Source organism: Drosophila persimilis, unplaced genomic scaffold (genome assembly GCF_003286085.1).
Source record: "Drosophila persimilis strain 14011-0111.01,24,50 unplaced genomic scaffold, DperRS2 tig00000863-arrow-arrow-pilon, whole genome shotgun sequence".
Taxonomy (NCBI): domain Eukaryota; kingdom Metazoa; phylum Arthropoda; class Insecta; order Diptera; family Drosophilidae; genus Drosophila; species Drosophila persimilis.
The window spans coordinates 1-106,575 of NW_020825364.1; the positions used below are offsets into that span (position 1 = coordinate 1).

At 47.6% G+C, this 106,575-nt stretch overlaps 17 protein-coding genes across 22 annotated transcripts; 8 read left to right on the top strand and 9 right to left on the bottom strand.

Annotated features, from left to right (window-relative positions):
* Positions 1 to 9,606: 9,606 nt before the first annotated feature.
* LOC6599473 lies at positions 9,607 to 11,082 on the top strand. Its single transcript, XM_002024557.2, has 4 exons — positions 9,607 to 9,620; positions 9,699 to 9,887; positions 9,942 to 10,651; positions 10,714 to 11,082. The coding sequence occupies exons 2-4, from the start codon at positions 9,713 to 9,715 to the stop codon at positions 11,002 to 11,004; spliced, it is 1,176 nt and encodes a 391-aa protein (XP_002024593.1). The 5' UTR covers positions 9,607 to 9,620; positions 9,699 to 9,712; the 3' UTR covers positions 11,005 to 11,082.
* Positions 11,083 to 14,100: 3,018 nt separating this feature from the next.
* Positions 14,101 to 15,417, bottom strand: LOC113566724 (eukaryotic translation initiation factor 4E1). Its single transcript, XM_026993623.1, has 5 exons — positions 15,075 to 15,417; positions 14,919 to 14,993; positions 14,760 to 14,859; positions 14,609 to 14,696; positions 14,101 to 14,549 (listed from the first exon to the last, which is right to left on the bottom strand). The coding sequence occupies exons 1-5, from the start codon at positions 15,353 to 15,355 to the stop codon at positions 14,389 to 14,391; spliced, it is 705 nt and encodes a 234-aa protein (XP_026849424.1). The 5' UTR covers positions 15,356 to 15,417; the 3' UTR covers positions 14,101 to 14,388.
* Positions 15,418 to 20,548: 5,131 nt separating this feature from the next.
* On the bottom strand, positions 20,549 to 20,995 carry LOC6599474 (vitelline membrane protein Vm26Ab). The gene is made up of 2 exons (XM_002024558.2): positions 20,984 to 20,995; positions 20,549 to 20,917 (listed from the first exon to the last, which is right to left on the bottom strand). The coding sequence occupies exons 1-2, from the start codon at positions 20,993 to 20,995 to the stop codon at positions 20,582 to 20,584; spliced, it is 348 nt and encodes a 115-aa protein (XP_002024594.1). The 3' UTR covers positions 20,549 to 20,581.
* Positions 20,996 to 24,570: 3,575 nt separating this feature from the next.
* On the top strand, positions 24,571 to 25,030 carry LOC6599475 (pupal cuticle protein C1B). The gene is made up of 2 exons (XM_002024559.2): positions 24,571 to 24,579; positions 24,643 to 25,030. The coding sequence occupies exons 1-2, from the start codon at positions 24,571 to 24,573 to the stop codon at positions 25,015 to 25,017; spliced, it is 384 nt and encodes a 127-aa protein (XP_002024595.1). The 3' UTR covers positions 25,018 to 25,030.
* Positions 25,031 to 26,783: 1,753 nt separating this feature from the next.
* Positions 26,784 to 27,416, bottom strand: LOC6599476. Its single transcript, XM_002024560.2, has 2 exons — positions 27,203 to 27,416; positions 26,784 to 27,126 (listed from the first exon to the last, which is right to left on the bottom strand). Exons 1-2 carry the CDS (start codon positions 27,221 to 27,223, stop codon positions 26,905 to 26,907), a joined length of 243 nt encoding a protein of 80 aa, XP_002024596.1. The 5' UTR covers positions 27,224 to 27,416; the 3' UTR covers positions 26,784 to 26,904.
* A 1,971-nt stretch (positions 27,417 to 29,387) lies between these two features.
* On the bottom strand, positions 29,388 to 31,675 carry LOC6599477. Its single transcript, XM_026993624.1, has 2 exons — positions 31,546 to 31,675; positions 29,388 to 31,470 (listed from the first exon to the last, which is right to left on the bottom strand). Exons 1-2 carry the CDS (start codon positions 31,619 to 31,621, stop codon positions 29,450 to 29,452), a joined length of 2,097 nt encoding a protein of 698 aa, XP_026849425.1. The 5' UTR covers positions 31,622 to 31,675; the 3' UTR covers positions 29,388 to 29,449.
* A 1,282-nt stretch (positions 31,676 to 32,957) lies between these two features.
* Positions 32,958 to 33,963, top strand: LOC6599478. The gene is made up of 3 exons (XM_026993629.1): positions 32,958 to 33,139; positions 33,213 to 33,391; positions 33,450 to 33,963. The coding sequence occupies exons 1-3, from the start codon at positions 33,026 to 33,028 to the stop codon at positions 33,919 to 33,921; spliced, it is 765 nt and encodes a 254-aa protein (XP_026849430.1). The 5' UTR covers positions 32,958 to 33,025; the 3' UTR covers positions 33,922 to 33,963.
* A 10,757-nt stretch (positions 33,964 to 44,720) lies between these two features.
* On the bottom strand, positions 44,721 to 46,225 carry LOC6599480 (probable deoxyhypusine synthase). Of its 2 annotated transcripts, none has more exons than XM_002024564.2 (2): positions 45,991 to 46,225; positions 44,721 to 45,936 (listed from the first exon to the last, which is right to left on the bottom strand). In XM_002024564.2, the coding sequence occupies exons 1-2, from the start codon at positions 46,180 to 46,182 to the stop codon at positions 45,031 to 45,033; spliced, it is 1,098 nt and encodes a 365-aa protein (XP_002024600.1). In that variant the 5' UTR covers positions 46,183 to 46,225; the 3' UTR covers positions 44,721 to 45,030. The 2 variants fall into 2 exon arrangements, with proteins under 2 accessions (XP_002024600.1, XP_026849417.1); XM_026993616.1 differs by having other exon boundaries at positions 44,721 to 45,925; positions 45,991 to 46,156.
* Positions 46,226 to 47,171: 946 nt separating this feature from the next.
* On the top strand, positions 47,172 to 48,309 carry LOC6599481 (nedd8-conjugating enzyme Ubc12). Its single transcript, XM_002024565.2, has 4 exons — positions 47,172 to 47,254; positions 47,312 to 47,527; positions 47,609 to 47,910; positions 47,985 to 48,309. Exons 2-4 carry the CDS (start codon positions 47,422 to 47,424, stop codon positions 48,126 to 48,128), a joined length of 552 nt encoding a protein of 183 aa, XP_002024601.1. The 5' UTR covers positions 47,172 to 47,254; positions 47,312 to 47,421; the 3' UTR covers positions 48,129 to 48,309.
* Positions 48,305 to 53,440, bottom strand: LOC6599482 (mediator of RNA polymerase II transcription subunit 24). The gene is made up of 7 exons (XM_026993614.1): positions 53,275 to 53,440; positions 51,515 to 51,601; positions 51,295 to 51,452; positions 50,392 to 51,231; positions 49,964 to 50,324; positions 49,090 to 49,907; positions 48,305 to 49,021 (listed from the first exon to the last, which is right to left on the bottom strand). Exons 1-7 carry the CDS (start codon positions 53,362 to 53,364, stop codon positions 48,397 to 48,399), a joined length of 2,979 nt encoding a protein of 992 aa, XP_026849415.1. The 5' UTR covers positions 53,365 to 53,440; the 3' UTR covers positions 48,305 to 48,396.
* On the top strand, positions 51,717 to 53,255 carry LOC6599483 (protein tumorous imaginal discs, mitochondrial). Its single transcript, XM_002024567.2, has 3 exons — positions 51,717 to 51,783; positions 51,949 to 52,341; positions 52,408 to 53,255. Exons 1-3 carry the CDS (start codon positions 51,732 to 51,734, stop codon positions 53,151 to 53,153), a joined length of 1,191 nt encoding a protein of 396 aa, XP_002024603.2. The 5' UTR covers positions 51,717 to 51,731; the 3' UTR covers positions 53,154 to 53,255.
* A 796-nt stretch (positions 53,441 to 54,236) lies between the features above and the next one.
* Positions 54,237 to 57,215, bottom strand: LOC6599484 (WD repeat domain phosphoinositide-interacting protein 2). 5 transcript variants are annotated; one of them, XM_026993595.1, is made up of 6 exons: positions 57,133 to 57,215; positions 56,705 to 56,805; positions 55,865 to 56,626; positions 55,269 to 55,427; positions 55,076 to 55,203; positions 54,237 to 54,988 (listed from the first exon to the last, which is right to left on the bottom strand). In XM_026993595.1, the coding sequence occupies exons 2-6, from the start codon at positions 56,773 to 56,775 to the stop codon at positions 54,738 to 54,740; spliced, it is 1,371 nt and encodes a 456-aa protein (XP_026849396.1). In that variant the 5' UTR covers positions 56,776 to 56,805; positions 57,133 to 57,215; the 3' UTR covers positions 54,237 to 54,737. The 5 variants fall into 5 exon arrangements, with proteins under 5 accessions (XP_026849396.1, XP_002024604.1, XP_026849397.1 ...); XM_002024568.2 differs by having other exon boundaries at positions 54,237 to 54,967; positions 55,269 to 55,412; positions 57,073 to 57,140; XM_026993596.1 differs by having other exon boundaries at positions 55,269 to 55,412; positions 57,073 to 57,140.
* Positions 57,216 to 57,433: 218 nt separating this feature from the next.
* LOC6599485 (steroid hormone receptor ERR2) lies at positions 57,434 to 60,294 on the top strand. Its single transcript, XM_002024569.2, has 3 exons — positions 57,434 to 57,922; positions 58,544 to 59,095; positions 59,164 to 60,294. Exons 2-3 carry the CDS (start codon positions 58,559 to 58,561, stop codon positions 60,097 to 60,099), a joined length of 1,473 nt encoding a protein of 490 aa, XP_002024605.1. The 5' UTR covers positions 57,434 to 57,922; positions 58,544 to 58,558; the 3' UTR covers positions 60,100 to 60,294.
* A 270-nt stretch (positions 60,295 to 60,564) lies between these two features.
* Positions 60,565 to 62,381, bottom strand: LOC6599486 (UDP-glucuronic acid decarboxylase 1). Its single transcript, XM_002024570.2, has 2 exons — positions 61,459 to 62,381; positions 60,565 to 61,203 (listed from the first exon to the last, which is right to left on the bottom strand). The coding sequence occupies exons 1-2, from the start codon at positions 62,305 to 62,307 to the stop codon at positions 60,688 to 60,690; spliced, it is 1,365 nt and encodes a 454-aa protein (XP_002024606.1). The 5' UTR covers positions 62,308 to 62,381; the 3' UTR covers positions 60,565 to 60,687.
* A 214-nt stretch (positions 62,382 to 62,595) lies between these two features.
* LOC6599458 (glycylpeptide N-tetradecanoyltransferase) lies at positions 62,596 to 64,492 on the top strand. The gene is made up of 2 exons (XM_002024571.2): positions 62,596 to 62,837; positions 63,003 to 64,492. The coding sequence occupies exons 1-2, from the start codon at positions 62,636 to 62,638 to the stop codon at positions 64,211 to 64,213; spliced, it is 1,413 nt and encodes a 470-aa protein (XP_002024607.1). The 5' UTR covers positions 62,596 to 62,635; the 3' UTR covers positions 64,214 to 64,492.
* Positions 64,493 to 65,378: 886 nt separating this feature from the next.
* On the top strand, positions 65,379 to 70,654 carry LOC113566726 (ATP-dependent DNA helicase Q4). The gene is made up of 7 exons (XM_026993627.1): positions 65,379 to 65,583; positions 65,648 to 68,087; positions 68,147 to 68,798; positions 68,859 to 69,608; positions 69,666 to 69,841; positions 69,907 to 70,223; positions 70,288 to 70,654. The coding sequence occupies exons 1-7, from the start codon at positions 65,482 to 65,484 to the stop codon at positions 70,519 to 70,521; spliced, it is 4,671 nt and encodes a 1,556-aa protein (XP_026849428.1). The 5' UTR covers positions 65,379 to 65,481; the 3' UTR covers positions 70,522 to 70,654.
* A 1,432-nt stretch (positions 70,655 to 72,086) lies between these two features.
* On the bottom strand, positions 72,087 to 105,082 carry LOC6599459 (talin-2). The gene is made up of 17 exons (XM_026993613.1): positions 104,965 to 105,082; positions 93,589 to 93,893; positions 86,150 to 86,420; positions 85,689 to 86,087; positions 85,413 to 85,604; positions 85,271 to 85,349; positions 84,705 to 85,208; positions 84,551 to 84,639; positions 83,807 to 83,895; positions 83,297 to 83,413; positions 78,651 to 83,238; positions 78,343 to 78,533; positions 75,342 to 75,458; positions 74,752 to 75,267; positions 73,591 to 74,262; positions 72,716 to 73,350; positions 72,087 to 72,652 (listed from the first exon to the last, which is right to left on the bottom strand). Exons 3-17 carry the CDS (start codon positions 86,283 to 86,285, stop codon positions 72,379 to 72,381), a joined length of 8,598 nt encoding a protein of 2,865 aa, XP_026849414.1. The 5' UTR covers positions 86,286 to 86,420; positions 93,589 to 93,893; positions 104,965 to 105,082; the 3' UTR covers positions 72,087 to 72,378.
* Between the last annotated feature and the right edge of the window lie 1,493 nt (positions 105,083 to 106,575).

The window sequence follows — 106,575 nt, forward strand, 5'->3', positions numbered from 1 at the left end:
GTCGCTCCTTTGTCTCCCTTCAGAAGTTCGCAACATTGGAGGCGCGTCCCTCATTAGCAGCGGCAAAATCAGTGTTAATTGAATGCTTTTCGCTTTTCAATACCAACCCAACCCCATGCCGCCAACAAAACATGCCACATGCGTTCCCTTAGCTCACTTATGTTGCAAATTTAATTGCATATCTTTTAGGGCCCCCCCGGGCCCCCCCACCCCACCAGCTCCGCCGTTTGTACACACGAAAATCCCATCTAATTCAAATCATTGCAGCGCCTATTGATTATGGGATTAGAAAGGGGGTGGGAGGTTTTATTTTTGGGGGAAGGGAGGAGGTATCTGCGGGCTAATACTCACCTCGTATGACATACAGGATCAGGACGGCCTTAAAAAGGCTATGTAAATCCATTTTTTATGAGCACTAATGCTTTCCATTACATTTTTTATATCTGGGATTTTAAATGCCGAATTCCGCTTTGATTTGTTTGTTATTCTTCCTTTTGTTGCTTGCTCACTCGCACGCACCTCGCACTGCCTCCCGCTGCCCCGCTCTCTCACCGCTCTTGTGGAAAAGTGTGGGTACTGCCGTGATTGAAGCTGGAAAATGTGAATGGTCTCTCGCTATTTATTTTCCGTATTACGTGCCCGCGAAAATTTGAATTTTGAATGCGATGCGAGTGGGTGTGGGTGTGGAAGAGTGCGATTTATGCCGCCGTAGGTTTTAATGTTCCTGGAAAACAAACGGAAAATCCTGGATTATTTTTAGGGGAAAGCGAAAGAGGAAAAGCTACAGAAAAGAACTGTGAACTTTTGTCGATTTTTCGTGGGAGTTTTTAGCGCTCTCTCGCATTTCTAAAAGATCTATGAAAACTCTGGCACGAGACTCTAAAACTGCAGAACTGCGGAAAAGAATTCCCTGACCTATGAACCCCTCTTTAAGCCATGGCTAAGTTCAGGGAGTTTTTCCTTGTTAAAGCGTTGTTGGCACAGCTTCTTTTTCCTTTTGATTTCACTTGACGATTCCCATGTCAGCGGGGATATTAATCATGTCAAGTCAGTGCCACAAAGCGTGTACCCTACACCCTACACCCTACACCCTACCACTGGGAGGCGGAGATTTGTGGCAGCTCTGAGCGAAAGTACACAGACAAAAATCAGGGAAACGCCATTGTTCTCAAAATGTTTAAGCAAAAAAAAAAAAAAAAAAAGGGAAATTTCCAGGATATTTAGCAGGAAAATCTACATATAATTTTCACTCAAAAGATCTTACACTTTTCATTTTCTTAGTGTACGAATCTCTTCCTCTTTTGAAGTCCCTATAGTTCTGCCATTTTCTTCCTGGTTTCGGGCTTTTGCCGCCCCTTTGAGCGCATTTTTATGCTGCCGGAGAAAAATTATGCATCAGCGCGAAATTGGAGCGCCATAAGTTTGCCAACTGAAGTGCTGACATCCTCATATGTGAAGTGAAGTTAGGGCCTGAGCCTGAGCCAGAGCCAGAGCCTGAGCTGAACCACAGAAAATAATCAGAGTATTTGCTAGAGAGGAGTAGTGTTCATACTCGTACTCGTACTCGTACTCGTATCTTATGGATGCAAAATATGACAAAAATATGCTAAAACACGTGTGCAACTACGCAACCTCCCATTCCCACTCCCATTCCCATTCCCATCCCGTTCCCCACTTTGGGCAGCCGAGCAGACGGCTGGCTAGTCCCCAAGGTAAGCTTCTGGACATTGTAAAAAACGAATAAGACCAACACGAAAAAACAAAAATGCGGCATGAAACTTGAAACTATGCAAAAGGGACACAGGAACTCGATACGAAAAAATAAAGATAAAACGACAAAAAAAGAAGCGTATAAAACTGTCAATAACGATAAAGTAGAGAGTCGGAAAGGGAATGAAAGGGAATGGAATGGAAGCCAGGGATTGGAAGCAGGGATAGCAGGGATAGCTGGGACTGGTAACAAAATGCCGCTTAAGCAACATGGAAATTATGCCCAGTGCGAATATCATCAGCAAGCTGGATGGAAACGGGCAACAGGACGGGGAGAAAAATGCTTCGTTTATTTTCTTCGTTACTTGTTGTATTTTCTTCGAGAGAAAGGCAGGCTCTCCCTCCGCCTCCGTCTCTTGTTCGGGCTCTGCCTCTGCGGACGGACTATGGGTTCTACTCCAAGTCCCGGTTTTTTTTCTCGGTGTCCCCGTAAAAAATCATGACTTGGCAATTATGCGGCAAATGTGCGCAATGGGAAACACTGGCAGCAAACAAAAGAGAGAAAGGAAACAGAGACGCACACACACACACACACACACACACACACACAAGGCCAGAGCGAGAGATGGGGAAGTGGGGGGAAGACACAGTGTGGGAGACGAGGAGGAGACAGACAGGGAGGGCGACAGAGAAAGGAAGATCAGGAGTAGAAGTAAAAGTAGTAGAAGAAACAAAAGGGAGAACATGCATAAATATTACGCATACGCCGCATTGCACTGCCAACGTTTGCTAAATTGCTGGCAATTAGTTTAAAGTGCGACAGGCAACAGGCAACAGGCAACAGAAAAATGTATCAAAATTGCAAGCCCAAGCAGATTTCCCTCTATACACAGCCCCGAGCTCAGCCCCAAGCGAAATGAGTTCCCCGATAGGATTTCCACTGAATTCCACGCCCTGTGAAAACTCCAAAGAAGAGTATTATCATATCAGTAGAATTTTCGCTAAAAAAAACCTCCACGAACTTAGTGTTTCAATGATGTCTAATGCTGGGCTAAACTCTCGTTGGAAATCAATCATAAAAGGTCTGATGATCAAAGCGAAAACTCAGTGTGAGCTCTGTCTTTGTAAGCGACTTCTTCACCTATTTCCCTTCTATTTCCTTCGTAGAATCGAATCTTGAGTCTTTGCCAAAGGCTTACACACTTGAAGTCAGCTTCGATTTATTTGTATTACACTTAACGCTGTGTCTGCCTGGGTCTCCCTAGGCTTCCCGGCCCCTGTCTGTGACAATTTGTGTCATGGAAAATGCATTAAAGCCTGCCCAAGAAACCGTCTCTCCCTCGCCCCATCTTCAGACACACATGTGGCCAAAAGGGAGAACAGAAACGAAGGCCGAGACAAGTGCAATTTATAGACTTCAACGCTTGGCCAGGCCAGGTCTATGGCTGTGTCCGTGTCCATGTCCGTGTCTGCACGTGGGTCTATCTCCTCAAGCAGCACCAGCACCAGCAGCAGCAGCCGCCGCCGCCGTATGGCAACAGCAGCCATCGTGTCTGCCAAATACGTGATTTATTTTAATAGATAATCATTATGCCATCGATTTCTATCATGTCTGGGGCATCTGTTTCGCTTGTTGCATGCTACTCGAACTCCCATCCCGTCCCATTCCGTCCCATCCCCACTGTCTCTTCTGCTGGCTTGTACGTGCGTCAATAAATCAAAATCAAATGGCTTTTAGCTTATTGTTTTCGCGTGGGTAAATAGAAAAACATGTGTGCGACAAATGGCAGAGGTTAATGCCCATAAAAGTAGGCTACAAATTGGATCTAACGTTTACGTGAAGGAAGAGAGAGAGAGAGAGAGGAATTGGGAATGGGAATGGGTATCCCCCTAACATCGCAGGCAGAGAGATTAAGATCCATGGCTTTAAGCGGGGAGCTGCTGCTGCTGCTGCTGCGGTCATAGTTCACGGTTCATTCACATGGCGTAGCCGTATTTAAATTGTGCCATTATGCACTCGAGAGCCGGAGAGACCCCGCGCACACACACACACAGAGAGAGAGGAGGCCCTTTCGCTAATGACTTTTTACAGCATCTCTGGGCACGGTGGCTGCTACTGCCTCCGCCTCTGCTCCTGCCACAAAAAATCAATAGAATGCAAAGGACCAGAACCACGGACTGCATGGGAATCCCGGCTGGCAAAACAAAAGGGCCGGGAACCCAGAGACAGGGGGAGGCAGAGGACAGAGGACAGAGGACAGTGGACTGTGGACTGTGAAGAGTGGTTTTGGCCAAAAGGTTGTCGTCTGATGCATTGTAACACTGGCCGACCGGCTGGCCGCAAACAAACAGCGGCATGCAGACACACAGAAAAAAACAAAAAAGAACACAAATAAAAATAGAAACGAATGTAAAAAATAGTAGAACAAAAATAGAGAAAATCAATAAACTGAAAGCATGAAGCAACAAACAAACAAACAAACAAACAAACAAAAGAAAGGAGCACAGACGAGAGAGTGTGCAGAAAGAGTGGAGAACGAAGAAGCCAGTGGGGAAAATGCATAACAAACTGTGAAATGAAAAGCCAGAGCTACAAAATTGTGCAAGAAATTATATGCATGTATATACATATATAAGGAACAAAAAAAAAAGCAGAGGGGAACAACAGTGGGAGAGAGGGGTAGCCGGGGTAGTGCCCCTGCCCCTGCCCCTGCCTCTGCCTCTGCCTCTGCCTGCGCCTGCTTGCTTGCCCTCTTGCCTCTGAAGTGCACATAAAAATCATTTAAAAACAGCAGCCAAGCAGACACGGAGCAGAGCAGAGCAGAGCAGGAGAAAACCAGAGGAGGAGCACTTTCCAGCTGGGGCTCCCAAGGTAAGTCCACGTCGCTCTGATTCACTGCAAAAAAATTGAGTTCAACAGAGAGAGCCCCCCTCCCGCTCCCGCTCCCGCTCCCGCTCCCTCTCCCTCTATCTGTAGGGAGGGGGTACGCGGGGATGTACACAAAATGGGTCTAAAGTCATAAACTTTTCCCCCATTGCAGCTGATGCCAACACGTTTTGGCTGCTTTTGCTGTTGCCTCTGTTGTTGGTTGCTCAGTGATTTTTCCTGGGCCTGTTACTATGCCACGCTTTACTGGTCTTTTGTTTCCTTCGTTTCGTCTATGACTAACGAGGGAAATATTGAGTTAAGTAAAATAGTATATACCAGTAATAGTGCACGAGAGAACGTGTGTTCTTGTGAACGGGAAACAATGGAAAATTGTGTGGAAAACATACTAAAAGTTATTTTCGAAAATAGCCGGAGAGCTAGCCAAAAATCAGGGGAAGAGATTGAAGGGGAGCCTACTGAAATACTTTAGAAAACAATGGCAAAGATATCCTGAGCATTGCACTGATAGAATGGGGGAAGGAAGGATTTCAGGGAATATTTACATATATGTATGTGCCATACATAAGAATCTCGTTATATTTTAATTTAATTTGTATGGGAAAAGCGTACTTATATTTTCTACGAGTAAGAAATAACAGTTTCCCTGCCATTGCATCCCTCTACCATTTTCGAAATATTTTAAATGCATTTCCCGCGCGAATTCAGGGTATCTTCCAGCTGCCAATAAATTCGCAGCCACTGATTGGGGAGCCTATGCTCGCGTAACATGCTCGCGTGTCTTGCCATAAATCCAACAAGATTGTTAACCCACCAGGACCCTGCCCCAGCGGCAGCACATCAATCATAAATAGCAGTCGACGACCCGCAGCAATAATTTTAAATGTCAAGTCAGTCGAGGGATTGGGATTGGGAGTGGGATTGGGAGTGGGATTCGGATTGGGAGCTGGGAATCGAGGCGCGCTTAAAGTGTCACACGCCAATCGAAAGCATAAGCGAACATAAAGAAAACCTAAAGCAGAATGGGAGCCTGGGAGCCTGGGAGCCTGGCAGGAGATCGTGAGCTCGGCTCTCGTGTCATTTAAGTATAAATAAAGTATAAGCCCTCCCCCTCAGTCCGCAAACAAAATATAATTTCTTAGCTTTGACAAACATTTTTGCTTGCATATTTTCGAGACGCCTCCGTTGCTCCGCCGTTGCCAGAGTATATGTGTGATTTCTTAATTTGATACAGGAAAAACTTTAACATCCATCCCCGCCCTCCACCTCCACCACCACCACCACCTCCACCCCGATCCCCACCCTCATTCCCTTTCTTTTCTCTCTCTAGGTTAAAGTGGCAGGGAAACTTTCCTTTGGCTTTGGCTTTTTCCTTTCCTTTTGCCTGCCTGTTTTGTGGGGAAAACATTTTGTACGTGACTTTTGTGTAAAATGATGGATCAGTGTGGCTGATGGGCGGGGGTGTGGGCGAGAAAAGTGAAACTTGTTCCTCCTTTCGTTCTCCCTTCCTTCTAATTAATGTCAGTGGCAGCAACAGAAGTAGCAGCAGCAGCAGCAGCAGCAGCAGCCTTTGGGAGGTTCATATTTGGGCTCTGTTTGGGCGCTAGATTGCGCATACGCAGCGTAAAACAATTCAAAAATATTGCGTATACGCACTGCGGGCAGCTGTTGCAGCAGCAGCACAAATTGTAGTAGGCCTCCCTCAACCGAAAGATAGTTGGCGAGAGCGAGACAGAGAGAAAGAGAGAGAGATAGAGGGAAAACTGGTACGGCCAGAGAGTGAGAGAGAGCATAACGATGACCGAAAATTTAAATAAAGCAAAACTCCGTTTGCCGGCACACGCCAGAAACTACTATTACTACAACTACTACGCACACACGAGGAGGGGGGCGGCGATATATGTATGTATGTATGTACATATGGAGGAGTACATATGTATCTGTGCCTGCATACGTGTGCGTGTGTGTGCTGGTCACTTCCGCTGTAAAACGCACGAAATACAAGGGGTTTTTACTACACATCAGCAACAGACATCAGCCTCATGCGACACATGCCTCGTATTCCCGTGTGTTTGTGTGTCTTTGTGTGTGTGGGTCTGCGGCAATCAATAAATTTTGTGTGTGCAGCAGCCACAACAGCAACAAAGAGCAACAAAAATTTCTGATGTTGCCGGTGCTGCCGCTGCTGCTGCAGCTGCACTATAAGCCATATATGTACGTATAGACGTATAGTAGTGGCATGAGTAGTCGTGTGTATCTGCATGTGTGCCACGAGTATATTGCCGGCACAGACCAGACAGATTTATAGTTTGTCACGGCGGCAGCATCGTTGGCCAAAAATAGTTGCAGCTTCTCTCTCACGAGAAATGAAGTTCCGTTCATAAAATCAATAGGCCTCTCTCTCTCTGCTTCTGCTGCAGCATTAGCCGGCCGGTCTTCACAAATGTACACACATTTACGAGTACACGGACTTCTCCTCCTCTTGACTGCTAATTGCCTGCATAAAGAAGACACAAAAGAAATGTATAAATAAATGCCATTTGCCCCCTGAACAATACATGGGGAAAATGTCAAACAATTAAGCGGCAATTAGCAGCAAAGGTTGAGAGAGTGCTGCCAGGAGGCAGGATGTCGTCGTCGTCGTCGTCGTCGTCGTCGTCCTGCCCGTGCTACGTGAATGCGTTGCTAAATGTGTCTTTAGCCTCAGCTTCTGCTAAAAAGGGGTTGGCCATGCCCCGAATTGGGGTTGGGCATGAAAGCTAAGAGGCACTTAAGAAAACGGAGCTTGCCATGAAGCGGGATATGCATATGCCTTATTGATGAGGCATGCCTCCGAGCCGACGGGGAAGGCAAGGCCATATGGCACTTCTTTGGGCAGAGGGAAAGGGCTTAACTCAAAGAGAGTCATTCTCATTGAGAAATATCTTTAACCGTTGCATGGAATTCTGAAGAACTTAACAGTGTTTCGAATACACATATGTACATATGTACATATTTAGGTAGTTTGCAGAATGCCATAGAAATATGGAGAACATAGACAATGTGAGGAGTTTAGCAAGACTTTCTTTAAATTCCAAAAAAACACCTGCATGGCTCCTGCACATACATAATCCCCAAGCTTCTGCCATCGAAACTAGTTTCGAACCGGGAAACACTCCCAAAAATAGACAAACAAAGATGTCCTGTCTTCACAGCAAACAAAACACTTCACTTTTTATAAGTATCTCAAGACCTCATCAACTCAAAAACAAATTTGCATGCAATTTTCTCTCCGGGAAAAAGCAAGCACTCGGGCACTTTTCCATTTTATGTGTAAAAAAAAAGGCGAAAAAAAACCTTAAAACTAAGTTGTTTCATGATTTTAGCACGTTGTTGCAATTCAATTTATTTTCAATTTGCGCGCATGCAACACGGAGTGGAGTCTCGTCCCTCCAAGGGAAGAGTACTGGTGGCACGAGGCACGAGGAAACCTTTCATTAGACACACAACATTATCAGTGCAAAAAACAGAAAACAAAAAACAAAAAAAAAACGCTGTTGCAAACTTGGCGGATTTTCACGTTCTTGACGGAGCCGGCACACTCGCACGCACACACACACACACGCACGCACACACGCCACAAGCAACACACATAAATATCCGTGGATATACTATTGTATATATCGTATATGTGCATATATGTACATATGTACATATATAGCAGATATACTACACCATATATGTATGCATATGTTTAGTACTGTTATTTACACGGCACGCACGTTCTTGCCGCTTCTTCTCTTGTTGCTGTTGCACTTTCGCCGCCTTTGCATGCTCTTTCGTACACACAGCGCGAACTGCAGCCCAAAAGACAGAAACAACAAAACTGCGACGGCGCGCTCTCTTTGCCACTGGTATTGATAACGGTTCTTTCGGTCTTTCCATCTCTGTCTCTCCCGCTTAGCACCCACTATCACTCTCTATCTCTCTCTCTCTCTCTCTCTGTCTCTCTCTCTCTCTTTCGCTCTCTTTCACTCCCTGTCTTTGTCTGTCTGGCACACTTACAGTAGACTTCTCGGAAAAGGAAGAGGAGCCAACAACCGACAACGAGGAACGTCGAACAGCAACTGAATTCTGATTGCGCTGTCCCCAGCATTTGTGCATGTTCGTTCATGTTTCTCTGGCACGTCCTGGCAACATGGATACCATACACCATCCTGTATCCTGGTGGATGCTGTGAGCCACTGCGCAGAAGCGTCGTGCGCTGGCAACAGGAACGTAGTAAAATTTATAGTAAATTGGATCCCATTCGCATTTCATTCACAGCCCCTGTCACCGCCCACCGCCCACCACCCACAGTCCAACGTCCACCGACCACCGTCCACCCACTGGCGGAGTACGACAATGTGATGATCGGCAGCAATGAGACTTGCGCAAGGTATATTTATATAGGGTGAGGCATGGGCATGGTATTCTAATAAGATGTATTTATGTATGTTAGTTCGAGCGTGAGGCCTTTTTTGTATTGCCAAAACGTGATTAATGATTTTCGAAGCATACAAGGTCGAAATGCCCCAAAGTGCGTTTCTGGAAAAAGAGAGAGGAACGTATGTATGTATTTCTTCTACATTATCAGATGTATTCATAATTATATAGAAATATAAAACAGCACACACAGACCAGAGCCGATACAATGTGGAACAAGCCATGCAGATGTGCAGATAGATGTGGGCCACTCCGAAGACGATCCCGCCATCGCGAACCCACGGTCACAGCGCTTTCTGAACTTTGGCCTTTCTGGAACCAGTGCAGCAGTGTGTGGTCGAACAGCAGCAAATTAGTGAACCGGTTAGGTACTGGGGCACGCGTTACACAACACTACACAACCGGGAGGATAAACGCTGCACAACACATTATTTATCGAACACAACGCCCATCGGAAAATTGTATGGTTATGTTGGAAGTGATTTGCAATCTGCCTATTCGCTTTCAAATTTAAAATAAATACCTGCTACATAAATAGTCCTGGAGTAGTCCTGAAACAGTAAGTATAGTGAATGAATTAACTATTAAAACACAATACTTGCTGATATTTCCAATAACATAGGTATTTGAGTTGTAGATTCAAAAAACAAAATGTTTGCTGGTTTTCGGCCTTCTGAGACGGATGTGACGACCGATGGCGACCACGCCGCTGCGGTTGAGAATGGGCATTTCTTGCTAGACGCCTATCTGATAAGCCGCGTCATCATGGATATCTTGAAAGAAGATTCCCTTTTCAAGAATTATCTAAGCGAGCTGCCGGATCCAGGTATGTAGTCCCCCTCACCCTAGATGTTCAGTCCCACTAATGTCCCAACTACAGCTTCCTTCATGCACGGACTATGCATGGATTTTCCATTGCACATTGAGATCTTATTGCCCATTCGACTGCCCTTTGGGCTGGCCGCCATCTTCAATGAGGAGCAGCGTACTGTGCAGCTGAAGAAGCTCAACCCCGACCTGGAATCTCCCTTCTTCTTTGCTAACATGCTGAATTCCAAGTGCATGAACATTCTGCTGGAGCAGGAGCTGCAGCGGGCCATCGTCTCCTTGGGCTATATATATTCGGTCGTGAACAGTTCTGTGGTGTACAACTTGAGCTACAGGGCGCACAACCGCTGCAGTGCGCCGGTCATGCACGAGGTATTGGCCGTGCAGCGTGGCACTAACGGGCGCCGACGCCTGCGCTTTGACTTTATCCTGGCGGTACTGTTCGAGTGGCCGGTGCTGCCCCTGCCACGCTACTATAATTGCCCCACAAACTGCACGTGGGTCGCCTATGGCACGATCGCTGGCGATCACAACAGCAACCCGGCCGATTGGAACGTGGTAGTGCCCAAGTGGACCTCAAGGCCGGACACACCCGCTAGGCAGTGCCGCAGAGTACTGCTCCTTACGCACCGCATGCTATGCGCCCAGCCGGCGCACAGCTGTGCCATTTTGGGCTCCCGGAATGGGAACTTGGCCCCAATTATCCGGGAAATCGACCTCTTGGGGCACAACCGCACGAACACTGTACAGTTAATTCTGATGGTAAGACCATATTGGCCTCCCTTCTGTCATTCATTTGATATTGATACTAGTTTCAAAATTAGATTATGAACACATTGGTGGAAAAAAACATATTCCGTCCGGATTACCCAACCAATGTGAGCGCTGCAATGCTCCAAGCGAGCCAGCAGCGTATGCGTCTCGAGGGGCTCATCCGAATACTGGAAAATCTCCGAGATGCGACTCCCGGTGAAATTACCTATGGATACTACAGATACATCTATATCCTGCCGGCGCCCGTGCGTCGCGGCAGACTATCCGTGCAACCGATAAAACCCAATACCATGGCAAAAAACCTATTCTCCCACACAAAATACCGGCGAAATAGCATTTAGAGTTATGTAGTGCTTCAGCCTTTGAAAACTCAATTGACCAAAAGAAAATGGAGAAGGGTTTTGCGAGGGCTGCCTCCCTTTGAGGGCTTCCCTTGTTTTTTTTTTAGCTCCTTGTGTGAAATTTGAGTTGAAACGTTTAACTTGGCCAACATAAGTTGCCGTCATAGTCTTAGTCTCGAATCTCAGTAATTGTGCAACTTAAATGCCCACAAAAAAAGGGACAACAACAGGCACAGAAAATGGACAAAACCTGAGACAAAAGTTAATAAAAACCAACTAAAAACTAAAGCTCTACGTGCCACTGTTTTAGTACATGTGCATGTATGTATATGTATGTATACCTACCTTTTTTAACCCCATGCCCCAACGTTCTTTTGGCCTCCACAAATCTGTGTATGTGGGAAAAAGTTAAATTGCAAATAGCTTGGGCTGGGCTTAGCCCAAAGGGCGTGGCGGAGTACAGTTGCATGGCGAAGGGGACATGAAATTTTAGAAAAATTTCTGCTGTTATTGTTCGGGCCAAAACAAAAAGAGCCAAAAGGCGGCCACGGGCAGACAGGCAGAATGGATGGAATGGAATGGGATGGGTACGGTACGTGGGAGGTCGCTTTAAACAGAAACACACACAAAAAATGTTTCAAAGTTTACAGAGCGCTTTTGACATTTCATTGTTGTCAACTTTTAACTAGTTTTTTATGCTGTCATTATTTGAAAATGCAAATCGCCTACAACTCCGAAGGAAATTGCAGCCCAAAAAATGGGACACAATTTGTAATTCAGACACATTTCTATAAGTACATAAATACATATATATATACGTACATATATACCTACATATATATCTGATCTGATTTGATTTGTTTCGTCTGTATTTAATTGCATTTGAGTGGGTGACATTTTGTCATATGTCTGGGATCGATCCAATAGATGAGATGAGTTAATTCTGTTAATTTGCCAACTGCTTCTCCCGATTTGATTGGCAATCCGAAGAGTGTTTATTGCATTTTCCACATTTCGTTATTTTAATTGCATTTCTCAGCTCTGGTTCGCTCTCGGTTCGCACAGCTTAAATTTCTCCTAGAATAAATGCCAATAAATCAACTGGAGATGGACTTGTATCCTGGGGATGGAAATTAATCTGCAGCAAAATGAAATCATAAAGAAGAGGATAGGATAGGAGGATAGGAGCCATGGAGCTCATAAAATAAAATACGAGCAGCATGTGGAGGTAGTGTATTTTTATTCCATTCTAAGCTTAAATTAAAAGCAAAGATCAGATGGGGTTCGGCTCTGTTTCTGTACCAGCGGCAGCCATGCCATCACTTAATATTCTTAATAATATTTTTAAAGTTTACCCGAATCTAAAATGAAATTCAGAGCAGCATTTTCTTCTCTTTTTCCGCAAACAGTACACAAAGAAAAGTTGCCAGGCGTCGAGAAAGGCGAGCAGTAGATGGAATCTTTAATCAAAAAATAATTATGAGCGACAGGGGAGACGAGAGCGAAAAAGATAGTGGGAGGAAAAGAGATTGTGTGTGCGTCCTGGCTACCAGGAAAATTACATTTGAATTATGGCAAAAATGGGTGATGGGGGGTGGCCGATGGTCGAAACGAAAGCTTCCCCGAAATACTGATGTGCAGCAAATGAGCTAAGCGAAAAGCGGGAGTGAAACTTGAGAGGCGGGAAGGAGAGATATCAGGACAAATAAAGAGCCAAGAACTGCCGCAATTTACGCAACAAACAGAGCGCTGCAAATTGGACAGACGCGCGGCAGGGACAACCGCAGGACTTCAAGCCGGACGACCCACAGAGAGAGCGCCAGGAGTAGCAGGAATGGCAGGAGTAGCAGGAGCCGTAGTCGTAACCGTAGCCGTATCCAGAGCTGGGGACCGAAAAAGTTTATGTGAAAAACAGACAATTAATTTGTTTTGCAGCGCCAAAGGGACACCCAGACACAGGACACCAGTCGAGGTCTGGGTCCATGATGGCGGTGCCGGATCGGAGGGACAAACAATTTCGTGCTTGTTGGCAAAGAAAATTTACGTGCCAAAGACAATTGGAAGCCGACACACACAGAGCAAGGAACAGGAGAGATGGGGGAATCCAGAGATGGAGTACAAACAGAGAGAGTCCATGAATGAAAAAATGGCTAAACATTTTACGCTCTTTGTTTAATTAAAATTGCAACAGGCTACACATGGCGCAACAGGAGAACATAGAAACACGAAGGGAGCCAGGAGTAGACAATTCCCAGGAAAAGGACCTCTGCGAAGTCAGCGTTTTTCAATTAAGCTTGCATTTCATTTAATAAAGAAAAAAGTACAACATTAGTGCTATTCTCTGCCGGATATTTGCACTTGCTCTCTCTCTCTCTCTCTCTCTCTCTCTGTCTCTCTCTGGACTTCTTCTATGTGTGTGTTTGTTTTGTCCGGTTATCCCTTATTTGTTTTTGTCCCTTTGACATTCTCCGGCGAGGATCCCGAGTATTGTTCTACCAAAAGAAAAAGCTTTTATTGCTGCTATTAAATTGCTCTTAAGTGGGAGGAGGAAGAGGAGGTGGAACTATTTGCCATATCAACGGAAGGATGTGGATCCACTTGTATAGCCACGTTATTACCTGCTACATCTGCTGCTCTGCTGTTCTGCTGTTCAGTGCCAGTGCCACGAACGTGCTGGCATATTCATTCACCTTTCACCAGGCATTCATCTGCGCCCAAGAATTCTGCTCATATTAAGCGGAAAAGCAATGAAATGGATATCCTCGCTCCGTGGATCCGTGGGTGTGCTGTATCACGTTCTAGTCATTTCGTGGATGCCACTTCATAATTCAATAAAACAATAAAAACCCCAAATCCCTACAAATTACAACAATCAAATCATGCGAGTGGCGGATGTCCCTAGCATATTTCCATAAATTGGTCACAACTTGGCTATGCCACAAGGGCCCCAGGACACACACACCCACAAAGCGGCACTTGCCGCGACATGAAAGCGGGGAGGGGAATGGGCCAGAATTATGACACCAAGAATAATCGCCAGAAAGCGGGGGATACGTGCGGCGACCTCGCTTGGGCCAAGTACAACACAGTGAGCAGTACGTGCATAGCTTTCGACAAGCTTTAAGAGCTGTATGCGATATTTTATTCAGCTAATATTCGTATTGTTTGTTTCATGTTCATCAGTGCGTGTGCAGAGGATTTGCTGCGTAATGTGAAGTGTGCTTCAGAAACAATGGGTCTATGGGAGTGTGACTCCGAGGCGATCGTAAATGCACGTTTCTGCCAGAAAATGAACTGTGCATTTACGACAACGCTCTCGAGAGGATCTTGGAGGTGACATACTAGTGTATCTTGAGTAACATGAACGTGATGTGGGTGGGGCATTTACAATTTGTATATAGTGTTGACATTGGGACCATGCTGGATCATGGCATCACTGTGCAGCTGGTACTGTATCTGCATATCGGTCAATTGTAGCATGTTCTTTAGCTGTTGGCCCAGAGACAGCACAGCGCGCGTATTATGCGAGTTTTTTGTCCATAGTGCTGTAATCAAAACACTGTTTTAATCATTCGGCATTGCATTTACAGTGAGTTTTACTCACACAACTTGTTGGCCTTGTTGCGCACATTGATGACAACGCCGCAGATCTCGTCCGAATGTTCGAAGCACTCGCCAATGCAGCACAGCAGCTGCAGAACAAAAACTATGAGTGGTGCACATTTTAATGCTAGGGGCACCATGTCGAAACTCACCAAATCATGCCACAGCTTGTCACTCATGGCCTTGGCACTTTTTTCCAAAATTATAATCCAACGGCCGCCATCTTTGTTAGCAATATCCTCCCACATGGGACTGGAAAAGTACCGACATCAAATACCACAAAAGACTAGGAAAATGCGTGCAAAACTTACCGCACTCCATGCTTGAAAACCATATAATCGTTGAGGACGCGTAGATCAGAGGGTGGCTTGATGAAATAGTACACACTAACGAAACACAAATACAAATGTAAAAAAAAAATACATATGTCAAAAATGTAAAAGAATTTTCTAGAAAAAATGACTCACCTAAAGAAATCCTCAACCGTATCAAAGCTCGTCACTTCACTGAGCATGTCGCCCCACGACTTTGAACGATCATTCTCCCAGTGCCACACCGTCCAGATGTGCTCCAGAGGATGCTTGTTGAAATCCTCGTCCAGGAAACTGCGCACCTCGGCGATCGATGGAGTCAACGGCACCTCCTCCGGCTCCTCGACCATGAAATAGACGGTGCCCGACGGGGGCATGTGCATGCCCATAGCTTGGGCCGAGTGGTAGCTATAACCTTCATAGCCTGTATACACCATTTTGATTCGCAAAATCTATAAATTTCTATTGTTTTTTGTTTTTTTGTTTTTTGTTTTTGCACTTTTTGTTACGTTATTTCCTTGACGATTTTTTTATTTTTTTCAGAAATCTCTTTGCAATGTAGGAACTATGTGTTTGCTAGGCAACTGTATATTTATAACTGTAAAATCTGAGAACAAAACTGAACAGCTCCACAAATCAAGTCTAATTAAAAAACTCGACGCCTGCTCTTTTTCAGATTCTGAAAGTATCGATAGACGATAAGAGGAATGTAAGTACTTTGCGCAGGCCCCCGAGTACTCACAGTGTGACCAATCTGATCAAATGCAGTTTGACCGTCTCACTATCAAAATTTCCGATAAGCAAAATTCAAATGTGACGTGCAGAGTGCGGCAGCCACAGCCACAGCCACAGCCACAAGGGTCTATCAATTGAAATGTCACGCTAATAAAATAAAATGCCACCGAGCATACGATAAATGCACGAAAATAATAAAATGTGACTCAAATGAGCGACGGCGACAGCGGCCACAGACAGCAGCAGCCAAAGGGGAAGGAAAGGCGAAACCAAGCCCCAGACACAGACATGGGAGCTTTTCCTTGGATGGCGCTGGCGCTGGCGATGGTTGTCTGCCCCAGCACTCGTGCAACAGTTTGGCCCCAGTCAATAATCGAAATCGACTCGGGCTTGCGGCAATAAAAATTTGTCTTCACCGCTTAAGTTCTGCGCCTTGTTGCACACAGCACTCGTATCCCAGCAGCACTCCTGCTCTGCTCTGCTCTGCTCTGCTCTGCCCTGCACTGCTCTGCTCTTCACTTCCCGCTGTGTGCCAGAGCAGATAATAAAATATGTGAGTCTCTACGTGGCAGCTTCTCGGCGTTCTGTAAAGTAGCTATGGGGCCCCTTGTAATGTGCACCATTTGTTGCTGGGGGGATAGTGGTGCCTCCGAAGCCGCTGTGGCTTTTGGTTGCTTCCAGGAGCCGTGTCTGAAGCTACTGCTGGCAGCTCTTGCTGCTCGGTTCCTGCTGAGTTATGTTGGCCAAGTTTTTGGGGTACAAAAGTGTTGGCAATGTTCCTACTTCTGGTCTAATATATATCTCAGTGTGCACCACAAATAAGTTGCTTGCTTCAATTTACTTTAAAATTCTATTTATTTTTCGTCTTAAGCAGCTTTCTCCAGGGAATCGTATGCATTTTTAGGCACCTCAAAGCGTAGATTACGATAATAAATTCAGGAGCTGTGGCAAATTGAAACGACTCTAGGATTGCAAGTTGCATGCCTCGGTGATTCCACACTTGTTTCTGGCAAAACTTAAATTCTACGAGAACGAGTAGATAGTTCTGGAATAGTTTTACACCTCGCCCCCCAATACCACTCTTCAGAAGCTTTGTTATGCTTTGTTGAATCTGACTTTGTGCAACGTTTCTCAGGTGGCACTTTGGCGTATACGCAATATTTTACAGCTTTTTGCACTTTGCTGGCTGAGCTGAAAATACATGGTCAGTAAATCTTTTAAAATATTGTAATGTGCCTCAACTTCTAGTGGCAGCTGGGTGGGGAAAGCAGCTCTCTCTTCCAGCTTAAGCGCTTTGAGTGCCGTAGAGCAGTAAAAACGCCCACAGACTTGAGAATGGGAGTGGGAGTGGGAGTAGGAAAAGCGCGTTAATAGAGCAGGAAGCCGGAACGAAGTCCGCCCCAGCGCGTCTTGGTCTTGGTCTTGGTCTTGGAGGCAGCAGCTCAGTGCAGACAAGCGCATGCAAGAAATGAAAATGATTTGGGGCATTATGTGTGCCTCGTCCGGACTCCGTTTCCGCCGCTTCGTTTCCGGTTCGGTCTTTGGGCTCTGTCTTTTTTCCTTTTTTGGCTACAAAATTGCTTTGCCTCTCCTTCATGTTGATTGTAAAAGATTTCAGCGTTGAAAGCACAAAGCATGCGATGATGTACGAGACGACGCACGTCGTACATTTTGCACCCTGAAGTGGCAAGCGAGGAGCCAGGATGGGAGCACTCCAGGAGCAGGGGTAGACAGCCACATAAAACAATAAAAAGCAATGGTAAATGCCAAGGATGGGTAGCCCGGGAGCCACAGAGCCACACAAAAACAACAACACAACGACAACACATCCTGCAGCACCTTGAGGCCAACCCAACTGACAAAAGCTTCCTGTCTTCCTTACCTTGCCACGATTTCTGTCGTGAGCAAAAACTTCGAGAAGTACAAGGCAAAGGTATGTAAATACGTACGTGTATGTATATTGTGCTAAATGCTTTGGACCAAGATGCCTCTGGGCGATGTCTACCCCGAGCCTTCACCGTAGTTGTAACCATAGCAGGGGGCCGGCGCCGGGGCCAGGTGAAAGTCATTTCACGCTGGGTGTAGCGCAAAAGATTAAAATAATAGCAGCGCGTAAATTAAACAGCCCGTTGGAGCTGGAGTTGGTGCCTCCAAATGGGCAGACTGGCGTCAGAGCCATTGAAGTGGCAGCCATCGAGAAGCAGGACCTCTCCCGTTTACATCCTTTTGTTTAGCGCTGCGGTCTGCGATAAGATGCTTACCAGGTGTACGCCTCGGCTGTCGTGTGGCCGCCATGGACGTGTTCCCTTAAATAAGGGGTGAGGAGACGCCTGACAGAAGCAACCGCATTGCGTTGTCAGCACTTCATTTTGATCCTCCAGCATGCCGCGTGCTTCACTTAATGCGACGACAGCCAGCCAACAGCGGGATGAAGGAATGGAGATGGAATGGGAATGGGAATGGGAATGCCATGGCATGGCATACCAGAGAGGGAGAGAAAGGGCGAGGAGACGACAGTTGGCTTCTTCATCATGCACATAACTACAAAGGCGGCACTGCTGCATTTCTTTGGAGAGCAAAAAAAAAAGTTGACGAAGGCGACAAAGGCAACGACAACGATTTTGTAAGATTATAATTATTTTATATACAAGGAAACACCTCTTGAGGCCATGATAAATATATGTTTTATTACACGTTTCGCTTAAACCAAACCTAATCGAAATCAGGTTTGACATTTTTGTCGCCTGACTGCAGCTGTGCATTACACGTCACGTCTGCATGCGTATTATACTCTCTGTCTCTTCCTGCTGCTGCGTAGGTTGGCTAAACTCCCTCTCTCTCTCGCTCTAGGCAGGTGGGTGGGAGTGAGAATACTGCACTGTTGGCTTGCATTGCGGCTTTTGGTGCGGGAGTGAGTGTAATGGCGATGCTTCGTTGGGCTGTTCTGCTGCCTTAACGCTGCTGAGTGTTTGCGGCTGCCTGTCTGTCCTCCGCCCCCGCGCCCGTCATGCTGCGCTGAGCTTCTGCTTCAGCTTGTCTTGCTCCTCCTGTTTTATGCTTTATATTTGCCAGTTTCTCAGTTCTTTGTTGCTCTTGCGTTTTGCCAGGTACTTTGCTTTTGTTCGATGAAACGTAAAAATAGCAACAAACAAACGAAAACTCATTTCTAGACAATACCGCATAATTCCAATGGTTGCCAGAGGATAAAGAATATGATGAGGAAGAAAAGAGCCCAATGTCTTTTTGTTGTAATGAGGTATGTATGTATCTTCTCGGCGTCTTCGTCTCCGTACCTGCTGTTCACATTTCGTTGCGTATCTACAGTACAAAAGCAACCGCAAGAAGTTTCCTTACGCGCCGTCAGTTTTTGTAATGAAAGTGGATGCTGCCTATGGCTTTCTTCCTTTATTTCTCCTCCCCCTTTCTCTCTGGGAACCCTCGTTACCCTCACGATTATTCAAGCGCAAAATTTACCGTAATCTCTGCCAGCATATGCAGAAACTTTTCCACAGGAGTGCGGAGCAGCGGACAGAGAGCGCGCTCGGGCTACACGCACTCCTTAAACTTTTAACCCTCCTATGTTTGCTCTTACACAAACACATACACAAAAACAGGCGCACACATACACATACACTCTGGACCGAAAGGAAGCCTGTTGCTGGCTTTCGGTTGTTGTTGCTTTTCTTGCCGGTCATTTACGCCCATTTAGCCGCATTTAACAAAGTCAACAACAAAGTCAAACAGTGTTCTCGCTGCCTGCTCCCTCCTTTGCCCCGCTCTCTGGGAGAGTGGAGTGGGTGGGTAGCTTTTCATAGGGGAAGATGGAGAGGGATTACCGAAAACCAATTATTGGGAAAGTTTTTCACTTCAAACATTTGTTCCAGCCTGAAGGATATTTTATCCCGTCTATACCTCCTTATATGTATATCCTTAAGTCGTTGCCTCTACCTCTAAAGCATCTGTATCTCTTAATCCGAAGAAAATCAATTTCAGCAATGTATGAATATGTATGTACATATGTACATATGTATCTTAAACCTCGAAAGTCTCTAAATATCTTCACTAAAGTGTTCCACCAAAGTCTTCATCTGTCATTAAATATTGATTAAGCACATCAGGAGACCGCTGCCGCCCACGCTTCCTTCTTCATTAAATGTCATCAAAATCATCATCATCGTCATCTGTTCCATGGCTATGGCTATGTTGACTCATTTTGGTTTCAGGCCTCATTAGCGCCAGAAACAGCCGCCCGAGTCGACTCACAAATTGTGTCAGCATCAGGTGTCAATTTTAATTTACTGCTTCCTAAGCCTCAAACTCAGACCCAAGGATGTCATCTCCGGTGTTTGTTGTGCCCCGGCGGCTGTTCAGTTAGGGGCTTTTGGGCGGAATGTTAGCCCATATTTTGGTGACTTGCGGCTGCTGTGGTTCCTGCGGTAATTCCGGTACACAATTGTGGCATGGTGGCATCTCAATGTGGCATCAACAAATGTAACCATTCCTCCTCCGTCACTGGAACTATCCTTCAATCATCCATCGCTGAAGCAACCATCTGTGATAGCTAAACGAATCCTCATTGATATGCAGTCCTCGACATCGGCATTGCCTCGGCATGTAGCAATAATTGAACGCTTAGCCACGAAAAAACCGCTCGCTAATGGATCACTTTAAATATGCGTTTCCCAATGCCTTCTGCATGCTAATTCCCAGCCTCGAGACGACTCCCAGTCCCAGATAATGCCAAATTCCATCAGTTCTTATACGTTTACTTCCAAAAAAAAAGAACAAAAATCACTAAAATCACTTTAAAAAAAAATCACTAAAATCACTAAGTGCAGGGATGAGAGGAAAATCAATGCCAAACCATGAGAAATACGATCATAGTGCACTATCTCGCAAGAGTGAGGAATCACTCGGATCACTCGGGCTTACTTCTTCAGCAGAAGGGGAGCAGCGTATGGACGGGCCACATAGGGTGAGCTGTAGGCCAATGGAGAGGTGTAGGCGGCGGCATAGGGGGCGGCAATCGGAGCAGTGTAGGCGGCGGCATAGGGGGAGGCAAACGGAGCAGTGTAGGCAGCAGTGTAGGCAGCAGGAAAGGCGGCGCTGTGGGCAACCGAGTGGGCGGTGAAGCTGGAAGCATAAGGTGCCACATAGGCGGCGCTTCCCACCACAGCCGGAGCGGTGTAGGCCAGAGGAGCGGCAGCCAGGATGCCAGGCTTGGCAGCAGCCACGGCCAACACAGCGAAGAAGCAGACAGCAACCTGGAAGAATGAAGGATGAGATCAGCCTGGAGCTGGGAATTCGGATCGGATCCTCTGAATACTTACGAGTTTGAACATTTTGATTGCGTTGGGCTTGTGGTGTTTTTCTGAGGGGGATTGTCGCTTGGTGAATGAGCTGTGGCTGTGTGATGTCCAACAGAGAGCCACTCGACTCTTTTATAGCCACTTACACTTTTCGGCCCACCACTCTATTGGGGCTTCAGTTGTTTTCCCATGCAGATCACGCCTCCCAGAGTTGAACATATGGATTCATTCGAACGTTTGCCAAGTCAACGACTGACGAATTGACGTTGCGCATGCGCAATTCTTGGCTAGATTTGTTGTAGATTCGCTGCTGATCAAGCCTTTGACCATGTGCGTGCCTTCGCGTCCGTTACTTCGACTCCGATTTGGCCCTGACCTTGGGGGCTGCGGCTACGGCTGCACTGGTGCGTCCGAAACGGTAGCCACTCGCACAATCACAATCATATTTATCGCATTTTATGATTACTTCTTGAATGTCGTATGCTCGTACGTATACTCGTACGAGCAGTGTCTGCTTCTTCAGAGTGTGCTGAAGAGCAATGTGCCAACCGATTTCGCTTGATTTAAGTTGGGGTTCGTTTCAATTAGCCATGAAACCGACCTAGATTATCGCACAGATTATCCCTGCTAATCACAGTCTAATAAACAGCTCGGAGGGCTGCTGGCAAAAATTAATTAATAAATGTCATAAATTGGTGCAGAATCGTAAGAGAAGAGAAGGGAGAATGTCAAGACGGGAATATGACAGAGCCTAAAACTCCACTAATTAGAAATATCGAGTGGATATACCAAGTGAGGGGTGTATCACATATGTACATACATATGTATGTATGTCTATACATATCTGCACTCGTGTACTCATTCACAGATTCAAACACACACTCATACACTCACTTACAGACTCAAACACACACTCACTCGCAGACTCACACTTGAAAAAGTGTTGAAGCGTGAATTTTGCTTAAAAATGCCAATTACGCGAATTCTGAAATGCAATGGATCGAGGGGAAGGTGGGTGGGAGGGACTGGCAAGGAGAAGTAAGGGATGCGAAAGGAAAAGGGAGCAGGGTGAGAAGGAGCTGCTGATGGGGGTGGGTCGCAAAATGTGGTAGGGATTTGGCATCGGTTGGAGGTTGGGGATTGGGGAAACTGTTGGAAAGGCAAAATTGTTGCCAGTTCTGTTTTTGACTGTTGCTTGAAGTATTTTTGCCACTGTTGCTGAAGCTTCCTGCACGTCCTGTACGTCCTGCACGTACTGCCACACCCAGCCCCATCTTCAGTGCTTTGTGACGACACTCAAGTGTTTGCCATGTGACTGTGCATACGAACCAGCCTATTGCCAATCCTTGGGCTCCATCTCTTGGTTCCCTTCCCATTTTCGAGAGCGTGTCTGAGCGGTCTACTAAATGCACAATCATGCTGCAGGACTCGTCTAGCGGAGGAGGAGGAGGAGCTACATCAAATTGAAATCTTGTCCCAGAAACCGCAGCCGGAGCACAACATATTTGTTTTGGCACTTGACTTGGGGCATGTGCCTCATCATCAGCAGCAGCAGCAGCCGCAGCTGCAGCAGCCATGTTGCTTTCATTGTCAAGTTTGTGTCGAGGACTTGCGACTAAAATTATTATATTGGTTAATCCGCCTAAAAGCTTTGATGGGTTGCCTGCCACCCCCTATCTCCCTCTCTCAATGACTCTCTCTCCCTCTCTCTCTCTGGCTCAAGTGTAGCGCGCAACTCTCGAGTGGCGCAAAGGAGGAGGAGGAGAAGCATATCAAAGGGTAACACTCCCTCCTTTAGCCCCTGGGGACCAGCAGGGCCAGATGGATTCATGAGTGGCAAGTGAGCAAGTAATTAAAAAGCAAGAAATTTCCACACAAAAAAAGTCGAGCGCACAAAATTTGCTCCGTTTGACGCGGACAAAACTTAGGACGGAGGGCGACCTCCCCCCCTCCCCATAGCTGAAACCAAATAACCATAAGGAATGATTTATATACACTGATGTACGGAAAGTTACTCATTAATTGGCACGTGACGAATTTCGAAGCCAAAGAACAACGGACACAGTTTTCCAGAATTTGATTTTTATACTCGATACTCGATAGGGGAATATTAGATTTGTGGGTAAAATGGACGTGTGTAACGCCTAGAAGGAAGCGTTTCCGACCCCATATAAAATATATTATTGATCATCAATAGTCGAGTCGATAGAGTCCATATGTCTGTCTGTGTGTGCGTCTGTCCGTCCCAGTTCGCGCCTAGTTCTCAGAGACTATAAGAGCTACAAAAAAAGACATTTTGTAAGTGTAGAGTCGCGGCCGTAGCTGCGACTCAAAACGTTCCCCCACGTATTTTTCGGATACTAAAAATTCGAATCATTTCATTAACAAAATGTCCCCAATTTGGTATACTTATAGTCCCGCTAATATGCCCCTATCGAGGGTATTAACAAAGAACTTTTGAACAAGTTCCGTGAAATATTCGCGCCACTTTTGCACAGGCCCAGTCGCAGACCCGGACCCAGACCCGGACTCGACTCGGGGCCCTGCCCCAAGTAGAGTTTATTGCCATCATAAAGGCCCAACTGCCACCGGCTTGGGGCAGGGCTGAGGCCTGAGGCCTGAGGCCTGAGGGCAAGGTGGGCGTGGCAACAGCTGTGCGTGCGCGTTAATGCGTCGTTTAAGTGCCGTAAAAAGTGAACGGCACACATGACACCCCCATCATCAAGAAGCTCCTGCCCACCCCAACCGCACCCCCTGCAAGAAGAAGTCTATTAAAGAAATTTTGTTTTGAATTTGTCTAAAGTATTCCGGCGACATTTGGCCGGAGGGGTGCATGTGTAGGATGGGGCAGGAAGGAGGTACACATGTACGGAGCATGAGGCACAAGAGAGGGAAAAGGCAGGAGCAGCCTTTAAGTGGTTTCCACAAATTATTCATGGGAACAATAGAAGAATCTGATGATGAGGGTAGAGTTCAGGCAGGACGTTTCAAAAGTTGCCAAGGGAAGGTGAAAAGTTTCCGAGAAACCATTTGAATGTAGTGCCGGATCAGGATTCAAGCAATGAACTAGTTCCCGGCTAGTGATGCCCTGCTAATGCCAGAGTTCCTGAATAATTGAAGCTAAAAACTAAGTGGAGACAAGGGATGCCATGCCATGATCATAATTGGTTTACGGCCTTTGTTCCACCCCGTGGCACGACGCATTTCAATTGCCGCCGACGCCGACGCCGCCACCAATGTCAAACCAAATTGCGCCTCAGCACGTGCCACGAGTGCGTGGCCAACAATGGAGGGCCGCTCCGATTGCCCACTGATTGCCCACTGATTGCATTAGGCCACTAAACTGGAACAGCACAGCGTCCAAGTGTTGGCCAAGTGTCGAGGCGTCTGGCCGCGATGTTCGATGCATTTGTAAGCGCGGCCTTCGCCTGCCGGCGCTGTCTTCGGCCGAGGGGGCCTGCCCCCAATGGATGTGTCATGTTTGGGTCTGGGCTTTTGCGTATAAAAACTGAAGTGCTCTACCAATCGAACATCAAACAGAGCTCACAGCTTCAAGCAGTAGCACAACTATCCGCTAAAGAAATCAACAAAAAACCCAAGCCATCAATATGAAATACGTAACTATCTTAGGGACTTAACTTGCCAGTGCCAGATTAACTTATTCCAATCTTCAAATATAGTTCGCTGTCTGCTTCTTCGCTGTGTTGGCCGTGGCTGCTGCCAAGCCTGGCATCCTGGCTGCCGCTCCTCTGGCCTACACCGCTCCGGCTGTGGTGGGAAGCGCCGCCTATGTGGCACCTTATGCTTCCAGCTTCACCGCCCACTCGGTTGCCCACAGCGCCGCCTTTCCTGCTGCCTACACTGCTGCCTACACTGCTCCGTTTGCCGCCCCCTATGCCGCCGCCTACACTGCTCCGTTTGCCGCCCCCTACACCGCCGCATACACAGCACCAGTTGCCCGCTACGCCGCCTACACCTCGCCCATTGCTGCCCCCGTGGCCGCTGCATACACCTCGCCCATCGCTGCCGCCGCACCCGTGCTGCTGAAGAAGTAACGCATCCCGTCCCGTTCCCTCCCATTCCTTGTGACCAATCTGTGTAAATAAAGAATTGTATACTATATATCAACGAGCAGAGCACACTTCTCCTTTCCCCATATCCTGACAACGAAAATGGACTCCAACTTGGACTCCTTTCGAGTTCTTTGTGGCACCAATTTGTACTCCCCTCCGCTTTACGGCACGGTTCCCCACTCCCCTCTACGGTTTGGCTGAGTTCTTATCGAGAGCCAGGCATCTACTCCTACGCCCCAAACTTTTGCTTGGATTAAACTTTCTATTTAAAAGGATTTCTTTTCTATATGAAATATGTTTCCTTTCGGCAATTCCTGTGCTCTCTTCTTTTTTCTGCTCTCTGCACCCCTGTCAAGTTTTCTGGTTGACTTTGTGCAGCGCGCTGAAAGGCAGAGCCTGGGGCATGGGGCTCTCGTTGCCCCTCTGGCGGGAGTTCTCCTTCCTGCTGCTGCTTATCAAAACTTTGGCATCATCTACTGCCGGATCCTACCTCTGTCCCTGCTGCTGTCACCAACGCCACCCTCCTGTCTGCACAGGTAGTAAATGCCAAGTAGTTGTAAAGTTTCCTACGCAAGCGGAAAAGGCTAGTAAAATCCAGGCAAAAGGCAGGGCGAGCATTGGTTGGGGAAGAGGAAGAGCACGCCATGCCCCATTGCCACAAGTTCTTGCCATAGATAGCGTCCAAATTTAATGACCTTTTATTCAATAAAACTGCGTCAAGCTCTGGAAAACTTTTGCTGGGCGTTGTGCGTTCTATGTGGCATTTCTCTATCGTGCTCTCTATTTTGTTGCCCCCAAAAAAAGTGTTTCTGTGAAAAGTAAAGAGTTCTAAGCAGCCAAAAATAAGATAAGCAGAATGGGACGGGAATTTTTGCTAAATGACCAAAAAGTTAAGAGACTGTACTATTAGAAGTCGAAAAAAGGGAAAGAAAAAACATACATAGGTATAGGTGTATACATATTTGTATAACTGAAACTCAAACAGCAAATAGCTAAAGTGCTAGCAGTTCTATCGGTGATCGGTACGATTCGCCAGAATCCCATCCAAGCCAAGTCCAAGGTGTAACTACATTTATGGAGAGTGGTGTGGAGTAACGATTGGCAACCAATGTTTGTCTGCCAACTGGCAAAGCAATAAAAAGCTGAGTAAATGAAATTTGTATTCACTTTATATAATTTTGACGATTTTTCAAATCAAATATACACCAACCAAGACGCACATACACATGGGCACATGGACGCATACGTACGTATACTCGTATACTCGGATACTCGTATACCGTATGTATGGAAAGAGCTTCCCTTTTTTTTGCTATACGAGTATAGCCCGCACACAATCATGTGCAAACGTGTTTTTCAAATGGATTACATGAATAAAAGATTTATACACGTAAGGTAAATCAGTAGCGGGCTACCGAGATACTCCTCACTGACAAGGATTGCCCCTGGCCACACAGTTCTCCTCTCCTGTCCTCTCCTCTCCTCTCCTATCCACCAATTCCCTGATGCCAGACGTGTGCCAGTGAAAATATGCGCAGATGTAAGCAAATTTGAGAAACGAGTGGGGAAAAGAAAAACCCACAGAACAGTTAGATGCCATGCCCTTTGCCGTTTATTGATTTGCTTATCATTTTATGTATTTATGCGGCCAAGTGTTGCCACTTTGATTTTTCTGCTCCCAAATCGAATCAGGCCGAGGAAATATCATTAAAACACAGCACACAAACGGGGGGCAAAACAAGAACTCATTTACATACAAAGAAGAGTAAATTTAATCGAATAAAGTTACAAAAAAAACAAGTAAAAAGCACAAAAATGTTTAGGTTTTACAATAGCAACAGATCAACAGATCAACGGATATCCTTGGAATCATCGTCGCAGATATGAGTAGTATGGATACGTGGCGTATGCGCCATAAACCGGTGCATACGCATACGACGCGTATGCCGGATAGCTGGCATAAGTCGGAAAGTAAGCCGATGGTGCAGCAGCAGCTAGCCAGGTACCTCCTCCTACCGTTGCATAATTCACTGGCGATGTTACCAGCAGTTGGGGCTTTGCATCACTGCCCAGAGTAGCCAGCAGTGCGAGCTGTTCAGGATTACCGATGCATACATTACGAGTGTACATCCACATGAAGTCCACAATCCCGAAGGTTTTCACTCACCAGCAAGACTTTGAACAACATAGTTTATTTGATTTCCTGGCTTTCCTTTTACTTCTGTCTTGACACTTCTGTGACTTCTGTGAGTTTCCTTCACTAACTGCTCCTGTGTGTCGATCTTTCTTCAGTTCCAGCTCCTTTTACTTGATTGTTTTTTAGTTCCTTCTCCTGTGAGTCGATCTGGTTGCAGTTTGCCCTCCGTGGAGTGACTTACAGCGTGAAGTTCAAAAATTTACTGACTCAATGGTCCGACAATTCAATCATATTTATAGCCTCTGCCCAGCTACAGCTACCGTCAGATACCCATAAGAATCGCCAGGTAACCAATGAGAAACACGTGGATAGAGAGAAGCAAAGAGAGGGCCCGGAGAAGTACTCTCATCGTTGATACTGCCTGGCCTCAGCGCGCTGAGTGGCATAAATTATATTCTTAATGCTATTTGAAATTGTTCAAAAAGAATAAATACTCGGTTAAAAAAACGATCAATGAGAACACACACCAAAAAATCCTGATCAAATTGAGCATACTCTCTACTCGTACTACACATATGTACGCGGTTCCAAAACTAAAACAATGGTATGTGTCGTATCTATTAACGAGTATTTGATATGAATTCATGCACATACAAAATAAAGCAGCTTGATGTCAAATCCAGAATCCAGAATCCAAATCCATTTTGTGCGTCTGTGTACATATATCCATTCTAAACATTCCATTCAAAGCGAACATTCCTCTCCCTTTCTCTCAATACAATCAACCATATTTAGCTGCACTTCCTGGTGCGTCACAAACCTCACCAAAAAGTGAGCAAATAATACCCCGAAATGATACCCTGATACCCTTTGTTTTTCGAGAATTGACAAGTGCCTGCCTGACTTTCGCGCTACCTTCTTTGGCCAGTCATTCATTACAGACAGCTCTGAAGCTCTGGAGCTCTGGAGCTCGGAACCCCATAGAAATCTGCTTCCAGTCGTGCGGCATTTGCCTCTGTGCATAAAATATTTGCGTTTATTTAGACGTTGTAAAAATTATAATTATGTGTGCGTGCCTGCCATGCACATGAGCCTCGAACCAAAACTATATTTTGTCGATCAATTCTGTTAGATAAGAGGGCCCAAGGGATAGGATAGGAGTGGTGACGATGTCTTGCTTAAAGGCGGACTTAAAGGGGGACTAGGACAAACACGGCGACGACGCTTTAAGCCCTGACAGACAGCAAAATTTTGCAACTGAGCAAACAATGTTGTGATACAAGGATACAAGGTGGCATCGGGCATCGGGACTCGGGCAAGGGGCGGGGGATACGGGAGTACGAGGAGGAGGACGAGGAGGAGGAGGAGGAGTACCATGTTTCGCAAGCTATAAATAATTAATTAATGCAGACGCAGACAGGCGATTGAGTAGCGTTCTATGCAAATTTCTGAATATAGACCATAAATTTTACCCCGAACCGAAAGCTGATGAAGCCATCATTAATGGCAAAGTTATAGCTTTTACGAGTATATGTATATATGTACATATTCTATATTCGTACAGATATTTATGTACATACATATATGTACATTATACGTACTATATATGTATGTACGTGTATAAAGTAGTTTGCATTGCTTTAACTTGGGCTTCAGGCTTACTGCAATTCAAAGTGAAGTTCAGTGACCACTGAACACCGCTCGACTTTCAGTCCCTCTCCCTCGCCCTCTGCCTCTCCCTCTCCCTGCTTGACCACGCCCCGTCGACTCTGGCCAGTACTGGGGACCAACGCTTTTAGCGACAGTTTTCTATTTCTCTTTTCCTATGTTTTATTTCCTTTTTAGTGCTAATTTTCAGTTTGCTTACAAAATGGCAAATGCTCCCCAGCCAGCTGGCAACCATTTTCCTTGCATTTCGCTTTGTTATTAATACCCTTTGGGAGTTTGTTCAGTAAAGGGTGTACTGGGCAACATGGTAGTGTGGGTTCAAAATATACATTACGTCTCGTTTAATTTTATAGAATATTTGTGATTGTACAACAAGCATATTTCGATTTTTAATTTGCCTACGAACTTGTTTATAATTTCCAGTACAGGGTATTTTTGCTCATAAATACATTTCAAATTTTTCTGCGTTTTTGTGCAAAGCAGCAGCGGAAACATTGCATAATTATAAAAAGGTTACTTCTCTTTACGTGTATATTGTTCCTTTATTTTGTTTGTGTAATTTGTTTGTTTCCATTTTAGTCAGGTTTTTAATAAAGCGTAGTGTAGTGCTTAAATTAAATTAATTAATGAGCAACCCAGCGCTGCGCTATGCTTCGAGAGCTTGTCCTGACGGCGGGCCAGCTTATTCAAGCCCTTCACGAGCTGCAGGTACTTCTCATCGAGTTTCTGCAGGACCTGCTGCAACTGCTGGTCCCGGATCTTGCCGAGACAGTACTCCACCCAGAGCTCCTTCAGCTTGGCCGTGTGGGCCATCTCCTCCATTATGATTTGCTTGCGGCTCTCAATCAGTTGGTCCAGCTCTTTCGCTACCCTCGGCGTGAGTATGGGCTCACTCTCTCCCTTGGACTCTACGGACTGGCGGTAGAGGCTCCAGACGCGCTCCCTTCGGATGCGCAGCTGCTCATCCAACCACCTAGTGGCCATCTGCTCCAAGCGCCGGTCCAAGGTCCGCAATCGCGAATGACCCACGCGCACTCCGCAACTCTTGAAGACAGTTAAAAAGAACTTCAGGCTATGTGGAGCTCCGTTCCAGCGCCTGAGACGCTTCATGCACCGAAAGACACCGATTTCGAAACCCTTGGACATACGTTTAAACTGAGAGCCATCCGCTGGGTGCTTCCTCAAACGGCCATCTTCATGGTAGTACACCAGGCACTGGCGACGCAGTTCCTCGTTCCTTTCAGTCAGAATCCGTATTTGTTCATCTGAAGAGGAGACTATGGTTTCATCTTGGGCATAACCTTTTGGTGTCCCTTTGATTGTTGCGTCTTTGGGACGCGGCTCTTCGTGGCGCTTACTCCGTGTCTGCTTTCGATCAACCAGTTTTAAGCTTGGGTTCTCTATATTTCTGCCTTCTCTTGGTGTCCATTCAGTTGCGGCATCTTTGGAACACGGTTTTTCAGAGAATTTCGTCAGGATCCTTGCTATATCGTCCAGGGAAGGTTTTGTCGAATTTTTATTGAATTTTGTTGTTAGTTCTTCTTTTTTTGGTGGTTCTTCGTGGCCTTTACTCCGGATCTTCTTTTGATCATCCATCACACCATCTCGTGGGGTCCATTCGGTTGTGGCATCTTTGGATCGTGGTTCCTCGTGGCGTGTACTCCGGATAACCTTTTGATCATCCATTGCAGGTCTTGCTGTTTCTATTGGCTCGCACCCTCGTGGTGTGCATCCTGTTGTGGCATCCTTAGAACTCGGTGCCTTACGGCCTTTATTCCGAATCTGCTTGGGATCATCCTGTGAAGGTTTCGGGCTTGACTTTTCTGTTGGTTCTCTTGGTGTCCATTCGGTTGTGGCGTCCTTGAAACGCGGTTCCATAAAGCGTTTACTACGGATCTGTTCAACGTAAGAAGGTCTTACTGTTCTTTCACCATCTCTTGGTGTCCATTCGGTAGTGGCATCTTTGGATCGTGGTTCCTCGCGACGTGTACTCCAGATCTCCTTTGTGCTTGGGTTTTCTATTGGTTCGCACCCTCGTGGTGCGCATCCTGTTGTGGCATCCTTAGAACTCGGTGCCATAGCACGATATTCACAGATCTTTTGATCCTGATATCGCACATTTTTGCCAAGTAGAGACTTTGGGACTATTGGTGTCATCTGCTCAACGCCGCCTTGTGTCCGTTTGGATGTGGTACACTCGGAATTCGGTGTGTCGTGGTTCTGGGTCATGATCCTTATTTTCTCACCAAGAGAAGGTGATGGAATTATGGCATTGGTCCGCTTGTCTGTTACATCGTCGTGCCGCCATTCCTGGCTGCGTTGACTCATCTCTACCGGGTCCTGGGAAGGTTCTGGCAGGTTTTGCTTAGCTCTTCCTGGTATCCGTTCGGTTTTGGCAACCGCACGTAGCCATTTCTCATTGTACTGAGCCATGGTCCTTATTTTCTCACCCAAAGAAGGAGTTGCTCCCAGGATAGCGCATTCTGGTGATTCTCTTGCTGGTGACTGCCCCTCCGTTAGGCTGCTGTTTTGAGAGGAGTCAATACCCAAGCGCTTGGCCAGTTCCTCAAAGCGGAGTTGCAAGTCACCCAAAGAGGCGTATTCGTTGATAGCAGCTTTTCGAGGCTCCCCTGCAGTGAGACATGGCAGGTTGACGGAGGTTATTCGTTTTGCCAAAATCTTTCGGAAGTTTAGAAAGTGCTCACTGCCTTTGGTAGAATTCAAAGCGGCTTCCATTTGAGTTCGCTGAGCGATTCTCTCGAAGGATTGTATCTTCTGCATAACGCTTTCATTTGATTGATGACGACATCCAAGGGAATCAGGACTGTGGTTAGACCGCCGATGGCTTAGATTTCTTATCACTGTGATGGCGCTGGAGGGCTGCTCATCGGAGGACCCAAGCCCCGAGGAGACCTCTGAAATGGATTCCAGGTATCCTTCTTCAATACGCCGAGACGAAGGGGTTTCGGTTTGTTCTGAGGGAGCTGCTTGGTCAATCATATCCGATTCCGGGATTCCCTCATAATTATCTAACACGATGTTGAGATTTTTGCCCAAATTGTGCATATCCGTGAAAGGATCCTTGAGGGCGCCGAAGTCCGACAGGTGACCGTTCAGGAGAAGCATCAGTCCGTTCCTGGCAATCTTCTCGGCAGCGGGAGACGCATTGAAAACCGCCAACCATTTGTCAATCATTACCCGATCCGACTGGCAGGTAAAGCTCTTGTGGTACCTCTCATAGCTGCTAACCTGGGATCGGAAATAGTTATCCAGCTTCACTTCTCGAGTGTCCTTTTCCATTTTTCGACTAACACTTTCAATCAGATTTAAAAAGTTCCCCTTTTTATTTTTTATTTTACTTTTACAGAAAATTTGAATGAAATTCTCCTTTTGAAATAAATCTTCCGGCTTGCGAAGTGTATCTATGAATGTTCACCAACCCCAGAGTTTTGGGGATCAGTGGACGCGATAGAGGTGCAGCACAGAGTATCTTGGGTGCTGGCTCAAGTGCCATATCCCACCCACACCGCTCCTCTTGTAGCACCCACCACCATCCCAAACCACACGCCGGCAACAAAGTGTGCGGTCGCCTTGCCACGTAAATTTTCATTAGCACAGCGCGCGTATAAATTAGGAAAATGAAGCAGCACCAGAACCAGCACCAGCCCAGAAGCAGAAGCAGAAGCAGAAGCAGCAGGCACTTGAGTGCACCGCAACCTCTACAATGCCCCCAGATAGGGTGGGCCCAACCGCAGCGATACGTTGGTGCTGCGGCTTGTGGCAAGCACTGGTGCAAAAGCTGTGCCTGCCTGCACACATTTATATTGTTAGGCATGAGCTAGAAAAAAGCACGCGCTGCCTGTCAAAAAACAAAGCAAAGAGATGCCCCGACATGAAAAAACAACAAAAAGCAGCTAGATAGAACAAAAGTCTACTAAAATCAGCAAGTGATACCCTGGAGAATACGAATAGTTCAAACTGCTGCGAAGTTCCTATTTGAAAACCTGATACTTAAATACACATTCAAATTTGAGTTTCTATCGATTTACTCTCGATCAATCGATTGATCGCTGCCATGTGGCAGCACTGCAATAGTTTCTTTTCGCACAGTCTGGTCGAACCAAAAGTCTTTTCACCCTTTGCGCACGTGCCGTAGAATTTTGTGTGGGCTTTCTGCTTTTTAAAATGGATTTTCATAGCCAATACTCCAAAAGGCAGTTGAACGGAACCGTCTACATTGCCTCACGACGCGTGCTTAACAAGACGCTCCGATCCGAGTTGCAAAATGGTGCCGGCGAAGTAAGGCCTGTCGCGTCCCCACGCACTCCACTCCACACATTGAGAGGCTAACCAAACCTTTTTTGTTCACCAGCTATATCTGATGTTCAAGGCACCGTATGCCTCATATAACATAGACGAGATCGCTCGGGTGGCTAGCGAACTGGGTGAGATCTTTGTAATGCGCTTCAAGGTTGACTTTCAATACAACAGTCGTGGATTCGCCTTTCTGCAGTACATCGATACGTCCCTTCAGACGGAGGCTATTCAAGTGTGCGTTTGTTATCCAATAGAATATATATCCATTTATTAACTTCTTTATCTTCTTTAGTTTAAGCCAGCGCTTCCGTGCTATACACTTGGACATTGCCATATATCCATCACGAAACGCGAGGGAGTTGATCATGCTGACAAAGGAGAGCCACGATCCGAGTCCCTACCATGTTTACCAACAGATGCGCTCCTTGTGCGCCTTCAAAAGTGTCCGTGTCTACGAGTATCGCCCGCGTAGGTACGCGCACATATTTGCCTACACGAACAACGATGAGGCTATCAAGGCTTATCGGATGATCCGTGAAAATATGGTGCTGTTTGGCTCCACTGCCAGCATCTCCTGGCTGCGTAACAACAGGACGGTGGTTAAGGACGACTTTGTCCCTTCCTGCTGCCAGAAACTGGACAACAATCTCGTGCCCCCCAATCTCAAGGCATGCAATTGTTTCACCTTTTCCCCCAAACATGTATCCCCTCGTTTGGAGAATCGTTTAATGGCACCTCGCGCTAAGATAGGAAAGTGCCAGTGAAATTGTTCATTGTTTTCTCATTGGAATAAACGTACTACTTAAAGTGGAAACTGGAGACAGAAGCTCTCTTCGTCTATTCGTCTGGCAAAAAGCAGCCGCAGCTTGTTGACTTCATTAAATCCACTGGAGGGCAAGCAGCAGCAGCATCATCATCCAAGTTGAGCCACAGAAAAAGGGGGGGGAATGCAGTTTTTTCACATGCAAATTAATGCAGTGTCGTTGTCCGTCGTCTTTGGAGTGCCAGGAGTTTCAGGGCAATGCGACAACCTGCGGCATAATGCAATTAAACGAGTGCAACGAAGAGCATGAGCAGAAGCAGGAGCAGGCGAAGGAGGAGAAACACGACCAGGAGCAGTTGTGAGAGCCGCAGGCTGACTTTGTTTCAGACCCAGAGTCAGAGTCAGCGTCGGAGGAGCATGGAGTGCAATGATCGACCGACAGGAGGGGGAGAGTGGAGTGTCAGAGTGCTCATCCATCACGACGGAGATGGGACGGGAGATGGACGACAGCTTCGCGGCATTCTAATGCGATTGCCGCACTTGACGGGATGTCGTGGTGCAAACGGAAACGGATGTTGTTGCTTCTGGTTGCTGTTGCTACTGCTTTTTCTTTATTGCAATTAAATTACAACCTGAGATCGAAATGCAGTAGTCCCCGTACCCGTCCACGTTCCCTTTCCTTTCCCCGTCCACGTCCCCTTCCCCGATTGCGTCCCCGCCAAGATGATGCAAAAATAAGACAGGGAAAAAACATGCCGCTGCTCATAAATATTCATTAAATTAAGGTTAAGCGAGGACAAGGCAGGAGGATTGAGGCATGCGGATGAGTGGAATGATTTCAAAAAGCATTTGCATTAATTTGTTAATTCAAGCGCGACAGCCACGCCCCTGTACACTCACTTAAATGCCATTAAAATTTCAAAGCCCCACGATATGGTGTGTGCGAGAGAGAATCTATGCCTTGAGAGCTGATGCCGCCAAAAGGGTTAAAGTCATATCTGTGACGCAATTACAATGGCTCAAAGTTTTGCCTATAATTTTGCCTATCCTTTAGTTGCCATAACAGCGCGATGGCATGGGTGGGAGAGGGAGTGGAAGTGGGAGTGGGAGTGGGAGTGGGAGTGGGAATGGGAGCGTGGAGTGTGACCCATTTTCTATGGAGAATGGAGACCCGGGGCCCCCGATGATAGAGCAGAACTTAGCATGGGGCTTACCTGGTTATTGCGGCAAGAGCCAATATTTGTTTTTTGATGCGAGAGTAGGCAAAGAAGAGAGAGTAGAGGCAGAACGTAGAAATGGAGGTGGAGGTGGAGGTGAAGGTGGCTGTGGAGGTAGAGGTAGTGGTTCTGGAGTGGAGCGGAGCGGAGCTGAGCTGAGCTGAGCGGAAAACCAGGCGGAGTGGAGTGGCTGCCAACTGACACAGTTTGCTTAAGGCTTTAAGGCGTCGGTCTCTGGGATTTGGGTCACAGATTGCCTACGACAAAGCAGAGAAGTAGGGCCGCCACCACAGTAGAGCAGGGGACCAGCACAGCCCCTCCTGTGTGTCACAGGAAAGCGAAAGTTATGCACATATTGAGTTCAAGCTTTAAGCAATCCCCACTCTCACTTCCATTCCCGTGTTTGCTTCAGCTTTTTGAATGCGGTTTTACAAGTAGATCTGTTCTTTCCATATTCATTTTTGTTTTTTTCTCCAACCGCAGCACCAGCAGCAAAGAGCATGACAGATTTGGATGTTGGTGTGGATGTGGATGTGGATGTGGATACGGATACGGATACGGACACGTAGCCAGCGGATGCTGACGCATCTGCCTCAACCAAAAAGCTCTCCTGCACTTAACGCGAATTTTTTGATGATTTTTTAAGCAACTTTTCGTTGGCTTGGCAATGCCATTACCAATATGCACATGCCCCATGCATATTCATGGTATCTCTGGTTGTTTTTCCATCCCCATACTTCTACTCTCCGCTTGGCTAACGTTGTTTTTTGTGTCAGTTGGAATGCGAATAGTGGGATGCACGAATTCCAGATGAAATTTAGACAATCTTTAACCATAAATTGGTAACCGTAAACCGTAGTAAGGTTATTCTAAAAACAACTGCTGCATCGACTTTTCCGCTCTTCTGCCCTTCTAGCTCTCTGTCCTTTGTCCTCTGTACAGTTTTCATCTCCTTCTTCTGATATTTTATTAATCAATTCAATTATTTAATGTATGAAAAAAGTATGAAAATTTAACCAGATGCTTCCCAAACCGGCGAAAATCGACAGCATAAGTTGATAATAATTCTGTCCCCGCCAGAGCGTTGAGTGCCAAAAGTTACAATAACATTTTTAATGACTTTTCCAGCATGGCTTTCAGTGTGGAAAGTGATTTGCCGAGGACTAATCACTAGGGTGCAGAGCCCTACACCCCAGACACGCCAATACTCTAGACGTTTTTAAATTAATGAAAAAAGTTGTGGGGCGTTGGCCAAGCCGATATAGAAATATTTATATTTTCATAAATAGAATGGGAATGGGAATGGAGAGTTGAGGCAAGGAAATCCTTGAGGTAATATTAAAAAATATTCCTTGGGAGCAGTTGTTTGTAAATGAGTTTATGAGCGTGTCCGTGTTCGTGTCCTTGTTGCTTTTTTTGTTTATTCAGCATATTAAATAAATTTTGACATCAGCTACGACAATTCCTCCAGCTGGGGGGGGGCGTGGGTCTTCCTTCATCTTTGGAGTGAATTTTTTGGGTAACTTAGCTTGTTGACAATAAAATAACATTTTGCACTCACTTAGCCCAGATGGGGCTTCTGCACAGAAGCCCCCGGAACCCTCTCTCCCTCTCCCTCTCCCCGGTGGCACTCTAGCTCAAGAGTTTTAATGAAAAAAGTTTGAACTACCCAAAAGCCATTCCTACCCTCTTCCGATGCGAATATACATATGTACATATGTATGTACATACATACTTTTCTCCGGAAATTGGCATGCAATAGAGTTGATTTCTGTGTACAATTTTTATTTATATACATGTATTTAGGTACATATCTAGATATATGTATGTACATACTACAGAGTGCTTCATTAAAATGTACACTTGATCATTGAATTTCTTGGGGAAAGTTTCGAGAAGCAAAGAAGCGGATGGAAGCAGCATAACAATATTAAGCATACGCAACGTGACGCCCAATGACTGAAGGCAGAAGAAGCTGTTGCTCCATCATCAGCAGAAGCCAGAAGCTGTTGCTGTTGCTGGTTCTTGTGCCTGAGCCTGTGCCTGTGCCTGTGTCTGATGCCTGGGCTATGGGCCATGGGCATTGCAAATCAATCAATAAAACTCCAGGCGAACTCAATCGTAAGGAATTTTTCACACACTGAGAGAAGTGCATGGAGTCTGAATGGAAATCGTATGGCTTTCACGCCTCCTTCTGGATACGTTTTCTCCCTGTGTCGGAACTTATATCCAATGCTATGTGCAATATTGAAGCATCTGCTCATACTTTAGCTAACATTCCAATTGAAAGTCAAATTGAACGCCTGTTGGTCCTGACTGACAATCGATTATTTGCCCGAGTGCAAAATAAAACATCAAATGAAATAAAACAGAATAGAACGGAATAGAATAGAATGGAATGGAATGGAATGGAATGGAATGGAATGGAGAATACAAAAAGAAAATAATATATCTGGCCTGAGAATATGGTTTTGCAGAGCTCAGAGTTTGCTTTGACTGGCAATGGGGATTCCTTCAGTCGAATGGCAATTTAATTTCAATTTCTCTGTTGCCTGGACTCCGCTTCCTGGCCTGCTCCGTTCCTTCTCCTCCTCCTCCTCCTCCTCCACCTCCTCATCCTCCACCTCTTTGCCATATTATTTATGGTGCAATGGAAAAGTGAAATATATATTGAAGCAGAACTTTGCATTAGCATGGCAACACAATATTTGTCGACACTCTTTTGTCCAGGCCACACTTTCGTCTACAATTTTGTTGCGAAATTTCATTATGAACGGATGCCGCTTAAGTGCATATTGAATTCAATTAGAGTCTGGCACATGTACATACATATGTACTATACGATACGATACGATATACTGTATTCAAAGCTGCCAATAGAAAATTGAATTATAAAATATTTCCACCACCCTCACAAACGCACAAACGCACGCACACAAAGACAACCCACAAAACCATATTCGATGAGATGATGTCCTTTTGAGACACAAAGTTCTGGCCAGAGAAAACCCCAGCCAAATGTTGTCTGTGTATGGTTAGATCTGTGATGGATACTCCCATGGTGTGCGTAGAAGCTCTGACGAGAATGCGCTACATTATAAAGCCAAAGCAAAAGAATATTCTATTCTATTAAACAGAGGTCATAGAGCATAGTATGCGAGCAACTTGGACAAAAGAGGAACTCTTAAAGGGATTTGTGGACAGTCATTAGCTTTGGATGATTAGTTTGAGAGCCCAGCAATCAGTGAATGCCACAACCCTTGAGAGCGCCCATCTACGGAAAGCGTCCACCGGCTTCTGTCTGGCTGAAAGCTGGCCATTTCTTTCCGCCTCAAAACTGTTGGCCCGGCCCGCCTTTTCGCCTCTTCTGTGATGCTGCTACCGCTGCTGGCCAAGATGCTGTGCATGTTTCCTGCATCCTGTCGTTTCCTGTGTGCCACACACACACAGGGACCACCCCTGCTGATGCTGCTGCTGCTGCTGCTGCTGCTGCTCCTGCTGCTCCTGCTGTGGTGGCCATTATTTCCTGTATTTAATTGCACTACTCTCGGCTGCGGTTTTCTGCTACATTTGTTGCAGCCAAGCCAAGCCATGCCATGCCATGCCAGCTTGCAGCCGACCAAGGACTATAATGTACTTTGGCTAACCATCTGGGGCAGTGCCGACATTACCTTTGGCTGCGGCTACAGCCACGGCTACGGCTAGTGCTGCTTTTCGACTCCCTCTCCGGATTCTGCCCTACCCCTCCGGTTCTCATTATGTTTTCCTCACCTTCAATTCCTCTTTCTTTTCTCCCATTTTTGTACTTTTACAGAGAATACCTAGTACTTGACAGCAAGTACTTGAAGTGTGTCTTGGTAATACGGAAATCATATACCAGCTGTCATAAGAACGATGGGTCGATGGATACAAGGGTATCAACGGCAACGGCTTCGGCCTCTCTTGGTCATTTTTATATCCGATTCTGAAAAAGTATAGGGAGAGCATTAGTTTTGTTGTTCTGTTAGACGTCTCCGTATTTCCGCGATCAGCATCACAAGTCGAGTCGATATCGAGTATAAGTTTAGATCCGCGGCCCTTGCCGCGTCTCACAACTTTCCCGCTTGTTATTTTTCGGTTGATGACAGTTTCTCCTCTATGACGTATTTGTTGGTCACTTTGCAGCACCAGGCGAATAGAGGAGAGAGTGGAGAGTGGAGAGTGGATAGAGAGAGGGTGTCAGGGTGAGAGGGTGAGAGGGTGAGAAGGAGCCGTCAAATGATTTATACTTTAATAAGCGTGCAAAAGACATGCAGTGAAATTAGATGTGACCACACCACCAAATCAGGCCCCTTCCACGTCCACGTCCACGACCCCCTCCCCTCCCCCTTCCCCTTCACCACCCCATCGCTCTTTTCTTTTTCTTTCACGCTCCACAAGAGGAATTCGCGCAATTTATGAGTGGAAAAGAGAAAGGCGCCAACAGAGCAAAAAAATACCAAAGCAGCAGTCAAGGAATTAATAAGGCTGCCAGAGTGGGATAGAAGAGCGGAAGAGTGGGAAGCACCGTATGAGGGAGCGAGGGCATGGGCATGAGATTCCTGCAAGTATTTGCGGTATTTATGCCATTAAGGTGCGAAAAATGCGTACCCCTCTGCTGCTGATGGCAAAGCCATAGCCGGCCATAGCCGGGACATGTTCGGAAGCGCCCACCAAGACCTACCACAACAGTTCAAATTTCAGTTGAAACTTGGTGTTCGGGTGCTCTTTGGGCTGGCCAGCGCTCGTAAATGCTCGTAAATCTAATGCTCGCTCCTAGTACGATCAGGTCCCTGTCGTACTTGACCATGCAAGCGCCATACGCTTCTCCATTATATGCCAGTACCCGTATCCAGTCAGCCGCAGCAAGTCATCGTCCTTCATTGCATCGCCAGGATCAGTGCAGGAGCCTGCCCCTGTTGTCCAGTTAGATGAGCGGGATTGTCAGTTCTGGGAAGTAGAACATGTCTTCGAGCAAAAATCAACGATGTCCGCTGAAGAACTTCGTTGTGAAGAGCACTTCAAGCAGCTATATTGTAGCTGACATCCAAGTTTTTAAGCTGGATACAGTCACATTATCCATTGGGGTCCAAAGTCGTGTTGCGCGATTTATATGTTAACGACATGAAATCAGGAGGTGAGCCCGTTGAGAAGTTCAAGAAGTCATGGCAATTTTCTTCTTAGAAACTAGTGGTAAAAGCTCGAACTCTCCAGAGGTGCCCGACAGAAGCTGACAGTGGAAGTGGAAAGTGGAAAGTGGAAAGTGGAAAAGTACAAGTGGAAAAAGACAATTGGCCTAGTTCGTATTGGCCAGAAATAGTGAGCTTCCTGAAGTTCGACTAAAACAAAAGTCCACGAATGCAAAAAACACTCTTTTTCAGATCAATAGTAGGCCTTTGGGTGTAGGCATTTTCATGTACCCTCACATAAAATCAGTTCCGTTCAGTGTGTTCGCAACCTTCATACGTTTCAGATCAACTTTAAAATTTGATTCCGATTCAACATTTTTAATAGTACCAAAACAAAAATTCTGTGTTTTTTTCCATATCTAAATTCCAGTATTTAACAACATACTTTCCACAAATCTCCAAATTATTCCGTTTTTCACATTTTCTAAAACTAAACAATTTCTGGCTGGCCGAGATGACGTCTACCCTAAACGAAAAAGCCCTGGACCAGCACTTTGCGGCACAGACGCGTATGCTGGCCCAATTGCTTGGGGATCAGATTACCAAGAACGAGCACATGCTCACGCAGAAGTGGCTGCGCCACTTTAAAAGGGCCTGCAAGAACGACAAGTACGCTCGCAACTGCCTGATGTTGTTGATGTACGGACAGCTGAAGGATATGGGACGTCTGAGCGAGCCATTCCTAAACATGGACAACATGCAGTTAAGCATGCAGATGGTGCTGGCCGAGTATGACGGCGATTTGGCCGAGAAGATGGCGTCGCGCGGTAATGACCAAGCGGATAGTGGCGTTGGTACACCAACAGTGGATGGTGTCGATGGTACACAAACGGACGTACAAGCCAACGCCGGCAATACTGGTGGCGGTATCACTTGGGCTTCTCCAAGCCGAACGGTCGTGCCCGACACGGAAGCCCCGTCTATCCTACAAAGTGTGAGACAGGCAAACCAAGTGCTGCTGAATCAGATGAGGGCTGGACTGCCTTTCAGTTACCGAGCCGTCCCCATGGGACCCAGGCCGCAATACAATTTACAAATGCAGCAACCGAACCACACGCACCAACCAAGCACCATCCAACCATCACACCAACAAAACCATATAATCCAGAATAACCAACCGAACCAGCAGCATCAGCAATACCAGCTGGCACCGCACCAAAACCGAGCAAAAATCGAGCAGTACCAGCAGCACCCGCAAAACCATCCGAGCGAGCAGCACCCGCACCACCCGCAGAACCACTTGAGCGAGCAGCCCCAGCACCACCCGCAGAACCACCCAATCGAGCAGCACCAGCAGCTCCAGCACCACCCGCAAAACCATCCGATCGAGCAGCAACTGCACCACCAGCAAAACCATCCCAGCGAGCAGCACCTGCACCACCCGCAAAACCATCCGATCGAGCAGCAACTGCACCACCAGCAAAACCATCCCAGCGAGCAGCACCTGCACCACCCGCAAAACCATCCCAGCGAGCAGCACCCGCACCACCCGCAAAGTCATCCGATCGAGCAGCACCCGCACCACCCGCAAAATCATCCGATCGAGCAGCACCCGCACCACCCGCAAAACCATCCGATCGAGCAGCACCCGCAACACCAGCAGGTCCAGCCGCCCCATCAGGTCCAGAACAACCTGGTCGAAGATGTCTGGAACCTTTCACTGCAAGCCATTGGACGTTTGGAACAGTGGAGAGGAAGCGAGGATAAGCTAGGCTTCTTTTCACTCTGCCTACGCCCATTGACCGCGCAAGACCCGGAAATCCGAAGGAATATTCCGGAGCTAGATCGCAGATTGGGTATGGTAGTCAACCAGATGATTGACAGTGCTGGGGAATCGTTTAAGACTGAAGAAAATGCCATTTTGAAAGAGCGAGCCAACCAAACTAGAAGACGACAGGAGTTGGAACAGTTTAGCGCGGAGCTTGATCGTCGGGAGCACGAGTTGCGTCGTCATGAGGCCGCTATCCTACAGAATGAGGTCGGGCGATCCCAGAATCTGAGCCACGGGCGAGCTCAGTATCCGACCGGAGACGAGCGACAAACACGTTTTGCTGAGGAGCGCGGTCACCCACGTCATCCGGGCAATTACCCTATGCATAATGCTTTACCAGGTGTCCAGTGCACACATTTCCAGACCAACGACCTGAGTGGAGGCGCCACTTCGGTTCCCTTGGAAGGTACAGCCATAAACTATAACTGTCCCCGATGCGATATTGGGGGATCGGCAACGACTTTCAACAGCGTTGAGTTTCTCCAACGCGATCAAGGAGTCGAGCCTCAAGATATGCCGTCGGTATGCGACGAGTCCCAACTCAAACACCAGTGGTGACGTGACGAACCCACGAGCGAGTCGAGCAGCCCGAAGAAGTCCTGTTGGATGGCGGAGCCACTCTAGCATCTACTCTGCCCACTAGTAGCATGGCGAGCACACATTAGAATAAATAAACAATTCCTTAAACGCCCCATCGTTTGCTTTCTTTCCTCTTGCTCTGTCAACTGCAGAAGTTTTAATGTAGTTTTAATTTTCTAGTAATCACGGGAGGAGGGGACTAACTTGGCAGCCACACTGGTACTGGTTCTGGCAAAAATCTACGCACTTAGTGCTCCCTCAGCCTTCTCAATTACGAAGAAACAGCCATGATGCAAGAAAGACCGCACCAACTCAGAAGACGACAGGAGCCGGAACAGTTTAGCGTGAATCTCCAGTCTCCGACCGGAGACGTCCTGCAAGCATATTATGCTGAGGAGCGCGGTCATTCGCGTCATCCGAGCAAATAACCTGTGAATGCTTTTTTACTGCGACCCAGTGCACACATTTCCATGGAAACGACCAGAATGCAGGCGCCACTTCGGATACCATGGAGGGAACAGCCATTAATTATAGCAACTGTACCCGATGCTATACGAGTATTGAGGCAAGCCCCAGTGGTGATGTGACGAACTCCCGAGCGAGTCCAGCAGCCTGAGAAAATCCTGTTGGACGGCGGATGCTTTCTTTCTTCTTGCTCTGTCAACTGCAGAAGTTTTAATGTAGTTTTAATTTCCTAGTAATCGCGGAGGGAGGGACTAACTTGGCAGCCACACTGGTACTGGTTCTGGTAAAAATCTACGCACTTAGCTGCCGCCTCAGCCTGTCCTGCTAGCCGCAAGGAGAACAAAACGACTTGCAGCAACAGCTTTGTTCGTAATTAGTTTTTAAGTGAGAGTTTGTTGAAGAGGGACAGCGGCCAATGTGTGTGTGTGTGTGTGTGTGGATGCAGTTAAGAACTTCGTAGCAGTGGTCGTCTGCCGATAATGGTCCTCTGTCTGCAATTGATTCCCCTGCCAGATAACATAAATTTGTGTTAATCGATGACCAAAGTTATGCAGAGTGCAGAAGCACAAGCGCAACTAAAACTGTATCCTGTATATAAATTTCAGAATTTTGATAGAACACACATTGGTTGCTATATTATACATATGCTCGCACACCCTGTGCCCCACGTTCATTTAAAATGGAGGGTAAAAAACCGGGAAAAAACTTCCAAGCAGTTGTGAAAAAGTTGCCAAAATTTCCCCTCCTTCCCTTGCGTCTGCTGCATGAAAATCGCTGAAATATGTAGCACCCACTGTCGATGCAATTGGCAGAGGGGGACAGGACAGTACAGTGGCAGGGCCCGAGGCACAGAGAGAACAAAAAAGAAAGTGTGCGAAAAAAAGTTTCCCCCTTGGCTTTAATGATGCGCACAGACACCAGTCAAAGTTCCAGGCCATACTATATGGAGGAGAGAAAAAACGGGGAAAGATTTGAGAAGGTGACGGGGAAGCCCAGCCAAACTCTTACATTAGTGGTCACAAAATAAACGACTAATTTTATGGGCTCATGCGACTGCATGTTTGGTCCTCCAACAATTTCCGAACCGACCATCAAGCGCAAGACTACAAATGCAAAGTCGCGGTGGTAAAGCATTTATGTGTACCGCCAGTCCAAACAATTAAGGACACACCAGACGATAAAGTAAACATCTGCGACCACAATCTTACTGCTGATTGTGGAAATGGGCAAACAAAAGTTGCATTTTAGCGGCACTCTACAAACTATCCGGCCCCTACATAACAAAAAATTATTACCCACTAGAGTCTAAAATTAAAGGCTTGTTGTCTTTATCACATTCTGCAACATCTCCAACGACGCTTAATGGGTTTCTCCTGGTGCCAATGACAACTTTGCTTGGGGCGGTTTACTTCTGGAGTGAAGCACAGCACTTTGGAGACACCCAGGTCCAGCACCTTGCCAGGCTCCACGTGAATCTGGAAAGGATTTCAAACTTTCAAAAAACTATGCTGAAAACGCCCGATCTACCGTGAAAGATCGCTGGTGAAGAAGAGTGGTGGTGTACAGTTTAAATTTAACGCATTTTTTAATTTAATTTTAATATTTCACAGATGTATGCATAATTCATATAACGAATCGTCCGATGTTGATCCAGAGGGGGCGTTTTACTCGCGCAAGCCAGACATTATGGCCGTCGCTGCCTAGTGGACAGGACAGCACAGTGGAAAATATAAATGGCCTCTGGCTTGTACGCTGCGCCCCACAGATATATTGGCAAGTTAAGTGTTACTTGGGGGGTGGGCGCAGGACACAAGTTACAAGTTAACAAGTTACATACGTGTCCATTACTTTTTCCTTACATAAACATTTATTTACACTGGGGGAGAGTCGACATTTTGCTTGGAAAAATGCCGCTTGGCAAAGGTTTCGGCCACAATGAGGGGGAAGACCAAACTGGCCTCGGCGTACACCTTAACAGGCGTAGCATCTTTGCGTATCTTACCCCAAGATATTGCCTCGTCTGGACGGGCGCCACTGTCGCTGCCATCGAATTCCGAAGCGGTGTTGATGAACACCGAGTAGTCGGCGCCATTTCGCATCAAATTTGCATTGCAGATGTGATGCTTGATGACACCGCCACCCACAATGATCATGCCACTGTTGACGGCCTTGACGGACATTGTGTTGAGGCGTCGCAGATCGGAGAGTATGTCCACAACCAGGCCAGGCTGACGGAAAGAGTGGAAGTACATCATATCACCAAGACTGCCATCTGTTAGTGCCGGACAAAAGACGGGAATTTGATTCTTGGCTGTCCAGTAGTAGATCGACCTGGGATCCGCAATCCTTTCGCCCAGTCGATTGATGATGCGAGATGGAGACCACACCGTGCCCTTGGCGCGCTGATCTTCGAGCATTTCATCGAGCAGTGGCATTAACCAGTCCTCAAACTTGCAGTAATTGTCGTTGGGGACCAGCAGATTGCCAATGCGATTGATTCCCCGGTCGCGCAACTCCCGTCCGTTGAGGTCGAAGGAACCCATGAATGTGGGGGCAAGGCATTTTATGAAATCCTCCTCCACGCCACCAGCGGTGGTTACAATGCAGTCGATCATCCGATGCTCGGCAAGGAAACGTATTGTCTCTCTCATTCCGGACGATACCAGGTTGGAGGTGTAGCCCAAAAATATGGTGCAACTGCTCCGTCGCCGAATGAAGTCGTCCGATTCATGGAGGTCCTCCTGCTCTACATCCAGCGGTTGAGCCCTGCAATCGAGCTGTCAGTGTTTAGTGCTTGAGTTGTCGATTGTCAGGGATTCAATTGGGCTCACCATTTTATTAATCTCTTGCATAGCCAGGCAGAGATTTGTGGCTTGGAATCCGGTGTTTTTGTATGATTCAAAGAGCTTGCTGTAATCCACGCCCTGGTTGAAATCATAGCCCTGAACCTGGGGAGTGCCCTCAGGAATGCGCTCGCTACGCTTCAGCACAGCATCTTTGGCTATTTCTGGTCTTTCTGACATCGCTTAGGTAAAAGATTAAATTCAAACAAATTGTATTGCAAATTCAACATGTGCCGTTGCTAGTGCCAGCCCTCGTTTATTGTCGCTTACCAACACACCGAAGCTATCGAACTATATATTTTGTTGGTATATTTACCTTTCTATATCACACACCTTGCAACTTGTTGGACTTGCGCCGATTGTATCGGTAAGCTGATCAATATATATCTGTTATTTATGAACGATGTAGATAACATCACTTACCATACATCGAACATGACGTCCCATTGGCTTACCAATGTTTTGTTTTGTTTAATTTTAAACCTTTTATCGATTACAGTATTTAATTGCTGATTGTCTTGCCACCACGTCTAGCTCACACACCTTGAAATTTGTATACTTTTCATAGTATTTTCTAGTATTTTTTAAGACGCGTTATGAACTCACTTCGATGTGCTAATCCAATCATGTAAAAATCGTGTAGAAATTACATTTAGAAACATGGGTCAGGCCACATCGAATACTAACTCGTGAGCGGCATCGAATTTCTGATCGTTTGCCATCAAAATCTAAACTTTTTCAAAATGTCGAGAAAAAGGCATTCCAAAAAGAGGATAGCGGAGGTTTTTCACACTAGCGCTTCCATGGGGCTTGTATGAAAAGAAAACGGCCAAGTTTGTCAACAAACTTACACATTTCCCCTTCAGGTGTCTCTTTTAATAATTACATGCAATTGTAGTTAACTTGTAGCAAATTAGTAGTTAGCGTGTCGTTACCATGTAAAAGAAATTATTTTTCTGGAAGTTGTAGTTGATCTTTTTTGTTTAAGCCTTATTCAATGAATAATTAAATGAAAATGAGAACATAAATCTAGCTAGTCTTGTGGGAAATTAATTAGTTTATCATAAAAAAATATATTTTGAATGCTGAGAGTGCTAGCTAGCTAGTAAAAGTAGACAGAATATCAAAATCAAGGAATATCGTTTCCTCATCCAATAATTTCCTTTGATTCAGATGTCTAGCAAACGAAGTAAAGAAAGCAAGCACTCCACTCACTCGAAGTGACTTTTTTCACATTAAATTTAAATTTACGGTAGGCTAATTATATTACACGCCGCACATTGCAAAATTATAAATGAACCCAATTTAGGACGGAAACGCAAGCAAACAAAGCGCTGAAATAACCCGCGAATCATCCGCAGTAGAAACGCCAGCGAAGACGAGGACGCCAATCATAGCAGCCAACAAAAATATAGAAAAATGATTAAACTCTTTACGCTGAAGCAACAAAAGAAAGACGGCGAACAAAAAGGGAGCGGTGGCCAGCAGAAGAAAGCATCGGCTGCCCAACTGCGCATACAAAAAGGTACGGGTGCTGTTTGGTTTAATTGTTTTTCTGGCCACTTCCTCATACAGATTTTCTTGCTCTTGCTTCTTTTGGACACAGATATTAGCGAAATGAACCTGCCCAAGACTTGCGTGACTGAATTTCCCGATGCCGATGACTTGCTCAACTTCAAATTGATCATTTCGCCCGACGAAGGGTTCTACAGAGATGGGCGCTTTGTGTTCAACTTCCGCGTGGGATCCAACTACCCGCACGAGCCCCCAAAAGTGAAATGTGCAACGCAGGTCTACCATCCGAACATTGATCTCGAGGGCAATGTGTGTTTGAATATATTGCGCGAAGACTGGAACCCAGTGCTGACCATTAACTCGATAGTCTATGGCTTGCAGTTTCTTTTTTTGGTTTGTAATTTGAAACAATCCTCAACTCAAAAAATCCTATATGTATGTACTCGAATGCAATGCTCTTATTTTAGGAACCCAATCCTGAGGATCCACTTAACAAGGAGGCCGCCGATGTCCTGCAGAGCAATCGTCGCCAGTTCGAGTACAATGTGAAGAAGGCGATGCGCGGCGGTTGTGTGGGCGAGACCTACTTCGAGTGCTGTCTCCTCAAGTGATATAGGAAATCAAACAGTCTTTTTAATTTAAACCTGCCTCCGCATTAGGAAGGATGATGTTCATCATGAAGACGAACAGCAGAGCAAATGAATGGCAGCGGACAACAGAATCAACCAATTATTGTAATAAAAGAAAGAAAAACCACTGCGTACACGAAGAAGAAAACAACAGTCGATTCGAGTCATCGATTTCTACTTTTTTTTAATACAATTAATTATTCAATTTAACACTTTCGCCCCCCTTCAGTCTCCTTAATCCTTACTCCCTTCATAGGTGTATGCTGTGCCTGGCCATCTGCATGTTCCGCCACAAGCAGAGATCGGCAACCGCCGCCTGTCGCCCGCCTTGCACATGTAAATCGTAGAGCCTGCTTATAAGACCCACGCGTATGTCCTCGGTGGGCAGGACCTTGAGCAGTTGCTGCACTAGATTTGCTGGCAGCAGGCGGAGCACAGGCGCCACTCGCTCTCCCCCGCACTCCACCAGCAACGAAATGAACTGATAGACAAAGACGGCCTTGGGCGACAGCTCATCGCCGCTCACAAATTGTAAAAATACACTGAAAATATGCTGAATACTTGACTGTAGGGGCTCCTTCAGGGTCTGGGGCGTTGCCCGCAGCTCAGTGCTGGATGATGGAGAGGCCAAACGTGGTCCTGCCAAGCCTCCAGCGTTATCTGTAAAGTCGTTGGAATTCTCACTGCCATCGCCAATGACTTTGCGCACCTTTGCTACATTGGTGGCCTGGTCCTCCTCATCATTGGAACGTGAACGTTTCTTCAGGCCACTGAAGGATGAGCAGGCCACACCGCTGCGAGTCTCCAGACAGGAGATGACACAGTAGACGCACAGACGCGCAAGAACCAATGACTGCGGCTCATTAATGTCCTCTCTGCAAACAATTTGGAAGGAAAATTAAGCAATGGGCTCCACTCCATATTTGTTGAGCAATTCGCTTACCCCTGGCGACGAAGCATAAGAGGAGGCACCACATACTGTAGTAGCGCCTCGGTGCCCTTCTCAATGTCCAGATGCATGACGGCAAACACAATGTCCATGGTTTTGGACATGTCCCGAATGTATTTGCAGGTGAGCAGCTGCTCGACCAGCTGCGTGGCCAACCACGCAGCACCACCGGCCAGGAGCAGTGACTCCAGGGTCTGGACCGCACGCACGGGCAGATGACCCGCCTCGGCCACGGTTTTCCACACCTCACGGAACTGTTCGATGAGCGGCGAGTGGGAGATGAGGCGGGACTTGGTGCTGGGGGCGGGATGGACATCGTGTTGCATTTTCCTTATGATCGGATAGGACAAGGCCAGTCGCTCCTTGGCATATTCCTGACTGGACAACTCCTCGCTAGTGAGGGGGGCCAGGAACTGCTGGATCATGTTGAGGGGCTTCAGCAGCTCCGTCTCCCGCACCGAATACATGTAGGCGCAGAGAAAGCTGGTTGCGCAGACGGAGAAGCTGAAGAGACGTCGCTTTATGTTGTCCAAAATGTTCTTCACGTCCGCCGACGAGAGGGTCTCCTGCTCCCAGGCAATCAGCACATGATGCAGCACTCCTGGCAGATTCAGGCAGGTCTCTTGCCAGCTCAAAGAGCACGGCTTCAGTTGTGCCGCCTCCGGCTTGCTCAGGCTGAGTAGCAGCTCATCCACCATGCTGTCATCGCAGAGCGCCAATATCTGGCGCGGATTCTTAAGCTTGTTTCGCTCCACCATGCACTCCCTCACCCACTTCTCAAAGAAGGAGTCCCCGCGATCGGACAGTACCACCTGAAATAAAGGAAACTCAATAAATATATCCTAAATTTTCACCGAGTATTCATTACATCTGAGCCATAGGTCTGCACGATACTTGTTAGCATCAGAAAGGAGACATCAAACAGTGTGGAGCGCGTGACACAGAGCTTGCCGAGCTCCGCAGGAACCGGCTTGGAGTTCTCATTGCACTGAATCAGCCGAGAGACAAACGTCTTCAGGCGTCCGTCCACAGTGGCCACTGACAGGATCAACTCGAAGCTGTTCCCCACCGGCACCTGGCACAGAACATTCACCATGTCCTGCACTTTATTCGTGCACAGGGTCTTCAGCACACCCGAGAGGGGAACCTCTGCGCGTTTGATGAAGATTATGTTGGAAGGCGTCTGCTGGCCATTGTCGCACTTTTTAAGCAGCAGCGAGGCAGCTTCTCTGTAGACGATAATTCGTTATTAGAAAACATTCTTCGGGGGAAAAATCTTGCATCGAGAAATCTTACCGCTGGCTGGCAAACTTTTTCACATGCACATCGTTTACAAGCTGCTGTTTGGTCCAGTCATTGAGCAAGAATTCAATCATATTGCACGAGCATTTGGTGTCCATAAAGTCGAGCAGTAGATTATCCTGAATGAGCAGCTCCAAGGCCTCCACTAGCTCTGGTATATAATCAGAAGGGGGCGGCTGCTCTCCGGGCACACGCTGCAGGGCATGCAATTGTTTGATAATATGCGGCATCTTGAAGAACATAAATGCCCCCCACATGGTGTCCGGACTGGTGTCGGCCACATTGCTCAGGGTGAGGAAACCCGCTCTTATAATCTCGTAGAACAGACGTGTATTTGTGTAGCGCTTCAGACGCTGTAGCATTTGCAACTCAGCCACGTAGTAGCTGGTCTCCTTGCAAGGTATAAGCAGCACCTCCACGGCCAGCAGAGGTTGGATACAGTAGGAGATCTTCTCTGCCGGCAGCACATTCAGCTTTTGCAAATCCAAATGTGAGACATCAATGTAGGCGAACTGTTGCAGCTGCTGCTCCACTCCGGGAGAGCTGAGAGTGAAATTGGAGTTGGTGAGGGATCCCTTGATGGCCGCATACTTGTCCCGTATCTTTCCGTGGCACTCGAACTCCTCGCGAGAGCCCACATAGAGCATGGAAAGCATGAACTGATGCTGGCTAATCCGATCAATAACCACACAGGTCTGGTCTAGCATATACGACTGCTCGGCGCTTATCTCCCCGTACAGCTCATAGTGCTGGACCGTGCGTGCAAAGATCTGGAGCAGCCAGTAGATCAGTTGGACCACAGCGCCCGGCAGCACAGCCTCCTCCGATTTGATGCTTCAAAGCACAGTTGATTCGATTAGAGGGATTATTGATAACAGATTAGAGAGAGATACTCACCGACAGGTCACACCATCCACAATGCTAACTAGAAACTCCAGCAGCGATGTGATGCAGTAGACACGCTCCAGTTTATCATATCTGGCTATGCAGCGGAGCACTGCGGCATGCGAGACGAGGTGGGCACACAACGAGTGCTTCAGGTAGTTGAGTACCAGCTGAGAGGACAAAAATCATAATGGTTTAAGTTAAGGTCAAATATCAAGGAGGTAACACTCACTGGATTGGCTGTGGAGCCAATCAGCGCCTGCTGCATGAGGCAATCGGCCAAATTGTACACATCTCCACTGACGCCTCGGGGCAGCACCTGAAAATCGGAGGCACAATATTTATTAAATTATAAAACATCTATCTATGCCTTTCCTGTCAAGTCTTCATAGGGATTCCTGCCGAATCTCCAAACCAATCAGTGCTATCCTAACTATTGTAAAACTGACATGGTAAAAAGATCAAGTCTCCTTATTTCTGGTCTATTTATTCTGAATTTTGGTAAGAATATGTCCCGCTCTATGTCTCTATGTCTCTTGAGCAACCGCGCGCTTCTGCGAAGACGCATCACATTGGCCGGACTATACACAGGCCGCTGTCCCCTGAAAGCTGAGAGAGGGTACGCCGCGTACCAATTTAAACAACCCAAGACATTTTACTATCCAGATCGTAAACAAGAAGCGGAACGTAAGAGTGGCGTTGCCACTGAACAAGCGCAACGTCAGCCCGAAGATGGCGGCAAGCCAAAAGACTTTTACTACAAGGTCCTAGGCGTCGGCAAGTACGCTACCAGCAAGGAAATACGCAACGCCTACTTAATGCTAGCCAAGCGCTATCATCCCGACAAAATGAGCTCGGGGAGGTCCCTGAAACACTTTCAAGAGATCTCCAATGCCTATCATATTCTGACAGATGAAAACAAAAGGCTGGAGTACGATCAACTGGGGGGTGTCAAGGACGAGAAGGCGTTCCTCGAGCAGGCAACTGTGAATCCGACGATCTTGGGGCAAAGGCTGGACGAGGCTAAGAAACTTCAGGCGGAGACAGACGCAAACGATGGTGAGCTGTCGTGTCAATGTGTCCTTGGAACCCCTAGATTAAATAGTAGTCTCCCCTCCCGTATAGAAATCAATAATCTGAAGCAGCTGAAAGGCAAGAGCTTTGAATTGAGTCTTAGCTTCGAAGAAGCCGCCAATGGGTGCAAGAAGCGCGTGAACATACGCTACCTGCGGAAGTGTGGCAAGTGCGGCGGCAAGTCGCAGTTGATGACGCATCGTGATGTCGGGAAGGAGCCATGCCGACGCTGCAATGGCGCAGGCAAGGTGACCAAGCGGACGGTGACCTTTACGGCCGAAAAGACATGTGAACACTGTAAAGGAAAGGGGTTCATCAACCGCCGCGACTGCGAGCCGTGTGGCAACCGCGGCTTCATAGCATCCGGTGTCGAGGTGCTGGTTAAGGTACCGCCTGGATCGAAGGACGGCGATGTTATCACCATCCAAAACCCGAATACCCAAGAACGTGTTAACTATCGCCTGGTGGTCGAACGCAGCGACTACTTTCGCCGAGATGGCCTTAATGTCCATAGTGACAAGCTGATAACTATATCGCAAGCCATTTTAGGCGGCAGTTTCACTGTTCGCGGCCTCCACGAGCCTGTGGAAATACGCGTTGACCCAGGAACGCAGACAAATAGTGAGATAATAATCAAGAGCAAGGGCATACGCTGCGAGAATGGAGTGGGCAACCACGTAGTAACTTTGAAAGTTTTCATACCTACAAAACTTTCAATGAAGCAGCGTCTTCTGATCCTGAGTTTAGCCCAGGCAGAAGACCCAATTTTCGATCGGCAAAACCTCAAAGACAAATAGCATAGCGCTTCAAAACTAATCTTGTTAAATTTTCTGTTAAATTACTCTGTCAATTACTCTGTTAAATAATGTTTAAATTAAGTATGCATTTCAAACGACAAACTATTTGGTTGTTGCTTGCCTTCTTTATGTTGATGCCCCATTGAGAGTCCGACCAGCGTTCTCGCCACGCCACATAGATGAGCTGAAGGATTTTGTTGTTCTCCTTCATATCCCTCGCTCAAACTCCACTCTCCTTCCGTGATGCAGTTTCTTCTTTATTTAAAATTTTTAAGTAACTAAATTTTGTTACTTTTCAGTTGTTTTCTTTTTTTTAGAGCACCGCACCGTAGTGTGACCGCGGATTTATCGATTAAATATACCGTCCCACCCTCAGAAATATACCGAAACATACCGCCTCATTATCAAAATATACCGTAAATATACTGACGAATTCATGCTGTATCATACTAGCTATATAGAACATTTAGCCATGCCCACATAATTTTATACGATTGATGAATCAATTTTCTACTTGATTGGTTTAATTTAAGTACTTGCTTTTATTGGATTTCTATATGACGATGAAAATTAAATTTAATAGATTGATGAAATTGACCAAATATACCAATATATACCGAAATACCGTAAATATACCGTCGGTTTTGACGTCAAAATATACCGCACAGTGCTGGAAAATGGTTAGAGCTGAGTCGGGTTCTTTGGCGCCATAAAGTGAATTTAAATTCGGTAAGCATTAATTTAAATAATTTATTGAATACAATAAAGTTGCATATGAGTTTCCTTTGTAAACAGTTTTTAAATATTATTTTCTAAAATATTTGACTTTGTACAAAATACTATTTATATATGCCGAAAATTGTTCCTCCATTCCACACTCAAATTTGTTCACTCCTTTTTTGGTTTGTTTTGCAAATGTTTGATTTAAATTGAAAATGTATTACTGAATGTGTGTAGTGACGACGTGCGCTTAGTGTAAGATTTTTTTTTGATTCGACTAAACAGTAGCTAGGCAATAAGTTTAAATTTATATGGATTTCGGTGGATTTTTTAGGAAATTAAAGCAGGGCAGCAAAATAAAACTAATTTGCAAAGGCCGTTTATTTGTAAAAAGCAGGGCAAATCAATTCAATTATGAAAGCAAATCTATAAATCGTTTTAAATTATTAATTAACAACTAACTTAAGAGTGTATGACAAAAAGCATTTTCCTATTCCAAAGGCAGCGCCACGAACGGGACGGGGGCTTAACAACTAAGCATTGCTTGTATTTATAATGGGTTTAAAGAAAAAAGGAGAAACGCGACACGCGAGTGGTGTCCCTTTTTGCTGGTAAAAAACAAGGAAGCGGTCGCCATTGATAACATTAAAAGCTAAATTAAGTCTATGACCTATTTATTTCTTTACTTAAATATGCTTGACGCCACACAGAGGCTACTACCGTCGCCCAATCTTCATCGTCGCCAGCTGCATGAGCTCCAAATTGCAATCACTTTAGCATCATCGTCCGTAGTACTTTGAGGAGTGAGTTTGTTGTTATGGTTTCTGATCTATTTCTCTGGTTGTTCGCGAATTGAATTTGCATCTAGGTGGATGAAGGTCCTCCACCCACTGGTTCGTCACCCTTTACGGCCGAGGCGTAGCTAGCCCCAGCGCTTCCACTTCCGCTGGCACCGCCACCGCCACTTGTGGAGCTGCTGCCACCTGGCTTGTCAGTGGCAGTCGATTTTCCATCAGCACTTCCACTAGCACCAGCACCAGCACCACTGGGGGGAACGCCAGCAGCACCGCCGATGCTTACGCCACTGTTCAGGCCTAGAGTTTGAGGTGAATCAACTAGAGAATTTGTTTCGATTGTTTGTGTCGGTTAGGATGTGTGGGTTGTTGTGGATTTGTGTGCAAATTGCAAACTGTTTTAAGCACCTTTAATATCCATGGCATAATGATCTTCCAAACGTAGATCGTGTCGCTTGATCAACTGGCACTCGGCACCCTCGATAGATGGTATGGAATATACATACAGATAACCATCCTGCGAGGCAATCAAGAGTCTGCAAAAATCGTAAACAATTGATTTGATAATGCCAAACCATGATAGGCCATGCTTTTCTTTCACCTGAGCTGTTTTTGTATCGTGGTAATGGCGCACATGCGACGCACTCCTGCCTCGGGCAGTGAGACCGAAGCAAAAGCTCGTCCTTGGCTGAACACATCGGTCACCTGCGTTGGCAGGTAGCTGGTGACCGTTTTGCTTAAGAATCTAAAAAACGAGTAACTTGCATGAGAGAGTAGATTTTGGTGAGTTGAGTGGTTGGTTGGTTGGTGGTTTGATTGTTGTTGTTGTGGTTGTGGTTGGTTTTTTTTTGGTGGTTTTCGAGAAAATGAAAGAAAAGAAAAATAGATAAATGTCAAGCGCCACACGACAGAGAAGAAAAACAAGAACACAACTAAAAGCAAGAAAATAATATGTTTGGGGGCCCTACGCAACACACACACACACCCTCACACACAAATAAATGAAAGATTCGATAGAAGTCGAGAGTGTAGAGTCTGGAGTGGAATGAAATGAATTAAGCGGAGGACATATGTTTATAGTAGATTGTGTACATAACACCAACCCTCCCCATGACCTATTTTGTTGCCCATAAAACGTACAAATACAAAACAGCTAGCTAGAACACAGGACCAACTGGTGAATCCAACACCGCTTACCCCATCCAGTCATCGGTCGATTGCTTCCCATGATCAGCTGTCTCGGCGGCGCTGCGATCCAAGCGAAAGATGTGCACAGTCTCCGTGTTGGAGCTGGATACCAAGTATTCCGAACAGTTGCTGAACGAGAGTGATACAATGGAGACGCAACGTTTGAGGCCACGTCGCAGCTCAAACAGTCGACTGCCATCCTGGGAGCTGAATACGCGTATGACCGTGCCGCGTTCGCTGGCTGTGGCTATTTCCGTGCCCGAGGGGCTGAACGCTATGGCCGCCAATGGAGTGTCGTGGGCGGGTATCATAGTTTTGGCGTGCAAATTGATGGCATCAAAGATCTGCACTTCGCCGGAGGTGACGCTGCCCGGATAGGCTAGATAGCAGTGCTCCGAGGATGACGATAGGGCGCAGAGACCCAACGGATTGCAGGGTGTGTCCCGGATGGTGTGCACCACTTTCATGTCCTGTATGTTGTGAATGTAGAGCGACTCCTCAAGGCAAACGATCAGGCGCTCTCGATTCAACTTCACCGCCAGAATTGTGTTCGCATACGAATAGTTGCAGATCTCGCTCTGCTTCTTGAAGTGGCACACCTTCAGCTTACGCGGCGCCCGCTGCGACACAATGGCCACCAAGGAGCTCTCGAACAGGCGCTCGATAAGGAACAGCTCATCGCTCTTCGTGTGATATATCTTGTCCAGTGTCGAGTCCACAGACCCCAGGCTGTACAGGCTGTAGCCCCCGCTGGTGGCGACTGCAAGTGATCTAGAGGGGCAGAAAAAGACACATAAGAATGACTAAGATCTGCGATAACAGTTCCTTTGTCAGAGGCTGCTGCCTTACGTTATGTTTTGATTGAAGTTCACAAACACTTCGCCCGCATCCACGTCGGGTCGGCCCAGCAGGCTCATCATCGTTGTGCTGTGTGCAACGGGACTAAGGAGCTGCAATAAAAGATTAAGCAACAAAACAAAAAACTTAAGTTGTGGAAGCCATTCCCCATTGCAGCATAGGTTTTAGCCACTGTTTTAGTGCGGTGGCTAATATCAAAGCAGGCAGCGCAATAAATATGTTAATAAATACATCAACATGCACGTACATACATGTACATACATATGTCCGAATGTACACGTTGGGGATAGGGGCTGCTGATAAAAGCAGCAACAACAAACAAAACACAAAATCTACGTGACTAGGGAGCGTTTTTTTACCTCTTTGTGTAGGAAACGTTTTCTGTTCGCTTAAATTAATATTTGCGGGACCACACTTACGAGTTGCAGGGTGAATATTTTACTGAAGCTACGTAATATTTAATGATATTTGGATTTTTTTGTCGCGCAATTGTTTTTGCTCTGTTTTGCACACACACACACAATCATCCACACATATGCAGCTTGGACAGCAACAGAGAAACCAGGGCGGGCAAATTAAAGAGAACCCATGGTTGTATTTTACAACTAGTCACCGACAGTGCTGTAAAGTGCGGTGGCGACATTCCATCTGCCCATCCCTAGGAGTGTTTCTTCTTCTCACTGCATAAAATTTTTTTTAATCTTTTTAATATGCATATTTTTGTCTGAAATAAAGCAAAAATGAGCAGAAGAAAAACCAGAATTTGGAAATAGTGTGACGTGTGGCTCTGCAAGAGAAGATATCGTGCCTTGTTCGAGAGTGTAATAGCCTAGCATAGAGTAAAATCGATGCTTGATGCTGTCTGCAGCGCACATCTTATGGGGAAGTGCATGTGCAATATTCATAGTTCTACATAAGCAATAACATAAAAATGTCTAGTAGTAAAGGCAGTAACACGAAATTTTAAACCGCGTATGATCAACGGAAAGCTACTTAACCATTTCGAATTGCCCAAGATGCAGACAGACAGATACCTAAAGCAATAACAAAGTGCTCGAACCAAAATAAATACATATACATATGCATATGTACATACAAAGCGATATGTATTGCTGTTGATTTTTTTTCGTTTATTAGCCATATTCGTGTGTACTTTAAAAACTCTACTTCTGCTGATTACACAAAAGAGATCCTCAACGAATACTTTATGTAAGTATGTAAACAGACACCTTGCGGGCTTTTAATTGTGACGTTTGCTAAGCGTGATAAGGAAATGGTTGGCTTATCTTTCATCTCCAACCTGGCTGCTTCTGGCCCCCATGTCGCCACCTCCTACCCCCCATTGTCTTTGCTTGCGCGCTTTTTTTTACTTTTTCTAATCAGCGTCGGGTCAGCGCTGTGCGTCGTGATTTGTAGTACCGTTAGCTTTAATTTTTGGTACTCCACGCACGGTACCGTTATCACAGTCTGCTGTGTGCGAGCGTGGGCCGTTTTTGTACTTTTCCAGCGTTCGTTGGATGTTCCGTTCTGTTCCGTTCAGTCAGCCCACAGTCCGCGGAAGAGAAACAGAGACCAAGTAGGTTCGCAACCCATTGCACTCTTAATTGCATTTTGCATATGTATGTTTGGATTCGCATGTGTGTGTGCACCTTCCCCTCATTCTGATTAGGCATTGGTGCTGCACAGTGGTTGCAAGTCACGCGAAACACCAATAAAAAGAATATAATCTCGGCATTTCGAGTATCAGTGTAACTGAACCACAGTGCGGCGCGTTTTGTTCATTTATTTTGTAGCGCGATAAATTAAACTATTACCCTCTTAATCCTCCAGCTCCAATTCTCGAATATGTCCGACGGAGTGAGCATCTTACACATCAAGCAGGAGGTAGACACATCCTCGGCCGGAGCAGCCTGCTACAGTCCCACCTCAAAGGCAACGACAGCGCAAAGCAACTCCTGCAACAGCAATAGCGGAATGAAGTCCTCCCCGTCCGTGTCACCAGAGCGTCAGCTGTGCAGCTCAACGACTTCCCTATCCTGCGATCTTCACAACGTTTCGCTGAGTAACGACGGCGACAGCATCAAGGGCGGCGGAGCGGGCAGTGGCAACGGCGGCGGAGGATCGGCTATCAATGCCAGTGCAAATGCTGGATCCGTTCGTGATGAGCTGCGTCGCCTGTGCCTGGTGTGCGGGGATGTGGCGTCTGGATTCCACTATGGTGTCGCCAGCTGCGAGGCCTGCAAGGCCTTCTTCAAGCGCACCATTCAGGGTAACATCGAGTACACGTGTCCAGCGAACAACGAGTGCGAGATAAACAAGCGGCGACGGAAGGCTTGCCAGGCCTGTCGCTTCCAGAAGTGCCTTCTCATGGGTATGCTCAAGGTAACCTTGACGATCCAATTTCTAATCATTCTTTGTTATTAATTATTCACCAATTTGTGCTATCGCAGGAGGGCGTGCGTTTGGATCGGGTGCGCGGAGGGCGGCAAAAGTATCGACGGAATCCCGTCTCGAACTCGTATCAGACTATGCAGCTGCTCTACCAGTCCAACACCACGTCGCTGTGTGATGTAAAGATACTTGAAGTGCTCAATTCCTACGAGCCGGATGCCCTGAGCGTGCAAACGCCATCACAGCAGCCGCACACGACCAGTGGCTGCAATGATGAGGCCTCCTCCTCGTCGGGTAGCATTAAGCTAGAGAGCAGTGGCGGCGGCGGCGGCGGTAGTAGCAGTGCGGGCGTCACGTCAAATGGAACATGCATTTTCCAAAACAACAACAACGATCCCAATGAGATACTCAGCGTGCTGAGCGATATCTACGACAAGGAGCTGGTCAGTGTGATTGGCTGGGCCAAGCAGATTCCTGGCTTTATAGAGCTCCCCCTCAACGATCAGATGAAGCTGCTGCAGGTTTCGTGGGCGGAGATTCTAACACTCCAACTGACGTTCCGATCGTTGCCTTTCAATGGAAAACTGTGCTTCGCTACCGACGTCTGGATGGACGAGCTGTTGGCCAAAGAGTGCGGCTATACGGAGTTCTACTATCACTGCGTTCAGATTGCCCAACGCATGGAGAGGATATCGCCCCGTCGGGAGGAGTACTATTTACTGAAGGCTCTTCTCCTGTCCAACTGTGACATCTTGCTCGACGATCAGAGTTCCCTGCGCGCCTTTCGCGACACCATACTAAATTCACTGAACGATGTTGTCTACCTGCTTCGCCACTCCTCCGCGGTGTCCCATCAACAGCAGCTGCTGCTCATCCTGCCCTCGCTGCGGCAAGCAGACGATATTTTGCGACGCTTTTGGCGCGGCGTGGCACGCGATGAGGTAATTACGATGAAGAAGCTGTTTCTGGAAATGCTCGAACCGCTAGCCAGGTGAAAGAAACAAAAATAGAAGTAGAAGTCTAGTTGATCTAGTTGATAAGTCTGGGTGCAAATATAGTCATAAGATTGGACGTACTCCTTGTATACTAGTGTGCCTAGTGTGTGTTTAAGCCCTAGAGTAAGCATTGTAATTGTACATACAATAGTTAGTAAAGTACTTGTCCGGGTATGATTAGATTGAAAAGAAAAACGATCTTTTTTTTAATGGTTTACAACACCCTACTTAAACCTAAAATGGTGGTGTGGTTTTACACTAGAATTTCTAGAACGATGCAAATACCTTCCAAAAAGGAATGCATACAGGGCAAAGGATAGGATTTAGAAAGCCAAGGATTACGCTGCTTCTGTTCCTGTAGCTTCTTAGATCTAATCCCTTTTGTTATGTATGGATTTTGGATCCCCATTCCCCCACCAATCTGATCCAATCCATGAGCTTATGGCTTAAGAGGCTTACAATTAGTGCTATATCGATGGTCATATTTACATTTTTTTGCAGACTAGAGACGTTGCGTTACCAACTCCAATGGTATTTTGGGTTTGGCATACAGGCACACACGAATTTACACTACATATAGGTCTATATTTAGGGGCGACTTCGCTGCAAGTCGGGCGAATCGAAGTACTTGTTGGAGCTCTCTTGGAACCGGTCGCTGCGCGCCAGTTCGTTGCGAAAGTAGGAGATTGTCTGCCGCAGACCCCTTTCGAGCGGAACCTTTGGCTCCCACTTCAGATAGTGTCTGGCCCGCGTAATGTCCGGTTTGCGTCGCTGGGGATCATCCTCCACGGCTTTGGTCTGCTTAATCGGACTCGGTCCGCCCACCAATTGCTTGATGATTTGGGCAAACTCCTCGATGCTCTGCTCCACGGGATTGCCCAGGTTCACCGGCTGAGTGTAGTTGGATGCCATTAGTGCTATCATCCCATCAACCAGATCCGAAACGTACTGGAAGGAGCGCGTCTGCCGGCCATTGCCATAGACAGTGATGGTCTCGTTGCGCAGAGCCTGTAGGATGAAATTGGACACCACACGGCCATCGTTCATGTGCATCCTCGGTCCGTACGTATTGAAGATACGGGCCACGCGAACTTGGACTTTTTCCTGCGGGTAAACAGAAACAACAGATTGGTGAGCGATGGTATAGAAATCTTATATCATGACGAACTGCTCCCATGCGGAACGTGAAACTTTGCACGCCAATTAGTGGCTGGCCGCTGGCTGATTCAGCATTCACAGCATTCCAATTGAAATCGTTTAATGCTTGAGTGCAGATCAAATCAGGAAAATACTGCTTAATTTCTGGATGCGAGCCAGAAATGCAAGTGACGTCGAATCGATTTACGAACATTCACGTACCTGTTTGGCATACGCATAGCTCAGGGTCTCGGAGACACGCTTTCCCTCGTCATAGCAGGCTCGTGGTCCAATTGGATTCACGTGGCCCCAATAAGTCTCCGGCTGCGGATGAACTGTCGGATCGCCGTACACTTCCGAGGTGCTGGCAATCAGAACCTTGGCCATCACTCGCTTCGCTAGGCCCAGTACGTTAATGGTGCCCATGGTGTTTGTCTTGATGGTTTTCACCGGATTATACATGTAGTGCGGTGGGGAGGCCGGCGAGGCCAGGTGATAGATCTCGTCAATTTCAATGAACAGCGGATTAACAATGTCATGGTGGATGAGCTCAAAGTTCTCGTGTCCCAGCCAGTGGGCCACATTGCGCTTGCGACCGGTGAAAAAATTGTCCACCACAATTACTTCGTGACCCTGGATCATCAGATCATCAACGAGATGGGAGCCCACAAAGCCTGCTCCTCCGGTGATGAGGATTCTTTTGCGATTCTTGTAATTAAGGTATTTGACTTTGGGATATTTGCGAGGCGTGCTGGTCTGGAGCGAACGGATTTGCTCTTCTAACTGGGCCAATTGCTCTTTGGTGCGCTGCAGCTCCGCACGCTGCTCTTTGATAAGGGAATTGTGGGCATCGTAGGCGTTCTGCAGGCTTCTTTGTATAGCATCTTCCGTGGGTGGCCACTGGCCCTGCTGCTCCTCCTCAATGGGTCCGGACAGCCGTCCCACCACCCCCACACCACCAGGCATTCCCACGGTGGAGGCACTGATCGCTCTGTACAAGTAGACCACCAGCAGCAAGGAGAACGATGCTGCGGCGACTATTTTTAGGCGCTTCTTTGTTGCCGTCATCATCGTGACGATGACGTTTGGCTTGCTTTGTGAGAACTAGACTGCTTCCCAATGCTTATCAACGATTGAAATCGCCACATTGCATTCTTAAACTATAAAACTATATTAACAATTTAGACAATGTTATCAGGCACCGAAACGATATCGATAAATTTGTTACTGAAAGTATTTGCAGGGCTAGGAAATGACTTTCAGCCCCAAAATAAATACCAACTAAGTGTATAAAATACTATTAGTATTTTTGAGTCAGCTGCTTGTAGTTTTTGCGATTCATTGCAATTTTATATTTTGTTAAAATATTTTCACAATCAACAATTAAGAAGTGCAGAACATGCCGAACAACAAGCCAGCCTCATCCGATGTGGACGAAAATGCTGCACAGGACCTTACGCAGGCGGTCAAAGAAGTGACGGCAGCATCGGAGGAAATGTTGGAAAAAGTCATTGCCGGCTTAAAAATGCACGACTCTGAGAACGAGAATGAGGCTTTGGCGCAGGAGACCACAAATGGCGCTACCTCTGCGGCGGCTGCAAGTAAGCTTTACCACTCCCACTCCCACACCGAAAACACAGACCATCCTTAAAATTACAAAAATGAGGTTAGGTTTGGTCAGGAATCATTTTTCGCGGTGGGAGGAGCATAGCATGCCTATGATATTAATATATTCTAATGAATAACTACATCCGATTCCTTTTCAGGCAAGCAGCAGGCCTTACTCCAGGCTGTCTCTGATGTGGTGGCTAGCCGGCAGGCGAAAAAGTTTGCCTTTTGGTCCACACAGCCAGTGACAAAGCTGGATGAGCAAGTGACCACCAATGAGTGTATTGAGCCGAACAAGGAGGTCGCCACAATTCGAGCCGAACCGTACACTTTGCCCGGCGGTTTCAAGTGGGTCACATTGGATCTCAACGACACCAATGACCTGAAGGAACTGTATACTCTGTTGAACGAGAACTATGTTGAGGACGATGACGCCATGTTCCGATTCGACTATCAACCAGAGTTCCTCAAATGGTCGCTGCAGCCACCTGGCTGGAAAAGAGAATGGCATGTCGGTGTGCGCGTTGAGAAGTCCGGCAAGCTTGTGGGTTTCATCTCAGCCATTCCGAGCAAACTCAAGGCCTACGACAAAGTCTTAAAAGTCGTCGACATTAACTTCTTGTGCGTGCACAAGAAATTGCGAAGCAAACGTGTCGCCCCGGTCTTGATACGTGAGATAACGCGACGCGTCAACATTACGGGTATTTTCCAAGCTGCCTATACTGCCGGAGTTGTCTTGCCTACTCCGGTGGCCACCTGTCGGTACTGGCACCGTTCGCTGAATCCCAAGAAACTGGTGGATGTGCGCTTCTCGCACTTGGCTCGCAACATGACCATGCAGCGCACTGTGAAGCTCTACAAACTGCCAGATCAAACTAAGACCAAGGGATATCGTCGCATCACAGCCAAGGATATGGACAAGGCCCATAAGCTGCTCGAGGACTATCTGAAGAAATTCTCACTCTCCCCAGTATTCAGCAAAGAGGAGTTCCGTCACTGGTTCACACCCCGGGAGGGCATCATCGATTGCTTTGTGGTGGCGGATGAGAAGGGCAACATCACCGATCTGACCAGCTACTATTGTCTGCCATCCTCTGTGATGCACCATCCGGTGCACAAGGCTGTCCGGGCCGCATATTCCTTCTACAACGTTTCGACCAAAACCCCTTGGCTGGACCTGATGAACGATGCATTGATATCGGCCCGTAATGTTCAAATGGATGTCTACAACGCCCTAGATCTGATGGAAAACAAAAAGTACTTTACACCATTGAAGTTCGGGGCCGGCGACGGAAACCTGCAATACTATTTGTATAACTGGCGTTGCCCGGCCATGCAGCCGGAGGAAATTGCCCTGATTCTCATGTAAGAAGACTCTACCACTCGCACTTTCTCACACCAGACCAGTCTTTTCTACATTCTCGCCCCGTTCGAATCACGTTGACCAAATTCCCCACATCCCGCCAGCTGTGCTGAAAGTCTAACTTTTCTTTAATCACGTGCGGGCGGGCGCTTCTTTACTTAGCTTTTCTCTACACAGGCGATTTTCCAAGACGAAAAGTTCTTTACAAAAATTTGTTTATAAAAAATGCATTTGGCAATTGCCAGGCTTGAATATTTTGTACGAATAAAAACAACACGAATAATATGCGTATTAGTAATAATTTGAATTATGGAATGCATAGCGTATAATTTTTTTGTCAAATATGCTAATAAGTTTATTAATGAGTTTAAATTGTCCCGCTTAATTCTACAGTCTGGCAGCGCTTCACTACAGACCCACAAGAGTATAATAGCATTTAAGTTATATAGTATCAAATCGCACACTGTATTAACGAACAGCAACATAGATATAGCTATTTTGATTATTTTATATTATTTTAATAGACTTAAATTGTCGTTCTTTGTACTACAGTCTGGCAGCACTGAAACAGCTGATCGGTCTTGCAGCGCGCGCTGTATTGTATACTGCATGGTCACACTGCTGCTCTCTTGTGCGACGAAAAAATGATTTGGCTTTTCGTCTCCAATTCCGGCAGGAACGGTCTTCCGGCCAAAAATTGAGCAGACGGTATATTTACGGTATAGCGGTATATAAGATCAATTTTATCTATTTAATTTAATTTTAAAAGGTATATTTGAGAACAATGGTATATATATATATTTTTTTTGTTTCCAACAATTTCGATTGGCGCTCTTGAGGGCCTAATTGAGAGTTTTTGGCCCTCTCGCCCTCTTCAAATCGGTTAAGGAATATCTAAAACGAGGAATATGCCTAATACAATTTGAATTCGTCAGTATACTTACGGTATATTTTTAAAATGAGACGGTATATTTTCGTATATTTCTGAGGATCGGACGGTATATTTTATCGGCCCCAAAATTTTCGCGCGCTCACCTTCGCTCCTCGCTCCTCGCTCTCCTTTATTGTTCACACTTCACACGTTTTCTTCGCAATTTGTAAGTACTGGCTTTAACCGTAAACCGTAAACTGAGCGGGGCTTGCTGCTCTAGCTGGAGTGGCAGGCATCTCGCATCTCACTCGCTCTCATTGTATATATGCATTTTGTAGGTGTATTCGTTCTGGACGTGTGGCTGCCGCAGCATTTGTTGATGTTTTAATTTGTATTGTTAACCATGGACGATCCAATCTTTAAGCAAAAATATGAAAAGTACAAGCTGCGCGTCAAGTTATGGGAGAGGGACTTTAAGAAGAAGCATGGCCGTGTGCCCTCCAAGGTGAGATTGAAATTTGAGTGCAGCACGCATAGAATCTGCACTTTGTTTATTTGTTTGCGGACAGTACGACATACGCGAGGCCGGCCAGGACATCCGTGACTCCTACAAGATGTATTACAAGCTCAAGACTTCATTTCTGGAGGAGACCCTCAACGACGTGCTCAGCGAGGATGGGTTCGACGTACTGGAAATGTCGCAGGCAAGTGATCTGGGTGTCACCCTGCTGGACAGCGATATCAGCATGCAGAATGCACCCCAACTACCGATGGATATATCATCTATTGTGAATCAGCAAGCGCAGAGTGGAGGATTCTCCAATCTTGAGGAGTTGCCAAATCCGCAGGCCCTAACCAATCTCGTAAATCGTGATGAAAATCATGTGATAAGGAAATTCGAAGCCGTGGAAGAGCTGCAGCTCAATCAAAATGCCTGGGGCACAGATGTAAGCAAGAAGCAGCAGCCAGAGCCATTGGGCTCTTCAATACCACACGGTTCTGCTCAGCCAAAACAGCAGGCGGCCAGCTTAAAGCCTAGCCTTAGCGCCAAACTATTTCAATCCACACGCGGCTTTGCCAAGCGCAATCCCCGCAAGCCACTCTCACGCTGTCCCTCCAATGTGGGCGCCTCTGTCTCATCTGGTCGGCCAGGGCACGACGATCTCGCCGAAGAGCTGCCCGACTTTGAGACGATTCTCATACGCAAGGCGCAGGAATACAAAGAGAAAGAGTTGGCCATGATTGCCAATCCACATCTTGCCACGGATCAGCCCAAAGATGCCATCAAGACACAGGTGGACGAAGGCTGGCTGCAGAGGAACACTATGGAAAACACTCTTGACGCTGATATGCACAGCCCAGAGCTAGAGCCCAATAACAATGCCGATCATTTGCCCACGAAAGTCAACTACGGCCTGGCGAACATCGATCTGAGCATGCTGAGGCAAAGCAGGAGTTTGGAAGAACACCAGCAGCAGCCTGAAGTGAAGGCAGAGCCAAAGCAAGTGGCAGACACGGACGTGGTGGCGTTACCATCTGTTGAGCAGGAAGCGGACAGCGATTCCGACTCTGTTGTGGCCGAAAGTGACGAGGAGCCGGAACAGCAGGAGTATCGACAATTAGCCAAGCGACGAAAGGTTGTTCCTGAGGTAGAGCCAGAGGTACACGAAGCAGAAGCAAGCTCGGAACCGATGGAAATGTCCTTACCGGACCCCGAAGAAGAGACCATGCTCAATGACTTCTCTGCGGATGATGAAGAACAAGATGCCACCTACGAGCCGGACGGAGTAAAGAAAGGCAACGTAAAGCGTAAGCAAGCAGCCGGCAAAAGACAAACCACCCAGAAGCCCAAAGCAGAAAAGAAGCCAAAGGCAGAGAAGCAGCTAAAAGCAGAGAAGAAGCCAAAAGCAGAGAAGAAGCCGAAGGCAGAGAAAAAGCCAATGGCTGAGAAGAAGACCAAGTCAAAGAAAGCTCCTCCAGCTTCAGAGTCAGTGCCCGAACAAGAGGAAGAAGAACAGAGCCAGCCCCTGAATCCAGAAGATCTCAAATATATGCTTGCCCTGGAGGCGGGCGATGTAACCTCCGTGCCACGCATCAATCCCCGGGAACTGGAACTGGTAGACGAAACAGCCCAGCGCTATATAAGTACCTTTGCCACGCCCACAATGGCCGGAGGAGGAGGCAACTTCCCAGTGAATGAGAAGCGAGCTGCAGCCAGAAAAAAGCTAGAGGAGCGTGTGGCCTCGGGCAAACTGAACGAGAACTTTGTGACCATCAACATACAGAAAAAGAAATTTGTGAGAGGTAAAAAATCGGTGAATTTTACCAAATACAAGAAGCAGCAATGGAGGCACAAGAAGCACATAGCAGCATTGACTGGCCCCGACATGGACATGGGTGGCTGTGATGGTGGACTGCTCACCTGCTTCCAGTGCGGTGGCGTCGGACACTTTGCCCAGCAGTGCAAGATGAAGGGCGACAGTCTGCTACCGCTTTCCGCTCAGTTGGAAGAGGATCCCTCGCCGTTTCCCACGCTGGCCGAGGCCCAGGAAATGGCCTCGCAGGGCGCCCTGGTGGCCCACAGTCGCAACATTGAGCGACTGCCCCACGCGGCCAATGCGGCCATTCTACAAATAGACGAGGTGGAGGACTCGGATCATAGTGAGGAGAGCCACAGCGATGGGGAGAGTCAGCCTCGACCAGAGCCAGACTGGTCGAGCGATGATCCGGATATTGATTTTGAGGCCTTAGATGCTGCTGTGGAAGCTTCGCAGGCTGAGGCTCCGATCTCACCCATTAAGACCTACGTGGGGCACAAGATACCCGAAGAGTTCCTCAAACAGGCTGGCCTGGATGGCGCCTCCACTTCGACGACTGGGGGCTCCAGTCGCAGCCAGCATGGCGGAGTGCAGCCACTGTATGATCTTCTGCCCGACGGCAGTGTTCAGGCTGCAACACCAGAGGTACTGGAGGCCCTACACATGTTTGGTCACAGCAACTTTCGTAAAGGTAAGCTATGGTGGAGCAATCAATCATTTCATGCCTATTTCATTGATCATGATTCTTAGGTCAGGATCGTGCCGTTATGCGCACACTCTCTGGACTCTCCTCTTTGGTCACTCTAAGCACTGGCAGTGGCAAGTCGTTGTGCTACCAATTGCCCGCGTATCTGTACAATCGGCAGAGGGGTGCCATCACGCTGGTCATCTCGCCGCTGGTGTCGCTGATGGAGGATCAGGTGACGGGGGTGCCGCAGTTTCTTCGCGCGCACTGCCTGCACACCAACCAGACGCCCCAGCAGCGCATCAAAGTGCAGGAGATGATTGCCAACGGGGAGATTGACATTCTCCTGGTGTCGCCCGAGGCCGTTGTGTCGGGGGAGCGTGCCACAGGGTTTGGGGCCATTCTGCGTAAGCTGCCGCCCATTGCCTTTGCGTGCATCGACGAGGCACATTGCGTGTCCCAGTGGAGCCATAATTTTCGACCCAGCTACCTGATGATCTGCAAGGTCTTGAAGAAGAATCTTGGCGTGCAGACAGTGTTGGGTCTCACAGCGACGGCCACGCTGCCCACGAGGGTGAGCATCATCAATCACTTGGGCATCACGGATGGGGAGCGGGGCATCATTAGTGACACTCCCTTGCCAGATAATCTGGTCCTGTCCGTGTCCAAGGATGAAAATCGCGATGCGGCACTGCTGCAACTGCTCAACAGTGAGAGGTATTCAATTGATTATCCATTATCTAAACACTACGAGCCAACCCTTGGACTTCCTTTCAGATTCGAGTCCTGCCAGTCGATCATCATCTACTGCACGCGTCGTGATGAGTGTGAGCGGATTGCCGGTTTCATACGCACCTGTGTGCAGGATCGCAGGAAACCAGGTGGAGCCCAGGAACAGGGGAAGAAGCGCAAGCGTGTAAACTGGCAGGCCGAGCCGTACCATGCGGGAATGCCCGCCTCGCGGCGCCGCACCATCCAGAAGGCCTTTATGGGAAATGAGCTGCGCATTGTGGTGGCCACAATTGCCTTTGGCATGGGCATCAATAAGCCGGACATTCGGGCTGTTATCCACTACAATATGCCGCGCAATTTCGAAAGTTATGTGCAGGAGATCGGACGCGCTGGTCGCGATGGCTTGCATGCCCACTGCCATCTCTTTCTGGACGCGAGGGGCGGCGACCAGGGCGAGCTGCGGCGTCATGTGTACGCCAATTCCATTGATCGCCATGTGATAAGGAAGCTGCTGCAAAAGATCTTTGTACCCTGCAGCTGTGAGAAGCAATTTCCGAAAGGAACAGAACCGCAAGCCGCAGCTATAGAAGCAGACGGAACACGGTACCACATCTGTCCTGGGCATGAGATTGGCTTCTCTGTGGAGAAGACCGTTGAAGCTCTGGACATTCCCGCCGAGAATATATCAACGCTGCTCTGCTACATGGAACTTGAGCCGCGCTGGTGCATAAATGTCCTCAGCTCAGCGTATATCATGGCCAAGGTGATCTCCTACGGCGGCCCAAAGTATTTAAAGTAAGTGTGTGTCAATCTTGAAGTGAAAGAAATCCTCTATATTCTCCCCTTTGGCAGGCATGCTGCCAAAGAGTGTCCGCCACTGGCCATGGCCATTGCCCTGCAGATTAAGGGCAAGACCTTCAAGGATGACTCGAATATCATCGAGTTTTCGGTGACGGATATTGCCGCCGGCATTGGGTGGAACAGCGGTGTGGTCAAGTACCAGCTGAAGGACCTGGAATGGATAAAAGGTAAGAATAACAGTGTGGATTAAATGTGAAAGCTTTCTATCATTCTCTCCCATCCCTTTTGGCAGTTGGTGGATATCCAAAGCGTTCGCCCATCACTGTCAGTTTCTATGATTTGGGCTTCCGCATTAAGGTGCCCGGTGACTTCACCGAAACGGAGATTGATAATGCACTGGATACGCTCTATACGCGCTCCGTCAAGCAGGAGAAGACACAGCTGATTCAGCTGCAGTACGTAGCCCATGGCCTGGCTGCCGTGGCCTACAGTTCGTGTCACCACTGCTGTAGTGCGGACTTTCCCCAGGACCGATGCACACAACTGAAGGCCATTGTGAGGAATTACTTCCTCAACGACTATCCGCAGGATCTTGAACTGGAAATCGAGGTAAGGAAAATGCATATCTTCCTAGGGCAAACTCCTGAATTATTACATACAATATTCATTATAGCCCAGCAATGTGCCGGATGAAAGCATCGTTGATGATGTTCATTCCCTGATCAACATGTACCCCGACAACACATTCACTGGACGAAACATTGCCCGCATATTCCATGGCATCACGAGTCCAAATTACCCGGCCGTCATGTGGGGACGTTGCAAGTTCTGGCGCGCCCACATGAAAGTCGACTTCAATCGTATTCTCCAGTTGGCCAATCAAGAGATTATCAAACGGCGGACTTGAGTCAAAATTTTCATTGTCGGCGCCGAAGCAGACCTTTGTTCCTTTTAAGAATAGTTTGATATGGTTGATCCTGTTCTGTAAGGCTAAGCGGAATTTTTAAGTCTGTTCAAATAAACTAAAATATGTAGAAATACTTGTTGCTTTTTGCCAATCATTATTTATATACCCTTATACATATATATTGATGCAAGCTGGGAATAGAAAACAGAAACGATCGGGAACATTGTGAGCCGCGGTTTTACATTTGTACCCAGTTAAGAGAGAGAAAGAGAGAGAGAGAGAGTCAGCGCGTTGAAGACGGCTGGCTATATTGATTCGATGTACACCAAATTCTTAAATTTTTTTAAACTAGGCGTCAAAGAAAACGTACGGACTGGCAGACATGGGTCAATCGACTCGGCTATTGATGCTGACCAAGAATATATATACTTCATGGGGTCGGAAACGCTTTCTTCTGGGTGTTACACACATCCATTTACACCAAAAATCGAATATATCTAATGTACTCTTTTGTAGTATCGGGTATAAAAACAATTTGGTTGGCAATAAGTTGTCTGTCCCAGCAGGACAGAAGCGCACCCCTTGGAGGATCCGAACATAACAAGCCATCGTCATCCTTCGACCTGGCCATCGAAGACAAGGACTTTGACTATGGAAACCATGGGAGGGGCTACGCGGGCTATGCAACTCTAGATAGATCTCGTTGTTGTTGGGTTTAAGAAACAAATCTATTCCACTTTTTTATTTATTTATAATTAGTTAAATTTTGATGAATAAAACTATTGAAAAATCCCTGGTCCTTGTTACTCCTATCACAGAAACAACAACCACTTTCAATTTGGTGGTACTTTCTGTTTTCCTGGTATCCTAGGTCAGAAAATCCGTCGCAAGTTGAGGGTTTCTGTTGTATAACAATTTTTGTGTTTGAAGAAACGGGAACTCCGTCTTTTCTTGCCGATCCTGGCGTGCCACGGCTTCTTGTGACCCCGGAATCAAGTCCTTGATTTGATAGTCCTTCTCAAGGATCAAGGATAATTCAAGTTCATTGTTTTCTTTACGTTATATCTCGGCGACACAGAGAGTCCAGAGTCCGATGTTTGATATTGTTAAGATAATGATTTTTATTTTATTAATTTACAAAAAAAATACACAATAAAAAAATACACATATTTTATGCCACTGCATACACGACTCGCACATGTACGTATATACAAGGGGAAATCAAAAAAATATGATTACAACGAATAGAATTCACAACTGCAGAACACAGAAAGTGGCTTGCATGGATCTTTCACGACTACATATTGTATTTTTAGTGCTCCATTGGGTTGAAGAACACGCGGCTTTTCCTTACGTCAGGCAGTAAAAGAAACCATGTTTAGTGCACAGTAATAAATTGCATTGAAATAACAACAAAGTGTAGAACAGAACCAAAGTTGTAAATATTACGGGCTATATTAAGGGTTAGATGTGGTTTCGTTTTGAATTTTGAACATGTTTTGCCTGAACTCATTTGAACTGAACTAATTTCGTTTGCATTATCGTATATATTGGCAATTAATTGGCAGATAAACACGTAGACAACAGATGCACGAAGGTATACATAGAAAGTCAAATAGTCGGATAGCGATATTAAAGTGTTAATATTAGGCCGATTATATATGGTATGGGTAGATAGTGCATAGATGTAGTTTCGCTAGTGGCTAAATACAATTAAAATTACATTATTCCTATTAGTATGTGTATGTGGATGTAAATGTTAAAAGCACTTTTGGCAAACAATGACATGGCGCCAGGCGAGAAAACATTTACTTAAGAAACTACTAGAAGACGGCACGGAACACGGGCCCTGCCAACTCATTCCAATCGAAAACTGTGCTTCTCCGTCTTCGTCTCAGAGCGGGATTCCGTTGTTGTTGTGAACGATTTGCGCTCCATCACGCGCTGTGTCATCGAGGTGAGTCGCTCCGAGCCTTGGTCGACAATGCTGATCTTGCCGCCATCTGTGTTGAGCGTCATCTGGGAGAAGCTCGATTCTAGGGGCTTCACCAGCGCCTGCTGCTGTTGTTGTTCGCTGCTGCTGGTGGTGTTGTTGCTGTTGGCCGACTTATCAAAGTTGCGCGTCTCGTATCTAGCAGTACAGTAAACCAGGATTAGTATAGGTATTAAGGATATTATCCCGCTTAGGACCTACCTTGACGTGTAACCCTCGTAGCTCTGACCGGGATAGCCATTTCCGCCCGTTAGCTGTACCACGCCGCCCTGGCCAAAGGTCTTGTCATGCAGGTCCTGCACGCATGCCTCCAGATTGCGATTCACTTGCGGTTTCTGTGGCACAGCCGGAGGAGCCGGAGCCGCAGCCGGAGCAGGAGCAGCAGCGGAGGAGGATGAGTTTTGCGTTTTAGTGCTGGACGATTCAAAGCTATGCTGGTAGTTGGCATTAGTGGGTGTGAGGCCGACGCCAGTGGGTGCGGATGATAGGCCGTTGCTGCCGCCAGGACTGCCTGGGTAGGGGCGCGGCACTGCATTGGCTGTTAGCTTGGGATTAGGGCGGAAGCTGTGACCCGAAGTGGCGGTTTGCATGTTAGAAATGGTCGTCGACAGCGGCGGCGGTGGTGGTGGAAAGTCTCCAATGGTATCGTGATCGTCCATTCCCGGGTAGTTGGCGGGCGGCGGAGACACGGCTCCCGGATGGTGGAAGTGCTGCGGCTGCGGACTGGCATAGTTGTAATGATGCTTCTGCTGACTGCTGCTACCGCCGCCGCCAGAGAAGTAGCTCGGCGAACTGGGAATCTCCCCAGACGCATAGTAGCCGCTGCGACCCAGAGTCTGTTAGGGTTACGGGTTAGAGGAGAGAGAGAAAGAGAGAAATACGGTTGGTTAAATAGGTTACGTGTTAGATTTTCGACCAATTAGAGCCCCACGCCACCGACTACTAATTAGAAATAAACATAAATGGTGCCTCAATTTCGTCATCAATCTCAATGCCAATCTTAATCACTGGTGCAGTCATCAATCAACTAAAAACAAAGTCTAACATGGTTGTAGGTAATGGAGCATTTGTCATACATTGTTCTGGCTCTTGTTGAGCGTCCCGTAGGCGTATTCCGTGTCACTCTCGTCGGTGGTGAAGCCTTGGGGATTCTTGGCGTATCGTTGCGCCTGTCGGACATGCTTCAGCCGCTGGCGCGCCTCCTCCAGCTCCTTCTCCTTGCGCAGAACGGCGGAGCGGGCGTTGATCTCCTGCGCCATGCCATCCACCATCGATGTGTTGATCTTCAGCGAGTGCTCCTCCTCCGCCTCCAGGCCCTGTTGGGCGGCATGCACCAGGTTGTCGGTGGACTTGATGACCGCATTGCCAGCCGCCTGCAGACGGCGTCCGGCCTCCGAATTGGGATTGGACTTCACCTTGCAGGCAATCAGCAGTTGGGCCGTGGAGGCAGCCACCTGCTTTGCCGTGGATATGAGCATCTCCTCGGTGCCCACACCGCGCACCAGATTTTGGGCGGCCTCTACCAAACTGTGTGTGGCAGCAGCCACCAGACGAGCGGCCGAGATGAGACCCTCCGACCACTGGCCATCGTCGGAGCTGGTGAGTGGACGGCGCGCTACTTTGCCCTGGTCAATCAGCTCACGCTGGGCAGCATTCGCTGCCCGCACCAAGGCCGCGGAGGCAGCCATGATGCCCTTGGCAGCCTCCAGGATCATCTCATCGAACTTCATGTTCTCGTCCAGTTCGATCTGCCGGGGTAGAAGAGAAGCCAACGATGGGAAGATTAATGTTTGTGCTCTCATGACGAAGGGTAACAAAGGGTAAGGTCATAATATCAAACACCATTTTTTAGTTGGGGGTTTAGTTCAGGCCTCGGGGGCTTGGGAGCTTGGGGGTTTGGGGGTTTAGTAGATTTCCGGGTATCACAGTAATAATATGTTTGATTCCTGGGTGAACTCTTGAATGTAACAACCAAGAATATCAAACATATCTCACTGGAATCCCCAATTAGTTCGTTGGGTTGGTTTGTGGGCAGATGAGAGTTAGGGTTAACTAGTTAAGAGTTACGTTTCGGGATAAATCAAGCACCGCTTAAACACTAGAATGAGTTTCGATCGTTAGTTTTTCACATTCACCGTACATTAACATTAACATTAACATTAACATGAGCATTAACGTTAATACAAATAATATTATTATATTTCGAATTGGTATTCCATTAAGGGAGAACCACCCACCTTCACATCGGCCTGTCGACGTGGTCGCAGCGAGGCCAACTTCTTGGCCGCAGCATCGATGGAGGCGGCGGCACCCAACAGCTCGTTCTCGGCTATGACTGTCGGGTCTTCGGGATCGATCCAGTCGGAGCCCTTCAACAGCCTGGCCATGGCCACCAGATCTGTGACGCACTTAGCCACGCGTCGCGATAAGTGCATGCGATCGTCGGCACTGCAATTGTGGAGGATGCCGTTCAGCAGATCCCTGTACGACTCGCCCACAGATGTGCCCGCCTCGAGCGTGCGGACACGCAACTCCTCCGTCTCGGCACAGTTCCAGGCCACGGAGCGACATACAATCAGCATGTCGGAGATGGCCCGTCTGCCCAGATTGGCTGCGGACACAATGTCCGCCTGCAGATTGGAAGCTCCAGCAGCCACAGCCTTGGCAGTGGCGGCCGTCACGTTCATGGTCACACGAATTAGATCCTCGGGTCCCACCTGGGTGCTGCCCACTGGCGGGGGTGCTTGCATGGCCTGCAGACAGGACAGGAGACAGAAAAGTGAGAAGCTGTTTCATGGGCAAGTGGGAAATTCGCCGCTAAACTTACGCGTATCTCCTGGGAAATGGCCTCGACGGTGGCCTCCATGGCACGTGTGCCGCGCGTGTGCTCATCCTCCACAGCCTTGACGGTCTTCAGCAGCGAGGAAACGTTCAACACCATCACCTAATTGGATTTCGAGTGTAAGTTCGAGTAAAATGTTTGTGATTAATGTTTTTGGTTAATTAACAGATGGGGGAAGTGGTCAAGAGAGATAGAGATAGTTGTTCTACTTATGTATAAATATGGCAGGACTACGAGCTACTCTCTAACAATGATCTACTGCAGTACAATACTACAATAAACTACTACGATGGCTTTGGCACTATTACAAATCAAATAATCAATTAATCAATCAATCAATCAATAAATCAATAGAAATACAAATTAAAATATACGAGTAATACGCGTAATACGAGTAATAGTATGTTTAAATGATGTTCCAATAGTTGTTTTATTTGAATTCGAATAAGAAGTAAGAATTATTTGACATTTGATTGGGGTAAATGGGAACTTTTAGGCGCTAGATAGGGCCACTCCAGGGGCAGAACTTTTGCACTCTATTCTACTCCCCTATGTCCTGGAGGCAACTGTACCTCGTTCATCTAGAGCACTGTACCCTTTTGCAGTGTTGTACAACGTTAGAGTACAATACTCCTGCCTAGCACTTAAAAGTTCTCTTACAATTTGAAGTGTGTTGCTCGTGTGTGAAAATAATGTTTCATTTGTGCAATGGATTAAGAATTAATGTTATATTTCCCGCCTTTTCAGACCAAGCGACCCCCGTCCCGTGCGTCTCTAAATGACCTCCATTGCCGCCTGCTGATGTGGGGACTGCTGCTGCTGCGCCTGCTGCTGATGATGGGGGGGTCGCATGTCGCGTGTGGATGGGTTAGTGTCTGAATGACTCGTGGGGGCAGCGGCTGACTGGCAAACATCTTGAAGCGTCTGCTCGGAGTGCGTGATTGTACATATACAGATGCATATAACGAGTATATGGATATGGATGGACGATTTTTGTTGTGTTTGGTTTGGTTTGGTTTGGTTTTATATCGGATTTGATTTGATTTGTTTTTATTTCCACAGCGAGCGCAGCGCATGAAGAGAAGGAGGAGCTTGTGGAGCGGTTTTGAATTCGATTTTTGCGTTTGCATTTTTGTACAGATCATGAGATTTTTTTGTTTTTGTTTTGTTTTTTTTGTTTATTGTTTTTTGTTTTTGTGGGGAAAAAAGAAGAGCAGAGACGTCGAAGGCACAACGAATTAGCAAAATGAAACAAAATACAACAATTTATGGATGTTCGTTTTGTACAGAATGTGGGAAGTGTGTGAGAGGTGGAAGGTGTCCAGGAAATGGTGGGTGGCATTGAATTGGATCGGATTGTGGGGGGTGGTTGGGTTTGGGTTGCGGGTTGTGGGGTTGGTGGTGGGTGGTTGGAAGAGCGCAGCGTATCCATGCAGAAGAGCCGGTGGCAAAGAGCACAGAGTAGAGTAGAGTAGAGCAGAGCAGAGCAGACCAGGGTTGCAAGTGTTAGGGCCGACAGGAGTGAGGCACAAGGGTGAGACACAAGGATTCCGTGCCGCCCGCTGCTTTTGTTGCATCTGCCTCATGCTGTAGCTAGACAAGAGAGGCAATGCGTTTGTGTGCGTGTGTGTGTGTGTGTGTTAAACATTGATACAACATTAATAACATTCAAGAAACAGCGACAGAGAGCAGCAAAGGCTTTAGTCCTGGAAGGTGAGATATGGTAAGGACCAGAGCTGAGACCATCTAGCATCTAGCATCTGGCATCTAGCAGGGTTAAACGGGTAGGCACGGTAGCTGCAGCAGAACAGTAACAAAAGTAACAGTAAAAGTGGAAGTAGAAGGCAGTGGCAGTGGCAGTGGCAGTGGGAGAACAGCAAATCAGGAACAGGAATCAACTGCAGGCGACTGATCCACCCGTTTGTGTGCCGCTCTTTTCTGGTCAGTCAGCGGCAGCGGCAGGCAACAGCGAAAGGAACACTTTTTACTGCTTACTATATGCAATATAATTTATACGATGTGTACACACTTATTTATGCTCAGGCGTGGGGGGGGAGGATTATACACGGTATTGATGGTGAGGCAGCAGGAAGCAGCAGAGCGGGATTTACTCAATTAAGAACAAGTACAAGTATATTGGTTTTTTCCATGGTATACAGAAAGATATATGAGTGCCAAAGCCATTTTGATGTTGGAGTTTCAATGTGCCAAAAAACAACATTTATGTATGCTTTTGTTTAAATAAATTAAATAAAATATTTTGCATAGAAGAAATACATAGGAATATTTGTATAACAGTAAAAGATGGTCTATATTTTGTGTGAGGAATTCGGGGACTCCCTTTTGATAGCGCAATCTTCTCCTAGCAGTGTGACCCCTATTCAGAAAAGATGTGGAAGCACCTTTAGCAGTGTGACCAGTGTGCGTGTGTGGCCACAGTATTAATTCTCATAAGCTGAAGTGTTTCCACCTCCTAACTGTATTGAGTCTCTTTTTAAATAAATTATAAACACTCCTTACAGTGTGCGCCGAGGGCGTACCCGGGATCTCGCGAAGGGTACCCCCTTGGGTACGAGCTTGGTGTGGACCTCCATTTAAATATAAGTAATAGTATAACTAGTCCTAACAGTATTTACAGTGTTACAGAAACAGGTACGTACACTCCCAACAGTGTTCACAACCCTGTAAAGGCACAATTAAAACTGCCTGAACACAAACGGACCCCTCCACCCAAAAGTAACAGAAACACAAACCATAACCTCATTTCGGGTCAGTTACAACTTGCTTGTCGGGTGGTGAGTGGGGGAGAGTATGAAACGAGTATCAAAAAACAATACATACTAAAATGTACTAAAAGCCACAACAACGAAAGCTTTTTAGCAAGAGATTAAAGTAAAGACTACGGTAATAAGAGTAAGAGAGAGTAAAAGAGTAAAAGAGAGAGAGAGAGACAGGGGATAGGATAGTACAAGCTGGATGGACTTACCCTAGCGCTCTCCTTGAGATCCTGCATGGAGGGATCACTGATGGACTTGCCCGATGCCAGTTTGGTGCAGTTGATCAAGTCCCCGAGGGCAGAGGCCACATCTTTGACGGCATTGATTACCATTACCTGGGAATCGGGCTGGGAAGAGCCCAAAGAGCAGGCACCACGCTTCACGGCTTCCGCCAGTTGGGCTGCACAGGACAGAGAGAGATAGAGACAGAGACACAGACACAGAATGAAAGAGAGAGAGAAAGGAAGAGTTAGTGGAAATCGTATACAGTGGATGCTCCGTCAAAGGTCACACTCACTTATGGTGGACACAGCATTCTGGGCGGCACTGGCCAGCTGATCCTGACTGCCAGCGGCGCCGGTTACTAGAACCTTGGTGTCCTCGACAAGAGCCTTGGCCGTCTGAAGAATGTGCTCCCGATGATCGGCGAAGCTGCCATCGCCCTCGGAGTGCAGAGTGCCCGCTGTGGCGAACATAATCGTCGTGTCCAGATCCCCGATGATACCCGAAACGGTGTGGGCCGCATTGATGCAGGCCTGAGTGCCGCGGGAGCCAGCCTGCAGGGCTGCCAGGACCTGGGCCACCTTCTCGGAGACCTCGCGGGCATTGCGCGCAATGTCCTTCTGGGCGCCCACATCGTTGGGACGTGCTCCGCCCGCGGACGACTGGATCATGGAGGTGACAGAGCGCCCCAGATCGATGACAGTGGTGCGGATGCGCATGCCCACGTCCTGGGAACTGGTGGTGGTGCTCGCTCCCACCGAGTCCTGGGTGAGCTGCTGATAGTGCTGGGTCATGTCGATGGCCAGCTGGGGCAGGGCCGCCGGCTCCACGCTGCTCTTGGCATTCATCTCGTTGGCCAGGCTGGCGATCTCCTTGGCCCGGGCCACCATGCGTGTCTGGTAGTCGACAAAGGTGTCCGAGTAGGAGGCATTCAGCAGCGACTGCCGCTTGTCGGTGAGCCGCGTGATCGATCGGTTGATCTGCTCCATGAGGCCCGTGACGATGCCTGTCTCCGCGTTGATCTTCTCCACGGTCTGCTGCAGTTCCTGAATGGCCTCCCGCGTCCCGTCGATGGCCTCGTCCAGCCGCGGATGGGCATGGGTGGCTCGGGGATTGCCGGCCGAGTCCTTGGCTGACTGCACGAGCGTGATGGCACTCTCCACGACGGAGCGCGTCTGGTTGATCAGCGACATCTGCTGCTGGCTGTGCACGATGTGGGTGCAGGCACCGATGGCCCCGTTCACCATGGGCACCACATACCGCGATATCTCCCCGACGGCATGGCCCAGCTGCTCGGCATTGTTCTTGCCCGCCACTCGAATGGGCTCCAGTTTGTCCACCAGCTCGGCGGCAGAGTTCAGGGTCTGGCCGCTGAAGCCGTGCAGATTGTTGTCCCGTCGCTGGCTCAGGCCCTGGGCATTGACGGCCAGCGCACAGCTGTCCAGCTCTCGGGTACAGGTCCCCAGGGTGTGGAGCACCTGCTCGCACTGGGCCTGGCCGGGCGCCTTGTCCCTGATGTTGTCCACCAGCCGCTTGACCGACTCGGACACAGGCGTCGAGTGCATGGAGAGCTGCTGCCAAACAGGTGGATTATCCGGGGAGAGGGCCAGCGATTTGGCTGCCTTGACCATCTCCACAACGCCATCGATCACCCCACGTCCCGCCTGGATGACAGGCTCTTGGGCCTTCCGGCCCTCTGCCGATATCTTGGCTGGGATCGATATGAACTCCGGACTGGAGGCGTACTGTCGGACGGCCTTCACAGCCTCCAGGAGGGGCTCCACCAAACGCTCGCGGCTTCCTCCCTGCGGCTGCTCCTCAATAGCCTTGATGGCCTGCACCAGATCTGAGGTGGCGGTGGCCACCTGTTTGGCCAACACAATGAACTCGTTCTTGGCCACCGGATTGGAGGTGTTCATCGACGCCTGGCGGCAGATGGAGCACAGGTAGCTGGTGTGCTTGGCAATGACCGTCAGAGCGGAGATCATCTGGGGCTTCGCCGACTGCTGGCTGCTCACGATGTCGCAGTGCTGGCGGATGCCCTGGTAAGCCCACGTCAGCTGCGCCTGGTCGATGATGCCCGGCCGTCCGGCCACGCTCGACGGATGCGACACTCCAATCAAATACGCGGCCTGGGAGGAGCTCTCGATGAGGCCCTGGATCGAGTCGTTGACGTTGTTCACCGACTGACTGAACTCCACGTGCTGCGACTGCTTGGCGTTGTTGATCATCTCGGAGATGGCGTAGCCGAGGTTCCGCGACTTGCCCGTTGCCTGCTCCACGCAGTCAAAGTACCCCTGCTCGTTGATCGGCTCGTGGGGGTAGTCCAGCATCCTCCGCAGGGCCTCTATATTCCGCATGGCATTGTCGCACTCCTTTTGACCCGGGGCGGACTGTATGCTGGCATCCACCAGCTGGTTGATGCTCTCGGTGACGCCGCGGGCAGCGGCATGCAGCAGATTCTTGGCATTCGGCTGGCCGGGGTCGGCGGCAATCGACTTGGCCGTCGACAGCAGCGAGCACGACTGAGTGGACACATGCCGCAGGCACTCGATGATTTGCGAGCGCACCGAATCCTCCTGCGTCTGGCCGGCCATTTCCATGCTGACCGACAGCAGATCCCTATAGTTGGCCGCAAAGTTCTGGCTGGTCTCGGCCAGCAGTGCTGGCGAGGCGTACGAGACCACAATCTGGCCCCCAGAGCTGCTCAGATGCTCGGCCACCTGCTTTAGCTCCGACTGGAGGGTGGCATAGGGCCTGCCCGAGGGCGGGAACTCGCTCATCGACAGGATCTCGCTGAGATCGCTCACATTCCTCAGGGCCACATCGACCTCCCGCTGTCCGGGGATACAGTCCACGGTGGCCGAAAGAGCTCCCGTCACATCTCGTCCCGCCTGAGTGAGGGCCTGCGGATCGGATATGCCCTGGAGTGTGCGCTGTGCCTGCTCAATGAGTCGCGTCGAGCTGGTGACCACATCGTCGGCGCAGTCAATGATGGCCGGGTTCTGGGTGGTGGCCGCCACTCCGTGCACGCTCTTGGTAAAGTCTCCCAGTGCCAGGGCCGTGTCTCTGCCTGCGGCTCCCGCATAGCTGCGCTGGTTCTGCAGCACCGAGGACAACAGTTGGCTCAGGGCGATGCCCACATTCTTGGCCGACTTCCGCAGCTCGTCGGCGGTATTCTCCACCGTCTCTCCGGGCAGGGGACGCAGCTGGCCGGCGAGGGCCGCCTGACGCGTATCGTCCAGCACGTCGTGCAGCTTTCGAACTGCTTCTAGGGCCGACTCCAGCTCCTGTCCGCCGCACGCATCCCGTGCACGCTGTGCCACCGAGTGCAGCTCGGACACACTCTGGCCCAGATGGAGGGCACTCTTCGACAGCTGCGTGGCCGAGGGTATATCAGTGACGGTGGGCTGCAGGGCCCGCGAGGACTTGGACACCTGGAGGGCCGGCTCGATGAACTGCTCCGCTGCCTCGATGAGATTCAACTGGGCGTGCGGTTCGTCTGGCTGTGCTCGCGTTGTCTTCAGGGAAGTCACCAACCTGGGGATGGTGTCCGCCACCCGCTTGCAGTCTTGCAGCAGCGACTCCTTCGTCTGATGGTCCTGGCTGTGCTGTACCGCGTTCTGGGCCGCCGAGATGCATTGGGTGGCCGCTGTGGCCGCCTGCTTCGAGCAGTACTCCAGTCGCTGGATGAGGCTCCGCTTCATGGCTGGCGTATTGGCCGCCGTCGTGGTGATTTCTCGCAGCTCCTCGGCGGCACGACGCAAGGCGTTCTGGTTGTCCGTATCATGGGGATTGGAGGAGCACAGACGGGCCGCCTCCACCAGCTTGGCGGTGGCATCGGCCAACTGCTTGGCAGCGGATAGCAGGCGTCGCTGCATGTCCATGTCCTGCTGCTGTTCCGCCTCGCCCTTGATGCTCTGAATCAGCTGGGCCGTGGTCTTGCCCAGGGTGCGGGCATGACGCACCATCTCCTGGGGATCGTGGGTGGACACCAAGATGTCGGTGCCGATGATCACGTTCTCGACGGGACTCAGCTCGGTGCTGGTGCGGCTGGCGTTCTCCCGGGAGCTCAGCTTCACGTGCTCCAGCATGTCCGTTAGACTCTTGGAGACGTCTCTGGCTGCGGCCAGGAGGTCGGCCTTCAGCTTGGGGTCGTTGCTGGCCTCGTTGCACACCTCGCACAAGGAGTTCACAGCCCGAGCCACGTTCCTGGCCGCCGCCTCGAGTTGCTCGCGACAGGCAGCGTTGTGCAGGGTGGGGGCCACAACCTTGGCACAGGCCACCAGTTGGCTGGTGGCCAGGGCGCACTGGCTGGCCGCTCCGATGACGCGGTTGCGCGCCTGCTCATCCTCGCAGCTGGCGGCTATGTTCTTGGCCCGCAGGACGAGGGCGGCCGTGGTGTTGGCCACCGCCTTGGCCAGGGCCAGGAGCATGTCGTGCAGGTCCCGATTCTCGGGCACCTCTTCCTCGGCAATGGAGCTGAGGACATGCGTGGTGGCCTCGCCCACACGGCTGGCCGCATTGATCAGATTCTGTGGCGGCTCCTTGCTCTCCGGCTCGGCAGCCTTCAGCAGATCGCTGAAGGCGTTGCACAGATTGCGCGCTGCCTCCAGCAGCTGGTCCCCGTTCGTGTCGTTCTCCATGAGGGCGGCAATCAGACGCACCTCCCGCGTGACCTCCGGTATGGTTTGTGCTATCTGCGACACTGAAGCGGAGATGGCTTCGGTGTCCACCTCGTCCGGCTGGGAGGCGGTGATGATCTGAGCGGTGGCTGCACTCATTGTGGCCACATGGCTGCTGACGGCCTGCTTGGAGGTGTCCAACGTGTTCTCGCGCCACTCAATGGAGCGCAGATCGCTGCCCAGCTCCTGGATGGGTGCCTGCACGAGAAGGAATGGTAAGAAAGGGAACTCCTCTTGGCATCGATTGTTCGCTCACCTTTGTGCGCAGCTCTTCGTCGGCGCGTATCAAGACATCCTGGCCAGCGGATATGTAGCCCAGCAGCGCCCTCTGCGGCTCCGTTAGATTCACAGAACTAATCCGAACTTCCTTAGTCTAGAGGAGGAGATCGAAACCGGACAGGGATCGGAAAGCAAAGGATCGATTAGTACTCGGAGCTGAAAGAACTCTTTCACGAGATTCCATACTTTGTGAAACTTTGGATCGCCGCTTTCTTTGAGATTCAGATTTAGATTCAGAAATTTTGCAGCATGTCGGAGAAATGTTAATGTTTAATGTTAGTTCTTATTATGCTCTATGCACTATCCATGGGTGGGTCTTGGTTATTGAGACTTGGATTATATGGACTGTATGTCGTATGTCGTATGTCGTATGTGCAGTGGCAACTCAAGTGGAAAGCGCAGTGAAAACAGAAAGCAGTAACTGAGAGTGAATGGACACGGGCGACGGGGGACGGGGGACTGGGGGGACAGGGCACATCCTACTTACCGTCGGGGGCTGGTGGGCATGGTTCACCTGGCCAACGAAGGCGCCATACTGTACGGTCTGCACCTCGTTCTGTGTAAACGAACGCTCGCCTACAAATCGAATCGTGCGGGGGATTCCGGGGGTAGTACAAAAAAATCATAAATTAAAATTTAGCATACACAAAGAAAACGCAAATAAAAGCAGGAATATTGATAATTACTATACCATACTATTGATTAATTATCGATCAGCTATCAAATCAAATCAATCACTGTTCTACGATCGATCACTGAATCTACAGATGGCCGAATTCTACCATCGTTTTTTCCTCATCAACTTGTGCGGGAAAAGTCGTCGTTTTTACGATTATATAGATGTCAAAAATTTGCATCTATTTAACATTCAGATCTGGCTGAATAATCGGACGTTTAACAAAAGAAATAGTATATTTTATACTGAACTGTACTGTTTCATTCATAGATCTTTAAGATCTGACGAATATATACGAATACGGTGATGCAAAACCCTATAATATTCTACGTTCTATATTCTATATTTTGAAAGTTTATTCTCAATACGTTTACCATCTAATTGTTCTATTATATTTGACCATCTGCTATGAAACCCTCAAAAAATCAAGCAAAAATTGTGGTCTGAATAGTCAGAGAATCAGATCGAATACAGATGCTACAGACATCAACAATATTTAAACGATAAAAAGCACAAGCTTGAGTGCAAAGTCAAGTAAAGGTCGAGAGCACTTACCGTCGTAGGGACGCATAATTCCCGGATGGGCCAAGCTCTCGACGTTGAGCTGCTCCACGCGGTTCGTTTCGTGTTGCAAGAAGGTGGCCCTGGAGAAAAAGTAGAGACGCGCTTAGAGAGATGGAACTTTCAATCGTCGGATCAGAGCACATACTTTGATGGGGCTACGGACTCCTCGACCATGGTGGAGCCCTCGTCACCCTCGATGCCAAAGTGATCCTTGGTCTGCTTCTTCTTCAGGATAATGTCGATGTAGCCAGCAATCAGTTGGACAATCTGCTCGGCCTCCGTGGTCTGCACGGAGTAGTACTGGTTGGCGTAGTCGCCAAAGTCCAGCGTGAAGGTGTTCGGCGAGGCGCCCCAGCGACGGACTGTGGTGAGGGGCCACGAGATGAGAATCTCCTTGGTGCGCTCGTCCAGCCGCAGCACTGAGTCCTTGGTGACGCCCAGCAGGCGGGGCACCAGCTTGTTCTTGCCGTTCATCTTCTCCTTGACCAGAAAGAAGGTCGTGCCGTACGTGGGCAACTCCCGGGCGGTCTTCGTGTACAGGACTTTGGCATCGATTTCGGAGAGGTCCGAATGCTTTTTATGCTCCACAAACACTTTCTTTTCGATGCCCTTGACGCGCACATACGACTGAGGCAGGAAGTCCTTCAAGCTGTGGATCACAATACGTGTTAATGGATGGTCCATAGGGGCCGAACGATTGACGGGACTCACTCTAGGAATCCGGGCTTGTGCTTGGCCTCGTTATGCGGTCCGAATTGTATGTGCACTTGGATGCCAGCGAACTCGCAAGCTGAGGAGAGGATATTGAGAGTTAGCAAGGGTTCTTTGGGTAGCCAGAGAGCTATAAACATACCCTTCTCCTGGGTGACTGGATGCGTGCCATCTAGAATGGCGTCTCTGGCCTGCACATACAGAAGATTCAGCTGCACGGGATCCCGCGAATCGATGTTCTGGTCGGAGAAGAAGAACCGACGACGCAGCAGAACTGTTTCGGCCTCATCAATGCCCTGCTCCCTCAAGGTACGGCTCACGTCCACCCAGTTCACTGAAAGAGAGAATCAATCGCATGAGTATCTCCTGTGGCAGAATCAGGGACTGTTTTTTATGGGCGTGGGGGGTGAGGACTCACTCTCATCGTCCGTCTTGAGCTTCTTGCGGAGACTTTCCATTTTGGCATCGCGATCCTTCTCCATGATCTTGCGCTTGAGGGTCAGCGTTCCGAACTTGTTGTCCGGCAGATTCTCGTTCTGCGCCTCATTGTCCTCGCGCACCAGGCCGTACTCCTCGTGATTGGTGATGCCAATCTTCGTGCAGATCACGACCATCAGCTGCGACACCGGCTGGGAGTCGTCCACGAGAATGGTCTTTACGGCCCCATCCAGCATCCGGACGCGCAGGGTGCGCAGCTTGCGGCGGTACTCCAGAGTGTCCTGGTTGTGCAGGATGTAGTAGCCGAGGGTGCGACCCGCTTCCAGCCACACGCCCTGCTGGTTCTGCTCGTCCGATATGAACAGGCCATATTCGCTGGCTGCAAAGAGAGAGGATGGGATTAGGCGGAGATTCGGATTCGCAGAGGGGGCTAGCGCTTACGTTGTCCTTGCACTGCCTCGGCGAACTTATCACGGATGATCTTGCAGGCATCGAAGACTGTGGTATTTGGTTGGAATTGGATCGTCTTGGTCACACGACCCCCTTCCAGCTGTATGCGCAGCGATAGTGTGGACATTCTTCTGGCGACTTCTTCCTCGTCGTCGTCGTCGTCGTTCTTCCTCTTCTGTTCGTTCTCCTTCTCCTCGTCGTCGTCGTCGTCGTCTCTTTCTTAGGCTTAGTTTTTTGTGGGATGTGGAAAATGCAAAAGGCACTGCGGAAAGAGGAGAGAAGGGAAAGAGCATTAGAATTATGATAAGTGGCACAGCAACAAATAGGAGGAAAATCAGTGAAAGCCGAAAGTGTAAATCAGCTACCAGAGGAACCAGAAGGAAAGCCCAAAAACTAGAAACCGAAACCGAAACCACCCCCAAAGGCAACAAAGAGACACCCAGGCAGAGCGGGGGGGGCAGGGGCAGGGGCAGGGGCAGCGGCAGTTCCTGATGAGGCTCTGGCAGTGGCAGGGGCTGTGTTCTTGCCGGATGAGGGCACTGGCAGCCACCACCCGAAAACGGGTGGACGACCGATAAAATTGCTGATGAAAATCTTCTGCCCAAACACACACACACGCACGCACGCACACACACAAGCTCGCTCTTACAAAAAAAAAGAGGAAGAGCGCGAGAGAGAGGGCCAGGGGCAGAGGCAGTGGCAGTGGCATCAAAAGGGAGGACACACAGGACACTTCTGTTTGCCAAATCAAAGCCCCGGGTCGCAGGCCTATTGTGAAATATAGTTCTGCGGCTCTGGCGGCGGTGAGGCTAGGCCTTGTAAACCCCACCCCACCGCACCGCACCCCAATCCGGCCCTGACTACGCCACTGCTTCCTCTCCTTCGCTCTCTTCTCTTTTGCTGCCTTCTTGTTCCCTTCATTATGCCGAAACGCCAACGCCGCTGCCGACGTTTGTCGCTTTTGGATTTTTTTTTGAGCTAAGTTTGTCTCATCCTCCATTCTCCTCCTTCTGCATCCCTCCTACGCCTATTGCCGTAATTGATTTTCTGCCGCCCGCTTTTCGATCCTGCTGCTTCTGCCGCTGCTGCTGCTGCCGCTGCTGCTGCTGCTGCTGCTGCTGCTGCCGCTGCTGCTCTCAAACTGTGTCACTCTTTGGGATGGTGTTTTTTTTTGCTCTGCTTCTCTTTTTTTTCTTATGCGAATAATCAATAATTTACACAATATTTTGCTGCTTGTTTTCTTTGCTTTGTTTTTTCGCCAACGGAGAAGGAAACCCGTTTTCCGGAAGCACTTGAAATATCCGGCAGACGACAGGAACACGCAGAGGGACACACTGAGAGGCACTGATAGACACACACACTTGGAAGTTTACTTTTTATAACGGCAAAGGACGACGCCTGTTCCATATGGCGGCTGCTGCTGCTGCTGCTGCTTGGCTTTCCGGTAGAGAAGTGGCTGTAACTGTAACTGTAGCTGTAGCTGTAGAGCTCCTCGGGAGCGATGCACGTCTGCTGGCCACAAAATGTGGCTCGTAACTGAATCATCATCCAGCCTTTTCCACGCTATGGACCAGCCGTGCCCGTGCCGTGCCGCCTGGGGGATGGGATGCTGTGTGTAATGGCAACGTCAGCATCCCGTTAAGCGTTAAGCGTTAACCGTATTTCTTGTCTGTCTGGTGGAGGGTGGCATGTCAGACGGAGAGAGCCAGCAAGGTAGAGAGCGGGAGAGCGGGAGAGAGCATGACGCCTGCGCAGTGCGCAGTGCTTTCGAGAGCGAAAGAGAGCAAGAGCGTAAGAGAGAGCTGCAGAGAAAAAGCTGAGCCAGCTCAAAGGGTGCAGCCGTCACGGCAAAAGTCACCCTCTCTTCCGCCCCGAGTGGAGAGCCATCTCTTACGCTCTCTCTCGCCGCGTGTCCGCCTGGCAAAGCGCCTGAGTGGCGCCACCCGGCAAAGTGTCCAGCGTTTTGCGCAGCCTAAGCGGATCCGGCGGAAGGAGGCACACGGGGAGGGGAGGTCACTGCGTAATCTGATCCGCCGGCGGCTCTGGAGCTGGACTGCGATGCGCGACAGGACGACAGGTTCCAGGGGAAGGTTTGTGCGCAGGACTTGCGAATATTCGTTTGGGAAATGCCAAGGATGCCAAGGAAAACTCATTTAATGAACGAACATGTTCAGATGGAATCCATTTCCGATTGATTTTGTAGAATTTTTGTATATTCTGGTATTTTTCAGTATTATTGATTGGTATTTTCTAGTAATCAGGTATCTCCGACGAAAACAAATTAATCTACCACAAGAAGAGGAATCAATTAGAAATTTCATCTAAATGTATTTTTATCGAGGAAAACATGTCAAAACAAAACGGGGGATAGCGTAATCCGATACTTCGAGTCCATGAATTCAATTAACGGCATGTCCTGGCATGCACTAACAAAACATCATCCTCCCCAAGGAAAAAAAAGCTTCAGATAAAGTCGAGTGGAGGAGGCGGAGGCGGAGGCAGAGACGGAGGAGGAGGAGGAGGAGGAGGAAAACTGTCAGTGTGCCATTCAAGAAAATGGATGCACGGGAATTGTGTGGACTTTGCATGGATGGATTTCACCAGAGCTCAAAGACAAACAATCGGTTGAAACACAATGGAAACCATCATTTAATGGCACAAAAGATCTCTTCAAGAAATACAGAGGGTATCGCGTTGCCCATGTACTCCTCCTGATGCCACCCCAAGGCCCAAGCCGAAGCCGAAGCCGAAGCCGAAATTATAGATGGCTAATAAAACATAATAAACAAGAAAGTATTCGTTAATTTTAGTGCAAACTCTGGCGAAAAGCAGAGTGCGGAGAGTGTGGGGAGTGCGGAGGGGGTACGGACCAAGCGTATTTTCCCCGCGGCATACACGAATTTTCACAGTGGGCGCCACAGTGTGCCGCAGTGTGCCACAGACTCCGCCTTCATCTGATACTGCACTCCTCCTCTTGGGCCACAGCGAGCCCCCCAGCCGACACCATCCGACACCCAAATGCAAATGGTACCCCCATGGCAGGAGTCAGAGGTGGAGTCGAAGCGGAGCCACTAATTGGCAGCCACTTTCCACCCAGAAGTCACACTGTGCTGCTAATGGATGTAATTTACTGCCAGCTACGTTTTTCCTCCGATATCCCCACTAATTAATTGGATCCGGGATGTGGGAGAGGGCAGAGGGCAGAGGCGGGGATCCAAAACGAAACTGTTGCCCTGCCTTCTGGTCTATCGAATTCGGGGAATATTACAGATTTCTTTTGGGGCTTTTGATCTGCTCTTCCACTAGGACATGTTCGGCGAAACTTTCAATTGATTTGCTGCACAAAGTTTCCCATAAACGAACAGACACATTCGGTACGAATGATCATCGGAACTGTGTGCGTACCCACCGCTTCACCCCTACTTATACCCCAAATGGAAGAGGCCGAAGGCAGACCTCTATATCTATCGGAGCTTAGACATGGATTCAATTGAGGAAACGTAAGAGATTAAAAAGTGAAACCAAGAATCTGAATGTCCCCAAATCATAACCAAATCATAATCATCTCTGGTCTCTTATATTCTACATCTTCTGTGTGTGTTTTACTTACGTTTCGTACACCTTGTAAGCCTCATCGTGTTAACAAAGACGTTCTCTTCCGTTAAGGCACAGCAGGTCTTAAAGTTACGGTTACGGGCTTACGGGTTAGGGGCTTAGTTCTTATAAAGGCACGCACGGGCGTTAGGTGTATCTTTGTTTGTGTTGTATGTTCTTTATGTGTGTGTGTGTGTGTTTTAAGGTGTTTTTTTTTTTGTGTTAAAAGATCTTCTTTGATCTATTTTGATGTTCTCATCGAAAGGCGTAATGGTGTGTGGTGTTTTTTTTTTGTTTTTTTTTGTTTTTTAAAGGGGATCGGGGAGATTTTAAAAATCGTTGACTGCGACGGCAGTTCTGACGGCCGACGACAAGAGTCCTGCGACTCCTATGGGGGCACGAGCTGCTCGACGAGCTGAGGCACGTTTGTGGTGTTGGAAACGGAGCGGCGGCACGGAGGAGCGCGTCCTCTCCCGTTTTTGTACAAGAAATTGTACGGAACCGAAAACTGAATCATTTTAAAAATACTCAACAAAAAAATATGGCAAAAACTGCTAACAATTTTGGGGCGGGGCGGGGGATCTCTCAATCATTTCTTCTTCAACAAATAACGTTTAAAATGCACCTTACTAAAGGTGTTCTTCCTTCGTGTATATCGTCTGTGTATATAACAATAGATTTGTGTCTGTTTGTGTCTGTTTTTGTGTGTGTGTGTGTGTGTTTTTTGTATATATCGTTAAAAACGTGTAAGATTTTATAACAAATTTCGTTTCATTCTTTGTATGTGTTTTGTGGTGTTTTATCTGTTCTCTAAGGCAAACTAGTGGCAGATTTCTCGTGTTGCTTTGTTGGGCCTATGGCCCACTTAGGATATACTATGTACAAAAAAATGCACTTAGGGTCTACTAAAAAAAATTATGTATCTCGTGGTTCAAAAGGCACTCGACGACAAACAACGACAACGTATAAGTACTATTATTACTATTATATTTAAGGCACAACATCGTCTACGATGACAAAAAAAGTACTGCAACAGTAAACAGTAAACAGTAAACAGTAAACAGTAAAAAAAAGGCACTTGTCCGCTGGAGGGAACAAACTTAACGAATTTAACAACTCAGATCAGATCCAGGCACTAAACGGTTTAAAAAACGCGGAACTTTAACTTTTTTTTGTTACAAAGTCACTGCAGTGACTGCGACAGTGACTGTGACTGTGACTGTGTCGTGGCAGTGTGTATGGCAGCCCGATCAGGCGGCTAGGCCTAGAATGATGTGCTATGCCGACGACACATCGTGAGCTTCTGATTCTGATATCATTCATTCCACAAGTCGTAAGCATTGTGTGAATCCTCCGCCAGAGTGGCGTCGCAGCGTCGCAGCGACGGATGAGAGAAGCGCATGCTCCAGGAGTCCAGAAGGACCAGAAGCCTCTGCTGCTGCTGCCGCCACCGCTGCTGCCTCTGCCTCTGCCCCTGCCTCTGCTGCTGTTGGATGATGCTGTGTGAAATGGCATGTGTCCACTGTGGGCGCTGGAAAAGGATGCCTCTGTATCCATGCCATGTGTGTGAGTGAGAGTGCGCACATCGATGAGATCGTAAAAGTGCCCTGAAAGGGAGGCAGGCAGAAGGAGGGCAGGAGGAGGCTAAAGGCAGGCGGGCAGATGGTTGGGTGGTGGCTCAGCGTTTTGGCTTTTTATTTTCACTTTAGTTTTTGGGTTTTTTGGACCAACCACCACCACCACCAACAGAGCATAGCAGAGCAGAGCAGAGCAACGTCCCTGTCCGCTCTGTCCGCTCTGTCCGCCCTCCAATCCCATATCTGCCGTTCGCCCAATGGGTGGCCCGGTGGACCACCAATGGCTGAACTTGGCTTTCTTCGCCTTATGTACATAATATACATACATTGCCAAAAAAACACAAAAGAAAGCATTGCCTTACTGTTGTTTTCCATTTACTAACGTGTTTTTTGTGCCACCTCCCCCCCTCCCCCCTCCCCACGGGATCAATCCGGATGGGGAAATGAATAATGGTTAGGGGATATCGCCGGGGAGATATCTGGATCAAACTGGGGGAAATCTGACAGCAGCAGCAGCAGCAGCGGGAGATCCCTCGTTTTATTTCTGCATTTTCTATTGGTTTTTCTTTTAATTAGTTGATTTCTCTCCGTGATTAATTGTGTTGTCGTGTGCCACAGGCCCTGGAAAGTATGCAACAAATCGGCGGGTAAACATACAAATGCCAGAGACTGTACAGAGACGACTCCCACTCTGGGCCCCCCTCTTGGGAGCCCTCTTGGGACCCCTCTTGTGGCCCACTCACTTATCTGTGCAATCGCATACACTGCTGTATAAAATGAAGGAGAAACAACACCAAAAGTAAGCTCCACTGGCGCGACATTCTGGCGCCAAAGCCTCCATTTTGTCTGGGGGCCATATAACGGTGTTTGTGGCATGTCTGTGAGGCGCGTGTGGCTTGTGGCGCGTGCGGGGTCCTGCGTAGGAGTCCCGTTGCGCCAGCACCACCACCACCCAAGGAATCTGCACAGTTTTCACTTGTCTCGGGGCCTCGGTGCCTCCGGACACGTTTGCTCCTTCGCAAAGGCTGCCACTGCCACACATTCGATGCGAGTCGAGTCGAGACGAGACGAAACGACACGAGAGCCATGTTCTTCCCTCCCCTGATTGCTTTTCCCCCCGCCCCGCTCTGCCCCTCCCTGGCAAGAATAACAGAATGCCAGGGTTCTGGCTCTGGCTCTGGTTCTGGTTCTGGCCGCCAATGTGGAGCCGCCTTTTTATGTAATTTGCACAGTTTTTATTTCTATTTGTTAAGTGGGGGAAAATATTAAGGGGAATTGCCCAGATACAAGGGACTCGCATCTCGTGGCAGCTCAGGGAAAGGCATACAACATTTTGAGACCAGCAGAAAATTTAATTAAATCAATTAAAACACACAAAAAATAACGAAAGGTGTTTAGAAAGCTGAAACCCCATTTGAAAATATTAGCCAATAAATCGCAAATCGATCGTGGCGAATGGGTTTGGTTTCTTGTAGGTGCTATTCGCTTATGGGAACATTTTCACAGCAACGTCTCTGATGGAATTACTACTGCAAGTACATGGTATGAATATACTCGTGATAAATACTTCAGAGAATGATAACACTTTGATATCAGTGGGGGACAGCCAGCACTCACGATTGGTTCTTAAATAAGTACAAATAATCTCAGCGAAGACAGAGGGATCCATTGCTAGAGATAAAGTTTATAGTTTCACGGAGTTCAATTCACTTTATCGCGATTGGGAAAACGGGGAATCAAACCAAGAAATATTATTCTTCCACTATAAGACTATAGTACTTTTCATTCTGTATATCATGTGTTGTATCCCTTTCAATTACATCGACTACGGGGGTAGTGGGAATATTGTTCTGAGTACACCGAATGCTCTGCGGCAATCTAGTCAATCAATTTCTGCTCGATGATGAATCAAACTCTCCCACTGCAAGCTCTCAACGGAATTTACTTCCTCATGGAATTCATGACCGCAGTGCAGAGAATGAAAGAAGCGCCCTACTGGACTCCACAACAGACTGCACTCTACAGCATTTCTTAGATGGAACCGACTCAACCCCTAGATAGATGATGATAGAATATGTAGACAATCCCCTGCTATAGCCCAGAGCTAGACTGTTCTGTTCTCATGGGAGGAGCGACGCTTGCAAGGCGGTGGAAACCCTCTCGCATCTGAAAACCAGTTGGAGCTCCGCAGCCCAGTGGAATGCAGCAAATATTTATGGGCGAGTATATGAAACACTTTTAACACGTTTTAGCACTCACCTTTCTTTCGTTATCGGTCTCGTTCCAGGCCGCTGCTGGGGATCCAAGGATCTGATATGGTCTGCGATCCGATTGATCCGATTCCACTGAAGGGTTGACGTTGGAGGAGGAAGTAATATCTATATAGTGCAGTGCAGTACAGTGCAGAACAGTATGTATGTCTGTATTGTGTGGAACGTGGTAGTATGTAGTATGTGCGTTTGCTAAGTGTTGCTCTTGTCGTTGTTTGTTTGTTTGTTTGTTACTTCGTTGCAGTTGTTGCGGCTGTTGCGGTTGTCGTTTGTTGGATTTGTGTGTAGAAAAATCTGTAAGTAAAAGATCAGAGAGAGAAAACGGTTAAAGCATCTCTGCTCAACAAATGCAGCAGCAAGAAGAGGCAGAAACATAGATTGTTGGAGAGATGGATGGAGGATACGATTACGATCCACGCAGAAATCTGAAAACGCACTAAGCATTTTTCCTGTTTTCATTTTCCATATTAGCCACGACTCGACCTCAAAGGAGGTGGCAAGAGGCAAGCGGCAAGCGGCAAGAGGCAGCAGTGGAGACTGCTGAACATGCGGCATGCATTGCACATATATGGCTCTTGGATGCTGCATGTTGCTGGCATTGCGGTTAATGCCACCAAGGCAGCACTCGCAGCAGGCAGACGGGGCATCAACCCATAGAATACCATACTGCGATCCAATCGCAAAGAATGCTGCCTGCCACCAGACTTTTCCATTAGCAGACTGTTGTTTGAAGGAACAACAAAAAGATCAATCAACACCCAAAGTGCGGGCTGCCGACTGCCCCCAAAGAGTGCCCCCAGTGCGGCAGTGCGGCAGTGCAGCCGACCATCAATGGGGCGAGATTTCTGCCGGAGAGCGAAAGAGAAGCTGCAGTGGAGAGTAAAGTGCAATGAATGGAATGCGGCTCTCCAGTTCTCTCATTCTCCCACTCTCTCATGCAGGTGCCTTTGCCCTCAGTGGAGAAAAGCGTGGGCGTTCGATCCTCTGTTCTGTCCCTCTCCCTCTCTCTGTCTCTCTCTCTCTCTGTCTCGGTCTTCCAATGAAAGCGATAGTTGTAGGCGTGTTCCGTGGGGGACGTGGGGAACGTGGGGGCGTCGTCGTTGAACAAGTTTCTGCCTTAGTAGGTCGACGGCTGATTGGATCGTCGTGTAAATACTCCCATGCTCCATTGTGTGCGTTTGTTCTTTCGCGTAGCAATCAAAATTACAAAACGATAACGTCACGTAGTTATAGAGAACACAATCGGAGACCTTGGCACGATTCTGACATGTGGCCAGATGTCGCGGCTCTGACACACAGAGCCACTCGCCCAGAGGTGCTCGCCCGGTCCCCCGCCTCGCTCGCCCAGAGGCACGTTCCACTCGTTTCAGTCGCCCATAAATGGGAGCAGCCTGGACTGGATGGAGAAGGGTTACCGGAGTTCCCGCAGTTCCCGGAGCTCCCGAAGCTCCCGCAGTTCCCTCAGTTCCCGGAGGTGTGGTTTATGGCCAAAACAGACGACAGAGAGGAGAGTTCACTGAACTGAAGAGCGAGAGATCACATCTCACGAGCGATTGTGTGGAATGTTGTATTTATTTGAAGGGTACATCCCGGTACTTTCCCGGCTTGCACACCCAACAGACAGAGGAGCGCTGCCGCATGACGCGCCGCACGTTTGGGTACAAAAATTACCTCATAAAATGACATAATTCCTTAGAATTGAATAGAAATATCATCAACAGAGATCATTGATCAGCCGCAAAATGAATTCCCATTACAAACACTGCCCCCGAAAACGCATACGAAATGCTGGTGCCTTGCTTTCGAATTCATACAACACCTCACAGGCCGTATATTCCACACCGAGATGTATTTAGAATAATACATCATACATATATTCGGATGACGATCACTATCCTACACATGCAAGTGCTTAAATCAGCTTTCACATGCCATAAATCACATCACAACCAAACAAAAACAACACAAATTTAAATAAACTGTTGAAAAAAATACAGCACAGCGTGAAAAAAGTCCCACAAAGCGTAAAATTAGTTCCCTCTACGATAAAAGCAAAGGCAGTTTTTAGATCTTAGGATTTTCACATTTTAATTAAACCAAAACAACATCTGAGACCTCCAAAAACACCTTCCCTCGTACGCGTTTCATTCCCGTGTGGATCTGTGCCCCAGTATACGTATGGCAGTATCTTTATGAGATCTGTCCATTCTATATATACAGGGCGCTATAAATACACAACATCGGCGCGAGAATTATGTGCACACATACGAGTATGTATGATTTTTTCAAGGTAAACAAAGCATTAGCATTACTCGCATTTGAAGAGCATCCGAGATCTTTTGGATTTTCCTTTTTTCCCCCCAAACCAAAAAATCAATGAATAGAAAGCAAGAGTGTATGCCACCCTCCTCCTTTCCTTTCCTTTCCTTTCGTTTCGATCTCTGACACGGTTTTCACGCTACACTGGAAATAGAACTTGGCAGAGCAGCAGATCGGAGCAGAACGGAGGAGCAGCACATTTGAGGTCCCCCGAAAAAGTCTGCCGAAAATCTTTTACAGCAGATTCTCCGCCAGAGGGACGGTGTGCCCCATCATTACTAGATGGCACGTCCTTGCTCTCAGCCGACGTTTCTTACTCGACAAGCGAGACGCGCAGAAAAGAATGCGCCAACAACATGCATGTCATGTGCGCAACGAGGCACTCTAGGACCGCTACTCCCACAGCAAAGGATCTTCCACTTGTAGTTGTAGCTGGAGGCGATCTTCAGCAAGTTTCTGTTTTTTAATGAGCATTTCTTGCACAAGAGAATCTTCCCTAGGCGGACACCCACTAAACTTCTTTGCTATTCATAACTGGTCCCTTCGCCTGGCTTTCACTGTATCTGTGATGATGACGACGATTCTCGCTCGAGGCTTCTCATTTATTCGATTTTTTTGGTGATGCCTATTTCTCTGTGAGTCATCGCTGAATTTATAGAAATTTCAATTTGTTCGAGTATTCTATGTACTGCATTTAGAGGTCCAACAGATGGCCAGACCAGCGACCAGACCCCAGCGAATGATTAGTAGTCCGTCCCGCCTGAGCGAATCATTTTACATCTGATGTCAGCGGAAAATGACGATCGGAATGGTCAACGGAAAGAGCAGAGAGAAGGCTGCTTGTCGTTGGGCAAATGTGTCACGATCCAGTGCGAATATGTTCTCGAAAAATGGTTTAATTATTGCCATTATGTTTAATGATTTCCATCTAAAGAGAGCTTTCGGTTTTTTGGCAGGGTTTTCTCATGAATTCAGTTGCTGAAACAGGTTTTGGGGGAAACAATTATGAGATTTTTAGCTTGAATCGTGCGACATATGAGGTGAAATCTCTTGGAAGATTTCGATCTTGGACAATCAAAGACCATAACATTACCTAGATGCTGGAGGACTCGCACAAATCAACATCTTTGGATTGACAGTCTTTGGCCCCATATAATTCTATCAAGAATATTTCTAGTCCGTCCGTCCCGATGAGCGCCTAGATTAGAGGCTATTAGAGCTAGAGAAACGAAATTTGGTATCCACTCTGCTGTGATATCTCACTGTTACAAGTGTATTTCAAAATTTTGCCCCATCCGCCCCCACAAAAGACGGAAATCCGTGGCATCCACAATTTCAGAGATACGAGAAATAAAAAAACGCAGAAGCATGGAAAATGAATATATCTAAGAGATTGCCGAATCTGGATCAGATTGGATTATTATTATAGCCAGAAGGTGGCTACGGAACGCCTTCCACGTGCTAACTAATTTTCTGTCTCTCTCACACACACGCTCTTTGTCGTTCAGTGTGTGCGCCCTCTGGCGGAGGGGAGCCATACTGACCGAGTATCGGGTGTAAATGTAGGCCGTAGCTGCGACTCAGAACGTTTCCCCCCACCCCCCGCCATTTCTTTGCTTTCAACTGCAATTTCTTATTGGAGAAGTCTCGCACACTTTTTTCAAAAGTCATAAAGATATACATATATCGTATGTACATATATGTACAACGAACAAGAGGGACAACGAATAAACAAATAATGTTTATTTGGCGATTTTGCTTGTTTTCTTGTACATTAGCACCTCATATAGACAACAGTCACGTTCCTTGGGCTGTCTCTCCCGCCCCTCGCTTTGGAGGGCATTCAACTCCCGCTTTGAAACGATCGATCAATTTCCATAAACAACAATTCTTCTACGGAAAAACAAAGGACTTTGCAGACCGTTGGAGTAGATCCAAGGCACGCTCTAGCCCGCTCTCCCTTTCTCCCTCTCTCTATCTGCTTTTTCAGGGGTCAAGTGGTCACAGATTTGACTTGTGGGAAGTCCCTTTCTCTGGCTCTGTGCGAATATCCCACCTCGGAGATAATTCCCCGTCCATTGTCTGTGGCTGTACGGCTGTAATTTGAGTAAACAAGACATCCCGTTCGTCGCCAGGGAAACCTCTTCCATCTCGTCCCGTGTGGTCGGTGGCCAACAATGGGACACAAATTTGTGTATCGCTATCATCATCATCATCATCATCAGCATATCATCCTGCATCAGCAGCAGCAGCAGCATCAGCATCAGCATCAGCTTCATCGAATCCACAAGAGCAACAATGGAAGAAAGGCAGCCCAGCCAATGATGTTCATGATGATGGCAAAATCCCAGATAAAAGATGCATTAAAAGTAACAAAATACACAATAAATAAACAAACGAACAAACGAAGAAGAAGGATGGGGTTCCATGGGTTCCATGGGTGCCATGGGTGCCATGGGTTGGAAAAAGGCAAACAAACAAATCAAATCGAATGAACATCGACATCGACAGCGACAGCGACACAAGTGACGTCAAAAGAAAGGGGGAGGAAGGGAGGCGGCATCAAGTGCGCGCGTGGGAGAAACCCCTGAGAGAAGGGTTCTCTGTTCCCTGAATGGATGGATGGATGGATGGAAGATGGATGGATAGATGGGATGGTCTGTAATTTTCAATTAGCCTCAAGGCCCTCAAGGCCCGCAAGGTGGTGGCACATCTCATAATGTGGCCAAATTATGTCAGCCGACTGATACGTATCAATGATCTAATTAAAGTCCTTTATCAAGGAGCGTGTGTGTGTGTGTCCTTGAATCGCGGGCTAATTAGCTAACGCTGCACCATCAGATGGAACAATACCTTGGCGACAGCAGAGAAAAGCGGACTAATGCCGGAGATAACGATGAGTAGGGGTATTCATGTCGTCCTTCACTCAGAAAGCCCCTCGTACTACTCGTAGTTCCTGACTTCCTCTGAGAGGGTGCCCTCGACATATATCCGTACATCTATATAGGGATATGGATATGGGCCTATTTGCCTCATTTCTTTGCTTTATTCTTTTAAACATTTCCCTGTCAGCATATACATATTTATTGCAGACAGTGTATGTTCACCCTCTGGAAGTTTCACATCATTTCCTGCAAGCACAACATATCCATAGACTTTGCTTCCTTCCTTCCGTCCGTCCGTTCGTCCGTCCGTCCGTTCTTCCTTTCTTTGTTCGTCGTTTCGTTCCATCTACATACGAAAGACATTGCCAAGCAATTTTATGATTGGATGCCAAGACTCTTATTCCCATTCCCATTCCATTCCACTCCCCGTTTCCACAGCCCACTTAAGGACCCCCTCCACGCACAGTCCTCCTCCCTCCGCTGCTGCTGCTGCTGCTGCTGGTGCTGCTCCTCCTCGGACGGCGTCAATCGTAGACGGCAAAAAATTAGGCTCCCGCCAGTCGGGCTCCAATGGATTTTCGCACAAGTGAGTGCCAAAAGCAGCGACAGTGCCACAACAACAAATGCGCACATGAATGTACATATGTATGTACATAGTTTATACAAATACATATATCGTATATATCGTATAGTCAGGGGCAACCCCGAGAGGCGGGATACTTGCAGTTGAGTTGACTTTGAGGTAGGGAGAGGGGAAAGCCTACTGCCACTGCTACTTGAATGCCAATGCATCCATAAACCAAATAAGAACAGAGCTCAGACACAGATACAGATACAGATACAGATACAAAGCAGTTCCATTGATTAAGAGAGGTCTCCCATCTATTCTTCCCTTCCCTATGGCAAATATAGATGGAAATAAATTGCAGGGCAGGGCAGGGCAAGGCCAAGCGCCCAGAGATAACTGCCAATGGACACGCCAATCTCCCTCCTCTGCTCCAGGGGAAAGGCATGCCAAGAAAACAACAACAACAAACAAACAGAGAAAGGGGAAAAGTCCACACACAGATAATCAAATTTTCAATGGAAATGCGAATGCGAATGCATTAAATGTGGGGGTCAGCAGAGTATCGCAATGATATAAATAGTTTCGTAACAGATCTCCAGGTTTTTTCTCCAAATAATAATCTACCCCGGAAACATATCTGGGGCACTACATATGTATCTACATATATCTGGCAGTAATCCTGCCAACTTTTAACCAAATTCAATGATAGATTTCCTGTGATTTGTACCCATTAACCCCTTTTGCACTTTTCAGGGGTTCCACTTCCACCCACTGTGCGGGGGAGGCAAACCGCAAGCCCAAAAGCGTTGGAAATCGGTTAACAAATGTCGACTGACCGCACCGAATCGACTGGCTGACTCCCGGACTAACTCCCGGACTGACTGACTGACTGACTGACTGACACACAGATTGATGAAGTGCCTATCTGCGTGTTCGCGCCGCCCTCAAGCCCCCTTCCCCAAACAATACAAAAAGAATACACAAATAAAACCAAGAAAACCAATGAATTACTGACGTAATCAAGCAGGGATTTACGACACCCACGGAGAGAGGGGGAGAGACGTGACAATCCGATCGGGGGACCCAATCCAAACCCAAACCCAACCCCAAAACCCCACCCAACTCCACTGGAGATAAACTAAATAAACAGCAAGGAGAGGGGTTCGAAACACGGCACACCCTGGCAGATCGATCGTTTCCATAGAAGAAGTAGCACATCTTCGGGAAACTGAAACCTCTTCCTCATAACTGCAAAATGGAGAAAATAGATGACTTATTGATGCCATTGATATCAGGGCAATTTAGCTTGTGTTTTCCTTATAGCGACATATTTTTGAATCCAACCTCGAGCTTGGCTTGGAAATGGTTGATCCAATGCAACAACACTTTGCCCAATTGGGTAATGCCTTTGGGCCTTTAGCAGGACACGAGGAAATGTGACAAACATTTTGCGAAAACGGACACCCCAACACCCAAAAACGAAACGTTTTGAAAAGCGAAGCCTGCCCGATTATTGCATAAAATGAATAAAAATAAAAGAATTAATACATATTGTGTTTAGAAACTGAGTACCGGCTATCTTTGTGTCGCGGTACGTGCGGCTCGTTGGGAGATTTCATTTGATTTTGCTGAGCATTTATAGGCTACAATTTCGATGTTGATCATGATTTTCGTAGTAGACACAGATATTCAACTTCAGTACCGTCGATTGCTTCTGGGGAAGCGATGCTATCCCTAGCAGTGTGTGATCCCAGCAGCAATAAGGAGGAATGCAATCAAGTGTCCCCATACATACATATGTATGTATGTACAGATAAAGGGTTGCCAAAGTTATAAATATCCTTTCCGAAGAGTACAAGAAAACACACATCCTCTGTCTCATCCATTCACTCCCTCCCTCTCTCTGTCTGTCCCACTCGCACTGCTTTCGGTAGTCGATACTGGAAATTAATTTTTGTATAAATCTTGTGTGCACATTCGCATTCAAATATGGAGATATGGTGACGATGACGATGACGATGACAATACTCGCCTCGTACTGCCGGAGGCTATTTTTAGAACTGAATGTGCAGGCAGCAGGCATGCATATTCTTTATCAGCATTAATAGTAAACAAGAAGGGTCCTCGCACTATCCTCCCCACCCCTCCCACTCACTCTTAATGGGTGTTGGTTGTGTGCGTGCGTGCGTGTGTGGATGAGTCAACGCGATGAGTGTGCGTGCGAAAACGGGTAATGGGAATGCGAATCGAAAAGGAAATGCTCAAACATTCCGATCGTCCAACCGCCACCGCACAGATGTGTGTCGGGTTCTGCCACTGGCACTGCTTCTGCTTCTGCTTCAGATATTACTTCCAGTCAGCTTCCAGCTTCCAGCCTCCACCTCCAGCAAGCACTACCTCCTCTGCCGCCACTTGAGTTCCGCGTAATTAAGAAACATTCCAAAACAATAAACTATTCCATAATATACGATAGAACGGATCGAAGCGGACCCCCAAACGGAATCCAATCGAACTCAATATGGAATAGTGCTCTGCCGCCGAACCGATCTGCTCTGCTTCCTACTCCTCCCTCCCACTATCGGGCTTCGGCTCCGCTCATGTGCTGTCTCGCTTTGTTTATTTAGCATTTCTGTTGTTTCTTCGCCACTTCTTCGCTACGAGAGACGAGAGATGAGAGATGATGAAACATGTGTGCGGCAGCAGAAGTTTGAAAGCGGCATTAAAAACCTACATACCTCGGCATACGAGGCATACGTTTGGGTGTACAGATGTGCATAGGTACAGTGGTCACCCAACAATTAGAACTTTCCAAAACTAAATACGTAGATAGGAAAAGGGAAATCGAGATGGAGATGGAAAGCACAAGCAGAGCAGTCTAGAGTGTCTGCTCCAAAACGATTCTCTGGCCAAAACTATTCTCTTGTCCACAACCGAGAGACTACTGTACACATCTATGTATCTGTGCATGGAGCCCCGGTTCGGTCCAAAATGCAATACAAAACCATTGAAAAATGCTGAGGCGTTGGAAAAATAGAGCGGCACCAGTTGTTATTTTTACTTTTTTAATTGTTATTACACTGTTCGCGTCTGCTCGACATTATATTGTTATTATCATTCCGAGTATTGTTATTCGTTTTTAGTTGCCGCCGCACACAAAATTTGTGGCTGTACTTGTTGTTGGGGCTATCGTTCTGCATGCAATTCGAATATTGTTGTTTAATTTGCTTTAATTGAGCTGGACATAGGGGGGGGGATTGAAAAATTGATGATGGAGAATCAAAGATAAATTTGTGTGTTTAATGGGATTCAGTCACAGAACATCAGATTACCTCGAGAGCTATGTACATATATTTTGATCTCTGCAATGCCAAATGAAATGAAATGAAATGACCTGAATTCCAAAACACACCTACTGTAGACCAGCATAAAAACGAATTAACTGACATTTCTCATTAAAACCAGATCAAAATCAATCAAAAAACAAAGAAGAAAAAATGGAGTTTCGAAATTATGGAATAATCTTGAATCCACGAAAACATATCCCTGGGACATCCATCCCGTGCTCTTTCGAAAGTTGTCTGGCCAGCACTCATTGGGAGACCTTTCCGCCACTACCTCCTCCAACCAGAGAGCACAAAACCAATTAACGAATACAGCTCAATTAATAAAAAAGCAACCACAAATATGCAAAAACCAAAAAGATACAAACAAACAAAAAAAAAAAAAGCGGAGGCTACAAAATACTCGCACAAGTGGAAAATGCAGTCACTTGTCTGGCGGCTGGATTGCCCACAAATGGGCAATGGATCGGGGGACTACTGGGGACTGGGCACTGGGGACTGGGGACTGGGGACTGCCCACAAACGTTTCCAAGTGACCGAGTTACGGATAGATTGGCGCTTGCTCAATGGGGGGATTGTTGCTTATACATATATCGACAACCGAATGTACATCTGTATGTACGTACACGCAGAGATCAGAGCCAGAGCCAGTGCCGGATCAGGGGCAGCAGGCACCACTTTGGGGCATGGCGGATGCAAAACCATCCACACGTCCACCAATCCCCATCCACATCCACATCCACATTCAATATTACATATATTCGTGGGACACTGATGCACTGCCCACACAGACAGCAGAGACAGAGGCAGAGACAGCATGGAGTGAAAATGAGCTTGGATTTCGATTTCTTTATGTTTCCGAAGCGTGTTTATGTGGCGGACATTCCAAAAACGAAACCGCTAATAAGGTCAAAAGCTTTGCCGGAGACCAAAACCAACGAACGAATGAAAGAAAGATAGAAATACAGATACAGATACAGATAGAGAGGGGGATATGGACGGACAGCAATAACAATTTTGTAAACGAGCATTGACATTTTTAGATAATGGATAAACAATAAAGAATACGCCCCCAAAATATGGAGCGACGGGCGAAATTTGCCAAACAAACGGTATAGAAAACGGTGAGGAAAACCACACAAAAGCAAAGGCAAAGGCAATGGCAAAGGCAAAATCAAAAGCAAAAGCACAATCAATGAGGGAGTTAAGAAGAGAAACCTCACGATCGCGCTGGCAATGACTTATGACAACAAAACAACAGCAGCAAAACACCGAAGGCAAACGCGAGAAATTGAAAAGGTAATCAAACATACGAAGAAGAGAGAACACAGCAGAGGAGGGAGAAATAAGTAAGAATGCCCCGTATGAGGGGTACCGACTGCGGGATACCTGATAATTCGATTTTCTAATGGAATAATGACATGGAACAAACCACATTTATTCAATTGAATGCCAAGACATATCCCTTGTAGGCTCTCTTTTCTTTTTATGCACTATATATCGATATCTCTTTCAATATTCTCCTTCAGCTGTCGCATCTCTCTCGCCACAAACACACAACATACCCTTACCATCCTCCTACATTTCCAGGGTATGAAAACAATAAATCTACTTACAAATGCAAAACAAATCTGAGAGTATGTATCTTGAAGATAGTATTTATTTAAGCATACTGGACCCATAGTGGCGGGGTACTGCGGGGGAGGAGGCAGCCAGCTGCTGCTGCTGCTGCTAGGCAAACAAGAAATATAGAATCAAATATACATATGTATATGTACATATGTGTACGTATACGTATACGACTATAAGCATAAAGTCAGGGGCAGAGAGCGTCAGACGTCGTCGTCGCGTCGTCGTCGTCGACGTCGACGTTTTGGGCAGAGCGATGAGGTAATTTTCTGGTTGTTTTTAAAACTTTTGGAAGCACACACACACATGCGAGTATTCAGAGATATGTATTATGTCCAGATGATGCTTTCAATGAGAAGAAGGGTTCTTCTAGGCGCTGCGCAGGCGTAGGACAGGTGTACCCAGATGGATTGGAAAGGTCGTTGGCTAATTTCACAATTCGTTTGCTTATTTATGGTATATATGTATATACAAGGGTATATACAAATATATGTATATTTATATTCCTGTGGCTAGCGTAAAAATAACACCATATGTCACACCGCCGCACTAGCACACAAACACAGACACACACACGCTCATATATGTGCACTTATCGAACATTTTGGCGATTCTTTTTATACCTTTTTTATTTGCTTTTATTATCCGCTATTTTTCACAATTAAGCTTTAAACTTTGTATAAAAAAAAAGAAACGTAAATGGCAGATACGCAATGCGATATATGCATATATGTATGTATTTTTGATTGGATATATATGTATTTGTACATTTAGCGATATCGGCCACGGCACTTGTCGACAACGATCCGGCAGCGACGACGGGTAAAACTCAACTCAACTGAGGCCCCCACCGTGCGCCGAACGCAGGCGGCTCAAGAGAGAAGCAACAGATGGAGGGACCAAAAACCACAAAGAAGTGGGAGCAACAGTTGGAGAGCGCCACAGAAAAGCGAAAGAGAGCCTACGGTGCCTACACAGCAACGGCCTGAGAGCGCCCAAGCAGTGGGGGAGGCAGAGAGCGTAACTACAGAGGGCCGTGGCAGCGTGCTTCTAATCAGAGAGAGCCCACTAGCACAAGCTGAGAGCGCACCTGCAGTGGCTCTCTCTCTCTCTCTCACTCTCACTCCGCCTGTTGCTCTTCGGTGATCGTCGCTAGAAGAGAGCGGGAGAGAGACACAGGGCAGACAAATGTAAACAAAACAAACCAAGAAAAGGAAGGTGGAAGAAGTCGATGACTGGGGCGGCGAGAAAGAGAGGAACAAGGTGATGGACCCGTGCCAGTGGGTTGCCTGCCTCCTCCCTGCCACTCGATGACTAATCTTCTTTCAATGGCTGTTTCTTTCCTCTTCCGTCTCTCTCTCTCTCTCACTTTTGTTTTACACAACCTCCGGCCAAGAGCCAGCGGAAGCGGGAAAGTGGAAGTGGAAGCTTACTCATTGGAAGTTTCCCAGAAAAAGTATTAGTTAAGCAATTTGGCGCCAATGATGGCAGCCATGAAAACAGAATGAATGACTCGAGTGAAAAGTGCGTAAACAAATGAAGCGGAACAAACGGGGTATTCGCTTTTCCATCTCCCTCTCTCTCAATTAAGCCCAATTATAGGACAGAATTGATCTCCCAGCCAGCCGGCGGTTGAAACAATTGTGTTAAAAAGTGAAATCTTTTTGAACAGCAGGAGGCCCGCACGAGCCGGGGGTTGGACCGACAGACATCAGACAGAGAGTGTACCATAGAGTGAGGGTTAAATTTCATAATTAACTTGAAAACAATTTGCAAACACTGTCTGGTGGGTAGGGTAGGGCCTGCAGCTGTGTCAATCAGTGAATTCTTCGAGTCAAGAAGTTCCCTGTCGCATTGTCGCACTAATCTTATCGTCTGGAATGCTCTCCCTCTCATGCTATCTCTCTCTGGCCAACTGGCTGTTCAATCAAAGGCGATAAAGAAGTTGGATTGATAAGTGCGCCCCTCCAGGCGCGTCCACTGGGAATAGTGTTTCAAGGGGAGAACTTTAGCTTTAATTGAATTATATTTCTTTTTTGCTTCTTCCAGGACTGGAAGTTGCATTTAATTAGCATAAACGTTTACGCACACACACACACACACAGGCCCACATTCCAGCTGCGGGCGTAGGCGTCCCAAGCGTTGGAAGGGTGACCAAATCTTTGTTGTATTTCAAAGTTCGCGTGACCATCATAAACAGGCGGCATTTGGGAGCAGCCTCTGGGGGTGGCTCC

Bases quoted from the DNA above. Each gene is read 5' to 3' on its own strand.
- LOC6599478 (XM_026993629.1), top strand. From the start codon at position 33,026: ATGGATTTTCATAGCCAATACTCCAAAAGGCAGTTGAACGGAACCGTC. The intron at 33,140-33,212 runs GTAAGGCCTGTC...TTTGTTCACCAG, and splicing joins TGCAAAATGGTGCCGGCGAA to CTATATCTGATGTTCAAGGC. The intron at 33,392-33,449 runs GTGCGTTTGTTA...TATCTTCTTTAG, and splicing joins CAGACGGAGGCTATTCAAGT to TTTAAGCCAGCGCTTCCGTG.
- LOC6599473 (XM_002024557.2), top strand. From the start codon at position 9,713: ATGTTTGCTGGTTTTCGGCCTTCTGAGACGGATGTGACGACCGATGGC. The intron at 9,888-9,941 runs GTATGTAGTCCC...TCCCAACTACAG, and splicing joins AAGCGAGCTGCCGGATCCAG to CTTCCTTCATGCACGGACTA. The intron at 10,652-10,713 runs GTAAGACCATAT...TTTCAAAATTAG, and splicing joins CTGTACAGTTAATTCTGATG to ATTATGAACACATTGGTGGA.
- LOC6599458 (XM_002024571.2), top strand. From the start codon at position 62,636: ATGCCGAACAACAAGCCAGCCTCATCCGATGTGGACGAAAATGCTGCA. The intron at 62,838-63,002 runs GTAAGCTTTACC...ATTCCTTTTCAG, and splicing joins TACCTCTGCGGCGGCTGCAA to GCAAGCAGCAGGCCTTACTC.
- LOC6599483 (XM_002024567.2), top strand. From the start codon at position 51,732: ATGGTAAAAAGATCAAGTCTCCTTATTTCTGGTCTATTTATTCTGAAT. The intron at 51,784-51,948 runs GTAAGAATATGT...TTTACTATCCAG, and splicing joins TCTATTTATTCTGAATTTTG to ATCGTAAACAAGAAGCGGAA. The intron at 52,342-52,407 runs GTGAGCTGTCGT...CCTCCCGTATAG, and splicing joins GGAGACAGACGCAAACGATG to AAATCAATAATCTGAAGCAG.
- LOC6599480 (XM_002024564.2), bottom strand. From the start codon at position 46,182: ATGTCAGAAAGACCAGAAATAGCCAAAGATGCTGTGCTGAAGCGTAGC. The intron at 45,937-45,990 runs GTGAGCCCAATT...AAACACTGACAG, and splicing joins TGCAAGAGATTAATAAAATG to CTCGATTGCAGGGCTCAACC.
- LOC113566724 (XM_026993623.1), bottom strand. From the start codon at position 15,355: ATGGTGTATACAGGCTATGAAGGTTATAGCTACCACTCGGCCCAAGCT. The intron at 14,994-15,074 runs GTGAGTCATTTT...GTGTTTCGTTAG, and splicing joins ACGGTTGAGGATTTCTTTAG to TGTGTACTATTTCATCAAGC. The intron at 14,860-14,918 runs GTAAGTTTTGCA...GTACTTTTCCAG, and splicing joins GTTTTCAAGCATGGAGTGCG to TCCCATGTGGGAGGATATTG.
- LOC6599485 (XM_002024569.2), top strand. From the start codon at position 58,559: ATGTCCGACGGAGTGAGCATCTTACACATCAAGCAGGAGGTAGACACA. The intron at 59,096-59,163 runs GTAACCTTGACG...GTGCTATCGCAG, and splicing joins TTCTCATGGGTATGCTCAAG to GAGGGCGTGCGTTTGGATCG.
- LOC113566726 (XM_026993627.1), top strand. From the start codon at position 65,482: ATGGACGATCCAATCTTTAAGCAAAAATATGAAAAGTACAAGCTGCGC. The intron at 65,584-65,647 runs GTGAGATTGAAA...GTTTGCGGACAG, and splicing joins ATGGCCGTGTGCCCTCCAAG to TACGACATACGCGAGGCCGG. The intron at 69,842-69,906 runs GTAAGAATAACA...CCCTTTTGGCAG, and splicing joins GGACCTGGAATGGATAAAAG to TTGGTGGATATCCAAAGCGT.
- LOC6599482 (XM_026993614.1), bottom strand. From the start codon at position 53,364: ATGAAGGAGAACAACAAAATCCTTCAGCTCATCTATGTGGCGTGGCGA. The intron at 51,602-53,274 runs GCAAGCAACAAC...TCCGATTTTCAG, and splicing joins GGGGCATCAACATAAAGAAG to GTGCTGCCCCGAGGCGTCAG. The intron at 51,232-51,294 runs GTGAGTATCTCT...TGTGCTTTGAAG, and splicing joins GTGGATGGTGTGACCTGTCG to CATCAAATCGGAGGAGGCTG.
- LOC6599486 (XM_002024570.2), bottom strand. From the start codon at position 62,307: ATGATGACGGCAACAAAGAAGCGCCTAAAAATAGTCGCCGCAGCATCG. The intron at 61,204-61,458 runs GTACGTGAATGT...GTTTACCCGCAG, and splicing joins GCTATGCGTATGCCAAACAG to GAAAAAGTCCAAGTTCGCGT.
- LOC6599459 (XM_026993613.1), bottom strand. From the start codon at position 86,285: ATGTCCACACTATCGCTGCGCATACAGCTGGAAGGGGGTCGTGTGACC. The intron at 84,640-84,704 runs GTATGTGCTCTG...CTTTTTCTCCAG, and splicing joins GAGTCCGTAGCCCCATCAAA to GGCCACCTTCTTGCAACACG. The intron at 75,268-75,341 runs GTAAGTTTAGCG...TCCTGTCTGCAG, and splicing joins CCATTTCCCAGGAGATACGC to GCCATGCAAGCACCCCCGCC.
- LOC6599484 (XM_026993595.1), bottom strand. From the start codon at position 56,775: ATGATGAGCCTGCTGGGCCGACCCGACGTGGATGCGGGCGAAGTGTTT. The intron at 55,204-55,268 runs GTGAAAGAAAAG...CGATTTTTGCAG, and splicing joins ACGATACAAAAACAGCTCAG to ACTCTTGATTGCCTCGCAGG. The intron at 54,989-55,075 runs GTGCTTAAAACA...CAAATTCTCTAG, and splicing joins TTATGCCATGGATATTAAAG to TTGATTCACCTCAAACTCTA.
- LOC6599477 (XM_026993624.1), bottom strand. From the start codon at position 31,621: ATGCAGAAGATACAATCCTTCGAGAGAATCGCTCAGCGAACTCAAATG. The intron at 31,471-31,545 runs GTGAGCACTTTC...GTCTCACTGCAG, and splicing joins TTTGAATTCTACCAAAGGCA to GGGAGCCTCGAAAAGCTGCT.
- LOC6599481 (XM_002024565.2), top strand. From the start codon at position 47,422: ATGATTAAACTCTTTACGCTGAAGCAACAAAAGAAAGACGGCGAACAA. The intron at 47,528-47,608 runs GTACGGGTGCTG...TTTTGGACACAG, and splicing joins CCAACTGCGCATACAAAAAG to ATATTAGCGAAATGAACCTG. The intron at 47,911-47,984 runs GTTTGTAATTTG...CTCTTATTTTAG, and splicing joins GCTTGCAGTTTCTTTTTTTG to GAACCCAATCCTGAGGATCC.
- LOC6599476 (XM_002024560.2), bottom strand. From the start codon at position 27,223: ATGTTGTTCAAAGTCTTGCTG. The intron at 27,127-27,202 runs GTGAGTGAAAAC...AATCCTGAACAG, and splicing joins TGTTGTTCAAAGTCTTGCTG to CTCGCACTGCTGGCTACTCT.